The sequence below is a fragment of the Thunnus albacares genome, chromosome 2 (genome assembly GCF_914725855.1).
Source record: "Thunnus albacares chromosome 2, fThuAlb1.1, whole genome shotgun sequence".
In the NCBI taxonomy this organism is placed as follows: Eukaryota; Metazoa; Chordata; class Actinopteri; order Scombriformes; family Scombridae; genus Thunnus; species Thunnus albacares.
In genome coordinates this window covers 1,981,761-2,125,939 of record NC_058107.1, presented here as the reverse complement: position 1 = coordinate 2,125,939, position 144,179 = coordinate 1,981,761, and the positions used below count along the sequence as shown (strand labels likewise).

Below are 144,179 nucleotides of genomic sequence, written 5' to 3'. Positions count from 1 at the left end.
AAAATAACTAACATCAATTGTATAATTTCAGCATATTTTAAAACAACGGCTACATTTTTAAGTGTGACAGTGTTAATAAGGTAATAATGCCTTGTTTGTGACCTTTAAACCAAGAATCATTCCCTAAATATTGAAACATGAGAAGATCAAGGCTTCAAATTTGACTTAACAAAATGTATTTTGCAGCCCTGCAGTTTTGGTTTTATTTGCCTGGATTAGAAACATTTCAAAATTCAACACACTGTCTGAGTTTATTTTTTTTCTGGAAGTTGTTACGATGAAAATTGTTTACAACAATGTTGGAGGTAGAAATCTCTGAGACTAATATCTCAAAACTTGGACACGTTGTTTTCTTTTTAATTTGGTTGAAGCAACCCTTTAAGATCTTTTCCCACAACAGCCATTGAATGAAAGTCTACAATAATCATCTTAAAAATCAAAATTAATGGCTTTAGAGATGAGCACTTTAATTAATGGTCCTCCAAACTTCACCTACTTTGCTGTCATTGTCAAGCCAGTGAGCAATCAAGTTGAGAGTGGCGTACACACTCACACGCAGAGGTTGTTCTGGTCACGGGGACACGCTGGACAAGCGTTACATTAACTGGGCTGCTCTAATCAGTGTTGATGGAGTGTGAGGAGGGATGCTAATCTGGGTCATTGCATATGTAAATGCACAGCTGGGATCTTCGCAGTGCCAAAACACATCAGCCAGGGTGTCTGAGTGTCACCCATCATTAGCTCCAACACGCCGAGTGGACAGGAGCGATAAACACACTCCACAGTGGGCTGTGGGGGGATTAGTGCAATCACCAGCGGTGTCAATATCAAACTTCCCATCAGTCTCAGTGGACTCCAGTCTCAGCGTGCGATGCAGCCACACACATGCCATCAAAATCAACATTTCTCACTTACCTCTAGAGATAATCTACAACTAGCCAGTAGTTTCTGCAAATTATTGTCTTCGCTCAATAATATGATTGACAGTTCTGCTACTTCTGTTGTTCTGCATGTTGTCATCTCATCTCATCACTCAAGATGTCCTGTTAATTTTATATTATAATCAGCACTGACCTGCAGTTACTACAGGCAGATATCATCCAGCTATGACTGGAAACAGAAGATTGTTCATAATCACTTTAATTCTAAATTAATCTGAGAGTAAATCTATGATTTGTTGATTGACTGGAGTTGTTAACTTTGTTCTCCTGCAGTGTAGCTGTGGATGTTACCTAGATGTTGCTATCAATACAGTGTAAGTATAGCTCCAATTTATACCTCTAATGGTATCATCACTTGCATTGATGATACATTGCAATATTAACTCTCTTTTTAGCTCTGTTTTGGTCTCTACCAACTCCTCTAAATGCTCCACCAGTTAGTTGCTAGAGTAACTTAGTGCTGGGTGGATAGTGTACAGTAGGTTTATCTGAGATTTTTCACTAAAAACAGCTGCCTGCTGCTACTGGAAAGAAGGGCTGATGAGAATGGTGAGACTGGACCAAATTGCGAGCCCTAAAATTTAAAAAACACTGAAAGATGCTGAAACTCTCTAGCTCTTTGCTCTAACCGCTTCCACATTAGGCTATAGGGATGTTTTGACACAGCACATACGACTGTTGCAGGGATCAAACCTACGACACGTCAGTTACAGCACCATCTATCTAACCAGTCTGTCATTGTGGTGAATGGTAGAGAGAAAATGCGAGGGCTAGCTGTTCCTCATCAGAGCCTCTTCTTGCAGCTGAAGTGCCGCCATCAGTGGGTACTTGAGCTGCAGAGGGCTGTCTATCTGCTCTCCCCTGCATTGTACAGAGCAGCCCCTTTATACCCAAGCAGCACTAATTACCTCAAGTGTTTTACCCTGCCAGGGCTCTCCCACAGTGTTAGCAGTCTTAGAAGTATCCCATCTTTTTTTTTATTTTCAATCCAACTCCCACTAAAATACTGTAGAGAATTATACTGCGTAGTAGATCCAAAATTAGATGTGCAGAAATGTTTTAGTGGACAGCTGATACCAATATTTTTCTACTGAGGCCATTCATTTCAATTAAATGGTGCTGAAATTAGTTAAATCTACCATATCTCATTTGCACAACACTAACACTCACAACACATGATCCATATTCATTTCATGGCCTGCTAGAGTCCAGGCCTATGGAGATGGTGATACTGGTATGTCCAACTGTCTTTCTGTGGGGCAAATGGGCCAAAACCCAGCCTTCACACACAGCACCACCTTTCAGGTCACATTTTCTACATTTTTTTCAATTTCTACTTGATGTTCTTGGATTGTTTCTTTAGTAAAATTTGTCACTTTTAACTTTTCGATACAGTAATATTCCCACATTTTGCCTGTTGGCAAACATCCTTTAACCTCTGCTGATTAATAACTGTTGAGAGTTATATATAAAGGTAAAAGCCAATTACATATGATTCCTAACAGTGTGCTTATTTATCTGTCGTGGTGATTCAGTGAGTGAATAGAAACAGTGACTGACCAGAAATAGTGACTGCTCAGCCAATTGTGCCATGTCATGTGGAGAAAAAAAACTGAACAAGACATCGATTTCTGTGGCATCATAAGTAAACGCTGGTGTCAGCCTGCCCATCACTCAGGCTCAACCACTGTTGTTGGTTCATAACGATCCTCTAAAACAGCGTCAACGCTCTTTGTCACAGATTCTGCAAGTGGAGGTTTACTGGATGAATGAACCGCATTCTTACAAAGATATTCACTCAGTGTTTTGATGATGATGGTGGAGAGCGCTGTGTGACATGTCACTCCACAATCTCCCATAGGTGGGTCAAGATCTGGTGACTGTGAAGGCCATAGCGTATGATTCACATCATACTCATCAAACCATTCAGTGAGCCTGCCTGACTTGTATGGAAACATCTGCATTTGTTATGTTTCTTCACTCTATTTATTCAGATCCTTCCTTTAATCTTTCATCCGTTTCAGTCATCATACAGCTACTACCAACATTATCTAATCCAATAAAACAACAGAGCTGCAAACTTATATCCAAGAACACTTATATCTATATAAGTACACTGTACACTTACATTGTGGTGCCACTTCTCTATCATTTGTGGTCACTAAGTGAATGTGGTCAAATAAATATGTAAAAATTGTGCAAATATTTAGTGAAATTCTTTAGCCTATGGCATATTTAATGGCACCGTATACCAGTTGGACCCCAAATAGCATATATTGTATCAGAAGAGGTCAGATACTCATTTAGGCTAAAACCGCTGTTTGCTCCATCAGTAGATACTAAATTTGACAGCGAGTTAGCAAGTGAACTGCCTTGTCCTATCTTTAACTCATACCCCTCACAGTCACCTGCAATTTCTTTCTCCTCCACCCTACAGTTTACTCTCATCTCATCCCACGCTCTGCTGACTTAGTGGAGTGTGTGTTTTGGTGTCAAATCTGATTCTGTCCAGTTGATGTTGGCATGAGGGTGGGGAGGCGCTGACGGGGGAGTTGAGCAGAATGATGATCAGAGCCGCTGGTGCCCTTTTCTTCTGATCACACATTACTGTGCAACAGACTTGTGTCAGAACAGCAGCAGCGCTGAGATGTGCACAAAGGGCAGCGTCAATCAAGAGGGCTATTCATCTGTCTGGGGCCGTAACCCCCGCACCTCATCTGTTCCTCCTACCTGTTTGTCTGACAGCTGGATATACAGGCCGGCCAGAGCTGAGGAGCTGCCAACCACACCGCGACGAAGATGAATGAATAGTTTCACACCACAGTGAATTACACATATTTTAAAACACAGACAACTGCTCATAAACAAGTAATAATAAAAGAAAAGCATAACAAAATCATGTCAAGCCATTTCAAGTAGGTCAGCATCTGTAGTTTATGAATGACAAAATCCCACATCACGAATCACATCATCACATCACGTCACCTACCATACATGCACAACAAACTGTAATGACACATTATCACTCTATAAATTTGATATGGTGATTGTGTAAGCAAACAGTTTACACTTCCAGCAGGCATCATCATATATCATATATCAATCAAATATTCACTATACTTTTAGCTCTGTTTTGGACTCCACCAACTCCTGAGTGACATATTTGGATCTTTAGCAACTAAATGCTCCACTATGTTCACCAGCTAGACTCTAACTTTGTTTGTGTACAGTGGGTGTGTCAGATTGTTCATTAATAAACAGCTGCCGCCTGCTGCTGCTGGAAACAATGCTGATACAGAACAGTGAGAGTGAATCAAAATGGTAAAGTTGGGGGCCGTAAAAACCAAAACAATCTGCTGAAAGAAGCTAAAAAGCCTTGTAGAGCCAACTTGAACTATATAACAGACACTCACCATATAATACACCACTATACTACACTGTCAGCTATAGAGTCACACAACAGGGTTTTTGAGATTGTTAGCAGGAAGTACATGCAATGGATAGTTCTTTGTTCCATTGAGGAATTTTTGAGGGCACTACATAGTGAATAAATTTACACGCTCAAATAAAATGGTGGAAAGTAAATATAGTGCACCATGTAATAAACAAGGATTAATTTCAGACATAGTCTTGGTTTAGTAGATTAGGACGTGAAGACAAAGAGATTGGAGGGTCAGCACTGATTGAACTGATCCATTAGCCACTGATGTGACACACCTAGAAGACAGCTAGCTTCTCCAGCTAGCGAGCAAGGTTAGCGATTTGGCTAGACAGCAGGCGACTACTCACTTTAGCTGGAGAAATGTTAGCTAGCTTTTATTTTGGCTTAGGGGAGGGACATACAACTTTAAATGGTTGCATTTTGTATTTATTTTATCTTTCATATCTTCCCTCTAAACGGGCAGGCTTTGTTGTTGCTACTTTATGACAAGTTCAGCCTGTTGTGTGCTGTGAACGGGTCCACACCATTGATGTATTATAAGAGCTGGACACCAGGCTAAAAATGGCACCCTCTTAGTCTTAAAAGAATTGCTCAGCTGGTGCATACGCCAAAAAAAGTTTCTAGCTGCCATGTTGTACGGCCCACTGAATATGCGCAGTAGTGTTTCCCCCGCCCACGAGTTCCCGCTCGGCCCGTAGACTTTACATTGTGATGACATCACAGATTTTTAAATCGCTTTTCACGGCTTGAGGAAAGTTTTACAAACATAAAATCTCCATGGATCAAAATTCATAATAGAAAGACAGATGGCTTACAGATTACACTCCATTTAAACAGTTTACCCGGCCTTCGCCGTTACGTGTTAAGCATTGCACTGGTGCACTGAAATGAAGTGGACCCAATCACAAACTAGCAGGAAAAAACAGATAAACAAGCCGGGAGTAACCATGGCTAGTGAGGATTATCCATGCCTTTATCAAGATTAACTTTTAATGAAAAGTTGGAGTTAATCGGCAAAGGAAGACCTTCACCAGAGCTAATTTGGTGCAGAAAACCAAGGCTTTTTTTCAACTCCAGGATTTCATTTTCCAGTAACTTTTGTTAATGCATCATCAAAGGGCAAGTTTTTAAAATCTAATAATGGCCGCCATGCCAGCTGATGTTATTCTGGCCGCTGCTGCCACTGTTATGTATGTTACAGTTTATTTGGGGAAACGGTCATTAATATTCACATGTTGCTAATGTTGGCTGTGTATATGCTGCGATGTGTGTGTGTGTGTGTGTGTGTGTGTGAGTGTGATATGTAGGCTTATTAAATGTTGTTGGTTTTGTGTGATAGGAGGGCGGTTGTCATGCACCCATATTCTGCTGAAGTGCACACAGATTGTGTGATGTGATTATTTGTAAGGAGGATTTGCATTTTGCTTAAGAAATTAGCTGTTTGTTGTTGGTGATAATTCTCACTTCCCCTCGTGCTGTTTGCTCGTCACATTAGCTGGACTGAGTTAACATCTTATTCTTGTTTCAGAGCTGGAACTGTCATAGGTAAGTTTTGCAGTGTTATAGGAGAGGACACAGTAAGTTGGGCTGGTAGTTTGCTTTTTTTCCTGACGAGGGAAGGGGGGTCAGAGGACTACTTACCTTTAGTATGAATATAATAAAACATGGTTATTTATGGTGGAGGGAGGGTCAGGCGTTTTCCCCAGTCACTCAGGGAGGCTCAAGGAAAGATATTTGTAGCTCCAGGGAGAGTCAAGATAAAAAAGAAAAACAAAGTCACACCCCAGCCACCCCCCTCCCTCTGATAAATAAAACAGTCCCTAAGCTGCTACCAATGCCAGTGTGTGAAAACATATTTTGATCATTTAAAACTGTTCTGATAAGCGATTACTTATCATTTGAGATAAATGTGCTTTTGTAAAAGGAGCCCAAATTGACTAATTTACTAAAAATGACATTACATCCACCTTTGGATCCACAGTATTCTAGAGATACTGGTGAGATTAGATGATGTCTTATTTTCTGTGTTGCACTGGCTTGCATTTCATAGCGCTGTGAGGTCAGTGTATTCTACACTCGTCTTGCCAAGTGAATCTGATTCCAGCAGGTTTGTATGAATGTCTGCACTCAGCATTGGGTTAAGCCTTCCTTTCTTTGCAAGGGAATTAATGCATGGTGCTATTTACCTGCAGGCAAGGTCACTGTCAGAAAATAGAACACCTTTTCTGATAGTGTAGCGCTCTCAATGATAGACTGCATGAATTGTGATGTGAAGGATGTTAGGACTATAGATGCTTTCCCATAGGTGCTGCTCCACTGCTGTCTAACAAAATACATCCATAAACATCCACCTGCACATGCAGTTAGAGGTAAAACAAAGTCATTTTACAAAGTCAAATACTGCTGACATAACGTAATTGATTGGCTCGACCACACGGGTCAAATCAGGTGATGCACATTCTTGGTCACATGGTGAATATTACCTAATGATGTAATGTATAAACCTTGTAATTGTACTTGATTTTTGTAATACTAGGCACTGTTGCATAATCAGTAAAATGCATTTTCTGTTTATTTCTTGTGTTCTTTGACAGGAAACACATTTTCTTAGCTGTGCTGGCTGTAGGAGGTAACTTTGTTTGCTGAAAACGTTCTTCTTATAGTGGAAGACACAACAACTTTTGTAGGCTTAGACCATAAAATCTGGAAAAAAACTGTTAAAACTGAAAGTGATGAGATGTATTAACAGCCAAGGAAAGAGGGGAGAAAATCAAGGCGACTTAAGGGAAGAAGGACTGAGAGGAGTGGAGAGAGAGCAACAGAGTAAACAAAGTAGAGGGAGATGTTACGAGAATTAGATGTAAATAGATGAAGTCAATGAGAGAGAAAGGACGCATAAAACAGAGAGAAAAAAGAGGTCGGAAAAGAGAGGAGAGTAGAGGGATGGAGTTAGTTATAGTTAGAGAGATAGAGGCAGAGAGAGTAAGGAACATTTAGGGAAAGAGAAAAAAGGGGAAATAGCAAGGAAGGGAGATGAAGAGAGAATCGCCGGTGGAGTAGGAAGGCAGAAAGCGAGAGAGAGGTGAAAGGAGAAGAGAGAGAGAGAGAGAGTTTAAGACTGAGAGCTAGAACAAGGCAAAGAGAGCGAGAGAGAGAGACGGAGCAAGGGCGGGTGTCAAAGTTTGGAGGCAGAGAGATGGAAGTAGAAAGTGAGAAGAAAGAGAGAGAGGTGGAAGTAGAAAGAGAACAGAGGAGATCAAGAGAGAGAGAGAGAGAGAGAGGAGCATGAGATAGTGATGGAGTGAGAGGAGAGAGGGAGCCCCAGCTGTTGTCGGTGTCGTGCTCCTGACGGCCTCCTCCTGCCTGCTCCTGCCTCTTCTCCTCCATAATAACTTGTCAGATCGATGGCTCCCCAGACAGCTGGGCTTTTTACTGCCGCACAAATGAAGTGTGTGACATTTCTGCCACTTTCACAGGTTACCACTGCACACTCCTACACCTACACATTTGTAAAGCCAACAACAAGGATGGAGAGAAGTCAGTCCCATCTGCTGGGGTGTACGCCCCCTGTGGGACACACTGGGGAATTACTCTACTGCTAGAAGCTAAATGAACCTAAAGGACCATGGTGATGTTTCTACATATTCTAGCCCAATTACTCATATCACATATACTTTGCAGGATCCTAATATTTGCTTGAGTATATCACAATGAACACAATATTGTATCATGTCAAAATAACATTATTGTGGCATATGGTGCAAATACAGACTGTGATGGATAACTCAAGAACTTCAAGTGTCTGCAAGTTGTTTTTGATATTGCAGTGAAACCCAGTGCCAACACTAATCCTGGGGTGCTGCTGACAACTATGACATGAATCACTTGTGACACTTAAATCATCGTTATCAAATTTGGGGTTAGGGTTAGTGGGGATACTATAGATTAAAAGGTACATGTGTATCTTCAGAAGACTCTCTAAATGATAACACAAGGATTTCTTGGGGGTTTTTTGAAACATACATTGTTGTATCCCAACACATTCTCACTCCCAACTCATCACATATCAAAGCTTGGTCAACGCACAGTATCACAGTAGTCACTGTTAAAAAATAATTATATTTTATGGTGTGACAACGCGGTGGTTAAGGTCTGGTTAGGTTAAACCACTTGGTTAGGGAAAGATCACAGTTTGGGTTGGTCTAGAACCGTGCTCTGTGCTGACTGTGCTGATTTCCAACTTTCTGCCAACAACAAGCCATCCACCGACCCCTCCACCTCCTAATAAGAAAGTCAGCTTATATAGATGTCATGTGAAGTACATCACTTCAGAAATATCGATATGATATGTATTGTTGAAATGTTAATATGCTCCGTATTACAGGTGTTGAAATGTACATATTCAACGTATCTGTGGTTTGCAGAAACATACAATGCCAACGTTTTATTCTGGCGACCAGGCTGAAATTTGTCACCTTATATAGACGTCATCGGTCTCATAGTGTCTATTTCAGACGTTGTGGAAGCTCAACACAAGTCGGTCTACCCTGCATGTTAAAAAATAATAACGATAAAGGGGTGACGCACCAGGGTCCTGACCAAGCTTCAATATGTGATGAGTTGGGAGTGAGAACGGGCTGTGTATCCAAGTATCCCTGCCCTTATGACTCATTACCAATAATGCTTAATGCTTAATGAAATGGTCCATCAATGGTAAAAGCCAGATATTTATGTGATCATGAGCTGCAAAGTGCCATCGATAATAACACATTTTAGAGGGAAGGGGTTTTTGCTGTGGAACCGTGCCGTGGAAAACAAGTTGAAATAGTTTTTTGGGAGGTCTAAATAAAGCCACAATATATTGTTTAGAAAAGGGCTCCGAACGTCCACTTCCTACTTCTGGTGTCAACGCTGTATAAGTCTGACTCGGCAGTAACCCCAGCTTAAACCTACAGCTCTTGTAATGTAGACTTAAAGTTATGGCAGATCTGCTGTTAAGCTACACTTGAATAAAGGCAAGAAATAATAAAAACAAGAGTTTTAAAGAAGAATGGACAGAAAGGGTTGTGTTTATCTTGCAGTGTCTGGCCACAATAGAACTGTTGCAGTTGTAAAATAGTAAAATAAACTTCATAACTTTCACCAGTTATCAGCTGGTACTATATTAGATTTCATTTATATATTTACATCATATATATATATATATATATATATATATATATATATATATATATATATATATATATACACACACACACACACACACACACACACACACACACACACACACACATATATATATATATATATATATACATATAAACACATTAGCCCTTTTAAACTAACTATGGAATGTCTGAAGTGATATGAAAGTGATAATTTATTTTGGTTATTCTGTCGGTACTTAACTGTCATAAATGTAACAGATCTCTGCAATTGTGCTTATCTAATCAAATTGTGCACATTTGCAGTGAAACCATTCCCGCTCTTCTCATCACTCCAGCGCAGTTGATGCCTACCATATGCCGGTGACGTGCTGTGGGCTCTGGAGATGGTGCTGGTGTTGAAGGGCAGATGGGAGCAGGAGAGGAAACAGGTTTTGGCGGAGAGGCAAGCGGTACAGGAGGTACTACAGGAGCAAGCTGGGGTGAAAGCGGGGCTGCGGGGGCCTTTTGCTGCATCTCTGTGCAGCAACTGTCAAAGACGATTTTCCTTGCCTCCCACTGTACTGAGATGGAGGAAGCAGCGGTATGATCCATAAACCTGCATGAAAATCAATGTGGGCAGCCCAAACATGAAATCGATGCGGCCGGCTGGCTAGGCAGAGGTGGGAGCTGGAGAGAGGGAGGGGGAGGGAGGTGTGGAGAACGAAGGAGGTGGGGCAGGGGAGTTCACTAAAGTCTGCTGGAGTGGGACGCTCTCCTCCTGAGCTGGGCCACGCGTGGGAGTTGAGGTCGGGGCAATGTGGGAGGGGAAACAGAGGGGTGAAGGTAGTTGATGTGGTAATGGAGAGGTGGTACAGAGAGTTCCACCAATAGGGGGTTTGAAGACTCGGATAATATCGGATTAAAGCTACTGGTAAGTAATCATTTCTGCTGTTTTTATAGCACGTTTTCAGTGGTTCCCCTAGAAATTAATTCTTTTTAAACCTGTGTTAACTGATTTTTTGGCCACTTGGGCAGTGGAAACAAACAGTGAACACAACATGACACATCATCTTCCCTTTTAAATTGATATGTTGAACGTGTTAGCTATCATATGCTTATTTACACAACCTATTACAGAGCAACATTATTGGGACAAGTACAAACACTCTTTTAGCTCTGTTTTGGTCTCTACCAACTCCTGAGGGAAATATTCGACTCTAACTTCTAAAGCCTCCACTATATTCCCCAGCTAGTCTGCAGCTAACTGTCAGTGGCTACTACAGTGGCTTTTTAGAGATTTTTCTTTGAAAATGATACTATAAGAGCGCTGAGAGTGAACCAAAACATAAAGTTGCAGCCAGACAGTAAATACTGAGCTGAAATTTGCTATTCATTCTTGTTGGTTTATCACTACAAGCTACACCTCTCAGATTACACATTATCATTTGATAGATTCTTATCATTAACAAAATATAGATTACAATCACTTTAAAGTAGAAAACAGCATTGCAGAACATCATGTGAGACTGATGATCCTAGAGTCATATGCAATGACTCTTTCCTCCACCCCTCAATTGAAATCGTAATCAATCAAACTGCATTGAATCCATCATATGTGGATTTTGGACCATATCTGACTGTGATATCAGCTGCACATATCAGAAACAAAAGAGTCAGTATATCTGCCCCCTGCTGAGGAGAGCTGGTCTGGTCCAGCAGAGCAGTGTCCCCTCCATCTTCCAGCTGCACTCAGACACATGCACGTGCTCACGGCAGCATAGGCCAAATGGATAAAAAAAAAATATTTCTCCCAATTTTTGGGAAATGAGCATAATATATCAACAAACAAGTCTTTACCTCGACACATATTTAGAAAAAGAACATGCTAAATACACGTACCTACAATTGTTCATTTGCAAGGAAAAGCGGAAAGTTTCTGTGTGTGTGTATTTGGTTGGAGTTTTTTTTTTAAATGCTGGAAAATGCTGTGCAAAACGGTGATGTTTTCATAGGTCAATTTTATTTGTAAAGCATCACTATTACAGTTTCAAAAGTACTATTTGAGCTAATTTACCACTAAATGTTCATTATGTGTGTGCGGCTGTCAGGGTTAGGGTCGGGGGGGGACGTGTTTTAAGTTACAGTACATTTTAATTTGTATGCATTTGAATTATGGCCATTCCTACTCGCTTGCTCAGGATGGAGAACTGTGTGTTTGTCCATGTGTGTGCTGATCATTACATTGCTGCTGACACTTTAAAGTCTAGTTGACAAAAACTTGTGACCTCTTGGGCGAATTAAACCCATTAAAAGTCAATTAAAGAAGCTCAAAACTGCATCGTCATGAGGCACAAACAAGGCTGTTGTTCTTGGGTTTACATTTGACATTTGTCTGGTCGATCCTGTGTTTAAAGCCAGAGCCCCTCTCTACAGCTGCCTTACTGTAAGTCAGCTTGTCAATAGCTCTGGTGGTAAGTTGACCCAGCGGGCCAGACAGCGAGCGGGTGATTGATTCCTTATACAAGTCAGTGTGGTCGAAAGGTCTCCGGAGCCGTGTGGCATTTCAGCAAGTGCCAAGCCCACAGGTCAGGGGTCTCCTGGCTGCTCCCGGGGGCCCCTGGAGTGGGGGTGGGGGGGGATGGCGGGGGCTGTGTCACAGCAGAGCTGAGCGTTTGTATTCAGGGTCTTGTTAAAAGAGGCCAGGACCATGTTAATAATGGGACTAGTCAGGCTCAGACACCTGGGTACAGGGCTGTCACTGCCATTCCCACTGCCTCAACCTGAATGACTGACATGACATGTTACGAGGAGCTGCTCAGCATGTTGATACAAGGAAGCAGTTTGTATCCTATCATTCACACTGGTAGCAGAGAGGGAAACTGCCACCAGTCACCAGATAATAAATTTAAAGTGTTGTTAGGGATAAGCTTGTCTGTTCTACCAACCAGCTCTGCAGGTATTACAGTGTCTGTCTTGCATTAAAATAATCCCATCCTCAGTTTCTTTGATGATGTTCAAAACCTCACATTTACAACAGTTCAATCCTGTATTGTTTTCCACTGCTGTTGCACATAGATTCCCGAGAAGCTGCAGCAGCTGGTTGGTATTCAGCACGGCTCCTCTGCCCACTGTGTCTGCAGCATGCAGCGGCCGGGGCATCCTCCAGGTCAGAGCAGGGGTAAGGGGGTTTGCCAGAAGCGTTGCCCCCAGCAGACTGAGCCCTCACTGGGCACAGCTCTCTGATCTGCTCCCCCTCCTCCTCCTCATGCCTGAGACAATACCAGACTATTGATATCTCTGAAATATCAGTCTAGCCTGCTTTCCCACTTTCACTTTTATATCAGATTTTTGATGTTGTTTTGGCCTAAATTTCCAGAAACTTCAAGTGTGTTATTCTTCGCCTGTTTTGCTGGTCTGTTTCGAGGCAGACAAAAAAAGTGAGTGCAGGATAAAGGGGGAGAGAGGAGACCAGGCGCCTGCGGTTATGTCCTTCAGGGTGATGGAGGACAGTGTCTGAGCTTTGATCATGGTCAAGCCACGTCCATCTGGGTGCCCTGATGCCAGGGGCACTTTGCCAGCCTACTTAGTACCTCGGATGTCAAATCCTCCACTGGGGACATGTCAGCCAGACTTGAAACATGGACTCAATTGGGGTAGAGTACCCTTCAACTCTTTTGGCTTATGCATATCTGACCCTTCTACCAAGAATTAAATTATCCTGATATATCCATAAAGGACATTCCATAATGATGCCATAACAATTACGGTGAGAATCAGGCCTGGCAGCTCATTTCTCCTCCAGCCCAAATGAAGGCCTTTATTATGAGAGTCAGGGTCCTTTGCATACATCTCCATGGTGCCACTGAGTAAAAGGGCAGTGTGGAGGAGCCATACTGCCCTTTACTACAACAAAATGAGAGGCCTAATGAAGGCCACAAACAGCACAAGTATATATAGCCATAATGACTACAGTCACCACTGTTGGATGTGTATTGGAGAGAAGCAGCATTTGGTCTTATTTGTGTTTTCTCTCCTTGGCTGTAGCCTTTACTGCAAGGATAATTGTTCCTTAAAGAAGGCTCCATTTTTCATCAGATCTATTGGTGGAGGCATAGTATGGCAACATGGTGATCAGGGAGCTGAGGACAGGCTAGCAATACTGTATTCACTGGACTGTGCCAGTGTGAGTAAAGTGGTACTGTATTTTAACAATAGAAAGGCAGTGTGTATATCGGGGCTTTGTATCTATTCAAAATGTATTTGGATATATGGCCCATGATCCAATTCCTCTGTACCTGACAAATTTGAGCTTGAAACATTGTACTTTTCTTAATGAGAAAGAAAAAACACAACAAAAATGACAGTGTTGTAAGTACAGAGATTTATAATGATACAATGCACTGTATTCAAAGCCAATTTGATGTGAATGCACTACAATTTAACTTGATTTAGCTCAGCTTCTGTAGGATTGATATTTTTGGCAACACTATAAGAGCACATGTCCTGTAAAGTAAACAACTCATGGCTTCAGTTGTTGTCTTCAACCAGGAAGTCGCATTAGCTGCTAATGCTAGCATTACTTGCACTGTTTGTGCTGCACGCTTATCACCTTCTTAAAGTAGTAGTGAGGTATATTTTATTCACTGTCTGTCGGGAGTTCTTTCTTTATTGTTTCTTTATTGTTGTTTCATTTTAGCTTTTTTCCAGGAGTGAATTATTTGAACTAGGTATGTTTTGGGGGTAAGTAACTAGCTGGGAGGAGGGCTGGACACACACACACACACACACACACACACACACACACACACACACACACACATACACACACACACTTAATGTCAGATGCACTTGAGCACAGAGAGATCGACTTGTGACAGCCGTATTGATTTTTGACAAATTTCACACTGAGTTTGGTTTGGATCTGTGGCTGTGTACCCGTGTAGCCATATAACTTTTCTTATATGTTTCAGTTAATTATTTCACCCCTAGTGTATGTTGAAAAAACATGTGTTGTAACATTGTGTGAGTGCATGCCTTCGTGGATTACATGCTGACTGTACATATACACACATGCTGTAATGCTGAGCAGCCACGCCAGCTAGCTCTCTCCTGCTGTCGCACCCAACACACACAACACACACACACACACACACACACAACACGCACACACAGCAGGCATGTGCATGCACATTATCATGCGGGGCGGTGTCTCTGGCCTGCTGCATTATGCATGGAACTCAGGGGAGCCAGGCCAGTGGAGTGTGAGAGAGAGGCCCAGGAGCGAGCCACGCTGTCGGACACATGTCAGCGCAGTCACACCACCTCTCCGTGGACCTCAAACATACACACACACACACACAAGCACACAACGCACATACTCACACACATCGCTCAGTAGCCTGACAAATCTGTACACGCATTCACTCACCCGCGGCCTGTCAGACAAAAGTCAATGTGATCCGTTCCGTGTCTCGATTCCACAGTTTGTGAATTGGTTACGCTAATGCAATACAACACAAGCTCGTGTCAACCTGAAGGACTTATGATCAGTTTTTCCACTGAGAAGCTGCACCGCATGCAGCCGGGTGTCATGCGGTTGCTTAATGTCATTTGTGTTAATTATGTGGAACATTCACATGCTTTCGAGCCTCATTACTCTACAGGTACTAATTGGCCTCTAAAGGTGGAAGGGAGCAGGTTAAATTCTCCACAAAAAATGAATAGTTCTTTTGATGTTGAGCAGCATTCTGGCTGTTGTGCAAAAGTCAATAAAAAGGTGCTCGCAAGGATGAGAGTGAGTGTACGTACATATCAACGCGCCCACATGAGGAAAAGCACTATAAATATTTGTGCATCTGTGTCTCACTGTCACATGCTGTTGTTATGCTGCTGGATGCTGTCGAGGTGTTTTAGCAGACAGACAGCATGCTGGCCCTGTGAGAGCCATATGGAAATTTTTTACACTGTTTATTTACACTGCCTTGAAGCACATGCCTGCTCTCCGGCTGGCTAATGCACACAGGTAAAGTCGGCCTTCCCTCAGCCACATCGTCCACCTCCTGCTATGGCTTTGCCCTGCAGGCCTGTTCGCTGTGCCTCCAACCCTGTGGACAATGGATGGTCCAACTGTCAGCAGCCTAAGGTGAGAGAGGGTCAATGAATATGAAACAGAGGAGAGTACTGTACAATCAACAGGCAGCAGCACAAGGACATCAATTACTGCAGTGCTACTGTATGTTTAATGGATAAAGGTTTGTCTGCGCTCACAGGTGAGTGTGTTTTTCTGGCCAGATATGGTGATGCTTTCAAACAACAGTCAGAGACATTTCATTTGAGGATTGGAAATATTCTTGAAATTTTTCATTTGATTTTGATTGATTTGGATCGTTGAAGATTAATATGTTTTTAGGCCTATAATTTGGGACTTTAGTGTTTGATGTTGTGGGTTAAATATGGTCAAACTGAACTTTTTTCATGCCATATTACGACGTATTCAGCGTCTGCATCAGAATTACATTGTTAGACTATTATAGCTTGACTAATTAAAAGTATTTTAGGTGTAAAAGGTCTTCAAGCAGTGATTATTTACCTGGGTGGGGCTACAAGCACTCAGGGCTTAAGGTCTCTGTGTTCCTAACAATTGAGGCCTGAGCCGAGTCAGACCCCAACCAAATTATATTCTGTTTAATCTAGACTGGGGTCCAATTGTGTTGCCACTTTTGTCAGGTCTGTGTGTTAATGTCCAACGCCTGATTATGGACTTTGACGTAGAGGGAAAAGGCTTCTGGTTAGCTGATGGAGCATCATGCTGCTGCCGGTCTGTTCAGGATCGGGTCCTATTATCCTCAGGTCTTTTTAGATTGGATGTGACTGTCCTCTGATCCATTTTGGATTCCTTTTTGGGAAATTCAGTTAGTCTGGTCCTGATTTTAGGTTCTGTGAAGACGGGGATGTGGTTCACTTTAAAGTTCCAGTGAAACAGAAGTTAGAACATCTTTAGTTTCTGTACTGTGACGTATTTCCCAGTGAAACAGAATATTTGAGCAGTGTACAGAAACAAGAGGGATTTAAATCAAATCCTTTGTGTTTGATTGGACTGCTAAAAAAGTGGGCGGGGCTTAGAATAAGGTGATACAGAACTGCAGAGAGGAACGTAGCTACAGAGGACCACACTAACCTATTGTTAGAGCAGGAGGAGGACGAGCGAGAGATGAATGAATTAGACCTCAGCAGCTACACTGTTCTGGAAATGAAACAAAGTTTTTGCTCACTGATCTCCAAACACACATCTCTTCACATCTCTCTCCATATTTCTCTGTCAGCTACTACAACCCACAAACGGTAAAGTACTGGCCCAAAGTCACGTTTGATTGGATGAACTTTTGTAAACATCCCTGGGTTCAGGATGAGTCATCAAACATTTGGAACCATTTTACAGGAAGAGAAAAGATTTTGATAAATGAACAATTAACACAGGATTAAAACTGGGGAAATGTATTTTTCATTCTATGGGACCTTTAAGTTGAATGTGTTTTGGGTGTTATGACCTACATTTATTTAATGTGAAATATACTCAGAAATCACTATAATTTCAATAGTATATGATTATATTATGAAAATAACTAAATAAATAATATGAAAATAGTGAATCATTAATGATGACCTCATGCTGCACAAATAGACATGAACATAAAATCTAATCAATTAAACCATCACAATGTTTAAGAAATCACACTTTTCTGTCCCTGAGTATTCTCCTCAACTGGTGCTAATTAATTATTACTTATTTCTGTATTGGTGCTCATTGTAATCCCCAAACGTTTGATGTATTGGATGTGTATCACCCTCCCAGCATTGGCCTTTCTTATCATGAGAACAAAAAAACATAATGACTAGTCAGTGATGGGGTTTTTTTTTGTCTTTTTACACCATCACTAGTGCTATTTCTCTCAGAGCCAGAGCACATTCTCAAATTGTTCTTATACTCGCCAGCCTTTCCTCACCGTTTGGCCCTGCATCTCTCTCTCTCTCTCTTTTCACCCAGATTTCTTTGCAGAAGGGAAGCATACACTCTTCAAGTAAGCACGCCACCAGTAGTAATTTATTACATCAGCATGTACCATTTGGACACATATTTTTAAAATGATAACTCAAAGTTTGTAGAAATAGTTACTAACTTACTTAAACATGTTATATGAACTACTAAGCTCCACACATACAGTATATCCTAATGTTGTGAACAAGTAGTCCTCTGGTTGACCATGATAAATCAATGTTATTTCATTCCAAATGTATTACCATATTTCAGGCTTAAGGCAGATGTAAACCAAGACACTTCTCCTTCATGAGGTCATTAAAACTTTTTTATTTTACTGAATTTCCATTCAGCTCATTTAAGTCGACACATCATAACTTAAGAAAAAAAGGAGAACTTGCTAATGAAATTTTAGACATTGTTATCTGGATGTGTCACCCAAGTTTTGCATTTTCAGCCAGTGGGTGCTTTGTGTTGTTTTCTATTCTCTCCCTCTCTTTTCGTCTTTCTCTCTCTCTCTCTCATTCTTCTCTTGTGTGTGTGTGTGAGTGAGTGAGTGAGTGAGTGAGCAGGCTGGTGGATGAGGTCTCAGGGGGCTGGATTACCCCTCTGCATGCCCCAGGCCAAGCAGCTCTTGGGGGGATTACTGTGAGACCTGCACCCTGGCTGGATTAGAGCGCTGGACCTCATTTCCATCTCCTTATTTACCTCGGCCCACCAGAGGAAACGCTCAGCTGCACAAAAACATGCTAATTGATGCTGAGAAAGCCACAGAGAGGTGCAACACTCTCTCTGTAAGCTTGTTTTTTGGGAGGGTTAAAGGTTTAAAGATGAGTTGTTGGAAAATACTTTTTCAGTTAGTTGCCAAATACTGTCAGGCTATTAGAGATGTGTGTGTGTGTGTGTGTGTGTGTCGCGAGGCTGCATGTTGTATGTGTGTGTGTGCATACATGCATTTTTGCATGCTTATTGATACTGTTTGGCTTTGTTTTGTTGTGTTTGTGAATATATTTTATGCTGAAATTGGTGCATGTATCTGTGCATTTAGTTGCAATGTTTGTCTTTGATTCGTGCGCGTGTGTGTGTGAATGAGTGCATGTGCACTTGTCTGTATTCTCATTGGTTTGTATGTTGTTGTTCTGTGTAAGCTTTTGTGCATGATGCTGGTTTTCATGCTTCTCTCTGCTATGCCTCTGTAAGTGTGTGTGTGTGTGTCTGTGTGTGTGTGCGCGCGCGCGCGTGTGTGTGTGTGTGCCTGGGCGTCATGGCGGAGGTCCTCATTACTTGGTGGGGTCGCATACAGACATGGCCACAGCACGATGAGGACAGTTGGCGGACCTATTCCTATTCCCGCAGCTCTTTAACGAGCTAGTGATGGGGAGAACAGCCCAGTTGCCCCGGCAACCGGGATGAACTCCGACCTCGGAGGTTGGCAACCTGTATATATTAGGATCACAGGCGTATGCAAATGGCCCGCCGGTCCTTTTCCCCCTTCTTTTCTTCTGCCAGAATGTCCTTCTTGTTCCATCCTGGACTTGACATGTGTGCTAACAGTGCCCTTGCTCTGAAGGGCGGGGGAGGCGGAGGAGGGGGTTGCTGGGACTTCCATTAGTGATTGCTGGGGTGACAGGAGCTCACACTCTGGCTCGGACTCTGCCGACGTATGACCCTCCACCCTGCAGAACAGCCTGAGTATCAGGAAAGCAAATCATTAGGAGAGAAAGTGGTGTGAGCTTCAGTATGCTCTCAGTGATGATAAGAGACCACAGTTTCCTGCTATTTTTGTCTTTATTTTGCCTTTCTGTCCATATGTCTTCTAAATGTTACTGTCTATCTTCTGCTGTTTGGATTAAAGATGTGTTATCTCCTTTGTCATCATGAGAACAATCATTTCAGTCAGTCAGACTGGGACACTTCATTCCACAGTATGTGCACTATCAAGCCACAACACTCCTAATCAGAGTAACACAACCACTGGTGGACATATTGGAGTCCTTCAGCACTATGGGCGGACTTCACTTCTTAATGTATAACTCAAACATATTGACAGAATGGAATAAACAGGGTTCATTTATGTGCTGGTTGTACTAAGAAAATCAGGATTCCGTCACCGATGTGGCACAAGCAGCAGCATCCTAAATGAAACAGCGCAGTCTATCAGCTCTTCACCACTGCAGGAATATAGGAACCTTTAAAGAAAATCAGGAACTTAAAGAGGAACTCTACCGATTTTACACATCAAAGACAGTTTACAGATACCGAGGAGTACTACTGTGCATGTGAAAAAAGTTTTAAGCCCCTTCCAGACATTTAAACCCTTTACCTTCTACACTAACCTGATGGCAATTTAATATGTTGCTCTCATGTCTTAATAAGGGCCTGAGTGATTAATTGAATGCTATCAGATTCATGTAAAGGCTGCACAATATAAAACATGCAGAGAGAGAAAAATGTGTCTTGTTAAACATCACTGTTATTTTTATCTCAGAATGGCGCAAAATTGAATTAATAAACAAGAAAACATGCAAAAAAGCCAACTTTAAGGTGTTACATTAAAGAGATCCATCCTCTCATATTAGATCAGTCCACACCCCCTCTCTATAGTATATATATTATTATTTTACATTTTCATTCAACATCATCTGGTTGCCTGTTTTTTTTTTATCTTAGTAACATTTCACCTGGTAGCTAATGGTGGAATATCGGACTGTTTTGGTCGTACATCGTGCCCTCAGTGCACTTGAGTGCACTTGGAAGCCTACTCTTTCATTCATCAAAGCAGAGCCTTATGTCTTTACCAAGAGTGCACCTAACACCATTTGTACATGTTCTGTTTTTGGACCTTTGCATTGTATTGAACATCTTGTAAGATTTAAGAGCTTTATTGTTATATGTTGATATCAGACGTGATTAGCTAAGTGTGAAAGGATTATTATGCAGCAGAGCTTGGCGTATTGTGCATGAATCCAAGGCCAAAGGAATAGGGATGCTACAATTAGCTACATCTGATCTGCTTTTCCCTTCTTTTATCTCCTTTAAAACAGTATGACCAAAAAAACATAAATCCCTTTTTAATTGGCAGTCAGATACTAATCATATTCAATAATAAAGAGTCCTCTATTTACTGCTATTGTTAAAAAACCTTCAAATATCTCACCATATGTCTGTTTCTTATATGTACAAATGATTAACATTTCATGCATGGTTTTCAGGTTAATGGAACAAATAAACAACCAAGTAAACATCTAAGTAAAATTAAAAATATTAAAAAAAAAAAAAAACAAACATTTTAATTGATGTCATGAGAGCATACAAAGGAAAAAAGGCAGGACAAAATAAAGAATTCCCTAAAAAAACAGTCAATAGTCCAAGGTTACGTTCTTCTTTGCTTTTTTCTTCTTCTCCTGCTGTTTGTGTTCCACTTTAGCTCTTATTTGTTTCTAATAGTTCACTTTCTTCAACCAGAAGGACCAGGCAGCATCCAAAAAGAGATAATACACTCTGTAAGAGTGAACAGAAAGAGGTCATGGTCCTTTCAGCACCAATGATAGATGGAAACATAGGAAACATAACTTAACATATTTATCCACTTTGATAAAGCCCAGGAGGTTGTGAGTATCAGGAGGGCATCAAGCAGCAGGGCTTATGGGAAATTTGGTCTATATTTGGAGAAGTACTAACAATAATAATACAATTGCCATGAAACATTATGGCTACAACAATCTCACAGTAATTATATCAATACACAACATTGAAAATAAGTAATTGACAGTCAACTCATAGTGACAAAGCAAGCGTCATAGAATAAAAAATAATTTTTTTAAAGTTCCACTACAGCTCTCTATTCCTAGTCTCCACCCTACAACACATTCTCGCTTTCTCACCACTAGTTCTGCAGCTAAATTCTGTAATGTTTTTAAATAATCTTCTTTTAATTCCACTTTATTTCATTCCAGATCAGTACTTATCTGTCCTCAACCAAAATGCACCGTTTAAAACTAGGAAACAAAAATCAAATAATCTCCCCTGCTTGAATGATGACGCTCCAGCACTAAAAAGACTCAGTAGAAAACATGAACGTCATTGAAAGGTAAACAGGTCCGAAATAGCACACAACACCCTTAAAAACCATATGTTAACTTATCAGAAAGCAGGATGCAAGATTGGCCTATTTCTCTGCATTAATATCCAGAAATCACCACAGTCCTAAAGGTCTATTCAGGGTAATTGATTAATGGTCCCTCCACTTCTCCTTCTGTACCTGACTGTGAGCTGTCTGAAAACTTTTGCTCATTTTGTTAATAAGGTGGAGAGTATCAGGTCCCAAATCCAACCTGACCCTTGCATTCTTTCTATTTCCCATGTAAATGGTAAATGGTAAATGGACTGTACTTGTATAGCGCCTTTCTAGTCTTCCAACCACTCAAAGCGCTTTTTACACTACGAATCACATTCACAGGTAAAAACACTGAATAAAGCTGTTTCACCTAAAAAATCAGTGTTTCTCCAACGATGTATGGCGACGACCGGACGTCTGGTACAGGCTGTTAGCCGAGCTGCTGCTAACACTTGTTGGGTTTATTTCTCTTATAACTTTAGATCCAGACGATCTGTCGGTTTCTCCCGGGAGCCGAATTATCCGCAGAGGTCTCCTCCTCTCCAAAAACAAACGTACACGCAGATTAAAATCATTGAAAATACTAATTAAAGCTGTTTCACCTAAAAAAAAAGAAATCAATATTTCTCCGACGATGTTTGGTGACCACCTGACTTCCTGGAGGGGCTGTTAGCCGAGCTGCTGCTAACGTTTGTCCAGTTTATTTCTCTGATAACTTAAGATCCAGACGTCCAATGACTAAAATCCTTCTTCTGGCTAAAAGATATAGTTGAAAGTGACATAAATTTATCATGAAAATGTGACTTAAAACTGAATAAAAGTCAATTTATAACAGTTTGTGTGGAACAACCACAACACCGATGTATTATCTTGTATGTGTGTAAGTTACTCTTTGGTAGACGCCATTGTAGCGGACAAACACAGCGCCGCCGTATGCATCTTGTGCATGTTTACTCTTTGGTAGAGGAGGTATGACGCCATTGACAGGCGACCAAATGAAACGGTCCGTTACTTTGATTAAATTACAGATTTCTCTGGGTTTGAACATTGTTGGAAACATTTAGGATAATGTAAGCACACAACTCAACAAAATATATAACATAGGTCTAGTTGTTTTTAGAGATTTTAATGTGGAATAATTACATATTATATTATTATATATATTATTTAAAAAGGTATTTTCCACTCTTTTTGCAAATTTTTAAAATTTCTCTGGCTTCTGACCCCATCCCAAACAGTTTTAAGCATGCTATTATTCACCTGCTACTAAAGAAACCTCAGTTGGACCCCCTGTCTTTAAGTAACTAAAGACCAATCTCCAAATTGTCTTTTTTATCTAAGGTTCTGGAAAAAGTCCTTTTTATCCCAACTGATATCATTTATGAAAAATAGTTGAGCTGTGGTGTACTTCAAGGTTTTGTTCTTGGCCCCCTTCTGTTCTCTATATACATGCTGCCTCTCAGCCATGTTAGTATGATGTGCTTTACCATTTTTATGCTGATGACACTCAGTTTTATCTGCCATTAAAACCCACAGATCCTAGCAGCCTATGGCAAATCTTAGAACTTGCCACTCTGATATTAAATCCTGGACGTCCCAAAACTTCTTTAAATTTAATGAGTCTGATAAGTCTGAAGTCATTCTGTTTGGTCCCCCAAATTTCATCAGCTGCTAGGAATCTAGGGGTAATATTTGATATCAACCTCTGTTTTGACAGTCAAGTCAAAAATGTTGTCAAGTCATGTTTCTTCCAGCTTAATATACTCTCTAAAATTAGATAATTTTCATCAGTTGCTGATTTACAAAAAGTTGTACATGCTTTTATCTATTCTTGCTTGATTATTGTAACACACTTTATTCAAGTATCAGCCAGGGCTCCCTCCGCTGTCTCCAATTGGTACAAAACACTGCTGCGTGACTTATTACTGGAACAAAGAGGCATGATCACAATACTCCCATGCTTGCCTCCTCATATTAGCTCCCTGTTAAATTTCACATTGATTTTAAAATCTTATTGCCCACTTTTAAGGCCTTAAATGGCCTTAGACCTACATATATCTCTGACATATTGAACTAGTATGCAGACCCTGCCCGTGGCGTAGGTGGTATAAGGAAATGCTGTCCATCTGTAGGGGTGCCCAAAATGAGGGAAGAAAAAAAATTCAAAATTTTAAACTTTTACTATTTTTTACCAATATTATTTTAATGTTATTTCAAAATATTACAAAAAAGCCCACAACAACATATAGATAAAGTTTATTATTATTATTATAATTATTATTATCTAACTCAATTGTCATTATTATATAACTCTCAAAAGGAAAGCAAGTAAGCGTGTTTCCCAACTAATTTCCATACTTCCTGTTAACTACTATAATCTCAGATCCCACTTAGTTTAAACTAATGCAGTCTAATATAACAGCCCTGCAATAAATTCTACCTTTATGAGCATCGAGTATTTGTTGAAACTGTTTCAGATGGGTGTTCAGTCATTTTGGAGGTTGTAGTTTGTAGTGCTGTTATAGGAAGAGGTGTTTCTAGTATTTAATGTAACCTCACAGTGATATTAACAACTACTAATGAAATGGAGTCAGAAGGGGGTTGCAACAACCTTGTATCAGAGAGGGAAAGCAGACCTCTGAAGTTTATGAGAAACTAATGGAATGTGCTCTGGAAAATGGTTCATGGTAATGAAATAGGTATTTGTATCTGGATTAAATGCAGTAAAAAATATTTTGCAAAATGTGCTTTACAAGAGTGAAATACTGTCAGCCAGCCAGGTTACCACCCCCCTCTGTACAGGCACCCTGACCAACCTGTAGGAGTCGCTAGTGCAAAAACATGGACATTATCCCTCACTGTCTTCCCAACTACGCACACTGCATTATGATGGAGTGAGGCTTCCGGCTTGCCTCACCAAGCCAGAAGCACTGCTGCAGGGAACTGAACTGTAAATTGGTCTCAGGGGTGGCGGACAAGTGCTTTTAGCCACATTTGGCCAAATTTCACAAATTTTAAATGTGTGGTGTTGATGAGCACTATGTTGTCCCACAATACAATGAGTACCAGAGATGAAGAATCCACTCTGCTGCCCAGAGCACTCATGGTTTCACATAGTGGCTGTTTTTTGTTCACAATTCCTGATAGTTTAGCCATCATGCTTTTGTCCTCCCCCACCTTCTCACCTCCCCTATATAACCTGGTTTAACTTTTGCCACATCACAATGCACTGTCATCATTCAACAGTGAAATAAATGTAAGCACACATTCTGTGTTGACTGAGGATATATTTGTGGCCTTGATAATTGTCCAGGGTGTAAAATCATGCAATCCATAGTATTTCTGTGCACTAGAGCTATAACTAATGGTTATGTTTATAATCAATAAATCTGCTGGTCATTTCTCAATTGATAGATTATTTTTTGATAATTTGGTCTATAAATTGTTAGACAATATAGTTAGTTACACTTTCCTTAAGACTGACATGTTTTGCCTGGCCAACAGTCCAAAACAAAATCACATGCAGCAAACTTTGGTTTGGTATTTTTGCTTGAGAATTTACTAAAACAATTAATCAATTATCAAAATAGTTGCCAATTCATTTTTTGACAATTGACTAATCTATCAACTTATTTTTTCAGTTCAACTGTCCAATTTTTTGATGTTTGATAAACTTTAAAACTCATCATCTCTGCATACACCACCAGAAGTACTTGTCAGATGATTGAACGGATTTGGAAACCCAAAGCTGCTTCTGACATTTTTTTTTTCCACTTTGCAAATCTGACATTCATACCCACTTCATGAAGTGACTGGCCACACCTGTGGAGGTGAGAAAGGAGCCAGATTTTGAACTTGTCTCTGAAACATTCTGGCATTTTTCATGTACAGTTGAGTATTAAACTTTGAATGCCTTCAAGATGAGACTGTCTCACAATGTGAGCCATTATCCCCCTACAGTATAAACACTGTTGCCCTCTGATGTGGTCGGACAACATGCCGTTCGAACTGGTTCTTTTCTAGCATAACCCGGCCTTAAGGCACTGACCATGATTCACAGTGTCACATTTGCTTTATTCCCTTCATTCTCTCCCCTCATTTCCTATCACTCTCTACCAAAGACATAAAATGCCTCAAAAATGATCAACAAAAAGTTATCTTCTCATCAGTACCTGTACAACACACGTACCCAGCCTGTTGCACTAACACTGGGCTATCTCTATGTCCTCTCCCTGCGTGCTCACTAGTTTAGTTTTTCCTTTGCAAATCCACCACCACTCCAACCCTCTCTGGTTTTGCTTGCACTTAGCTGCACATAGTCAGCTGACATCCCTCCACAAAGTTCAATATCAGTCTCCTGTTTTCATCTCCATCTTTTGTGATGGAGCCAGTCATGGCTGAGTCGTCTGACACCAGTTCTCTGAGCTGTAGTTAAAGTCTGACTTGTGAACAGAAGAGATTCACTGATTGATTGACTGTCGGAGTATGTTTTGTGTAATTTCCTAATAGTGCAAAATGGCATTCTTTCTTTTATACTATTAACATTATTACATAGTATATGGACTAGTAGTGTAAGTAGTGTATATGTATAGTATACATATATAATCTGGATCTGGGCACTTTCTAGTTGTTTTGTATTTGTTGTCTGTTCCCCTACAAACAGATAAACAAATGCAAACTCATTTCAAAGCACAGTCCGCACCCTCACAACAGCGTAGTGTTGGATTTGCTGTCAGGGCCTTGTTTCGCGGCTCTGCACTTGCCTCTCTGGAAACTGGACTAAGTAAGAGTTTAATTCTGTTAACAGACTGCTCTCTCCACACCGGGCAAGCCGGGCTCAATGGGGCCTGATTTATGTGCTGACAGGCTGTGGAGGCTCAGTGTGTTCTGTGTGTATTGGAAGACATATCACTGCTGGAAGCTAAATAAAAAATCAATGAGAGTGAGGCTGCTTGGTTAGGGAGAGCGTCCGCTCGGCTGGAGTTTAACAGCGTTTTAACTCTCCGCTGACTGAGGCTGGGGGAATGGCCATCGATTTTACCCCCCCACACCACCCCCATCACCGCCTGCTCTCTTTTAATAAATCAGTCTAGTGTGTGTGCATGTGTGTGTGTGTGTGTGTGTGTGTGGTATACTTCCAATTCCTTCTATGTCAAACACTGGAATGTAATGGAGGATAAACACACCTTAAATGGAGTTTAGCCATCTTTTTATTAATACATTTATAATAGTTAGTGTAGACAGTTACATCAACAGAGGTCAACTGTGGGAGTTCAAACCAAGAATGCTCATTATGATAAAACTGACCAGTAGTTTACATACACATCCCCTACTGAATGGCATGGCTTCTTTACCAGAATATTCCTGCATATTTAATCTTTATTTAGTCAGGCAATCTCATTGAGATTAAGATCTCTTTTCCAGGAGAGACAAGAACATTCATAAGACAAGAACACAATGGGTAGACAGAAACAACACAAAAACAAGAAATTAATAAAAACAATTACAAGAATCATAAGAAAACAAAAGATAATAAAGCTTTAAAATCTCCAAGAATAATGTAAGTAACTCAAGTTTGAGGGCAGTTTGCACTTCATTCTGTTTCAAAGGTGCATCGTACCTGAAACCAGTTCTGCCATCATTAGTGTGTACCTGAGGGATATCTTAGGTTAAATAGTTACTGGATTCTGCACTATAGCTACTAGATTGAGATGAGAGAGGAGATGTGAAGTCGTTTGGAAGCTTCAGCAGTAGCGTATTATAGATGAATAACATTAGATGGTTGTTTCTTCTTGTCTATAAGGAAGTCCAACCAACCTTGTGATACAGAGGACAGTGACGAGTACAAAACGTGTCATTTGTGATAAAAGTGTTGATGCATGACAATACAGAATCTTTCCATAATCAAGGACAGACATGAAGGTTGATTGCACAATAGTTTTACGTTGGGGGAAGACAGACAACCTTTAATTCTATACAACACTAGTTTGATTTTTAACCTCTGAGTCAAATGATGAATATGAATCTTGAATTGTAGTCTGCTGTCCAGCCAAATTCCCAAGTTTCTGTATGACTCTGCAAGAGTAATATAGTTGCCATTTAAAGTTTTGATGGCAGGATTGTCAGAGTCACTGGTGGAGGTGGAGAATACCATGTGCTTGGTCTTTTTGCATGTCTGTGAGTGGAGTGATAATTGGAAAGCATCAAAGGCAGACTGAAGATGAGTCAGAGCCTGGGCTGGGGTGGAGCCTGGGACATATAAAATTGTACTATCCACAAAAAAAATGGACATTGAAGTATTGATTATGTAGAAATGTGTTATTTATGTATAATGTAAACAGCAATGGACCAAGGACAGACCCCTGTGGCACCCCGTTTCCATAAGAGGGCTTGACTGAGCACCATCAGCAACAACAGTCTGAGTTATCTCTGTAAGGTCAGAGTGGAACCAATTACGCGTGGCTTCATCTAAACCTATATACTGTAGTTTATGAAGTAGGATTTTATGATCAACGGTATCAAATACTTTTGAGAGGTCAATGAAGAGAACAGCACAATTTTGGATAAGCCATACACTTTGGACACCTCTCCCTTCCAAGATACTCCCTGAGACAGTAGGACATGAACCTGTATGTGATACTTTACATTGGGGGGTAAGTAATGGCTTGAAGTAATGAGGGACTACCTAGTTACTACTCAGTGTTATCTACTACTTTACTTGAGGGGGCACAAAAAGGGTAAGTAACTGAAGATAATGATGAAGTAATAAGGAACTACTTAGTAACTACCCAGTATTATCTACCACTTTACAGTACGGTACACAAAAACAGTAGCTAATGTTTAAGTAATTAGTAATGTTGTTACTAGTTTTGTGCTGCTCAGCTGCTGGTTCTGGACTCATGAAGAAAGTGGTCAGTATGATCAATTCACAGATATTCATGAACTAATCACTCAATCACCTAATCATTCATTAATATAGCATCTTCCAGTCTGTTCTTTCGTAACTCATCATTATCTACTATATAGTCCTCTATAAAGAATTATTATGGAAGTACTTGTTAATGATGCATCAATTATCAGATTGTTCCTGATTCGTTCTTCAATTGTTTCTCAATTAACCAATCATTATCTGCTCTATGAAATTTGATTAAGAACTACCCATTAACTAATGGTTTACTAGCAGTTAGTTCCTCATCCGTTCCTCATTTGTTCCCTGGTAAATACCTTATATTGTGTACCTTATTGTTAAGTATTATCGCATTGATGTCTTCATTCCCCTCAGGAGTTTATGGTTGGCTGCTTAAATAGACATTGACTGATTGTTGAGACTAAGCAGTGGACCAAGCCTTTACCCTGACATTGGAGGTGTCTCAGTTGCTACCAGAGTGGTGCATTCGTTCAGCCAGGTCTAAAAAAAAGTTCATTTTGAGTGAGGGAAATCTCATTCACTGCGTGGTGACTGTCTCAGATGTTTAGCATAGAGAAGCTTAGTGAAGAAGCTGTGTGCTGCTCTTTGTCGGAGGTGGGCTAGATAACCATGCATTTGCCAAACCAACCAGTTAATCCTTATCCTGAAAGTCTTTAGTAAAACTGAAAAATATCTTTGAAAAACTGCGATAAAGCATTAATCACACTTTTTGTGTCCCCTGTCTAAGTGTGTTTTTTAGTTCACTGTTGGGCTTACTGTCCCCTGTGACCATAGAAAGCTGATGTCATGATGTCACATCTGACAAGCTTCTGTTCAACCAGCTTCTGTAAATCAATGCAATCTCTCATTCAGCATTTCTTTTATCTGTCTTTATGAAAAAAATGGTGTATTCCTTGAGTTACTTTCCATTTTCTTAGAAAAATCTGCACCCTCTGCAGCACTCACTATCACTTATGTCATAACGTAATGAGACTACTTCCATCATCATCACTTGATTTTGTCTATATACTGTACATCAAATAAACCAAACCTCTCTTCTGATGTAATTTATTAACCTTTTAGCTGTAATCTCTGCTGTCTAAAAACATGACTGATTAGTGAAACATGTCAAAGTTAATGTAAGGGGAAATTATCTTATATGGTAACTCACAACTTGCATGTTGCACATTTGGTGAAACATGCCTCTAATCGGCAGAACAGAGTAGTGTCTGCAGTCATGTTGGTGTTGACCAGACTGTCATTGTCAAGAGGAAGATGAAGAGAGAGGACTGGACCGTCACAGAGAACGCCAAGCCAACGCTGTATCCTGTAACCCTGCTGCCACAACAACCCAGATACATTTCAAACATGGTTAAATAGACTATGCATGGATCTTTCAATGATGTCTATGTACAAGTACAGTCCACAGTGTGTGCTTTTGTGTTTCTAGAAAAAGTATTATCTGTAGTAGTAGTATCTGATTGTTAGGAATTAGATCACAGGAAGGGATTATGGGTCTTTATGACTTCCGCCATTCAACTGAAATGTCTTTTCCACAGAAACACTCCTCCACTGTGTTTAACATTCACTGATGTGTTCTGGAGCACACACCGCAAGAACCCTGCTGCTTTGCCTATAATTAGCATTAATAATCATTGTCTTTGTTTCGATTTGTTTGGTCGGGTCTGTTGCTGCTGCGTTGAAGACCGGCAGTACCGCGACTAGTACTCTTTTTAGCTGAGTTGTTTTAATGGTGTGGGTGTGAGTGTGCGTAGTGAGCTGGGTTTTTTCTTTTTTTTTGTTGTCATCATTTGCATATTCTCGGTTTTGCTTAGTTTGGTTCATTCATTTGTCCCAACTTTATGGTTTATGTAATGGTTTCATATTAATAATCTTGTTTTTCTAGTTTATTTTGTTTATTTGTTTATCTTTTTCTAGTTAGTCGTACAAGTCCAGGGCTTTTGTTTTTATGCCCTGTAATGAATATTGTTTGGTATTGTTTATGTGTTTATTTAGTTTAGTTTTGTTCATTAGTTTATTCTTTTCTTTTTTTCTGGTTTTGTTACACCGCCAGCAGGGGGCCCTATCTTATAGCTTTTGATTACCAGTGTTAAGCGTTTCAACATTAGGGCAACTGTATGGTGGTTTTGTTTGTTTGGTTGAAGACTTTATTGATTTTGTATCCCTTTTTATTTTTTTCAGGAGCTGAGTGCCCATGGTGGTGGGGTTGGTGACTGTAGGTGATGGTTCCTCCTTTTTCCTGTGTGCTGTGTTTAACTGAGCGTCCCTGGGTTTAACCCTTCACCAGTGTGTGTGTGTGTGTGTGTGTGGATGTGTGTACACGTGTGATTCAGGGTGACACCTCTCCTACATCCCCTCCACTCTTTTTAATACCTGTGTGGTCGGTACATTTAATAATTGTTTTTTTTTTTACTCAATTTTGATATTGTTAAAATAAAGAATTGTTAGAAGAATAGTTGGAAACACGTCTCTTGCCTCTTGGTGTAACGAACCTGACTGCCTTTTGAGTTAATGGTACTGGTCTGAGGTAACATTCGTCCTTGGGTAAAACCCCCAGGGTGGCGAAGTTGGATTCTTTTGATAACACTGGTTAGTGCCTTTCAATCCCTATTCCTCTTGCCACACTTTAGTACAACAACTTGTGTGTTTAGGGTTGTTGTCTTACTGCATGACCCACTTTCTGTTGAGCTTCAGTTCAATGACTAATTACTGGTACAACTCAGAACTCATAGCTCCTTCAGTAATTTCAAGCAGTCCTGGTTCAGAGGCAGCAAAGCATCCCAAACCATGATAATGCCACCACCATGTTTCACAGATGGGATAAGGTTCTTATGCTGGAATGCAGTGTTTGTGCATCGCCAAACATAATGCTTGTCATTCAAGCCAAAAAGTTTGATTTTGGTCTCATCCATCCACAGAACATTTTTCCAATCACCTTCTGGCTTATCCTCGTGATCTTGAGCAAACTGTAGACGGCAGCAATGTTCTTTTGGAGAGTAGTGGGTTTCTCCTTGCAACTCTGCCATGCACACCATTGATGTTCAATGTTCTCCTGATGGTGGACTCATGAACATTGACTGGACAATGCAAGAGAGGTCTTTAGTTTCCTAGACATTATCCTGAGATCCCTTGTGGCATCCCAGAGTATTACATGCCTGCTCTTGGTGTGATCTTTGTTGTTCGACCACTCTTGGGGAGGGTAACAAGGATGTTGGATGTCTTCAATTTGTACATGATCTGTCTGACCGTTGACTGGTGGAGTCCAAACTCTTCAGAAATGGTTTTGTAACCCTTTCCAGCTTGGTGAGCATCAACAACTCTTCCTCTAAGGTCCTTAGAAATATCCTTTATTTGAGCCATGACACTTTCACAAACCTATGTTGTGAAGCTCAGACTTTGATAGTGAAGACCCAGATTCCTCTTCTTTAAATAAGCCAGGGCCTCCCAGACTCACACTTGATAATCATCCCATTGATTGAAACACCGACTCTAATTTCCCCACCAAATGGATTGATAATCCTAGAGGTTCACATACTTTTGCCACACACAAATATGTAACATGGGATCATTTTCTTCGATAAATAAACAAACAAGTGTAAGGTTTTTGTCTCATTTGTTTAACTGATGTCTCTTTATCTAGTTTTAGAATTCAAATGGAAATCTGATCACGTTTTAGGTCATATTTATGCAGACATAGAACAAATGCTAAAGGGTTCACAAACTTTCAAGCAGCACTGTATAAGTGTTTTCTGATTTTATGTCCCTATCAGCAGGACGACATCATTTGTCTGTGTCGTCAGCCTAAATCTGGCATAGACTAATGATGTTTGTTTGGTCTGGTCTGAATGAATGGATAAGTTTCTAAACTTCTCATGTTTTCCTCTTGGTTAAGTTTCTTTACACACAGAAAAACATTCAAACAAACCAAAATTCAACACTAAAAGCCAGATGAGAACATTCACTCCACACATTGGTTAGATGTATCTGAGGCGGGAGAACATAAACACAGGAATAAGGTCCTGAAGAAGCTCCTCTGGCCAAGTACAGCATTCTTCATTGCACTAATCCAGGTCAGATCTCTCTCAGTTGGCTCTCTCTCTTTGTTCGACTTAGTTCTTAGCAACCATTGAATTCGGTCATCTGCATCCCAATATGCAAAGCTTACCTTTTTCCTCAAATTTGCCGAGTACACCTAGTAGTTGGGTCAGATTGAGGTCGGATCACGTTCCCACCATAAACGAACCATTTGGGACCGAGACCACCTCCTCTAAAGGGTCACACTATGGTTGTTTTGGTCCGGACCCGAGTACACCACAGTATTTTGTTATAGTAGATGATTTTAGTATGAATTCAAAAGCCAGAGAACATCCATGTGAGAATCATAAAAGTGTTGCACAATTTACTGTGTATTGATAAGTTCATGACCTGTTGTCAGTCACTGGAATTTCATTTCTATGTGGGCCAGAATAATGCTGATGATGCCAGAACTGTCCAATCAGTGTCAGTCTGTATAACTTCATGTTTACAGCTCTTGGTCTGTTTGTAAAAAGTCAGAGTGAACATGAACCGGACCAGAACTAAGATGCAACAATGTATCGTTGTCCAAACTAAATGAACCAAACTAGGTGTGAAAGTGTCCTAATTCCTGATCTAAAATAGCTGACAAAACTGACACTAGATCAGCTGGAGCCCATGCTGTCAGTTACTTTCTGTTGACCTTCTTGTTCACTTTTAATTTTAGGTTTTATGAAATAATATTATACTCCATAAGTGAGAGTGAATGAAAGACAATGATGTATATTTAGTACATACATGGAGATAAGCCTTTGTTAATGAGAAGACAAAATCAGAATGTGCACTGAATCCCCCAAGGTCCATTTTCAGTTTGTGCAAATAAAATCCCTGTGCAAATATTTCTTAACATCATTACTGTTTTAGGACAAAAAAAAAAAAGTTAGGAAGCAGATCATAATGAAATATTTCCATGACACTTATCCTCAGATAAATAAGTGTGCTATGTTGTGCCCTCTCACCTCAGCTGCAGCCCTCTCTGACTGGCACTCCCTGATCACCCTAATGAGGCTCGGGCACAAACCGGGGCGAGAGGGCACCGCCATTATCTGGTGTCTCCCCCATTAAAATCACCTTCAACAGCCGTGACCGTCCAACACACAGTCATCCTCCACTACAATTAGCGGGTAAAAATTATGCAAATATAAACTAGTGGAGCTGCTGTGAGGATGCAGAACACAGGGGCTTGTAAATGCGGGGAGGTGATATTAAGGAGAACTGGGGAGGCATGTTGTCCAGAGGGCAGCAAGTGATTAGTGGCATCAACCTATCTATCGTCATGGCGCTGATGTTGTTTGGGTGGGGATGGTGGGGTGACAGAGTGACAGGGGTAATTACTTAGGAGAGGTCACCCTGGGGTGACGGGGGGCGAGACAACATTGCTGGGGACCCGCCAGCCCCCCATGTCTCTGACAGCAACCTACTGAACTCTGCACTGCCCTGCTACAGCGAGGTCGCTGTACATACACTATACTACACAACAGTAAGCAGAGATGCGTACATAGGTGTAGATTACATGTAAATCTGACTTTATACACACACACATTCACACATACACACATGTTTATACATCATTTATTTTATCGGGAAGTCTCCTAAAGAGCCAAACTAATGTGTTTGCAAGTTTTATCGCTACACTTCTTTTATATTTTACAGTTTTGTTCACCATGTTTGAATGTTTGAGTTTTCAATGTGTTTATTCAACCATTCCAGCATCCATGGATTTAAATTAATATGTAATCCTGCCTCCTACACAATACATTTATATACAACTACAGGAACTTGCTCAATGATGCAAGTTTTAAAGGAAACATACAGTAATTGATCCCTGCCTGAAAATCCCATTATTGTGACTTCCTGTACCACATACAGAGAGGTGGATGGTTGGGATTTTGACACCAGAGACAGGGGTTGTGTCCTGTGTTGCACCGTTTTTAGGTTTAGGCTACTAAAACTCTTGGTTAAAGATTCCCTCCAGACATGTTTTATGATATTATTAAACACATTTTTACATTTTATCTACTCCTTCAGCTACTCCTTCTCCCTCATTGGAAAATCCAGAATCTATAAATATGCAAATATTTTTTAGCAGAACTGCAGAACACAAGATGTCTCTAACTTCACTGTAAGGTCCATTCTCAGTGTATGTGCACTGCAGGTTTCAAGTTTACACATCACATGTTGCATCTTGGACCACGATCGGCTTCCAAAACTAGTTGTGATGTCACAAATCATGCTGGTATGTACATGCATGAATGTGAAAACAACCTCCTAGTGCACTCTGCACAAACTGTACATGAATTCTGTACAGTGAGGCTCAAACATCCAAGTCAACCCTAACCCTAACCATTTTTTGAGTGGAGGGGAACTTTAAAGTCTGGAAAAGATGATGGTTTTGATTAAATATTGAAAAAGTCAATAAGTCCCATCTTGTCTCAAGTCAGCATTGTTGACATTTTCAATGTTTGACCAAAGCCACCATCTCACCACCTTAACCACCTTATAAAGACATTCATCAGTGTTTAGTTGCCAGAAGTGGACAAGGAAAACAGTTGAGATAAGTTGACTGTGAACATTTAGGTTCAGAGTGAACATCTTGCATTGGCAGTGATCACGTTGCAGAATTATGTTCAATAATTGTTTACTAGATATATTGATAAGAAAACATCATTCATTGGGCACTTCCCACAAAATGTGTTTTTCATGCAGATTAGATGTGATTTGGCTTTATCTTTTAGGAGACTGGATTGTCATCCGGTAGGAAAATCAAAAAGTTTAACAGTTGGCCCAGTTTTGTCAGACCTTGAAACTTGCTTATTATATTCAAAAACTTTGACCGGATGTGACGCTAGAGCAAAAGTCACCAAAGTGGTTAAGATGTATCCTCTAGAGATCTGTTGTAAATTTCATGGCAAACCAACAGTTGTCGAGATATTTCACTCTGAACCAGAAATATCAAACTCAATGTCAGTAGTATTCATCCTCTGGGGACCAGGAATGTCTGTACAGAATTTCACAGCAATCCATCAAATAATAGTTTAGATATTTCAGTCTGGACCCAACGTTGCGATCCCTGGAGCCATGCCACTAGCATGACTAAAAAAAAACAAAAACAAAATCTCCTTAATGCTGACTAACCTAATATTAACAGTGATGACTTACACAACTCATGCAAGTTTCAACACTGCTTCTTGAGTGGAATACTGTGCAAAGTGAATGGGAACCAGCTGCTGCCTGGAACTGAAGAAAAAATACAAACAAATTCCTCAAACACAACAGAAGATGATGTGATGTGATGTATATGCAGTTCATAGTAAATGGGCTAAAATGTGGTAAAGCACTGGTACAGTATGGTCTTTTAAATGTCCAATGACTTACAGGGCCCTATCTTACGCTCGGCGCAAAGTGGCACCAAGCGTGACACAAGTCTCTTTGTTAGTTTAAGACCAACGCAGTTGTCATTTTCCTGTTCGGCGCCCACGTTGTTTAAATAGCAAAGGCACTTGCACCCATCAGAGCGCCCATGGGCGTGTTGGTCTTAAAATGAGGTGTGGTCAGGTGCATTGTTGGCGCATTGCTATCTTGAGGCAGCAGTGAGCGATTGCGCTATTGACCAAAAAAAACCTGGTTTGAAGTCCATGGCGCAGTGTTTCACTGTTATTTTAAGGGCGCATTATCAAGACAGTAATATGCTGCTACACAGGTGGGTGCACAACACAAACCCTGCATGTTACACACAGCAGCAGCAGCAGGGCACAGACATGCAAAAGACTACAAATAAAAGGATCACAATGTGAAAGAATATTATTGTGTACATCAACATATTTAAAAAAAAATACGTCATAATGCTTAGTCTGAATATTTATCATATTAATCGGAGTAATGACAGATAAAATTGTTTAATTATTTGACCAAATCATGGCAATACACGTAGGTATTTAAACAGACAGACAACAGCTGATTAGACACAGATCAACTTTCCAGCTGCATCAATACATGATGACATGAGGAACATATGAGGAAATAAATGGTGAAAACAATGATTAAACTAAAGAAGGAAATAAATCTGCACAGCTTCTAGCTGCTGCCAGCAGCAGGATCAGAACCTTGGAGAGCTAATCAAGTCCTGATAACTGTGTTGATGATTCTTAACATGATTAAAATTAATGATTTCATTTTTGAACGATATTTAACAAATATTCTTTAACATTTTTGAGAGTACAGTTATCAGGTTTCCATACTTTCAGTAATTAAAACCCTGCTGATTTGACCTGTAACTCCATGACTGAACAAAACGATTTAAAGAAACCAAAGCTGTAATTAAAAAATAAACCTTTTCAAAAATCAAATGAAAATACATTTGCAACAAATTAATGAACAGGACCTTAAACTGGTGATCTCGGGCTGACCACAGGGGCCAGTGTGCTCGTTATGAATCGTACGCTTTCACTTTGCGCACGAGCAGATCCGTTTCCTCTTCAGAGAAGCGCTCCTTCTTGCTACTTGGCAAATGCGCCATCATGATAGCAATGCACCAGGGTGCAAGCGCACCTGGCTTTTAAAGGGAATGGGATATGACACTCTGATTGGTTTATTGCATGTTACGCTGAAAACACCCATGATTATTAGGAGACTATAGAGAAACCCTTTGAACCATGCACCTGGTGCATTGACCATTTTTTCCGCCGTTAAAATAGAAAAAGTGGGTTTGGACACACCCTAAGTGCACTTGCACCATGCGCTTCAGACCGTTCACTTTAGATCATTAAAATAGGGCCCACAAAGTCCAACAAATAAAGTCACTACACTTTTTCTAATACTGTCTCTGCTTGTTCAAGTGCCTTGAGTTTAGTATTATAAATATGAGATTAGTTTAGTGACTCTGAACACTGGATGGAAACGGACAATAACTACTATATTAGGTGACTGCGGATGCATATATTTAATTCAAATCAGTGACAGGTTCACTAAACCAACCCTGCCCTGCCCTTTTATAGTTTATATAAAAATATGTCCAGCTCCAAAACTAACCAGTGAATCCTTGAAAAATTCAGCAGCAGCCAAAATGTCCTCACTCCAAAAGTTTAATGCTGTAGTTCTCACAAGGATAGACGCACAAGAACACACACACACGCAGACAGAGACAAAGCCTGAGGGGAAGTGACAGAGCCACCAGGAAGCGTTGCAGAGCCTGCTGTGAGTTGAGGAGTGGAGCTCTAGCTCTCTCCACAGATCAGCTCCACAAAGGACTCTCTCTGTCAGTGGTTTACCTCTCTTCATACGCCTTGTCACCACGCTCTTCCTCTTTAGCGCTTCTCTCACTTAGATGAAGCCATGTTAGAGTGAGGGTGGAAAGCGAGGCGCTCTAATGCATTCAGAGGAGATTGGTTGTGAAGTCTGGCTCCCCCCTATGCTCTTCCTCCGAGGCTGGCCTATTGATTGTTGTGTGTGCTGCTGCTTCCTGAGATCCCCGTCAAGCCTTGTTATGGCGGCGGCATTCCTCTGCCTGGCTTTGGCAGGTAACTACAGTGGTGCAGTCTGGGATTTTAACAGCTCGCCTCATCAGACACATTTTGGCTTATTTCTCTGTTTTGTTTCTTTTTTCTCTTTGTTTCTAAATGGTCATTGCTTTGGAGTTTCAGCACTACACTTACCAGGGATCACTTGTCAATTAGCTCTTAACTTATTTTTGTTCTGCTTTCTGCCAACAAACTTTGAGTTTCTATATGTGTTGCCCTTTTCTGTGTCAAGCCAATGTAATTATTGAAGCATTTTTTTTTTACTGTTATAATACCAGTGTGATCTCTGTATGCCTCCTCATTACAAGCTCAGGAAAATCAGCACACAATCAATTGTACAGCTATACAGTGATGTACAGGATATCCCACCTGTTATTGGCTGCACTCTAAAAGGTCAGTCCATGGCGAGTTCAGAGTTGAACTAATCTGGATAGTGCTTAAGCTCATGAAAAATGACTGTTCAACACAGAAATGGAGACCTAAAGCACCTACAGTCAATATTTTTATAATAACAATAGATCAAATGACTATGCATAATGTGAAAGGGAGAGCTCATAGTGAATTATCATCCTACTCAGTTCTATGGAACTTTGTGGCCTCTTTCAGCTCATTGTTTTGGTTTCCTTTCCACTTTACTGTTCTGGTTCACCCTCAGAGCTCTTATCAGGCGGCTGCTTTAAGCAAAAAAGCTATAAAACCTGCTCAACTCTGACAAAGTTAGCAACTAGCTGGTACATAGCACGGCATTTCGCAGGTAAAGAGACAGATCATTTTGACCAGACCAGAGTAATAACGACAGTAAACATTGGACTTACATTCAACAGGTGGACACAAATATGATAAATGAATACTGATGTTGGTCTCAATCTATTGGATGTGTAAATGTTTGTTAATAAGTTTCAACCTAAAAAGTGACGCCAGGTATGTAGAACTGCAAAATGCTTTTCTGGACTGGCTGTAGACTGAATTACATCAACTGAGAGAGAGAGTAACTAAACTGATGTATCCAAATTCAGGTTATTGTCTGGTGGATCTTTACAGAGAAGAAATGTACTTATGATTATACTGTAGAAAACAATCTTTTTTCATCATATCATTATCTCATGCTGACGGACTTGGATGTATTGAGCTGTTTTATGCAGTGTATTTGCTGTTCCGTGGTTGTTTTTTAGCTAGTTAGCTAGTTAGCTAGTTTAGTCCAGTGGTTCCCAACCTAGGGGTCGGGCCCCTCCAAAGGGTCAGCAGATAAATCTGAGGGGTCGTGAGATGATTAATGGGAGAGGAAAGAAGAAAAAACAAAGTTCTGATACACAAATCTGTTCTCAGTTTTTGGACTTTTTCTCTAATCTTTGATTTTTGCTGAAATATTGGATCATTTGAACATTTATTGAAATGAAAGCATGTGAGAAGTTTAGAGGGGAAAAATCACTATTTGGTGGAGCTGTTAACAACTCATAGACATGTGAAATGTTACCCCGACTACACACTGCTTTTTGTAAGACGTCAAAAGCCAAAAAGGTTGGAAACCACTGGTTTCATCTTTAACAATGTGTTGTATTTTAAAAGCTTGTTATATTATCCATTGTGTCAAATCTTCATCTGAAAAGTAACTAAAACTGTCAAATAAATGTAGTGGAGTAGAAAGTACAATATTTCCCTCTGAAATGTAGAAAGTAGCATCACATGGAAATACTCAAGTAAAGTACAAGTACCTCAAAACTGTACTCGTACTTGAGTAAATGTGCTTAGTTACTTTCCACCACTGGTGATGGTAAAACCTCACCTTGCTGTACAGTAGAGTTATTGCAAAAAAGTATATTTGTGTGACAAAAATAATCTCAACTCTAGGTCGACTTTCTCACATCTGATGGTCTTCATCAGCAAAGGGAAATGGTTCAGACATATTCAAACCTCTGAGCTAGTTCTGTTCTCTAAAGACCATGAGATGCAGCTGAAAGCTCCAAAAAAGTGAGTGGATGAATCTTGAGTTAAGATTATTTTGTCACAGAAATATCAAAGATCCCAAAGTCAAGAATTTTCATGTTAGTCTCCACAATATTTAAGAGCAAATATTAAGAATTTGAAGTTGATAGCTAGGTGCCCCAAAAACCCATCAAGACATAAGGAGGTCCAGTGATCCCTTTAGCCGAGGTTTCTCAACCTTTCAGACCCATCAGCCTCGCTAACTCCCAAAATTGAGATCTGATGAAAAATATATCAAACATCAGCAGAGCGAGTCAGACTTGTGAATAGCCTACAACCCCTTAAATGTATGTCAAGCAACTCAAAACAGTGTCCAGACGAGCTTAAAAAAGTGAGCAGATTGGTGACCTGTAACCAATCATTTTGTTGAACTTTTTCTCCAGATATTCAGTCTGCATAAGTTGATTTCATAATAACTCAGCCCCTGGATGATGAAGGGACAAAGTTATTGCTGAGTGTTTTGAGCTCATCATTAGAGCTCAGGCTAAATGCTCTATTCCCACAGTGCACTGGAAAACCTTGATACTTTGCAGGGAGCTTGTGAAGAGTTAATCTCAGTAAATATTTTATGCTTGGCGTTTTTGTGTTTGATTACCCCGCTTACTCCGGTGCATACGCAGCCCTCCCATCCTGGCCAGGAAGAACAAGGAGGACCAACTCAGCCCTCCCTTCGCTGCTCAGTCGATGCACTCATCCATGCAGCCTCCCTCCTTCGCTCTCTCTCACCCCGCCGCTCTCCGCTCTGCCCATTAACTTCAATTAATGTGATGGTTCATCAGTGGTGGAGGACTCTGTCACGGGGCCGTACCCCACTACTTATCTGATTACTCTTAATGGGAGAAAATACGATAAACAAATTCAATTATCCCTGACCTATTTCCAATGGTGGGGACACGGGATTATTATTCATGTCATCTCTGAAGTATGAATATGAAGAGATCTAATTACCTTGGTGTCACATTATGGATAGACAGGGTATGTAAATATATTCCATATTCATGGTGATGAACTACTCTGCATTGTAAAGGCCAGAGAGGGAGTGAGTGATACTGAAGATGAACACCCCCTGTTGTGTCCTCAGTGGCCATCAATTCTTCACCGAGAGCGGCCTTCATCCGCCTGTATTGATGACGGGAGCGCTGGCGGTTTCCTCCAGCAACCGCACAAATGATGAAGACAGATGGATATTTAATTAAATCCAGACCTGACTATATGAAGATTGAGGGAGGTAATTGAAGATGAACGCCCACTATGGCTGCTAATTCAACCCTTAGTTTGAATCCGTGTTTCAAGAATTTCACAGAGCTGCATCACAACAAATTAAGGAACTACATGTAATTCAGATTTTCAAATGGTGTGCACTTTGTGAAGGTATTCTTTGCCATCATGTAGAAAAAATAGAACTGAATTCATGTTTTGTTGTTGTTAATTAAAGGTGCATTATTTAATATTTTTCTTACATTAACAATTGATCAAATGACTTAAGTGTAATATGAAAGGAGTCTCTTCCTTCACATCTACACAGTGTTTTAGTGTCTTTTAGTTTCCCTGTGTGGGATCAATTAAGTCGTCTTATCTTAAAATTCCACATTTTAATACTGTTTCCAGTTGCAGAGGGCAGCTCTTCTTTAGCAAAACAGAGCTCTGATGAACTCGCTGTACGTTGCCTGCCTACTACCAAACAGTTATCAGACAGTTAGCGTCTAGCTGCTGAAGACATTTTCATATCGGACTTTGACCACAGTTAGACCACGACAGAGCTAAAAGGAAAGTGAATATTGGATTAATATTCATCAGGTGGACTCAAACATGACTCAACATAAATGTTAATGTTGTGTAAATAGGCAGTTGTTTGCTATTTATTGCTATTGATGCACTAGCAAGATCATATGTGGTTTTTAAGCTTTTTTTTTATTGAAGTAGCTTTAATATTTAAATATTTTTGATAAAAACAATGGATCACATGACTCTGTGAAAGGGGTCGGTCATAGAGACAAACCCTCATTCAACCATGCAGCTCCCAGAGGGGTTTTTTTTTAGCATCATTGTTTTAGTTTTACAGCTGAACCTACTGTTCTATACATACAAAAGCAGCAAATAGTATAGAGACAAAGTTAGTGATTAGCTGGTGAACATAATGGAGCATTGCTGGATGTGTGAATAGGAATCTGCTTGCCAATACATTACCCATAACAACTCCAAAGGGTGATAATATGCCCATAATAATATGTGTGTTTTCAGATTTTTATGCCGCCCCCCCCCCCCTCCAAGTGGCCAAAAAATCAATTAATGCAGCTTTAAGTGGCATTATAAGTCATTATAAGCATTATAATCATAAGTGTTATAATCTACAGTTTATTTCATTATGTTCTCAGTGTAACTTATGTAAACCAAGTGAAACCACAAGCAACAGTACACAAAATGAGTTCACTCCATTAGCAGCTGCTCAATATTAAGAGAATTTGAAGACTCTGCTGTATAGAATGACTCGTTCAGATGGGTGTGTGGCTCTACTCGTCATGGCTTCATGTCTGTGGAATAACATGGGCTCCCTCTGTTGGTCGCTGGCCGGCCCAGGCTTTACCAGTAAAGGAAGAGATGTGGGGCCAGTGTGACTGTCACTGGAGATAAATGGGGGTCCAGGAATGTCAGGGCCACTGTTCCTGCTCCGTTCCAAAAGAAAAAAAAAAAAACATCTACAGAGATGAAGAAATTCACTTGATTTAACCTCCGCTGAGAACCAGTGACTGCTATTCTAAGGCCATGTGCTTCCTTATATTGAGCTGCTGACTGCTGGTGTTTAAACCCTTGTGTGCCTGCCTTTCTTTCTCTTTTCCCTTCCTCTTACACACTCTCCTCTCTCTGGCTTTCTGTTTGTGTGTACATGTGTGTGAGAGTGTGCACATTTCTTTCTCTGTCTCTGAATACGCCGGCACTTGTGTCTCGGAGAGTTCACTGACTCTAAAGGATCGATGAAGGGAGGAGATTCAGAGCCAATTATTTTCAGCTTAATGGTCCCTAGGGTGCAGGGGTGAGCAACAACAAAACGCCTTCAAGAGACATCAATTCTGGACAAGCCAGCTCCTCCATCTCTGTACTGCCACAGTGTGGGCATCAACTCCCAGCTCTCTGGAGGAGAATGAAGTGCACACTGCAACACACACTAGGGCACATATGCAGTAATGGACACACACAGGAGTAACAGCAGCTGGAAAGCGTAGACTTGGAGCGTCACTGCACTACAGTGTCAGAGAATGCTTCACATAACTATCAGCACTGAACCAAGAAAGCTGCATGATGGCAAACAGATGTTGGAAAGCAAACCACTCAGACATACAGGAAAGGAAAAGAAATACAGTGAAAGGACCATTACTGTGTTTTATGTTTGTCATGACTGACAGCAGTTCCTGGCTGGTTTCCAGTCATGTCACAGTGGCGCAGCATGAAATGAACTTGAAACATGCTTGAGACAAGTAATGCATCACATTTAGTTCATTTTATTTATTTATTTTCACAAAATTGCATCATCATTGCATGACATAATGTGCGAGCACTAAGTACTTTTACGTTTCCTCGGTGGTGCGTTCATGTGCCGGTGGGAAGCTCCGACAACTGAGACTTAAGAGTTTACTGCATGACTGAAACCCTTTTAATACAAAAATAACAAAATGAATTTCATCTTTTCCTAAGTGTGCTTGTTTTTTTTGTTTTGTTTTGTTGTTGTTTTTTTCTCCTGGATTGAATTTACAGTTGATCAGCTGACTAATCGATTAGTTGATTGACATAAAATTATTCAGGAACATTGATCAAGCGAAAATGTCAAACATTTGCTGGTTCTCACATGTGAGGAGTTTCTGTTTATCTTTGTCTTATGTGACATTTTTTGGGTTTTGGACAAAACAAGCACTTTGAAGACATTACCTCGGGCTCTGGAAAACTGAGATGAACATTTTTCACTTTTTTCTGACATTTTATAGACCAAACAATTAATCAAGGAGAAAGAACCTGTCAGATGAATAGATAAGGAAAATAATCATTATCAACATCTTTAATTTATTAGAAACATACCTTGTGAATACAATCCTTTATGGCAGCCAATTCCTAAATCTCAGATACAAGAGTTTCCTACAGGGGCCTGAACGCACCAATAATCACTTTTTAAACAGTAAAGTAAGACAAAAAAAAGTGACCTGCTCAAGTTTCACATCTCCACAGGCTGAATTTGACACCTTGCATGTATGAACAGAAGACAAAGACATCCTGAAAAGAAGAAAAAGACAATAACCAAAATAATAAGTAGTACTGTAAAGTATTTAAAATCCACCACATGACACTTATTGTAAATAGCTTTAAACCACTAGCTGTTGGTGCTGTACTTTTGTCTCTGGGTATATATTTTTGTTTGCTGCATGGCTACAGGCCTGTGGCTTGTATTGTGGGCCACACATCAGTCTCCTAAAAGACTCAATTCCATATCTAATTTGAATGTCTGTTATATGACTGAATGTACAGTATGTGGAAGTGCATTTAGACTTGTGCACCAGGCAAATCAATGAATCAATTCAACACTGAGTCTCTTCTGATTGGTTGCTATGTTCAGAACTACAAGTCCACCAAACTATATAAAACAAAACATGAGTGTTTACTCATCTGGAACCTTTATGATTAGGATTTGCTGAAGTTTTGGCAAAAAACGACTTGGTTAAGGGGAAGAAAAGATTGTGGTCATGTTTAAAAGAAACTTACTGGTAGGAGATAGAATGTATTTCTATGCATCATGTCTATTTTTCCTTCACAGAAATAACATAACATCCTTTATTGCTTAGTAATACGAGGTTGCTACTCAATAAACATAAATACAGGTTGTTTGAAGTGTGTGAACCAAGTCTTGTTAACAATATTGAAACTGTTTCCATTCACAGGTCCTGATTTGGCGAAAACAGATCTATTATCACATTATACTGCAACACACTGATGGTATATAGAGAGTGGAAGAGAATCAGAGGTGGATTTTTCCTTCAAACAGCTGAACACGCTCTTCTCAGAATCTCCCCGCATACATCCCATTCATCTGCACTTTACCTTCATCGTTTGAATGGAATAAAACACAGTTGTCTCTTCTGATAATTATCTTAAAAGATTGGGGAGGTGAAGAACCTGCTGGGCTCGGAACCATCTCCTTTCCCTGGTTGACGAGCAGCGGGACGCCAGGTTGTTTAAAGCAGTCCCACTGGGCATCTCAGAGGCGGCGTTCAATCGAGGCGCCGCCGGCGACACTTTCCCCCAACAGCTTAGTGCTCATCAACTATTTAGATATGCACTTAACGCTCCTGGGGAAGCTAACGTCTAGCTGCTGGAGGGCGGAGGGAGAGGGAGCACTCGTCAATATAATGGTGAGGAGGTAAGAAAGGGATAATACTTTGCAGGACTGGCGAGAATCAAGCCTGATTAAAACCTATGTGGTGGTGGCCGGGTTGGTTTCTTCTGCAGGAGTGGAGGGAAGAGGGGGGTCGGTTGTGGTCCCATGGGTGCCACACTACCCCCCCCCATTCTGCCTGTAAGTCAGTCCCCAGGCACAGAGCTATGAGGTTTTCTTCCTCTTCTCTAAGACAGTATCCCTTGCCTGTACAGACACATCCCTCTCTGTCTGCTCTGTCTGTCTCTCAGTACCCCCCCCCCCCCCTTCCTCCCCCCCTCCACACACACATACACACACACACACATCACCACCACCACCACCAACACACCTCCTCTTCCTCCTCTCCTCAGTCCTTCCATCTCCATTGCATCCCCAGACTCCCACAAGCAACTCCATGAGGGGTCGCATGATGAATGAGCAGACAGTCAGCAGGACCTCTGTTTGTGTGTGCGTGTGTGTGTGTGTGTGCGTATATTTGTGTGTGTAGGGGGAGTATGCACGTGCATGCATCTTTGTGTGTGTGTGTGTGCGCGCGTGCGTTGGTCAGAGAGTGATGACCACAACTGCCAGAGTGATCACAGTGGGATTCATTACGGCGACAGACAGGGCCGCCTCTAAAACACTGACCGTGTGTGCGTGTGCTTGTGTGTGTGCGTACTTGTGTGTGTGTGTGTGCATGTCTTGACAGGCCCTCCACTAAAATGGCGTCTGAGGATTACACACTGACTGGGATGGAATAAACAGTGCTGTGTGTGTGTGTGTGTGTGTGTGTGTATGTGTGTGTGTAGGTTTGATAAATTATTTACATCATTGAGAAAGCAGCGTCGACACTGTTTATGCCCGCACCTGCTCTTCTCAGTGCTTAAAAGATGATTTATGTGTTATGGTCACATCGGATTTCAGCAACTATTGGTCCGGCGTCTTTTGGGACATAAAGTGGTGGTTACAAAGTGCTGCAGGCTCGTTTGGGAGGCGGCACAGCGAGAGAAGAGCAGCATCATATAACTGGACCTGGCAAACTCCTGTCCAGAGAGCTGTTACAGCAGTTTGTTTGCTCTTACACTCAAATGAGTTATGGACACACTAAGGGAGGGAAGGCTGGCAGTGCTTGCCATGAATCTTGCAGTGTAAGAAGCTATCATCAGGATAGGTTGACACTACTGGAAGTTAAAGCCCCGGCTAACGCTCAACTCGAAAAAGAGAAAAATCATGCAACTCTGTGCACAGCATCTGAAAACTTGTAAGCATCACACAGGGAGAGGAAAGACACTAAACATGTAAATACAGCTGTGAGGTAACTTATGGAAGCTAACATTAGCTAATATTAGTTAGTATTTAGTGTTGTATAACTGACATTACGTCTCTACCTATGCTACTATATGTTTTAGTGTTCACAGATACATATTTCAACAGTTCTATCACAAAAGTATAACAACTTACCAGGTGACATGTTTGTTGTTTCCTGCTTGCAGTCCTAATCGTGACATCTTTGTCTGACAGACATAGTCTTGCTTTAACACACAACATTTACAAAATCCACATTTCCACCTGTCAACATACAGTATAATTTCATAATTTGTGACACAGAGTGACAATTGTTTAAAACAACACACAGCCAAGCAGCTGTTGTGAATGTTTTTCCCAGTAAGAGGTTCACATTTACATCAAATTCAATATTAAATGTTCACAGTATAATGATATGAACACCTCACTACTGTTTAAAATCAAACTATTTTGACAGAAAAGGCCATTTCTGAATTATAGAATATTTAAGATTCCCTGTTTGTTAGTTATGTAAATCAGATAGAAGATGAAAAATACAAGAAGTCCATTTGCACTTCCTTTTTACGTTTTCAAATTCACATACAAACCACATTTTTTCTTTACATATTCAATTACTTGAACTCTAACCCACACTAATACGTGTCTCCTCACAATGCCTGCATTGACAAGAATTTCCCTCCAAAGTTGCACAAGCATTGCTCTGCTGTAGCGAGCTGAATGTGAGACGCAACTTGGCTAGAGCGTCTTAGCTTCAGATTGCATCATTTTCCCTGTAGTATCCTCCAACATGTCCCAGATATCAGTCTCCTGCTGCAGACAGGGGTGTCACAGCCGGATTTACATACAGCCCCAGCAACACAGACACCCAGCGGTACCACAACGCCACACACCAGCTCAATATTTCATAGCCGTATGAAATATGCCTGAATGTGTGCACGGCATCTGCCATCTTTGGGGCTTTGCAGCCCCCAGGAGGCCCGTTTGATCTGTAATTGGGAAGTGTGCTGAATTAATCAGCAGTTTATCCGCTTTTTAATTGAAATAACATTTTCAAAAAACACCGATAACACAGAGAACAGCACCACTGATCCTTCCCGTATTGTCTTTCGCCTATTGTCAATTTTCGTCTGTGTGTTCACTAATGGCCCGCTGAGATTCAGGGAAAAATTACAGTGGTGACAGAATCAGAAAGAGCTAATAAAGAGAGAAATATCTTTACTGTGTAGTCAAAACATTGTCTGACTGCTCCATGGAGAATTCATGTGATGTTTGATTTGATTTTTTCAATGTTCTGTTTTTTTGTTTTGTTTTGGGCTTTTGTTGATTTCTCATCATATTCCTTCTCAGTTAAAAAGGGTAAATCCTCCATGACTGTGAAATTATATGGATTATATAATCCATAAATTCTATTTTGCATTTCTGCTTAGTGATGCCTGAGGCAGTGAGCTCCTGGCAGCGCTGCCACCCACAGACCTTGGCTTGTAACCTTGCCACCACATCCAAGTCCTGACTCTTCCATACTCTGTAAAAGAGAACTAAAAATCCTTTATTAAAGCGGCAGTGAAATGGATCCTCTTGCTGCTTAATGTCATTTCCATCTTATTTAACTGTCACTTCAGTTTATTCTGGTAAGAGCACAACACTCATTGAGAGAATTTAAAGCTGCACTGCTCAATATTATCAATATTTTTTATATTAAGAATGGATCATATGATTGTGTGTAATGTGAAAGGGGTCACTTATTGTGTCAAACATATAAATACTTTAAATGCATACTATGTATCCTAAAGATCAATGTATAGACTCAAATACAAAATACAAAAATAAACACAGTAGAAGTGCTGTGTTTCCTCTATATTCATCCTGTAGCGATGCACTGCACACACTGCATCACAATGCAGTGTCTAATCATGATTTTCACTTGCACACTGTGCGAGCATAATAGCACCCTACGTTATCATGGAATTGTTTTGAGTCACTGACTAGTGCATCAAATCCCAGAATCCTCCCTCTCCTCATTCTTCAAAGGACGTCTATGTGAGAGGTACTGTTATAAGAGTAGTGTGGCTGCTTTAAGGAACAGGGCAGTGCGTAATGTGTGTGCATGGTTGAGCAAGTAGAGCGAGCAGCAGAAAAGTGACAGTGAATGCGAGCGGAGCAGAGGAAAAGGTTAGCAGTAAGTTGTCAGTGTGTCAGTTAATAGATGCTGCAAATTCTCAAGACCAAGAAAAGTCTTGTCTGTTTCCCCAACAGCTGGGGTGTGCTAGGGGTTAGCCCCAAAGTTAGCAACAATGGGTTAGCCTAGCCTTGACTGACCTTTAAGTCGGACTGGCTATTCTCATTTTAGCGTCAATCTCAGCCACTTCTAAACACAACAATGTTGAGAAACGTCTAGCTGCTGAGTCTCTCCCGGGTTTTGCACAGTTTTCAGTCTTCATTCACTCTCTGGCTTGATCAACCACCACTGATCTATCTCTCTTTCTCCCTCACTCTGGTGTTGTTGAGCTGGGGAGGAGGAGCCAACTTTGAATGTTGTGCTTACAAACTCCAATTGAAAAATCCTGCATCGTATGCCTTTAGGAATGCTATTTAAAGCTGCATGATATTTTTATGTTAACAATGGATAAAAAGAATCTTCAACAACTGTGTATTTTCTTATGGTGTTTAGCTTCTTTTAGCTCACTGTTTTGTTTTGTTTTGTTTTATTTTTTCGACCCGCAAACTCTACTGCCATCAGCCTTGTTTCCAGCAGCAGTGGACAGCTGTTATAAACCCACTATACACTACCTGCCCAGCACCAAACAGCAGACAGAGAAGGTTAGCAACTATAGTAGACAACATTTAGCAGCTAAATAGCCAGATATTCTTCTCAAGTGTTGGTGGAGACCAAATCAGAGCTAAAAAGAAAGTGTTGGATAATACTGACTGACTGTAAATTAAAGACAAATGTCAACTCAGTGTAATAGTTTAGTCTAACGCTACTTGTAACTACTCAAATGCAGAATGGTGCTGAACCAGGCCATGTCATGCCCACTGTTCCCCACACTGAGAAGGTGCTTGGCTTCTGCCCCACCACTTTCCAGCTCCAGCAGCCTGGCAGGTGAGCTTGTAGGCTGCAAAGTCTTGGCTACTGACTGTGGTGCAGATGCCCCACAAGCTGGGCCAGAGCACAGGCCAGTAGCTGTTGGTTCAACAGCTATTAATCTATGAAAAATATATTATTTTGTATTATCTATGTGCCCAATGTAGAGCCTGGTCAGTGTATAAAATGCTATTTTAAATATATATTTTAAATAAATCATTTTAAATCTGCAATACATTTTTTTGACCTCAAACAAGTTATGAAAACAACGTTGACATATCTACACCATTTAAGTTGTTATGGCAAACTTAATAGCAAACAGTTCCTTATGCATTATATTTATCAATCTGGAGTCATCTGACCAATGTTCATTCTTTTAGCTCTATTTTTGGTCTCCACCAGCTCCTGAGGGAAATATCTGGCTCTTTAGCTACTAAATTCTCCACAATGTTCCAGCTCGACCATCTAGTGGCAAACTGTGTCTTTTTACCATTTGGTGCTGGAAGTGTAAAGGAGGTTTTGAGAGTGAACCAAAACAGTAAAGTGGCAGCCAGAGAGCTAAACAATGAGCTGGAACTCGCTACAAAACTCCATAAAGCCAAGAGGAGCTCGAGAGTTGAGTGATAATTCTCTGTAAAAGCTTTAAGATTTCCACTTAGAGCTGCAAGAAAGATGATTACAAATGAATGCTAATGTCACTTTGTCTCTGCTGCATGTGTAACTTGATAATGGTTTGCTAACATGTTAGCCATGACAAGTTTATAAGGTGACAATATGTCAGTGTTGTGTTTCAACTTGACCCGCTGCAAAGTTTGTCCAAAAATTTACTAATGCAGCTTTAAATCAAGTGAAGGGATGTGATGTAAAGGGGGATATTATATCATTCATATAAACTCAAAGCACAAGGCAGCATAAATTAATGCTTTCCTGAAAATATAATGACTTTAGTTCATATTGGTCATTGGCAGGTTTATGATGATTATGGAATGTAAAATATATTTTACTCAAATGTTTTTCACTATTACATAACTGAATATTACTTGTGTACAGTTGTGTACAGCCAGAACAGCACACTGTCACTGCTGCACAGGCTCAGAGGTATGTTTAAATAAAGTACAAATTATCCATATGTTGTCAATACAGAATTGAGAAGGTTGCTCTCTGATGCCTGCAATGTTGCTATATTTATAGTGATTGCACCGACCATTAAACAAAAGCATGGAGGTGTCTCCCACCATCCCCCCTGACAATAGCCATAGCAGAGGTGATATAATAAATTGTTGCAGTGGAGATCAATGTCTATGGGAAGAGGCGAGGGAGGAAGGGAGCGAGTCTCATTGTTCCTGCTCTCTGTGTTTCCACTCTTTAAGGCACATCCCCGGCTGCCCGTATGACGGATGGCGACCATTCTGGAGTGGCCGTTTGGTACTTGGCATCACAGTGGACTGGGAGCCCAGGGCCGTCAGGTCTTAGACGGCGGCTGTCCCCAGCGCTCTCCAGGCGGGGCCCCAAGGGGCCTCCACTCTGCCTAGATGGAAAGGAGGCGCCATAAATCAGCCCGTCTGGGGGGCTATGCTCTGCCTCACCATCCATCTCAGCCCCTGGTCCCTGATGGGGAAGATGGGGCAAGAGAGGTTGGGAGGCAGAGGGTGGAAGGGGTTCTCATACCTGGGGAGAGGCTGTAGGGAGGCAGGGCAGGGCAGGGGTCTCTACCAGCCCAATGATCCAGTAACCCAGGGGCCAGGAGAAGCTGTGAAGAGAGGAACCACCAGAGAGGCCACACCAAGAGTGAGAGCCAGGAGCAGATAGTGTACATTACCAGACTGAAGTGTAGAAGGCACTTTAAAAGATTTGGCTACTTTAAATGCCCCTATTTAGCATTTATAAGCAGTATACACACATTTAGTTAATTGTTTATAACACACCATAATGTAGCTTATTAAGTATATTAATTTATTAGTAATTAGTCTGAATTCTACATGTATTAATGTACAGTATTTGTCAACAATTATAACTTCCTATCCGAAGATTTTCTATATTCATTATCTGTCTATATAACAAATCCACTTATGCTGCCACAGGAAGAGTAATTGTTTTTGACAAATACATTAATAAACACTTATATCTACAAATACATTATAGTGTGTTATAAAGCATTTATTGTCTGTTGCTTATAAATTCTTAATAGAGGGACATTCTCAGTAATATAAAGTGTTACTGATAATTCATCCATAGAACAACTTGGGTCTTATTCCCATAGCTTTGGCCATTATTTCTGGGATTTTATCCTCTTTCATGTGATCCTGTGATCCAGGGAAGGTGAGAACATTGCTGAAAAGTTGTCCAATGAGGCAAGAAACAGCAGCAGTCAGATGATCAGACAGGTTGTAAACAAACCCGCAGGTTAGCCGAATGTATTTTGAAAACTAAGTCAAATGATAAAATTATTTCCCAAACAACTGTTACAATTCACAAATCCACATCCTGCTTCAATGTTGACTAACTGTACTGACTGTAGTAGTAGTAGTAGTAGTTTTCCTAAGCATTGAACATTATTGTCAACTCAGTTTTTTCTTTTACCTTCAAATGAAGTGGTTCAGATAACCTGGATTAAGTGTTAGCTTGACCTCATCTGACTGATTCTTGTTTTTATACATCAGACTTCAGTGTGGTGATGCCACCATGTTCCTAGCCTTAAGCTAATTACTTGGTGAGTACGATGTTATCATAACCAATAGCAGCAATGTAAAGTAGGAATGTCCTGAGCCGATATGCTGGCTCAAGGCATTAGTTAATTGATTGTTGATTGTTGTTAGCTATAAAAAGCCAAATCCCTCTCTAATCTTGTGATTATTGTAACCCAGTGCACTGCAGGTACTCCAGACTTTGTTCATGGTGGGGATGAAGAGTGGCTCTTCAAATTTTGTCCAAACCTTCCTGCCACAACAGTATAGGACACCAGGAAACACTAAAGGAAAGAAAGAGATCCAATGAGTACCACATTTTCATAATGCATAAATCTACATTACTTGTTTTTTGATGACTTGGTTGCAATGAAAACAACTTGTAAATGCAACGTTGACAGATTATCACCTTACAGTTGTTATGGTGAACTTGTTAGTCAACAGTTACAGTATCAACATTTCCAACAAATAAGGAATGACATTATTATTAGGGGTGTGCTCAAATACATACTTTATTCGGCAAAGCACAAATAGTGGGTTTTTCATGAATATTTGTTTCATACAAATATTTTAAAAATTATTTGTTTTTGGGAAGAAAAAAAAAGCAAGTCAGTTATAGTCACTATGTCAGTGTCTCTCCTCTGCTCCGCTGTTATGTCTATCAGCAGGTCTCAACAAGGGGAGTCACATCCACCTGCTACATGACGCATATTTCTTAATTTGGACATCACTTTAATTTTCATCTTTAATTTTCTAAAATTATAAGCGTAATAAAAACAAAAACAGGATTTTTAAGCCTCTTTCCACTTTTATTCAAATACAAATACAAATACAAATAATTTGCTGCCTCAACAAATACAGATACAAATACAAATACTGGGCCCTCTGCACATCCCTAATTATTATACATTCATATGGAGTCATGTTTCTGTCCACCTGATCAATGTAAGAACAATATTGACTCTCCTTTTAGCTCTGTTTTTGGTATCCACCAACTGATGAGAACAATATCTGGCTTTTTAGTGGCTAAATGCTCTACAATACACCAGTACTGTCTTTTGCAAATTTTTATCTGCCCATTTGATGCTGGCCAGATGAAGTACAATAGTTTATTAGAGCTTTTAGAGCTGCTACTGGAAATGACTGTGATGAGCAGTGAGAGTGAATCAAAACAGTGAAGTTGAAGGCTGTAAAACCAAAACAGTTGGCTGAAACACACTAAAACTCTCCAGAGTGCTGGGGGAACTCTAAAGTTGGTGATAATTGTCTATGGGTTTGTCACTATGACCCAGAAAGCAAAATTGCTGTGACCCAGATCCAGCCCACACCCGACACTTTCAGCACTTTCATCCGGCCCACATACCGCATGGAATGATGGCACTTGGGCGGTCCGCCTCTGTTTCCCAGATCTAGGCCACAAGCAAGCCATAGCAATGCTGTATGTCAACCAAGAACAAACCGGATAAACCAGAACTGGCCCACATCCAGCGAGAGCACCACATCTTTACCAAAAAAGGCCCACATTTGATTTGGGATATTTGGGCCATATTTGCTATTTTACATGTGGGCCATTTCAGGCTCACATCCATTTGTGCGAGCCAGAAGAAGGCCAGCCTGAAGTGGGCCACTTCCGTATATCTGGGGAGCGACCCCTTTCACATTGCACAAATTCATTTGATCCATTGTTAATATAAGAATAATGATTACAGCAGCTTTAGAGCAGTCTAACAACAAGTGTTAAGGTGTACTAGTAGCAGCAGTGAGAACAGCATCAAATTTTAGTGTGTCCAGATGTGTTATTCCTTACCTTATTTTATATATATATATATATATATATTTTTTTTTTTTTTTTTTTTTTTTTTTTAACCATTATTTATTCAGGGAAGTTTCACTGAGAGAAAGCCTCTCTTCTGCAGGAATACCCTGATCACATTCACACAGTTCACACCTGGAGGATGCCCACTACAAGCACAGTCTGATCTGCCAGACACTGAGCAGGTCCACTGGAGCAGTTGGAGTTTAGGGCCTTGCTCAAGGGTTCCTCGGTGGTGGTAATGAGGGAGGAGCAAGGGCTGCTTTTTCACTTTTCCCACCCAGGATTATCCTGCCAGTCCGGGGACTGAACCAGCAACCTTCCGGTCACAAGCTCGCTTCTCTAACTTTAGTCCACCGCTGCCCCTTACTATCAGACGACAGAAAAAACATTCTGAAGTGTTATGTTAAGTGTTACTACTTTATAGCTACTCATGCTGCTTGTTACTGAGGTCTGAGAGGGTGGGAGTCAGAGCATGAGCACATATCAAAAGGTAACAAGAAGAAGCTGAGACTGATTTTGATTGTATGAGTGGGAGTTGTATGTGTGTGTGTGTGTGTGTGTGTTCATATGTATGTATCTATGAATGTGTATGTGCCTGTGGCAGTAGCAGGGGTCGAGCAGAGAAGGCTTTCACTCTGTATCTTCAAACAGCAGCATGGTTCTATGCAGCAGGACCCTGCAGACGGTGGCAGTGCCGGGGGCTGCCGGGGTGGCTGAGAGGAGTCACACCGCTTCAAAGAAAGAAGACACAACTGCAGGGCAGAGCATCTGATCCAAGCACGCGCCTCCACCCTCCAACCACAGCAACAAGGAGGAAAGGGAGGAGAGGGTGACTTCTCTATTCACTGCTGCCTAACTCTCTCTCCAGTGCAAACAAGAGAGAAGAAGTGAAGGGGCTACCATTACAGCCTGTCATGCAGCTTAAACACCCTGCTCCATCTCCCTCCATCTAACCTCCTGGGAGTGGAGAACCAGAAAATGTGCCAAAAGCTACAGAATAAACTAGAAAAGATACATTTTCTTTAAAATAAAAAAAGGTCTTCACACAGCATGAATAAGTTCACATGCAGTGCTGTCAAGTTGAAATCTTTGAAGTATAGTTCAACCAGGAGAGACAAGTGAATGAAGCAAAAAGAATTGTTTATTATACAGATGATATTGATGATTAAGTCTAGTCATAAGTCTTTGACGCTTAGACTCTACAGGGAGATTTTGTAATCGAGGGAGATCAGTCCTGAGGAGTCCAAACACTGGTGGTAGTGGTGGCTGATGACTTCTGCTGAGACTGATAAAGCAGATGAGGTTGATGAACTGATGAACTGATGAATCTGTGAAGAGTGGGTGGTGACGGGGAGGTGGTGAGGTGTGCATAACGCAGCATGAAAGCACTAAGGCAGAGAGGGAGAAAACATATTTAAAAAGACAACTGCAACATGATAGGCTGACAATGAAGGTGTGTCACTACGCTACTGGTTAGATCTGACCAGCTTATGTGAACAGTTGACAGCCTGGATAATGACAGCAAGGAAATTATGAGTGAACATGTGTGAGGGATGGAAATGACAGATGGTTTGAGAAATAAAACTACAGACCTGAGCGTGCAAAAGATAGTCCTCCTGACTGAACTTTCGCTAAAGCTCCATTAGCAGTAGTATTTGAAGAAGTAGTAGTGGTAGCAGTACATAATAGTTGGAGTAGTTCTAGCTGAGGTTGTAAAAGTAGCAGATGCAGCAGAGGCTGAAGTGGTTGTACTACAGTAACAGCAAATGAAGCAGTTGTAGTGTCATTACTAGCAGTTAAAGTAATAATCCCACAGGTAGTAGTAGCAGTGGTAGGAGGAGAAGCAGAGGTAGTAGTAAAGGTAATAGTAGCAGAGGTAGTAGATGCAATGCTATTAGTACTAGTGGACTTACAGTAGCAGTATTTGTAGCAGCAGCAGTAGCCTAGTACTAGTAAGTAATCACTGATGGAAAGTAACATATAGTAAGTAAAGTACATTTACTCAAATACCGTATCATGGTACAGTTTTGAGGTACTGGTGCTTTACTTGAGCACTCCAAATTCATCTTGAAAGAAACATAATGTTGCATGAATTACATTTTTTTGGGCAAGTGTTGGGCAAGTTACTTGAAAAATGTAATTGATTACACATTACATAGACCACTACTCATTAAAAAGGCTATCACATGACTAATAACTTAACAGCAAAAGTAATTAGTTACATTAACGTTTATATTACGTGCAGAAAAAGAAAAGGAGACGTGGTTTAACAAGCAGCAGCTGACAGTCAACAGCTAGCTTAACGTTAGCTGCAGTGACTGCATTAAGTCCCGTCCTCTCAGTGAAGCTGCTTTGCTCTGAACTAAACCAAACCAAACTGTCAAAGTAACAGAAGGTTATCGGGGTTAGTAAATGTAATATAATTAATTAATTTCAAACTGTAATACTTTACACTACTCATTACTGAAAAAAGTAATCACATTACACATTACAAAACAATGTGTTACTGTCCAACATTGGTAACAAGGAAACATTCTGCAAAGTTACAAAATGTTTGCATTATGTAACAACCTGAGAACACCACAGGTTGGATTTGGATGGAGTATTTATTTCTGGCCACAAGACAGAGCTTTCTAGACATTTGGGACTCTAAGAGCAAAAGCAATATTGGACCTATGGGAACTACCAGGGACTCATCTAACATATACAGGGAATCAGAAACATAGCTGGTGGCCCAACTCTGCAGAGCCAGGAACGTCAGCAATAAAAGTTTCACATGATGAAGTTTCAAATGAAAGTCAGTAGAGAAACAATGTTTTTGCTCCAAATCACTGTAGCTGCATTTTAGCAAATGGTGGTGATGAGTTTCTACACCATAAGTGAGAGACAGTTTCTGAGGGATATATTTCTATGCAGTAGCCACAGCAGCAGTAGTACTAATAGTCACGGGGAGTTCCACTGGCACTGGGAGGAGTCATGCTGCTTCAAAGAAAGGAGAGAAAACTGCAGGGCAGAGCATCTGATCCAAGCACGCGCCTCCACCCTCCAACCGCCGCAACACGGAGAAGAGGGTGACTTCTCTTTTTTCGCCGCTCACGAACTCTCTCCAGTGCAAACAAGAAAGAAAAAGTGCAAAAGTTACCATTATAGCCCGTTACACATCTTAAACACCCTGCTCCATCTCCCTCCATCTCTCCTCCTGGGAGTGGAGAACCAGAAAATGTGCCAAAAGCTACAGAATAAATAACAGAGCTGGAAAGGACGGGGGGCGCGGGATGGGGTGGGGGGGTACTCTCTTCAAATGAATGCTAATTCTACTAACACCCCACCACCACCACCACTACTGCACCCCACCACCAACAACTTTGTTCACATATTGATGCGTTCTGCAATCAACTTCAATGGCACGAGCCATCTTGTTGGAAGAGAGAGGCCGATCAAGCCAGGGAACAGAAAAGAGAGAGAGAAAGTCAGAAAAAGAGGGGGAAAGTGAAATGGGGGTCCCAGATTATTTCTTCACTCGAGCCCAACCACTGCTTTCATTAGCCCCCCCATTAATTAGCCTCCTTGAGCTCATTTGCAAGTCAATGGCTGTGGCTGTAGGACCGGCGGCTTTGAGCCGCAGCGCCCCTGTGATCTCTGGGTCCTCCAGCCCCTCCACCCCTCACACACTGGATGCAAGCCTTCCTGACAATTAGTACAAAAGAGATTCATGCTCTGTATAGCCGATACATTATTCATATTTTCTCCTCACTTAAATAAATCATAATGTTCTTGAGGGTTTTACTTAAACAACATGCTTTCTCTCTCTCTCTCTCTCTTAGCTAACATCCAAATGAAATTGGTTTGCATTGACCTTGCCCTATATTTGGGTCACTTCCTCAACAGTGCAAGACAAGCAGACCCCTCCTTCCCCCTTCAAGATGATCATCATGGGTCTGAGAAAATAGGACAGTTTGTCCACTAGTCTACGCTCTCTTGTCTAAAAGCACACATCAGACCCAGCGCCTTTAACTTCTAAGAATCCCACAGTTTCAGATTTATCGAAACAGTGGCCTGCTTTTATTATGCAGAATCGGTTTTGATGCTTCCGACTAATCACCCTGTTTTTTCTACAGACGCCTGGGTTGAAAGTCCTCCTGAGTTCTGACTGCTCCCTCAGAAAGCAAACTGCGGCTTCGTCTGGAGGATTGTGGGCCTCGATGCCTCTTATGTCCTCCGCATTGATCTGTTAGCGGTGTTGTGCTGGACTAGCACAGTCTGGACAGAGCAGAGCAGCTGTCTCAATGATTTAGCAGCCCTTTGTACTATTATTCATCTGACTGGAGGGAGTCAGTGTCCAGCTGAGGGCCTGCATCTTTTATGACCACTTGCAGTCCATTCAGACAAAGGTACTTCCATGGAATACTTTGGGGACCCGTAGCACATGTTTATTGATGTATATGGCTGCATATTGATTTTGAACATCTTTATTTCATTGTGAAAAGGGGGAGACTCGCAATGCTAAGATATGAATTTCATGGGTTACCTTTTAAATTGTCTGCCTTCCTTTTTCTGGCTTGTCGATGTTGATTTCATTAGACAGATGCTGTCATATTTCCTGTCACACTTGTCATGTTAGTTAATCCATCAATGCCTGTCCAACAGCTGTCTCTTTTAGCTGAAAATTCCACCGCTCATTTGGAAAGTTGCACAGTGCACTTCAAGGTACATAATCCTCCACTTTCTCCCTCAGAAGTTCCTCAGCCTCACTTTGGCTGTTGTATATTTGAGTGTTTTACTCCAGCATCGTGGGGTCCGGGAGATCTGAGGCTTCACGTAGACACAGCTAGCCTGTCACTTGAGACTGGGTAGAAACAGGTAGTGCAATTAGCCAGCAGTGAACATGTTTATCTGTCAGCCCAAAGACAGGATGGGACGGCTTTGAGGAGAAGGAGGAGAAGGGGGGGGGATCGTACTGCCCCTTTTAACTGTGTACAGGCTATTAGACTATTTCATAGAACTCATTTTCAGATACAAAAAGGGGAATGCCGGTGCTTCCATTTCCCCCCCTCACCCAATTAGGAGAAGAATCCCCCTTCTTCAGCATTTATTACACCTATTCAGTATTCTGGATCCTGCTATCAGTTTTCCATAACTAGGCTGCACAAAGAGCAAACGCTCCATTTGGTGTGATTTGTTGCCCCGCTTGACCACTTCTTTGTCTCGGCCGGGCTGGCTAAGCGCTGTGGAATGGGGCACCCCTGCTGTTTTATCAAGTCTGCTGAATCTGTAATGAAATAAGTGAGGGTGACAGTGACAGTGGAGGGAGGGGAAGCGGAGGCAAGAGCAACAGACCGCCTTATTTGAATCATTTAAGCAAGATGCAATTACGGCTGCGCCCGGCACGGAGGAAACAGCCCATTTTAAAGGCAACACAAATCAATGAGCACAGCGATGGTGATGTGTTTGACAGAAGTGCCTGTTAGTGGTATACGGCTGCTCTCGAGGATCATTACACACCCTGTAGACAATACATTATCACCAAAAGAGAGGAATGAAAACAAAGAGCAGTGGGAGGCGAGGAGGGGCCACTGGGCCATCTGTATTATGGCCTTGGACGGCCATTTGAGAATCGAAAATGACGCTCAGTTTTCACATCTTCAAGGACTCGTATATTCTTTCAACTCTTTTGCACAATTTAAAGAATATCTATAAGTTTTACTTTCTTAAAGCTGCTACGTGTATGGTTTTTAAACTCCATGTCATGATAAAATTAATTGTGACACCTTGGTTTCAGAAAGCAATTGCAACCATATTGAAGTCAAGGCAAGAGATTGAGTTATCTTTAGATACCTTGCACACATATATACATAGTATAGCACTGAATGTTATCCACACTGGGCTCAAATGTGCAACAAGTACAGTCTATATTTTTTAATTAAAAATGTAACATGCACATTAAAGTACTTATTTTAGCCCAGTCTCAGCTTTCATGTCGCCCCAAGTTGGTACCACGTTCGGTTTGCGAGTTGCGGCAGGTGCTTTGACCTGGCATACCTGCTTGCATGTCTAGTTTTATTAATTTATATATACTGTCTTTAAGATAATTGGGTGGTGTAATTGTTGTATAATTGCTCAAATGACAAATGACACCATGGTTGATATGACTGAAAGCCTCTAGGGGGGGATTGGTGTCTTGCCTCCTTTAGTGTCTTTATTGAAAATGATTAGCACTCCTCCAGCCTAGTAGCGTAAAATGCAGTTCAGAGGCTGACAGTCTACAGTCTATTTTTGTTTATTCATGGCAATCATACATATGTTTTAAAGTCAATGTGTTGATGTTAAAGGGGCGCTCCACCAACTCTACATGCAAAAGTCAATTTACTTATAACTGGGAGTACTACATAGCCAGTGAAAACAGTTGCATAATGACCTCAGTGGTTCTGAAGGAGCTCTCTGCAGCCTGATATAAAGTCATAACACTTGATGATGCAATCAGGTTTATTTCAGAAAGTCAGAATTAGAAAGTCTGCATTACAAACAAGGAATGTAGAATTTGACCAATGTGGACCAGTCAGGGACGGTCTAACAAAATATTCTATCAAGTTGCATTATGGGAAATAAAATATATGTGCTTGTGGAGATTGACCCATACTGGGAATAAAAGTCAGAATATCTTGCCTGTGCTGCATTATTTTTGCATTATTCTGTATTCTTTCTTTTTTATTTTTATCTCAGAAGTCCCCGAGTGTCATGGAATGGCAATACTAACTCACTGGAGGATCCCGTTAAATATTTTTTTAAAGGAGCCATTTTATCTGGTGGATTTCAAACAGGAATTCCTCCCATGTAATGAGATAGAAGGTGGGTGGGTGGGTGGGGGGGGGGGGGGGGGGGGGCATTGAATAAGGTTGTCTACTATGTCAGTTTTGTGGGATTTAGACTTTTCTTATTAGTTAGTCTTTACATTAGATGAGCTCCAGTAGCATCCAGGCCCAGTGTTGGATATAACTTTGACTGAACCCGGCACCTCTGGGACACGTCAGGCACCAATGCTTTCTCTCTCCCATTCTCTCTTTGTGTTTCTCTCTCTCTCTCTCGCTCTCTCTCTCTGCCTGAGGATGAGGCCATCTGGTCTATGTTGGTGAAGCCAGGCATACTGACTGGAGTCGGTGCGGGCCAGGCCAGTCTGCGTACTGGAACACAACTCACTTTCTATATTGCCTTGTTTTGGCCACAGAGCCTCGTTGATCCCCCTCAGCAGAACATTTTACATTTGGAACACTCCTCATTTACACTTGTACAGACGAGCAGCACAGCGGCCGAGGAGTGGCATCATGAATAAAATTATCATATCAAAATATCAGCGGTGAAATTATCCGTTTCTGTGTGTGTCGGCCTCCTTCTTTCCAGGAGGGGGAGGAGGAGGAGGAGGTAGACACTAGGGATTGAGAAGCAACTGTGAGAACTTGTCAGAGGAAATTAGAGGGGGTTTCTGGACCATGGACTCACTGGCTGGAAAACAGGAATCAGAGGAGGGACCCCCAGACTTGAGACCAGCCGTGTGTAAAAGGAAAAGAATCTCTCTCTTCCTACATCAGCTTTTTTTGGCATTTGTTTTTTTTTTTTTTTTCCTGCCAGCTTCAGTGATCTCAAGTCCAGCTGTCCAGTCAGTCAAAGCTTGAAACTGTCAAGTCAACATCTGACGTACCTGCCTGTGGCATGGCCTCCTAAAAGTAGAGTTCAGTGCATGCATGAGTGGAAGTTAACCCCTTTATCCTGTCTGTTTCCAGGGCAAGCCTTCTCTGTACCTGATGCCCCCCGCCTCTGTGGCTCTCTGTGGAGGATTGTGGCTGGCCATTGGAGCTCCATACAGGTCCACCCCTCATCTATCAGTGACAGTACTGGCTGACAGAGCACTTATTCACGCTCACTCATGAATATTCAATTTACTCCTACTTCAAGGGTACAAAAGACATATCTATACACAGGAGAGAGGAGCGGCATCTCTCTCTTTCTGTTCACTCTCTTACTGTATCATCCCCCTCTTCTTTCTACCTCTTTATACATGTACAACCTAAACATTGGCAGCAATATGCAGGTCTTAATTTCATGCGCATGTTTCATTAGAGGTGTCGACCAGGAGACATTTTTTCCCTGACACTTTGAGCAAGCCAACACAATCCTGCACCGTTTGCGCGAAGGAAAAATCCCATTTGTCCTTTGTCAGCACAAACACTTTAATTTGAGGCTTTCACTCCTGAGTAAGCAGCAGATCTCCTCAGAAGCCCGGAGAGACACAGGAAACACATGTGGGTCCTTCAATCTCTCCCTCATCAGCAGAGGCACACCTCATTCTGCATGGCCTCCATGTTTTATCAGTCAGCAGGGGCATGCATAAGTCAAAAGAAGAGGGGGAAGAGCAGGTGTGTCAGCTTATAAATAGCCGACGAGACCGGCAGGTCACACTGTTGTTGTGAAGTCTTAAAATGCTGCCTTATGCGGAAGAGTTTACCAGATGTTTTATTACAGTCCAAAACACAGTAACAAACCTGAAAACAACACAGCATTTTAAAAACAAATGTCAGATTTTTGTCATTTTCTGGGCTGGTTAGCCCTTAAAACCCTAAAACACTCAGTGTGCTCAACCATGGTAAAGGCCTCATTATGTTTCAAACAAAGTGCTTGGATTGTCTAATCAATTTTTGTAACTTAGATCATTTGAAGCATATTAACTATTATGTTGCCCTGATAAGGCTGGACTACAATACATGCAATAACTACAGTTCATTCATAGATTGTTTTTACTTAATTCTCAGTTCATGCTTACTTGAGATGGAGTCTGTCCCAGCTAGCAGTGTGTTAAAGAAACCTTGATATATGATGATAAAAATCTAAAATCTGTGGTAACACAGAGGGGCAGGCAAAGCAGCCTAGATGTGGATGTGTACTGTATGCTTTGCTGTCTTCAGTATAGGTTGCACTTGAAACATATCCAGGTAATATTACAGTTCCTGGGAGATAGAACCAGGAGACCTTACTGAAAACTCAAGTCAGTACATACTGTAAAATGTACGTATGGATATTACAGTAGTTGTCCTATTGTCAGTCCATCTTGACCATCAGTATTATGAAATCATTGTTGAAGATTAAGGTTATGTTTATCAAGTTAAATCAGCTTCAAAAGCTGCTGGCTACAGTACAAAGCTGTGGCCTTGGGAGGACTGTAGGCTGAAAATTGCACCTCCCTCCCGAATGAAATCCGACATGTCATCATCACAAGTTATCACCCCCCGAGCCTAACGGATATCGCAGACCATAAAGGATATGCGTATGTGTTCTTCAGCTCCAGGCAACTCTCAGCTGCATTTCTCTGAACCTTTAGAGTAAGACCACCTTGTGATGATGCATTGTGCCTTGAAATGGGACACAGCTACTGTCAAGTCAGTATGTCAGTCTGTCTAAGACTGTGTCCAGACCAACACCGGCAGTGTGTGAATAGACGCAGCCCTCTCCTTCGTTTGAATTGGGGCGATGCGTTTATGCAGTCGGAGGTGGGGAGTGGGGGGCTAAGGGTTAGGGTTGGGGTCCAGAGTTGTGCAGTGTTTTGGCTTCTGATAAATCCTTAAATTCAGTTAATCTATAACTTCAACTTGACTTCCTGGATCGTATTTCATTGTCTCACCGGTACGTCAAACAACGTGCTCCCACCACCGCAGCCCTCGTACCATTTTCATGCATTGCTGTTTTCAGTCTGACCACGACCTAAACCTGCAGTAAAATTAGGAATAAGGTATTATAGTTATGCTGGACAATATTGCAGCACATGACTTATATCCAATGCCAACATTCAGTGCTAATACAGGAAGTAGTTTGCTCTTTATGTAGCAAGGCAGAAGCTAAAGTGTAGAGGAAAGAATTGTAGTGCGTCCGACCTTCAAGCCAGAAACTGGAGTTGGTGTCCAGTCCACCCACAGACTACCGATGTCAGATTTTTTTTCCTCTTACCACAATTTCTTCAACTGAAGTCATACCTTAAACATACTGTAATTGCCAAGGAATGATTTCAAGTTGTCATTGAGTAGGATTTAGGGATTTGTAGACTTGTCTGATATCAAAGCTATGTCTGATGAGGGTTGGTCTGAGGTGTAAGCTGCATCTTGCCCAGTATCTGCTTGGACCCATCCACCCTGTGGCCTTGCACAGCATAAGCTAATGGGATGGCGCAATTGAAAAACATTGAATGTCAGTGAAATATTCGTTTCTGGCAGCTTGGGTCCTAAAGAACCAAACTCATTGCATGCCTTCACCATATTTTGGATTGAGTTTATGCTCAAAATTCATCTGTGTAATGAAATGTGATGTTTGCCCTGCTAAAGCACGTTGTGACGAGCAGAGGATTTGACTCTGACTTGTGTTTGTGATGATCAGTGCTTGTAGCTCTCTAGGTATGATGAGGACTTAATTAGCTGTTTGTGGATTTGGCTGCTGTGGATTGCATTGTGGATCGCAGCAAAGACGCTGGGGCAATGAGCGGGCTAAGTGCAAACCTCTGTTCTCATAATTGCACATCTGTTTCTCATTGCTTGCTCCTGTAATTACCTCCTCCTCAGTCATCTCTACGGAGGCCGGCTGCAGGTGACGGCAGGTAAAACGGGGAACGAGGAAACCCGTCTGCTCTCTGATCAGCAGAGACATGCAGGGACAACTGGGACGGATGTTTTGACAGCTTCTCCTGGGTGCACACACACACACTAACACACACACACATTCTACATGGAGTATGTATGCATATCTAGTACACTGTCAAGTCTTACACCAGAGCACCACCCAGTGGTAGAAGATAGACTTGCAGGTTGGAGTAAAGGTACAAATGAAGTATTATGAAGACTCTGACTGTAACACACACTTTGTATATTTTCAACACTTTCAGGACAACCAAGTAACAGCATAAGTGATTTCTGATTGTCTGATATGGCGACTGTTGAGTTGGTGGTAGACCACATGAAGACAAATCATGTCATGGTTTAAAGTTTTGACAACAGAGCCAATGATCTACATGGATCATTGGCTTTTCCTCATAAGTTTGTTCTTGAAATAGTCATGTCATGGTATCGTACCTGAAGTTGTGTGAAAAGGCCAATTAGTATAGTAGTAAATAGTAGCTATATTTGATTTATAAACACTGAAAACAGACAGAGGAACAAAATACAACAAGGAGCTGAAAGGATGTGGGTTCAGATTTGAATTATTTATCTCATTAGGTGTATTTGCTCCTGAAATAATCAATAAAATAATGTTTATCTATGTAAATTAATTCAAATAACTTAGAACAACTTAAAGAAATTACAAGAAATTGAAGGCAAAAGGGAAGACCAAGTGTAGACAAATGGGAAAAACTATAGTGAATCAAACTAAAAGCATGGAGGGGAAAAAAACCCATAAAACCCTAGCAGTATTGACTGTTATGAAACAAGATCTGCCAAATGGTATGAGGTGAAAATCATGGAGGTAATTGATTAAATGAATGTATACAGGTACATGTGGATGGGTGGATACGTTTTTGAATATTCATGTTCAAGCAGATTCACATGTATGTATAAGTATATAGTGTATATATAGTACACATAAGTACACATATGTCTCACCTTATGTATTCACGTTATTTTTCTACTCTATCACAATTGCAGTCTCTTAATGATTAATTTTAACTGTTGTGGGTACAATGGTGCAAACTCTGTGATATCATCTACAACTGTTAAAACCTGATGGATTGGAGTTTAAGAACCCACTAATGATGCAATTAATGAAAAATATTAATCACAAGAAATAAAACGAAAAAAAAGCCTCATCCCATACAAAGAAATATGCAGTGATGAAACAATCTCACGATGCATTAAGCATGGGAAATAATATGTGTGTTATTACTGTGGGTGAAGTGTGAGGTGTTCTGTTACTTAGTGCACTGAGCGAAATGAAGACGGGTTTAGAAGATACATGGCAGCATGAAGCAGAGCTGTGCAACATTTGGCCACATGGTGTCAGTGTGCTAAAATGAAGGTTTACCACACACACTGTCACCATGCACCTTCACTACCCTACACCTTATTGAAAGAGAAACTCAGTGAATCTACAGTGAAATTTGTATTAGTAAAGTAGAATTTATGACCTTTTAAGGTTTTTATTACAAAAAATTCACAAAAATAAGTAGTAATTTAAGAAAAGGGTCATTTATAAAAAATAGATGATCATAAGTAATGGAAGAAGAATTTAACCTTAGCAAAAGAAATACCACAATGGAAGTGTTGCATTCAATATTTTGCTTAAGTAAGTAAGTTAAGTAAGTACCATAAGTATAAGAATGGCACCTTTATATCATAGCTGATATTATATTATTGTATTATTACTGATGCATGAATCTTCGGAAGCCAAGGACAGCCATGCTTGCAATTATTTTTTAATGCCTTTATCTCGAGATCACGAGTTCATTATTTAATCGTCTTGAGAAAACGAGATAATCAACCCATTATCAGAAAGAAGATAACAAAAGGTCTGACCTCTCTTCTGTTTGGACTACCAGCCTGAGAGGTCATATTTTTGTGGATGTCTAACACTATGTATTCTTTCTTTTCAAGCCACATCCATACATGGATACGCTATGCATACTTGACAGCAGAAGTGAGAATGTCTGAATGATTCATCCATTTCATGTGAACAATTCAAAACCTCAGGATATCAAATGAATAAACATAACCTTAATCATTCACTGCATAGTGTACTCCATTGGCTGTCATGATGGTTCAATTTACACCACTAACAATTTAGATGCCTATAAACCTATACTTTTACTATACTATTATAGATGTAGCATTGATTCAACATAATGGACAACGCATGGAGGAATTAATTTGTGGTCTCGAGATAACAGCATTGAAAAAATAGTCACCATTCTCAGCTTCTGTATGAATCTACACCGATGCATCATATTTTTAAGATTGTTTTATGTTTTTTATGTTATTGTAATTAGAGGTGTCAAATAAAATGGAGTAGGTGGTATAAAGTAGCATAAAATGGAGATATTCAAGTCAAGCACAAGTAATTCAAATTTTACTTATGTACAGTACTTGTGTAAATGCACTAATTAATTTCAACCACATTCTGAAAGCTTTTTTCATTAAAACTGAAAAGTAGACTTTTAAATAAAAGAGAAGTAAAACAATTAAACAAGTGAAACAAACAATCCCAGCAGATTTTATATCTATCCACAAAAGACAAAGGTATTAATCTAGATAAGTAAATGTTGGAAAACGGAAACGTACCTGTCATCATATATAGGTATATACTATAGTCTCACAGGATGGGATAGGTTCATGGTTTACATTCTCCCATATTCCCTTTACATGCTTGCTTTTTTCATTTCTAGGTTTCCAATCTTCATGGGATTGTCTATTGTCAGCCCTTCCCTTTGAGGATTCACTATAAAAGAGACTTATGCTAGTTCATATAATATACACAGACATATAATAGCTCATCCCCTATAAACCAAAAGGTCACAAAAACAGAAGCAGATGAGTGAATCTCAGTCATTTGTATCACAGCAAGATTCTCCTGTTCCTTATTTTACCCAGAAACACTATGAAAATTCTGTGAAGTCTGTTATTTTTACCTCCAGTGTTAATGAAGAAGTGGAAGGATTACCATTTATAGTAGATTAAATATACTATAGTGGGACTCATGAGCTATTACAGATATTTAGAACCATAATGTCTGTGTATGGATTTAGACCCTGCAGACTCATCATAGGATATTTAGCTGTTAAAGCTAAGCTCAACAGGGAGGAATCAAAGACAATAAGCTGAAATGTTTAAGCACCATAGTGCTGCTAGATTGTGTTTATCTATGACAGACCTTTTGACCAGCTAAAACAATTATAGCTGATTAGTTGATCTGTCTATCTGTCCAACAGGTATCTGTCAAGGTTTCATGAAGCCTAAGTGAAGCAAAAGTGCGCCCCGTTTCCCCTCCAACAGCCACAAGACAATATAAGATTCTCTGGCACCACTTCCACTGCTAGACAGTGCGATGGACTTTTCTGCTGACACTGGAACAAGCAAGGAAGACAGCACACTGGAATTTTATCACTGAACTACAGTTGCACTTCTTGGATGATATGAAGGTTGCTCAACAAAAACACTGAAAACCTGTATCAACCTTTGCCAGTTCGTATGTCACCCCAGGGTGCCACGACACCTTGAGCAACTGTACTATACTATAGCATTGTATAGGTCCCAAATTGTGACAAAACTGACTCTTGGAAAACCCGAAGATATTTAGAATCGATCCGAAACACAGTAGCAGCAAGGAATACGTGTTGGAATACATACCAGTTGGCTCCCTGGTTACTTGGAACCAAGTGAAGACCTTTGTCATGTTGTCATCTCGCAGCAGTAGCCGCTACTACACTACTTGAGCTAGCTAGTATAGCTTGTGTAGATGCTATCATCAAGTGTTTCTACACATACAAGTCCATCGCCATACACAGACTTGTTTGTGTAGCTGACAGAAGCACTTCTGTACAACAGTGAACGTTTGAAATATACCAACACATACGACTCTTAACCCACATTAGATGCACACCGATTCAAAGTGATATTCAGAGCTTAGCATGCCCCACAATTCATCACGGTGTTTTGCGCAACACCAGTCCAGTAGTTGGCGGTAGTGTGCTATAGGCTTGTTTTTGGGACTGACAATAATCTACAGACAGGAAGAAGTTAAGATTTATAAATTGGATTTAGCATGAATATTAATATTAATAAACAAATGCTAAATTATGACAGAACTCCCACAGCTGGTTATCACCAAATATTAACAATTAATCTGTTCTTCTTGATGGGTTTGAAAAGACTAATATTGTTAGGCCTATATATCTGACACTATCAAGATAAATATTAAATACCATATCCATTATCAAAGATTCTGAGAAATACAGACAGGTGGCAAATGAAAGGAAAAACCAGTACAGGCCTGAATTTTGAGCCCTACAGTGAGGGGATCTGGTGGCTCTGTTATGCTGTGGGGGGCATTTTGCTGGCATGGTTTTGGTCCACTCGTTCCTTAGAGGGAAGGGTTGAACACAAAGTTGTTCTGAGTCATCACCTTTATCCTATGATGAAACATTTCTATCCTGATGGGATTGGTCTCTTCCAGGATGACAATGCCCTGATTCACAGGGCATGAGGGAACAGGGGAAAAGTTTAGAACTTGAACTCTGAAATATTACTTTTGTAGTTTTTAACATTGAACGGGTGAGGGTACAACAAAAATGCAAGTCTCTACAAAACCAAAATATGGTGTAAAATTTATGTAGATATAGCTACTAGTACAGAGTGGGCCTAATAAAAATATCACTTTTTAAACTGCCAGTAGCCTGATAGCGGCAAGCCTGTGTATCAGTGTTGTACTGGATGAACTCAGAGGGGTTGACTCAGCTATTGTTTCACTCAAGCTGGAGCCCAATCCAGTCCAAAGAGGACACAGCTAACGCTGGACTGGCCCATCCCTCTCTCCCTCTGTCTTTCTCTTTGTTTCATGCCAACACCCTATATCCTTTATATGACTGCTTTTAAAAGTGGTCTCCGTGGCGACAGTGTGACCCCTGCTGCCGTCTACTGGGCTCTCAGTAGCAGACCTGATTGATGGCCGAGGGGTGGCCATAAAGCCTATCTGCTGTTGCCAGATTAGGCCAGACAAACATGGCCCCCCGATTGCTGACCAGCCAGGAATGTTTGTTTACAAGGGAGCATTCCGCCATTTTCTGCCCGCAGATTTACAGACATGTATCCTGTGAGCCTAATATAACATAGCCTAATAATACACATACTTGGGCATGTAATGTAGAAGATTGTCAGCTATTTACTGTACATGATGGTGTAAGTTGGGATGCAAGAGTAAGAGTTCACCAACTATATTAATACAATTCCTACTTTATGAGGCATATGCAGAAGTCAGTCCCCAAAGTATTTAGAAAAATGTGTTTTCCCCACCACAGCTGCTCCATTTTCACATCATGTTACTGCTCTGGGAGATTCCCATGAAACATGCTACAAGACTCAACTTCATATCTGGGCTGTTCTGCAACTGAGCAGTTGGTTGAAACAAAAAAAAAAATGTGTGCGTGTGTGTGTGTGTGTGTGCGTGTGTGTGTGTGTGTGTGTGTGTATGTGGGGGGTGGGTGGGGGGTTGTCACTGTGTTTCTGTCTTCTAATGCTCTGTTGGGCCTGTTCTTCTGGGAAAAGCCTTCATCTTCACTCCTCATGTAGGTCATTGGCCTTTTGTGTGCGACGATGCAAGCCCACCAAGTGTTTGACGTTTCCATACCATCCTTACAATCCCTAGGTTGTCATGGAAATACACTGGGTGGCAGTGGCAGCAGAGTTACAGTGGAGGGAAGAGCGAAGCAAAGGGAGGGGGTCAATTAGCCCAGCCTCTTTTGTGAGCTCTGGCTCACTGTGGCCAAGTCTGTTGATTAAGAGAGCTCTGACCAAAGGTGTTTGTTGACTTCAGGCAGAAAGCAGGACAGATTACTCAAATAACCGGGAAAAGCCAGAACACTATTTATCACGCAGTAGGCTCGTTAAGAACTGCAACTCTTGAATGTGGTCAAAACACGTGGGTTAAAGATGTTAGATTTATGTGGCTTTACTGACTGTGTTGAACAGTCCCCAGAAAACCTGAATGGTCCTCTCCTGGATGCTCAGTCAGTTGCTCATCGACTGAACTGAAGTGTGCAGAGTGTAGTGTTGACTTGGGGCCAGTAAAAGAGCTCAGACCAACTGTTTGCACACTGAGCTCAGGGCTGATAGTGTAAAGAAACACTCTGTATGCGTATGTGCACACACAGAACTACCTTACATCCACTCCAGCTTCCAGATATGTTGCTATTATGTCTGGACATATGATAAGAGAGTAGGCATTTATGCATCTAAGTGTAAATGGGCATGTGAATGTGGGCAGACACATTTGGTAGACTTTCGCCTCATATATTTTCACAACAGAAATCTTCCAAATTTTGAATGTAGTTAAGTAGGTCAGGGTCATGTTGTGGTGAACGTGTTGCTCTGGGATGCAGAGGGAAATGCCTGTCTTGCTCTGCATTTCTGTTGACTGACTGCCACTATTTTTATGACCCAGTTCATTCAATTGTAGTTGACCCATTCCAGCACCTCCCCGTTTTAACCAGCTGTCAGGTTTATAAGGAGTTTGCTACACTACAACTAGTGTTGGGGTTAAACAAAAATTTTAAATAGTTTTCCTTTTCTTTCTTCTTGATTCCTAGGCTCCTTTCAGACATGACACACATTGCTGGCTTTATCTTGCTGTTAGGCTAATGGCTTTTTGTCATTCAGATGTATGTGCCCAGTACGTCAATGTTTCTTATGGCTTCATTCAGCTTTATACATATGGCTTTATACATGACAGGACCTTTACTGAAAGAATGCACCCACAATGCTAAAATTAGACTTGGCACTTTTTGCACAAGAAGAGACTGTGCACAGTGATGGACTTAAAAACTTACTTTGCCCTTCAAGCTTTAGTCAATGACCAATGTCAGTGCAAGAGACACTCACCTCACTTCTCACAGTGGATCCTCTGATCTCTAAGTCTCTCCTTGATTTCATCATTTATCAGTTAAAATTCTGCTAACTGATTGATAACATACTGACACACTAATTTGGGATCTCTTGTAATTGCTTACATGCTGTATGGAAATTTCTTTGCCGGATCTTGCATCCACTAGGACAAAAATGTTAAATTTCACAATTATGCAACAAGGTGCATATCTGAAAGGGCCTAGTTCCAACAAGGAAATGAATACAAGGTTGCATGCAGTTGTTAAAAAATTAATTTTGCTTTACATACCTGAAAGAAGCAGTCACATGCTATTGGAAAGTCGTTTTGTATGTCCTGTCCAAAAACCTTTGTGGCTTCTGGTCTGGGGCTGTTTTGGTCTGGGCCCGTTAGTCCCAATGAAAGAAAACCTTAATGCAACAACATACACTGATATTTTATACAACAGTGTTCTTCCTCTTTCCTGTGTCAACATGGCAAAAACAGCTACATAAAGAAATGATTTCCCTCTTTGATGTGGAAAAATTTGACATCCAACACTTTTGGGATGACCTGGAACACTGACTGCAAGGCAGGCCTTATCAACCAACATCAGTGTTGGACCTCACATGTCTTTGTGGCTGAATGTAGCAGATCCCTGCAGCTGGGTTTCAACATCTGGTGGAAAGCCTGAAACCAGAAGATTAGAGGCTGTTATAGCTGCAGAATGCCATGTTCTTTAATCACACAAGACAACACATTAATGGAGTTTGTGAGTGTTGCTGTCATGGGCCTGACATTTACCACATGCTGAAAACCAGAGGAGCACTCTTTGAGTTTGAAGAAACTCAATAAAAGATGGAGAAGAATTGCCACAGAGTATGAAAACCAAGGCAAAGTCTGACAAAGATAATGATTAAATCATTTTTATCAAAATGACAACAATAGGTAGTTTCAATGCTAGGTTGGGGGATAGGGGATTGGGGGTAGAGGATGGGCAGTAAGGGATAGGGGACTGGGGGTAGAGGATGGGGAGTAAGGGATAGGGAATAGGGGGTAGGGGATGGGGAGTAAGGGATAGGGGATAGGGGTTAGGGGATAGGGAGTAAGGGATAAGGGATGGGGGTTAGGGGATGGGGAGTAAGGGATAGGGGATAGAGAGTAAGGGGTAGAGGATAGAGTGTAGGGGTTGGGGGTGACAGTGAAGGAAAGAGGATATGGGTGGTCTGGCACAAGGTGGGTCCAGGCTTGCTGTCAGGCTGACTCATGCCAACCAGGGGTGAAGCCGGAGCTGCTCCAGAGAGGGACGCTGCTGAGGGTCTTCAGCCAGACACAGGCGCAACACATCCTGGCAATTTTGAGATAAATCGTCACTGATCTTGAGTTCATTGCTCAGGAACCTCATTGTCTCGAAGCATGTGTCCCTGTGCAGCATGTCGAACAGGACCAGTCCCAGTTGCCACACTGTGGCGGGACCAGCCCTGTAGGTCCCGCATCTGTACCATTCTGGTGGGATGTGTGCCGAGGTACCATAGAAGATCCTGTAGGTTGAGGTCTTCTTGGTGAAGCAGCTAAGGCCGAAATCAATCATTCTCAAGCGTGGGACATCAGTGCTGGTCTCAATCAAAATGTTTTCCACCTTGATGTCCCGGTGGAAGATGTTTTTAGACTGAAGCTCCCTGGCTGCTTCGACCAGCTGCTTAAGAAGAAGTCTAGCCTCCTTCTCCTGCAGGGACCCCCCTTTGATCTCAATGTATTTCAGAAGGTCAGTGGAGGGGACTGGACGTTCCAGGACCAGGATGAGCTCCTGGTCTAGATCATAGTAATCCAGTAGGGAAATGGCGGCAGATTTCCCTATTGATCCTGCTGCTCCACTGACCATCTTTCTCATGACAGCCACCTCAAGAGGGAGCGTCCTGCTGTTCTGTATGATGTGTTTGCAGATCACATTGTCCCTGGGAATGTGTTTTATAGCCACAGGGAAATTATCTACTCTCCTGTAACCAGCATAAACAGATCCGTGGCCTCCCTCACCCAGCAGGTTAAGCTGGTGGTATTTCACCTCAAACTGCTGTCTGCTGGTATCTTCAGAAGTGAATGGGGTGTTGTTGTCCCTCTGCTTTACACCAGAGTCTTTCTTCTCCTTTCTGAGTGTTGCAGCCTCCAGTGATGATGAGGTGGCATCCCCTCTTTCCTCTTTGTACTGCTTCAAGTCAGAGACTCTCTGTCTCTTCATCTGTCTCCCTCCATTTTTGGCAGCCTTCCTCTTCCTCTTGCCCACCCTGACAAAGTCTCCAGAGATATTGCAGGGTTTAGTCTGAGAGGTCCTCTGCCTCTTCCTTGTGCCCTCCTGATATCCAGAGGCTGGTCTCTTTCTTGTTTTCATCCTGATATCTATATCAGTGAGGCTTCCAGAGGCAGACTTAGAGCCCTTCTTCCTCTGCTGTGGTGTCTCCTCATCAGGGCTGGTCTTCCTCTTTCCACTCCTGGTCCTGACAGAGATATCACTGGGCTCTTTTATGCTGCTTTTGCTTTCTAGAAAAACATTATGTCCTGCACTACAATTTTAAGGTTCCCTTACTTTATGTGAGTATTTCCATTTGATGGCTCTTTATACTGCTACTCTACTACATTTATAGTTACTAGGTAATGGATAAGGCTGGCAATTTCCTATATTTTTCTTATTGTCAACAAATTTCATGTGCAGAGCCAAACCAACAATGAACTCATCTTACTTTGTAGGAGTACAAGTATTGTGTGTGTTCCCAAAGTCTGATATATCTTATCAGAGCCACACTGCTGCACTGGGTGACATGTTTCTTCATCCCTGAAGACAGTGGTTACTGTAGCTTGTTTAGAAACAGCTTCAAAGAGTAAAAACAGCAATAAGATAGTAACCCTCAGGAGAGAGATTCCTTGTACAGCAGACACCACTGTGCATACGTGGTAACGCAGTTCTGTTTCCAGAGCTTTGCTAGCTTGTTGTGCTACATATCACATTGTAAATTTCTCAAAGAACTTCAGTAACCATTCCCTTCAGGGATGAAGAAACGTGTGGCTCATTGACGTGTTTTTAATAGTTTCTGGACAACAACAGATCTAGGGCACAGAGGAATAAGATATATCAGGTTTTGGATAATAGCACAGTACTTGTAAGTAGGATGAGTTCATTGTTGGTTTGGCTCTGCACATGAGATTTGTTGACTATAAGAAAAATATAGAAAATCACCTGCCTTATCCTTTAATTTCCAGATAAGGACTAAAATGTGATCTACAGTATAATGTATTGTTATAGAGTGGTAGAAGAAGTGTTCAGATCCTTTAATTAAGTAAAAGAAAAATATCACAATGAAAAAATACTCCATTAGAAATGTAAAAAAGTAAAAAACCTGTTAAAGTATCAAAAGTTTTAAAAAATAAAATTAAGGCAGAATGAGTATTCCTACTTTTATATTATTATGTAGGCAATATTGTATTATTGTTTTCTTATTGTTAATGCCTTACCATGTGTTCAGCATCTAAATGTCATACTCATAATCCAATAATATTATGTAACACTATGAAAAGGGTCATACTGTGTAATGATATTTGTCACTATAATATATCAAGTATATTTGTATACAAGTATATATGCTGACGATACTGTGATTTCATATAAAGTAACATTTTGACTGCAGATACATATTTTTTCACTGCATTAATTGTATTTTCACAAAAGTTAAATGTTCTGAGTATGTTGTCTCTCATGAGAGATTACAGGTTTTTACTACTCACCCACTCTCCCCGCAGCCAAAGGAAGCTGAATTTTAAACTGCTGATCTGAATAACAGTCCATGTCGAAGTTGGACAAGGTTTAACATGATTACTTGACAGTAAAGAACTACCAACACTTGTAACTTGTGTATGTCTTGAGTGTTTGAGAATTCTGAAGATGTGGTAAATTTAGCGCGGAATATTACAGTATGATGTGTCCCATTATGAGCTCAAGTGTTTCTAGAATTCTGCTATAGAACTGCATAATCAAATAAACAGATGTGTGTGTGTGTGTGTTTGTGAGAGAGAGAGAGAGAGAGAGAGAGAGAGAGTGGCTATATGAATAAATGGAGTTACAGGCTAAGGCGCTGCACCTTCAGCAATTCCAATTTTGAAATACATATTTCTACATATGTGTCTAATATGTTCGGCTTTTCCTGATGGCCCCTGATCGGTTAACACTTAACACTGAAAGTAACTGGATCTGGGGCGGAAAATTTTACGCCCAAGAAATGTTGCCAGATCGGGTTGTTGTGGTACTGTGGTGATAACTGTAAAGTGAAAGCAGTTGCTAAGTGGCCACCAAAAGATGGCTGGCTCTCTGTATACATTGTACGGCACATGCTCATGACCAAAATACACAGAGCTACCTAGGGCCATATCCCCATGCCATGCCACTGCTTCTGAAAATCAACATTCATTTATTATTGAATGTAAATATATTAAAATTAGATTAAACACATCAACAGTATAGGTATGTAATGGTTTAGCCTAGCTCAAAGACTGGAAGCAGCCTTTAAAGAAAAGAAAAAGTAGGCCTTCTCTCTCAAAAAACTCAAAACTTTTCACATTTAGGCCGTATTCAGACCAAATCAGGTGGTGCGGTCCACCATTGCAGGGTTGAGTGGAGGTGTGCACGTGTTTATTTGAGCTCTAGAACATAACCACTGTGAAACAATCAGAAAAAAGCGTTTTATTGATCTGATTCAACGGCTTTCTCACTACCAGCACTCCCACTCTTCATTCACTCTCTAACTCGTTCAACCACAACTGCTCTCTCTCTCTCTTGCTGGTGCTCATAGCTCTCTCTCTCATCTTTTTTACGAGTCGAGAAGCAGACAGTAAAGTCTAACTTTAATTTTAACGTTATCAAACAAAGAGAACTGTCCTCCCCTCCTCCGAGTAATGTCTTTGTGCTCTGATCAGTCTGATAACCGACTGTGATTGGCCACCGGAGCCTTCAGCCACAATGACGTTGGGTTGCGTTTCTGCAAAAGTTGACTCTGGCTCAACTTTCCAGCCACAGTCCAGTGCGTCACCGCTGCAGCCAAAACGCCTGCAGCAGAAATGTGCTTTCCCCATTCAAATGAACGTGAGGACTGGCATTTTCACTGCACCACCTGATTTGGTCTGAATAAATTTAATTTTATTGATGAAAACATAGAAAGAAAAATATTGTTTAACAATAATATAGTGTTACACTATAGGCTATAGTAAAAGAAAGAATTTGTGCCTGTCATTATTTAGAAAGTCTAACATGGGCCTAAACCTGCATTCATTTTTTGGCAATTGTGCACTGTAGCACCTCATTATCACCTCATAAAGTTGACATCACTAACGTCTTAACAATTATCTATTTACACATCCAGCAGACATGGAGTAACATTAGCATTTATCTGTCATGTTTTTGTCCAACTGCAAACTTCCCTTCTAGCCTTGTATTAGTCTCCACAAACTCATCAAGAAAATATCTAGCTCTTTAGCTCTAAATGCTCCACCTCTCTCTCGTCTGCCATTTAGTGCACAGTAGATTTATCAGTGCTTATTTGCTCAAAACAGCTGTCCCCTGCTGCTGGAAACAAGGTTGATCTGATCACAGAGACCAGGGCCGGCCCTAGCCATTTTGCGAGATTGGGATTTTTTTCCTGTATCTGTTCATTTGTTACCTCCGGAAAAAAATAGGATGGGTTGCCCACAGGCAAATTTTTATTATTTATTTATGTAATTTTTTTTTTCTTTCAGCACCCCCCAGACAATGTGGCGCCCTAGGCGACCGCCTATATCGCCTATGCCTTAAGCCGGCCCTGACAGAGACTGAGTCAAAACGTAAAGTTGCAGCCTGGAAAACCAAAATTAGCTGAAGCTGAAGATGCTAAAATGCACCATTGAGCCAAAACTTTGTCAGTATGAGTGATACTTTTACAAGTGAAAGATAACGTTTTACTGTAAGTGCAACAAAACCTTCACAAGTAGGAGGCCAATAAGTACTTTATCAAACCATCTGTTCAACAAGCATAAACATGTTGAAAAGCGTTATTTTCAACTGTTTTGCCCGCAGTGTCCCATCCACCACTGGTATGTTTTACACAACCACAGTGCATCACAACGAAAGCTGTCTGTATGTAGCCTAACTGTTTATCAGAGTTTGCCACGTATCTTAACATTTGGCAAATTTAGCTACTGGCTGAGACAAACCAACACCTCCTCTCTCTACCAGCGGTACCTGTAGGCAGTCAATCACATCAGCGACAGAGGACAGAGGACAGGATGAAAGACTGCCTGTGCAGAGAGCAGCTGTGCACACATGCTGTGCAGTGCCAGAAACAGGTTGTGATAACGAAAAGGAAAAACTATGAAATCAGGAGATTAACAGGAGAAAGGGTTAAAAACAGGGAGACTCCCGCGAAAATCAGGAGTGTTGGCAGGTATCTGTATGCCAACAGTCTCACAATGAGAATGCTAATTAATTACCACAGTAACCATCTCAGTTTAGCATGTTAACATGCTAACATTTACAAATTTGTACTAAACACAAACACAGCTGAGGCTGATGGAAATAGGCCTACTTGCTGTTCTGCAGGCATGTCATAAACCAGTATTGGTTTATGACAGTATTGAATTTCCAACCATGATTTACGCTAGCTAGCAGTCATTCAGGCATTTTTCAGGCAGAAAATGTCCATGGAAGAACTAAATCAGCAGCAGACCTTTAAAAATAAAACCTATAAAACATCTCAACAAAGGAGGCACTCCACTGCGATGAACAGAGGTTTAATTTATATTTAATATTGGCTTTTGACACCGCTGTCTCATCTCAAAAGAACCTTGTGTAAACCTGAGAAGTGTCAGTTTGATTTTTTTACTTTTGTAAAATTAAGACTCTCACAGCAATTATTGAAAATAACTTTAATGGTCAAGTCATGGCAATAGGAGTTCATCTGCATTAGTGGTGAGGTTTATTTCCAACATGAAGACACACAATAGAACAACATGGACCCATTTTCAGTGCCAAGGAACCACAATGCAGTAGCTACATTGTGCACATCTCTGAACATTGTCCTGTGAGATATATACTGTCATGACATCCTATCGTTGACCTTCTGATACTGTATTTTGTACTCAGTGTGAAAAGACCAGGTGGCAGCTTTTAATGTGGTGGTAAAGTTTTATATATTAGCCTTTAATGGGGTTTTATTGTGGTGACACAGCAGCATGGCATCTGGTTTTGTGCTGTTAAGCTGGATTGGATATTTTTTGATTTATCCTATCCACTAAAATAAATGAGTAGCATTCTCTTACAGTGACACCCTTTATACAAGTAACAGTAATATATAATATATAATATATAATTAATATTATCATTGGTTTTAGTGCAATTTTACTTTTGCATAATGGTTTAAATGCTCTGGCTTTTCAACCAGAAGAGGGTAAAAATCACAAATACTCTGCACAATTAAATTTTCAGAGACTGTCCTCACCGGAAAAAAGTCAGCATCCGTCATTTGTTGAAATGCTTAAAATGATGTATGTTTACATTTTCCTGCCAAACAACCTTGTGGCAGTGCGAAAAATGACTTTTGTTTCTCAGAAGCGAAGGAAGAAGTAGAGTCACATTGTTATAGCACCACAAAACCTCTAACGATGTCGTTGTGGCTCTTTGGACATTCAAACTATCCTCTACCAACAGTTAAGGTTGTTGCTTGACTATGACCATAATCTTTCTAAATTTTAACTTTAACAACAGAGATGAGCAGAAAGCACTCGAAAGCACTAGATATCATCTGTGAAGGCAATAACAAATGACATAATATATTTTCGTTTAGGCTAACATAATAGCATAACAGATTTTAAAATTGGAAAATTGTGACTTGAATGGTGATTTTGTTCCAAAGAGCTCCAGTATGTTCTGTAGATAAGGACACTGTCTTGGAGAGGGGTATCACTGTTGAACTTTTCAAAGCTGAGAACAAATGAAAATCCACTCACCTGCATTGTGTTTTGGGGTGGAGGCACAAATGTCTGAGATTCTTAAAACCTGCAAGTTAAATTAAACAAAAACTACCTGCTCAGCAAGATACTAGTTGAGGACTAAAAATATGTGAAAATATTTGTAATTTTGATTAACAGACCCTTTTTATTCAGGCTACAATTGTATGACTAGATAGAGGGCAATTTGTCTATTATGTGAGTTACATTGAGCTAATAAACCTAAATGTTAAACTTTTATTTTTCATATATAAGTGAAAATCTTTAGATACACAATTCCTGATTGTACTTTTCTGAATCCTTCCAGGATATTAGGCACCCTACCCATTTTCTTGACAAGTAAATGCTGGGGGTTTCACAGCTACGACTAAGCCCTGGTTGAAGGAGAAAGTTGTTGTTCAGTTAGATAAATGGGCGAAAGGAGAGGAGGGCACGAGGGAGAGTGATGTCCAGGAGTCTCAGCCTGAAGGAGGCTTTGTTCCTGTGGGCTCTTGTCCAGTTTTTCACACTTTGAGTGGATACCCAGGTGGAATACTAATGGCTGGCTTTGTCTCAATCAGTCTTTGTCTGGATTACTGGATTCTGGGCATTGAGCATGTCTGGCTTTACTCCAGCTGTCTTAGGGCCTTTTCACACCTGAAAGTCTGAATCAAGGTTCATGTTGTTGTTACATTGTATACATTTGATCCGGTTAGTTTTGGTTTCACATTGCTATTATGTGAGTGCACAAAAGAACTTTACATGACATACCTATATCCTGTCGTCATCACCTACATGGGCTGCATCTCCCTATACTTGACGTTGATGGGTTTGTAGATGAGCATGTGTTTGACATTGGCATGTTGTCAATTCAGCAGGTAGCCTTCTATCACCATTTGACTTAATGGAGAAAAATGAATGAACGGATTCATTTCGTTGCCACTATGTTATATTATACTAAACTAGCACAAAAAGTAAGGAAATTTGTGTTTGATAGATTATTTCTTTGTTGTAACAATGCTTCTTGGCAATAAATCTTATACCATTGGAAAGCCTGTTTATTTCCCTTTTAAATGGTGCCACATTTGTAAGGAACATGCTCTGCTCCGCTGTTATGTCTATCAGCAGGTCTCACTGAGGGGAGTCAAATCCACCTGCTACATGACGCACATTTCCTAATTTAGATATCACTCCCGCAGTTGGGGGTGTTCACCAGACATAAAGCTGAGTTACTGATACAAGTGAAGTGCTCTCAAGGGACTTTCCATAAACTGTTTTTGCAAAGCAAAGCAAGAATTGCCCTTGAAGTTCCTCCCTACACATTACATGCTCTGCTTTCTCTGTGTTACAGGTGTATAAATAGGTAAAGGTCTGCCTGCAATGAGTAAAGTTTTAGCTCAGTAGTCAGCACAGTCATCTATGATCTGGGAGACTCCAGTTCAAGACCCGATGTGGGGACCTCCCTCATAAGGTAATTTATTCATGAACACTTATTGTAACACTTAAATTTCTTTCCACTTTTATTCAAATACAAATACAAATACAAATAATTTTGCTGCCTCAACAAATACAGATACTGGGCTCTCTGCACATCCCTAATTGGTAGGCTACTTTTTAGCAGCCTTGCTAGCTAGCTAGGCTATTTGTACTGTAAGTGGTGTACAGTGGAGAATTTTGAAAACATGAAAAACTTAGAAACATACTGTTCTTTTAACTCTATTTTGTTTTGGCAAAGCAGTAGCCCACCATGTGTCTGTGATTGAAATTGTAAAATGTAAAATGGATCTATGGTTTAGAACGGCTGTCTGGAGAAATATCTGATAGTGAAGAGGGCACAGCTCAATGGTACTGTAAAAAGACAACAAATGTAATTTTCATTATACTAAAATGTGCTCATAAACAACATTGTCAAACCCACAGCTACTGTGTTAGCAGTTTAAAATGCTGCACTAATGCAAGCTTAGTATGACCGTCAGTCTCGAGAGTTGCCTGATGTAACATTCCTCAAAGTTGAGGACCAACTTCATGGTTAATGTCAAAAAGGCTAAATGTTTCCCTCCAAATAATTTTTTTTTAAAAAACAGTCTAGCTAATTTAGCTGTTTGTTTGTTTACAATGTGTACAAAATACAAAAATAAGACCCAAGTTGAAATGAACTGGAGATATAATTTAAAAAATCAAACCATCTCATCAGAACACATCCACAAATTGAGTCGCGCTGTTTCTAAATTGAAGGGTAATGATGTCAGTAAGAGAGATATGCTTCATTGACGTGATGTTAAACCTAATTCAGTAAGCCATGGTGGTATCTGCTTGTCCCACCTCAGCTTCCTTCTCTTTTGCTCAAATTTAAATTTTCAGGTCGACAGTTTAAATGTGTTGCATGCAAGTATTTAGTCATCAATCTGTTAATCCTCAAATGTCCATGAAAACCTGCATGTCTAATGTGGTATTCTATTTTTGAATAGAGGCATTGATGTCAAAAGGCATACAAAAGCTTTTCAAGCATGTTGTGCACAACATCAGATGAAAGCCATCCAAACAGACAACCATGAGGGTTTACCGTGCAATGATTGCATGAGTAGTACTAATCTTTTATTGACTATGAAGTACAGCAATAAAACCCATGTTCCAATTAACTTTAGAGAGTCCTATAGAAGGCATAAATAAGGGCTATGTGGTAAAAATGTCTGCCGCCCCGCTGCTCTTGATGTACTCTCTGTGCCAAAAGCCTGACACTGCTTGCGTAAGAAGGGTTCTTTTAAAAAAAATGACTTCATTTGCATAACAAAGGAAGATGGCTTCAGGGTGCTAAGAAAGGAGGGGTAGAGGGGTCTGAAGGGAAGCAGGAGACAGACTGGGACTCTTGGACAAATCCACTGGGATCACTGGCTCTCTCCCAGTCTGGAGACCTAGAAACTCTACTGGATATGCTGGACATTGAGGTTGGGGCACTGGATGACGAGTCTGGACTGGATTTGGTTTTGATTGTCTCATACATGTGGAGTTTGTTGCCAGACTACTCAAAGGGTGACTTTCTACTGTTGTGGAGAAGAAATCAAGGATTCTGCTACTGGCTATTCAGCAACAAGCAACTTGGGATTTACACTCTCCAGTATTTTGGAAAACTACCTGTTGTAGTGTGACACACTAAAATGCAAACTCTTCAGTTTTGCCATGTTATATTCAAACCTTAATTTGAAATATAGTGTTTATTTTGTTCACTTTGTCATTCGACAGAGATACAAAGCTTTTTTTTTTCCTGAAGTGACGTACATCTGGACCCAGGGGAATCATTTTCCACAAAAGCTGAACAAGTGTTTTATTTCAGCTTGAAACCAGACTGGCTTAGAGATGACTGGTGCCCTGCATGCTGGACTCATACTCTTCTCTATTGTGGTAATAACCTTCTCCTTCTATACTACATCATATAAAAGAGCCTTGCAGAAGGATTTCTCTCTGCTTCTTTTGTAGCTTTTAGTAAGGTACGATGACTATAAATTTTCTTTCAGAGATTTTAAACACTGATGACCATGTTAATACCTGCCTATGGTCAATTGCTGGATAACCTCTCTTATATCAAATATGTAGGAAAATGTTGCATACAAGTTATTGAAATGATAAATTAACTTTATTTTCTCCTGTAGGCGATATGTAAGAGTGAACCAACACATGCTGGGCCAGACAGAGTGGGGGACTCACATGGTGAGACACTTAATCACTTTTTGTGGCCAGCAGTTTCGATTATCTGTACTGACTTTTCCCGTCCACCCATCCATGCGTTCATCCATGTATCCAAGCCCCTGGCCTTCACTATCTAGTCAACCCCCCCCCAAAAAACATTTAATCCACATCTTATTGACACTTCACTCTTTTTGATTCATTATGTACTGCTTTGGTTCCAATTGTTTTCTGTGTCTGACTCCCCAGGACAGTCCAGACTGGTCCACCTAACATCACACTGGGCCTTCCAGCTGATCAATGACTCTCTGGCCTTCTCCAGGGCTGACAGCTTCTGTAGAGGCCAGTTCAGCTCCCTCGCCACCCTGGACCCGTCAGAGGACCGGGAGGGAGCCCTGGAGCTACTGCGTCAAGCTGGACTCCACTCACCTCTCTGGATCAAGAACCCTAGAAAAGCAGCCTCCAAGCCGCTGGCCCTCTCCAAGCAGTGTGAGTGGGATCAGTGGATTTAAAAGTTTAATTTCATCACTGAGTAGAAAGGTAGAAACTACCCTAAAAATATACAAATCACCTAAACAGCTCTTCTTCTCCCGTTTTGTTTAGATTTACAGTTCTCAGCTCTAAACTTCCCAAAGGAATCTAGTGAGGGCTTTGCTCGTGTAAACATGTCCTTCCCCGCCTTATCGTCCATCAGTGTGTGTGTTCGTGTTCAGTGGGACCCAGAGTGGAATGAGGTGTCCACCATCTTCTCCTATGCTGCTCCTGTCTTCATCAATGAATTCCAGCTACGAGGCCAAGTGGACATGCAGGGACGCATCCTCTTGGCGCTCATCATCCACGGGAAGCACCTGCCGTATAAGTCGTCCTTCCCCAACGATGGAGCGTGGCATCACATCTGTGTCACATGGCACCGCAGCAGCGGTCACTGGGCTATCTATGTGGATGGGGACAGGAAGGACAAAGGCTCAGTCACAGACCCTTCCAGGGATATCCACGCCAATGGGATACTCATCCTGGGTCAGGACCAAGACTCCTTTGGAGGGAATTTCACAGAGCCCTTTTTTGGGAATATCACTGACTTGAATGTTTGGAATATGTCCCTGGAAACGAGGCATGTCCGTGCCCTCAATGCATGTTCACCCATGACCCAGGAAGTGCTTTTCAGCTGGAGCCTTGACCACCTGAGCAGCCACCCAGTGGTCAAAGAGGTACAGGCCCTTCTCTTTTGCCCAGGTAAGGCTTCTGTCTGTACATGCTGTGTCTTATTTCAGGGGTTTCCTCTTTTGGAGTCTGCATTTCATGTTGGGTCACCAAGGCCACTAAATGTGACTGATAAATACAATTTTTCTATGCCTGAATTTTGAGGACACAACTAGTGTCTCTGTTAGGTTAGGGGTAGGATGTCTTGATGAGGTGAACCCTCCGGACACTGTCTCAGCTGGGAAGGAAGCACAGGTTCAGCCTACCAGTTTTTAATCATCTAAAGGCTACATTTTTTGGCCATGCACCATTTCTATTTGTTATGATAACATTGCACTCACCATAGTAATTGCTAAGATATGGGAACATGGCAGCATTGCTACAACAAAGTCCAACTGGGAAACACAGGCAATCAGAAGAGACACAAACTGTCTGTTGTAAACATTCATCACCGTTTACCGACCACTTCCTGTTTCAACTTTGACCTACTGCACTTACTGGAGTTGTGTTGAGAGAGTTTTCCTCCTGTGTATCGACTTATTTGGACGGCTGAAGCTTCATCTTAGCTTCAGATAAACTTTTGAATACATTTTTGCACAGAAGGATGCTTGTGGATTTTGTCCCCCATCATTTACATTGTAAGTGCATTATGAAGGGATCTAATGGTCAGTATGAACAGCAGGAATGATTACAGCAAGAAAAATATGGTTTAATGTTCATTTGGACTTAGAAATTGTGATTTTGTCCTTTAATATTAGAATTGATGCATTCTATACATGCTTTCTTCATATTTTATTAAGCTTGTTATAGTACATGTTAATATCATAATACTCTCTGTGGGGCAGCTTCCACTGATTTCTTGTTTTCTTGCTCTCTTTTCTCACTTTTTGTGTTTCAACTCACATCCTCATGTTTGATACTAGATCAGTCATATTACTCTTCATGGGTTGCTCAAAGTTGCCTGTGTCTTAGTGAACAGTCTGAGAGAGAGTCACTTCTAGAAAGACATTTCACTGAATGGAGGGTAGTGAGAGTGAGACACAGAGGCAGGGAGGGAGGGATGGATGGAGGGGATTCCCACAGCTCCAGCAGTGCGGGGGCAGCTTGGGGAAGAACAGAGCTCTATGCAGTGGTGAACAGTAACTCCCCCACTGCCTGAGTTTCATTTCCTTGTGAGACATCTGTGCAGGCTTTTATTTTCACAACAAAGAAATGGAACCTGAAAGGTTTTCAGTTGTTTTATATCATTATTGCAATGGCAACATTGCTTGATGCTTCACAGAATAATTAATTTGTAGTAAATATGTGATTCATCAATTTTGTGACTCTTTGCTGTTTCTGAGCACCAATGTTCTTTTGAATCAAATCTCATATTTATTTCATAATTTTTCATCAGTGAAGATCTTTAGCTATTTTCTCGAGCTGACTCTTGTTTTGTTGTGTCTCGCTGTGTGTGAATATGTGATGACGTGGGCAGCTGTGCACCAGCAGATGGAGCTGCAGGGCTGCAAGATGCTGCAGAGCTGGTCAGATCAGCTCCCATTGTTCAGCCTGACAGATTGCTCAGAACCACTGCCCTTCATCTGCAGGAGCAGCAGAGGTGAGTGTGGCCTTGTCACAACAACTGAGACTGTGACAAACCAAACCACCATTGAAGTCAACCATGCTGTATTGTATTTTGAAAATCACATCAGTACTATTAATAATAAAAGATACATCTTGTGCAATCCTCTGTCTTTACAAAAAAGAAACTGTCCTGTCTGTTTTGAAAATTGTGGCTTGCAGTGAAGAAACGCTGAGACAAACATACATAAAGTGATAAAAACTGTATCGTATACAGAACAATCTCAAGCATTAATACTTTAAACTGACAATCTAACAATACACAGAGATAATGTCCCTTGATACTGAAGTTGATTTGTTTCATAAACAAAGTAATTTTATGATTTTTTTAGCCAGGATTAAATACTAAAGTTATGAATCAGTACCCTAAATAAAGGGATACATTTAAGGTAGTGATTCATAACCACCTTTAAAAATTGTTTACTAGACACCAGTAAGACAGTCTGTGATGTTTTCTAATCGTTTCAATGTTTTATTTTTCATATTTTATGTATTAAATTAACTTTTCAGTATTTTCTGTATTTGTTACCATCATATGAAGGTATAAATTCAGTTTAAAACCTTTTTCTACACTGCAAGGAATACAATTCTGACATTCTTTTGGTCTTTACAATTGTGTTGGCCTAAAGGTATTCTTAATACTTAAGTTATGACTTTACTGTGCTCAGTGTTAGCTTTTAAAAATTCCTTTAAAATGGAATAACATAAACTTAATAGCTTTTATTAGTGAAATGGCTGTTTCTTTATGATCTTGCTGAAACACATAATAGGCTGTGCATACTTCTGCCTGTAGTGACATCTGAAAATGCTGAACAGGGAGTTCATGAGATGTTCAGATACATGATATGAGGCATTGTACATTTCATTTCATTTTCGAGGGAAAAGTATTGACATGTGAGCTCAAGTAGTTACATTCAAAGTAGAAAAGAATTCTTATTCATGTGTACATTCGTCAATTGTTGAGAGATGATTGCAAACATAGTAATGGTATGTTTGAGTCACTGACAAGACATGAATACACATGTGTAAAATATTTACCTGCTGTAATTACATTATAACATTTAAGCTTTAAGTGGGTAAAGTCCGCCTGTTCTGCTGAGAGTTCAGCGTGTTGTACTGGGACGCTTCAGCGGGCTCGGGTCTGAGCCCAACTCCTCCACCTGAAGGATGAGCTCTCTGAGCAGCAGATCATCCTGCCATTACATCACCCACAATGATGTCACGTTGTTTTTGGCACAGAGCGTTATCTGAAGATGAGGCAGATGAATGATGCCCAGACCTCTCAGCCGTCTGCCTTTATGAACCATCTGATGAAGCTCTCCAACAAAAGCCAGGTAGACATCTTTAGTATGATTCTCCCTTCTTTTCCAACTTCTCTACAGTCAAAAATGTGTTTTGCTTTTTGTTACTTCACTGTGATGTTTGAGCTTCACTGTGCAGAATGATGTGTTTTACAAAGTTTGACAAAAGAAAGTTCTTTTCACATTCATTTGCTGAGAATGCAAAGTACTTTCAGTACTCTAAATGTCATTTTAAGGTGTGTACCTACGAACACGATTTATGATAATAATAAACTTTCTTTATAAAGCACCTTTCGAAACAGTGTTACAAATTACAATTACAATTAAATAAAAACCAGCAAATAAAAGTACAGATTAAAATATATAGTTTTTAAAAATCCCAAAATATAATACAATAAGATAAAAACAGTAAAATAAACAGATAAAACATAAAACATAGTGGAACAGGAAACAAAAAACTTTGAGCTAACATTAATGGAAAGGCTTTTTTTAAGGGATACATTTTAATAAGTTATTTAAAAGATGTTACTGATACTCAGATCTTCATGCAGGAACTTCCAAAGCTGAGAGACCCTGACTGCAAAAGCCCTTTAGTCTATAGTCTCCAATCCTTTAGTCTTCAGCCAGGACCCTGTCTGAAGATCTGAGGCTGTGTTCTGGTTCATAGTGAAGCAGTTATTAAGCAATATAACTCCAGGAGCTATCCCCAGAAGTACTTTAAATGTATTCAGCAAAATCTTAATATCAGCCCTAAAACTGTGTATCACAGGGGTGATCTGATCTTGTCTCTTTGAATTCGTTAAAAGCCAAGCAGCTGCTTTTTTTGTTTTTACTAACTGAAGGTGTGAGATTGTTTTTTTGGCTGAATACAGAAAACCACAGCAGTCCAGAGGTTAATATATAGTCATGTGTGATCTGATTTATAACGTCACAACTTGTTTGGAGCCAGTCACAGTCCAATTTCCATCAAATGTCATGTGGAAATTTGAAGCCTTCACTGCACATACACTGATGGACTTTACAGTGAAGTACATCTTGTGTTCAGCAGTTAAACTTCTGAAATGAACAATGTTTGAATATTCATAAATTCTGAATTTTTCAATGAGGGTGGAGGATTTATCATTCATAAGATTTCAATGTGGTAATCGAATAAAAACATATCAGACACAACTTTTTATTAAAAGTAGTGTATTTCTATATATCTTAAACATGTCTGGAGGGGCTCTTTAAAGATTACACTCCTTTAAACTCTTCTTCCCTCTACTGTTGGCACAGAGTTATTTTAAAATGACACTGTAATACTGAATAATTATCCAATGAATATACAACCGTACAAGCTGAATCTTACCCATTATACTGTATATCCCATGTTGTAAACTGAAATATTGACATTGACCTATAGCTCTGTATAATCCAGTGTCTGTCTCCACTCTTAGGCGGTGCTTGGGCAGCAGCCTTCCGGGCTGAGCAGCCTGGCTGAAGCGTCTGCCCTTCTGGACATGTCTGTCCATGCCCTGGAGGACACCCAGCAGGAGGGCCTGCAGCCAGCAGACATGGTGTCCCTCATCCAGCTGTTGTCTCTGGCTGCTGATGTCCCCAAACAGCCACCTTCTGATTCTGCTGACCACAGCCAGGACAGCGTCCAGGAGCTCAGCCAGCACTTCATCAGTGTGGCCGACACCATCATCAGCCAGGACAATGCCTTCAAGTGGCAGGCCATCAAGGAGGTAGCACACGCTGCACTGCACTCTCTCACTTTTTCTCTAGCCCTGCTACACACTTGGCTCCCCTGTGTGGCGCTTTACATACGTAGATGCATGTAGAGATGGAATATCTGTGTAGTTTGTGTTTATTGTATCTACATTAAATCTGATGTAGAAAATAATAGACAGAAAATAAATCTTTTTTTTCAGGAGACCAAGCAGCACGTTGTTTCAATAGGTCACTCTACAGGCATATAACAGAATGTGTTTTAAAGCCTTGACTCAGGTTGCCAGTTTAGTTTACTGTAAAGAAGACTGCACTTTAAACCCAATTTAAAAATCTAAACACTGGTGAATTTTGAGCAACAGTACAATTGAGATACTCCAACTTAGTTATTGTGGCAACTGCTTTTTAATGAGTTGAAAAGCTACATACTCATTCTGTAGACTGACATTTCTTTTAACTGCACACTCTCACAATATCCTTTTACAAATCTCTAAATAATGCTAGTAGGAGTTGTCATCAAGGCAATAGAAGCCTGTTTTAGTTCTTCATATTTCAAGTTCATATTTTGAAGATGTTTTTGTAAGGTACTGAAGAAGTATACACTTTTTTCTAGGCTTTTTATTGTACTGTACATGTGTATTCAGAGATAAAACATTGTTACTTGACAAAAGGATTATGTTAAGTATAGAGAGCCAAAGTCACATCCAGGCTCGTCTCTGTTCCACTAGCTTCTGAAACTCAATGCAATCTCTCATTCAGCATTTCTTTCATTGACCTCTCATGTTCTAAGACAAATTGACACTTGCTTTAAGAAGTTGAAAAACGTTCCTAAAAAAATATGAAAACTACAGCTACCATGAAAATTTACAAGGCCAGGTGCCCACATCATCATAATTTGGTTTTATCCTACATTTCCCACGATGCAACTCAATAGCATCAAAAATGCTATTGAAATAATTTGTCCAGAGTCACAAAACGTTTGTACAACTGAGCACTAGACAAATGGATATATAGACTGCTGTTGTTTCAGCTTTAAACCACTAGAGGGCAGTATACTTCTACAGATGCATTACCATCAGGGCTCATCAGCAGTGGTAGAACAGGACTGACACAGTCTCCATTCGTCTTGATGAAGACGTAGCTTCATCATTCATTGAAACATTTATTTTCAAATTCATAATTTCTAAACTACATGATCATTCAGAGAGGAAATCATGCTCTCACCCACTTCCCACTGGGTACATTGTGTCTTTTTTGTCACTTGTGCCTCTGCACTATTGATGCTGGAGTGTATGGATCTGTATGGAGGCTGCCTCATGACAAGTGTTGTGTTTCTATCAGCGCTTGCCTCCCTTCCCCCAGGCCTCTCAGTGCTCCAAGGCCACCTCAGCCCAGACTCAATGGATGAGCAGCACTCAGAAAAACTGTGGATGTACTCATCCGCAAACCTCCCTCGCTCTGCTGCCAGCTCTGTCTCCAAGGCTCAGCTCTTAGATGGGCATATTGAATTCAGAATGAGGGGTTTCAAAACAGACAATGGCAAAAATCCACGATTGTACCCTGCATTATAGGCCTATCTATTGAACTGTGGGTGACCTCTTCAGTCAAACTGTACGTAGACTCTGGCAAACAGTTTGCGGTGCTGAAAGCGCTTTTTATTGTGTGGTATTTGAATGGTCATTTTGAAATGTACCTCTTTAGCTACCCTGAGCAGGGCAGAATGGTTGAATGTTGCGGCTGAGATGCTGTTGCTCCGTGTGATTTAGGTGGTGAACGGCCCCATGGATGTGGTCAAGAATATTGACCGGATGGTGACCAGCCTGAGCCCTCGCTTGATGGCAGAGACTGATCACCTGACCATTCATAGCCCCAACATAAGTGAGTCACACGTCATACGCACACACACACACACACAAAACATATGACACAAATATAGCAAAGGAATTTTGAGGAATGACACATTTGAGCCAGGTCTAAGTGCATCATGGAGGTGCTTTAGAAAACTGGCTGCGCTGACCTTTAGGAAAATAGCTTCCATTCACCGATAGTGAGGATTATTCACACAGAAATAGAATTGTACAAAAATCATTCTAAGAAAAGAGTTTTTGACTGACAATCAAATATTGCTTTTACAAATGATGCAGTGCAGACAACCCTGGATTTCATCTTAGCTGTCATTTTAAGGGGCTTTTCTGTGATCTTTATTATTTTATTATTACCGGTATTTTATTCAAGAGTGTGGTCTTTTAATTTGAGAGCATGATTTATTGATTTCACATTCAGATTTTGTAATAGGCTACTTTCCTTAAAACCTTGCCCTCACACTCGATTTGCTCAAACTGTATGCTTACACTCATATGTTGGTGGGTGTGTATATATTGTTGCTTGCACAGAATTCTTGCTCCAGCTTCATTCCTTCTCCTCATACCCGGGCTGCTTCTGTGCGCTCATCAGACGTCTGCTCTCAGATTTCTACTCTGCTCTCTGATTTTTTGTGCAACAACCATAGACTGTAAAAAAATATGGAGGTAGTCACACACTGGTTTGTGAACTGCCATTTTGAAACCTCGAGTGTAGCGATCTGACCATCGCCATCTTGGATTTGACTGTTGCCATGTTTGATTTGTGGAGCCAGAAGTGACCATATTTGGACGAGAGGGTGGCACTGACCATAGCGCTAGCGGCTAGCTTGGTTAGCACAGTGCATTTACAGTCTATGGTTAACACACTGATGTATTATAAGAGCTGGATACCAGACAAAAAATGGCGCCCATTCACTCCTATAGGAATTACTCGTCTGGCACATACGCCAAAAAAAGTTTCTAGCTTCCGGGTTTGCTTCCATGTTGTGTGGCCCACTGAACATGTGCACTAGTGTTTCCCCTGCTGGCCCCGCCCGCAAGCTCCCGCTCAGCCCATAGACTTTACATTGTGATGACGTCACTGATTTTTAAATCACTTTTCTTGGCTTGAGGAAAGTTTTACAACTTAATATATATATATATACATATATATATATAAAACCTCCATGAATCAAAAGTTCATAATAGAAAGAGTCATAATTGATGTTGTTTGCAGTGCGAGGTGTCCTGTCAACAGTTTTACAGACGTCTGTTTTACAATGGTGGTCTATGGGGAAAATCCTTTTTGGGCTACAGGGGGATTTTTCACTGCAATACCGCGTTGTGGCCACTGGGAAAAATTGGCCGCAAGGCTGAGCAGCGGCACCCTATCCAGCTTCTATTATACATTCATGGGTTAACAGTGATAATGCTAATGTTAATGCTAATTTTAGCTAGCGAAAAACAGGCCTAGAACCGTTAAAACAAAATGTACTCACTGGAAAAACTGACCATCCAACTCACTGATGTGTCTTTGTTACAGCCAAACACTGAACAATGCTTTAGGCGACCAAAATGTTACAATTAACTTTCATGAACTGAAAACACACTGAAATAGCAGCAGCTACACCTATATGCCATGATTACGTTACATAATCAGCGCCGTCACTGTGGTAGCAACTTGTCAATCTCAACGTAGCGGGGCCCTAAAGCATATGCAGCTTTATCATCTATTTTACTCTAAATGGGACCATCATTTACAAAATGAACGTCATGATGTATTGAGGAAGTCTTGAAATTAGTGATTGACACATAAACTCATTAGGAAAGTGTTTACTGAGGTAATAAATCAAGTGAGAAGTAGCATCATTTTCTCATAGACTTGCATGCAATCAGGCTTCTTTTTGCAGTCAGTGGAGTCGCCCCCTGATGGCCGTTAGAAATAATGCAGGTGTAAGGCACTTCCGCATTGGCTTCACCTCTCAGACCGGGAGCTACCCGCTTGCCAGGTGTAGTGTTGACCAATGAAATGATCCCCGAGTCCTTGTGGGCGCATTCATTTTACTTCTTAGAGCATCCCATACAGGGGTTAAAGAGTAACCGCCCTCTAGAGCTTTAATAAAGCCCTCCAGGGCCCTCCATGGCTTTATTAAATGTACTTCCCTTGCTTTCTTTATGACTTTTGGAATAAAAGGACAGTTAATATATATACCAGCGCCCATATGTGTTTTTTTTTTTTACTATAATAGCTTGGCTACATATAATAGTAGCCCTATAGTACGCCAGCCTCACATTGGTGTGCTGGAGGAGAAAATGATGTCACCGTTATGAATCAGGAGTGAGAGTCTAGCGGTTTGCCAAAGTCAAGGACCTCAATTAAGTCTTTTATTTTAATGGGCTTATTATTTCTTTCAAATTGAATTAATAAAGTCATATTTGTGGCACAAGGATACATCCGTGATACTGTTTGGCTTTCAAGTGTTGTACGTTAAGTGAACACTGTTGCTGGGCAACTAACAACAAAATGGACGCTGCTGTGTCTTTTTTTTCTTTTTTTATTGGAAAAGTACAAACAGCAAAAGTAACTAGCTAACACATTAAGACATTAGAAAACAAAAGCAACTTCAATGAGCTCCTACATTTTAAAAACACATGTCCCCACTCGCAGGTACCGTATGTGCATTATCTACAATTAAATCAGTCACATGTTTTTAGGCACTAAAATTAAAGTGAGAATGCTTACAAAAATATTGCTATAAATTGTTTTAATTTATCAATTAACTCCTTACAAAGTTGAGTAAACAGCAGAAACCTAAATGAAATCAATATTTGCTGTGAGCAGCTTTGCCTTTAAAACAGCAGCAGTTCTCCTCGGTTCACTTTAACACAGTTTTTCATGGTAACTTGCAGGTAGGTTGTTGTTACCATCCTAGAGAAAGAATGTTCTTCTGTGGATTTATTATTTAGGCCATCTCAAGTGCTTCTTCATGTAATCCCAGACTGACTCCATGATGTTGAGATCAGGGCTCTGTGGAGGCCAAACCATCTGTTGCATCATTCTTCTTGTTGCTGAAAATAGTTCTTTATGACTCTGGCTGTATGCTTGGGGTCATTGTCATGTCATGAATAAATTTGGGACCGATCAGACACCTCCCTGATGGTATTGCATAATGGATAAGAATCTAAACATCTAGGGTGCGTAAAACTTTTGCACAGCACTGTACATTCCAGACATTAAATACTAGCTTTCCAGTTGATCAACGAGGGGTCTGTTACTGATAAAGCTAAGGAAATCCTTAAATTGTGTGTCTAGAATTATTAATTACTGACCTGATGACCTAGCAGAGTAGTCAAACCCAGAGAAATGATAAGTAGCTAAATGTGTATCTTCAGCTCCATTGATCACGCTGTAGCACTAAATGGGATTGGAATAAATAAAATAAATTCCTAAGCACTAAAATACAGAAGAAAGAAACACAGTTGCGTCCATTTTTTTGTTAGTTGCCTAGCAACAGTGTTCACATAATGTTCTCATGTCGCAAATATGACTTTAGTAATTCAATATGAAGAAAGTAATAGCACCATTAAAATTTTAAAAAACTCAGTAGAGATCCTTAACTTTGGAGATCCACGAGACTCCTGCTCCTGAGTCAAGAAGGTGACGTCATTTTCTCCTCCAGCACACTGACGGGAGGCCAGTGTGCTATACAGCTACTATTATATGTAGCTATTGGTAAACAGAAACGTATGGGCGCTGGTATATATATTAACTGTCCTCTTATTGTAAAAGTTGTAAAGAAAGCAAGGGAAGCACATTCAATAAAGCCCTGGAGGGCAGGAGTGAATGAACCCGATTAAAGAGTAACTGCCTGTCCGGGACAAACTAAAGCGAACGCACCTGTAAGGAGGCAAGGATCATTTCATTGGTCAACACTACACCTGGCATTCTAATGGTTGGGGGATTTTCACAGGGTTCTTGCACAAAAAATCAGAGAGCAGAGCAGAAATCTGAGAGCAGAATTTTGTGCAAGCAACAATATATCAGAGTACAAGCATACAGTTTGAGCAGAAGCAGAGCAAATCTAAGTGAAAGTAGGGTTTACAAAGCTTTACAAAATCTGTATGTGACATAAATAAAGCATGCTCTCATATTGAAAGACCACTCTCTTGAATAAAGATAGGAAAAAAGCCCCATATCATTTTAACACTATAGAACTGTTGGTTTCAGTATGTTGCATCAGCTTCTATACATCATCATCATGGTTGACCAGATACTATGCTGTAGTCAGACATTATTTTAAAACCAATCTTTTCAGGGATGGTATGATCAGCTACAGCTGTAGACATAAGCTATCCGTGCACCTCCAAAATCTCATGTCCTAAGAACTGTGGACCTGCAATATGACCACCAAAAGACAAATTATTTTATTTGAATGCTCTGTTAGCTATTCAGAGTGAGCTTCAATAGACGAATAGATATAGGTGATATCAAGGTTTAACTTTGGGCTTTTGGCATCAAAGTAAAGCCAAGGGTTATTAGAACTTGAGTTTTATTTTGAAAGCTCTGGCCAGCTCTGATGAACTGATGTAATCATCAGTTCATCAGTAAAGATAAATCTTATTAACTAAAGTAATCGCTGAGATCTCTAAACAAATATATGTCCAATAGGTTATGGCAAAGAGTAAAATTACATCCCAAACTGGCCATTGTAAATATCCATCCTGGTTTACAGCCTGACTGACTACATGGTTCAACTGTTTCCTGTGCAATGAGGGATTGTTAGCAACATTTCATGTGCCCATGCTTTCAGTTTGATCTCCAAATAAAGTCACTGCTAATCTAGCAAAACTCTCAACATGTTTATAACCTTTCTAATCATCTGACTGTTTGTACTTGATGCCCCGTTGGACCTTTTTTTTAGAGATGTTGCCCTCTGAGATCTCAGCAATTATATTGTTAATATTGTTAATACAGAGCCATAAAATACAACCCAAATTGTAGTAAACTGTATTTTCCCCCTCAGTACGATGTTTCATGGATGTTTAGCCTAACTTAGCACAAAGCCTGAAATCAGGGGGAAACTGCTAGCCTAGCTTTGTCAAAAATGGAAAAAAAAATGCAACAAGTGTATTTCCCAAAATGTCAGACTGTTCCTAGTCTAACCATCACGAGGGCTACTGTTGGACTAAATGAAACAGTTACCATGCCACACATTCTTATGTAAGCTTTGCTGGTTTGAGTCTCTACTGTAGACACTGTAGCTACAAGGACAGGTACTTTATATGCCACCAAGGTCATTAAGAGGACTATCAAAACTGAATATCCCTGATATACAAACAGTTACACTTTATTAGGTACACTTGTACAATGTAATGCAGTTTAGCACAATAGCTCTGCAATAAACCCTGTCTTTGTGAAACTACTGATGTTCAGCTTATGTTGATGCTGCAGAACACTCAGAGAGGAGTTGATGAAACTCTGTGTTCTCTTATTTTTTCTCCTATGCCTTTTCCATACTAAGGAGGGGGCAGAATTCAAAAAAATAGGACACATGATTTGTTCATGGAACTTCTAAAACCTCAATTTTCCCCATAGATTTTCTTTTTAGATGTCCAGTGTTTACTCACCTTGGCATTGCACTAAAGAGTGTTGCAAGAAAAAAAAATTCTAGTAGATTCTTGACATAAAATACAGAGCTATTATAGTCTAGCAAAAATATGCTAAAAGTTGCCATGGTAACACTGTTCCTGCTCAGGTTAATTAATCTTGATTACAATCCAAACCATCTCTGTTGTTTTGATACTGTCAGTATTGAAAATGTGCCAATACGATTGAGAACGAAAGAAACTCGATGACTTTACCTTCCAGTGAAGTGATCATTTATTTTCTACAGATTTATATTGCAAAGGATGCCTGTGCAATACAAATTGTCAGCTTTAAGATATTTTTTACTGCCTCAAAATCAATTTGACGATAAAACATATTTTATTAAGAATGCCTCTATCTGTAACTCAATAAATCTTTTCTTTGTTCCCTTGTCATTTGCAGAACTAGAGGTGCAGCAGCAGAGGCTGCAGGAAGGATCCAGGGGATCCAGCTTCTGTGGGCCTGAGACAGAGAAACACACCAACCTAGACTGTATTTCAGTCTCACATCAGAAGATACAGGATCTCCATAACAACGGTAGGAAAAATGCTACAAGAACCAATCATCTTCCTCCACTTGCATGCACAGCAATCAGTTATTCAGACTTATTTATGACAGTGCCGAATGTTTGCAAAGAAAGAAGACAATGAAAGAATGCAGTGGACGATACACTAACGACAGACTTGTGAATGTGTAGCATGCATTCACCTACTTACTCTCCCAAGGTCTAGCAGTGAAGTGCAGATGGAGGCACATTGTTGGGTTTTGCAACAACTATTCATCTTGAACAATAAGTGATCCCAACTGAACTATATTTCTCTTAGTACTGTTTTATTTTGCTGTCTGGTACAAGCTGAAGAAATGTTAATCTTGCTGTTGTGTTGAATGTGCAGGCTTCCATAAACTCACGTTGGTCAACACGTGGTATGGCTCTCTGCGGCCTCTTTTCAATCCTGAGGAGAACATCACCATGGTACCTACCGTCACTGATGGCAGCCAGAGGTAATGTACAAGCATAAGTGGAGCTGGAAATGGACTGTTTTTGTTCCTTTTAAATGTAATTTTTCTACTGAACCACCACCACACTTGTCACAATATGGCATGTTTTTTACATCAGATATTGTGGCGCACTATATTGACTTGTTGTTGCTGTTGTTGTCTAGAATTAACTTTCGAGTGAGCAATTTAGCTAACTTAATGAACACAATCAATAAAACAATTCAGAGGATTAAGAGGAAAAGAGATCCTCTGCCATGTAAAGTGTCTGTTTTTGGGGAATTTTAACTTTGTTCTACCTATTCCCTAAAGTTGTCTGCTATGTCAATATAATAGTGTTAAAAGTTATTTTAGCTTTTAGAAAGGTATCAATCCACATAACACATGCTCACTCTATGCTAAAGCATTAGTATGCACGCTGGATAGAGCTAGAAATTTTGGGAGTTAATTTATATGCCATTTACTAAGGTAAATATAATTTATGTTAATTTTAATTTGTCTAGCTTTATGTATCTGACACATGGTGGGTGGTAAATTCACATCCTCTTTGCCTTTTCCGTCTTGGGAAAGCCTCCAGCTTTTTAGGTTTGAAATTGCCTTTTTGCTAAAATCTTACCAAACATTCACATCGATTAGAGCGAAAACATAAGATGTCTTCATACCTTTTGGCTGAATGAAAATAACACTTCATAACTGTTCTGTATGAAGGTATCAGGGAGCCTAGCTAGTGTGACACATACAGTAATCCTCAAGTCATAAGAAACATGTTTTCAAAGAATTACTTGCTAGCCTTTGAATAAAATTAACATAATATTTTTCTCTGAGGATAGCAATGTCAGTCTATCTGTCAGTCAGTCCAAACTGAAATATTTCAACAACTATTGCATGGATTGCCATTACATTTGGTACACACATTCATGGTCCCCAGAGGATGAAGCCTATTTTGGTAGCTTGACATTTGTGATTCAGTGAAATATTTTGACAACTATTTGATACTTTTCCATGTAATTTACTACAGATATTCAAGTTCCACAGGGGATATATTCTAACAACTTTGGTGGTCCTTTGACTTTTTCTGTTACACCATTAGCAGGTCAAAGTTTTCACTGATGGATTGGCACCAAATTTTGTAAAATATCCTGTGATATTTCTACTGTCACCATGTGGTTGTTATTTTTGTTTTGTTGTTGTCATTATTGCATGGATGCAATAATAATAATAATAATAATACATTTAATTTGTACCATACTTTTTATTCATAGTGAAACTCAAAGTGCTACAGTATTAATAACATAGAACACACAACATAAAGAAAACAGTAATAAGAGTTAAGATGAAAATGCCTTCCCATGTTGCAGAGCTGTCAAATACAGCGCTCAAGTCAAGGAGAATCAGGAGAGAAGGGGACCTTGCATTAGCTGCCATCAGCAGGTCATTCACAACCCTGAGCAAAGCTGTTTCAGTGCTGTGTACTGAATGAAAACCTGGAAATTTCAAATAGGTTGTTGTGTTTAAGGTAGTCCTGAAGCTCAGAAGCAACCACTCTCTCCAACACCTTGGACAGGAAAGGGAAGTTGGAGATAGATCTGTAGCTGGCAAGAACTTCTGGGTCCAGGGTGCGACCTTTAGTGCAGATAGAACACTACCGGTTTGAAGGTAGAGGTTGACAGTTTTGGTGATCAGGGGCTGAGAATAGGGATGTATTAGAGCAGAGCTGTGGGAATGGGGTCCAGGGCACAACCACAGGGTTTCATCTTCCTTAGATCCTTTCCTCAATGTGGCTCTGCCTGATGTAGTAAAATGGAGGTGGATGGAGGAGAGCTGGACATCAGAGAGAGCTGTTGACCCTGGCTATGAAGAAGTAAATTAAGTTGTTACATTGCTCTTCTGTAGCCTCGACTGGGGAAGCCAAATACATTACCTACCATGACATTCCCATCAGCCTCAGCTGTACTTTGTGTTTAGTGCTAATTAGCAAATGTTAACATGCAAGCACACTAAACTAAGATGGTAAAAATTATACCTGCTAAACAACAACATGCAAGCATTACCATCGGGAGCGTGTTATCATGCTGCCAGCATCAATAATGGAAGAGGTGCACGCAAAACCAGTTGCCTCATGATAATGTGAATATGTCTTATTTTTCTGTCTTCCTTGGAGCAAAACCTTCATATGTTCTATATGTGCACACAAAAAGGGTTGAATCCATTTTATTTTCAAATCCAATCCTACCAATTCTGCCCGATCCTTGTGTCCATTGTTATGATGATTTGTATGAATTTATGTACATAACCAGGTATTTGGGCACTGTCCTGGGCTCTTCTGTCATATCCACCACAGTGCTGGGAGACGACCAGCCAGTCAGCACGCCAGTTCACTTCCAGCTCCACCACAGAGCACAGGTTAGCAAAATCTCTCAAAACTGTCCCCTTTTCAAATTACATTAATATCTCCACCACCTCATCTTAATTAAATATCATATTCATCATGTTGGCTGTATATTTCCTACAGAATTCCACTGGTACTGTGTATGATCCAGTGTGTGCCTTCTGGGATTTTAATCTCATGTAAGTTCTAATGAACTTTTTCAAAGAGTGTGGGCAATTTTGAGGTCTCAGTTTCCTCTGTAACCTGTAACCACAGTTATTTTACCTGTTTCATCAAGAAAATGTGACAAATGCTGTTGAACCTTTAGATAGCAGAATATTTTCATTCTTGGCATTCCTGCGAGTATGTAGATATGTAAGTATGTGTTGTTTGTGTCTGACTAGTCCGGAGGATGGTGGGTGGTGGAATACCAAAGGGTGTGAGGTAGTGTCCAAACAATATGGATACACTGTGTGCTACTGCAATCACACCACCAATTTTGCATTGCTGCTGCAGGTCTATGAAGCCCAGGTAACATTCCTCTCTCCAATTATCACTCAGTATTTTGTATAGGCTTTCATCTACAGTATGTGCTGCTATTTACAGCTCACACTGTGTGTGTGTGTGTTTGTCTGTGTGTCTGCGTATGTGTCAGAGGAGCCCAGAGAACGAAAAAGCTCTACAGGTGCTGACGTTCATTGGCTGTGGAGTGTCTCTGTGTGGCCTCCTCTTCACCTTCATCCTCTTCATCGCTGTTGGGTCAGTCACAAACATCACAGAGTGCACTCTGTAAAGCGCCGAGGGTGAAAAACATTTCATAAAAACCTGACAGATTCACATCAATAAATGAGAAAAAAAACAGAACATTGTGCTCTGTAGATTTGTGAACAGCACCGCGGAGAAATATATTTGTGGGATCTTCACACAAATATTTCATGCTATGTGTGTTCACATGTGTGTATGTACTTGTGCAGGGTCCCTAAATCGGACCGTACCACCGTCCATAAGAACCTGATTGTTGCTCTGGGCATCGCTGAGCTGCTCCTGATGTGCAGTAACTGGGCATCTGCTAATGAGGTGAGACTATATGACATATTTGTAAATTTGAAGTGTGTTAGGTGGAACATTCACAAAATAATACAAATTCTTACCACATACTTCACAAAATAAAAATGTGCTTGCACACTATTAAACTTTTCTAGCCACAAAAGCGACAACAGAACACAGTACAGTGCAGTCACATGATTAGAGGGTGAATCACACCTTTGAGAGCAAAAAAAGAGCTAAAAGGAGAGGGAGAATAAGACTTACTTTCATCAGGTGGACAACAGAGACACAACTCCAAATGAATGCTAACGGTGCTCTTGGACTGGTGGACATGTTAAAAGGGAACTGTTAAAAGTTGATAATATGTCGTTTACAGGAAGTTCCCACTGGCCACAAGTGGCCGAAAAACTTGTTAATGCAAGTTTAAGGACACTATTTTCAGCATGTTACATAACACTCTTTCTGTTTTGAACACTGATTTCTCAGGACAATCTTTAATGATAAGACTAAAAGGATAGTAAAATCACTAATGCACTCTGCAGCCTTATCATTACATCTTTGTTTCTATATATTTAAAACCCTGCAGGTGGCGTGCTTTGTGGTGACTGCACTACTCCATCTCTTCTTCATGGCCTCCTTCTCCTGGATGCTGGTGGAGGGCTTGTTGCTGTGGAGCAAAGTCGTGTCTGTCAACATCAGCGAGGACCGCAGAATGAAACTCTACTACATCATTGGCTGGGGTAAACTCTTTAATCCTGTCAACCTTTTTGATTATTGACCTGGTTACACCTCATCCTTAATATGTATCTCTTTGCTATGTTGTTCTATTACTGTTTGTGCATCATCGAGATGAAAACATATAAACCAGTGATGATCTTTTGCAAACTGTGTCTGTCAAATCAGGATTAAGAACAACAATTAGCAGAGGAGAAAACCTTTGAGTAGAGTGCAGAACAAAGGAGAGGAAGAAAAAAAACTGTGATAGATTATTCTGTCTAATCTCATCAAGTGTTCACATTTACAGTTAATGAATCTTAAACCGTCCCTAATGACCTCACTTTTACTGTAAAGTGCACTGACAGCCTGTTTGAGCTGCTGGAGGGCTGGGGTATGTTGCTGCCCTCCTCACAGACATATGAGAGGGCTGAGTTCAAGTGGGGACACATTGGGGGAGGACAACAGAGGCAGGCTGGCTTGACATCGCTGCAGGAACCCTACCTCTCAGTGATTCCTTCTGGATAAAAATTTTAAAAAAGATACAGTCATGGGAAAGGCTGGGATTATTATATTCACATAATATAAACTGAATACTATTTACACTGTCATTGACTCAAAAAATGTAAAATGTGGCCTGTTTTTTTCAGATGTTATATATTGTATATTGTATAAATATTACCAAAGCACAAGTTCCAAAGCAGTACATAATGCCAGCTTTAAGGACTTGCTGTGCTGATTCACATGGAGGTCACAATTAAACCAAATACAAGTAGTAGAATATTAAGTTTGTAAGGATCATATTGGCAGATGTGATATAACATAGCTGGATGTGGATTCTCATATAGGAATTTTTGTATTAGGATTTTTGTGATGGTACAAATTGCACTGAAATGGTAGAATGTGGTAGGATCTATTCAAATCCTGTTTTCAAAAAAAAAAAATTTATGGAGCATTTAGACTAAAAATGTACAAATTTAAAAACATGAATCTCAGTTGAGACGGCTAATTGAAAATGATTTTATCCACAATTAAATGAATACAATCGGTCTCAAGGTTGCTATGTGTATTTTTATCAGTATACAAAATAAATGACGACACGATACAATGTTTAGTTCAATTGCTTCTGTAAAGTAAGACTACATGTCCCATAAACCCCCCATCTTCAGCTTTACTTAAGGTGATTTTTTTCCTTTTTACCTCAGGATGGCAAAATCAACCTGTCATCTGTCTGTGGTTGTGGGCAGAGCATCTTAACTTATAAAAACTTTTTATAAATAACAGAAGGAAACAGCTAGGCTAAACCCATGGCTATTTACTGGCTAAATTACATTTACTAAATTGCATTTGCAAGAAGCTGAATTATGTTTTCTGTTAACATAATGAGGAAAGGTTATAAGTTAATGTACAACACACAATGCAGCGCTTTATTCACTCAAAAAACCCTTGCCTGTGAACATATTCCGGGCAGCGATTCTGTTTGCCAGCATGACGTGATTGGGAAAACAATTTAGTATATAAATGTAATTTCTTGGTTGTTTTATTTACCGTACTTAAAAAAAACACCCTCTGTCAGATACAAAGCCCTTTGAATTCTCCTACTTCCTGTTTAGCAGTGTAGACCTTTAACCTGCACGTAACATGACTTGGGGCATATGGAACAAACATTTGGTAACACAAGTGTAATCATAAATAAATGTATTTGAATACATTAATATTGCATCACTAATTTGTAAATGAACTCAGTATGCCCTCTAAAATGCCCCAAATTATTCTATTAGCAAGCTAGCATGCTAAACTCCACGTGTTCTGTTGCTCAGCTTATGCTGGCATGCTTTGCCTCAGAGACATGGGCCACACAGTACAACGAAAAAGGTATTGATCCATAATTAGTTATTGAATTGTAAAAACTAGTGTGTGTTTCGGCCAATGTGCAACCCTCATCTAACAGGGTACAGGCCCATAGCATGGATCTGATGTAATGATCCTATGACTTTTCTATTTTATCACCATCAAGCCACAATTTGTAATTACACACAATAGTTATTAAAAACTGACTGGCAGATGAAATATACTGAGCTCATTTGTATTCCCCAGAAGATGAACCCTTAGCATTTTGGAGAAAGTTTGTTCCTCTTCCACCACCCTCAGGACAAAATCTCATTTCATTGGGGAGATTGTCATGATATTTGCTGCCCCTGTTCATGCTTCCATGGACATAAACCCTTTTAATGACCCCTGGCATGTCCTCTCATGCCACCCTCAGGCTAAACTGTACATTCTTAGCTTATTTGCTCTTTTATATTGGGGAGTGTAATGAACATTGCAGCCTTTAGGGGCTACTAACGGGGCTTTAGACTTATATGCTTATGTGGCAGTTACTTCCAGTTTATTAGAATTAATCTAATGATGTTTTATTGATGTTAATCTATATCACTGTTATGTGATGTTTTGTTTTACGGCAACCTTAACCCAGTCAATTAAAAAAAAACATCCTGCAGCTGTTGCTGTTCATGTTCCCAAATCCATCTGTGACTGTGTGTTATGTCGCATAGTGAGCTGAGAACAGTGTGTGAATAAGCACCACAATATTCAGGTGTTTCTTTCAGCTCTCCATGTGGATGTGCCAAATGTTCCCCCTCAGACTAAATAGACTGAGAGAAGAGAACAGACTAAATAGTCTGATCAACAGATGCTGCAGCATTCACTGTTCTGTAAATATGTCTTCAAACACACTGCTTGTTTTGTTGTTGCAGCACACCCACACTTAATTTGCTTTTATTGAATTTTTTTCAGGACTACCTGTTCTAATAGTTGGTGTAACACTGGCAGTATCAGTGGACAAGTACAAGGCGGATGATCACTGCTGGCTCAACGTGAAGACCGACACAATCTGGGCTTTTGTGGGACCGGTTATATTTGTCTTGGCGGTATGTAACCTCACTGTGTGTGTGTGTGTGTGTGTGTGTGTGTGTGTGTGTGTGTGTGTGTGTGTGTGTGTGTCTCACATAGTACTGGACCCATCAGCCTTGTATTGTTTGTGCACATTTATGACTGTAAGCTCAAGGACCTCTTGTGCTCTTCTAGACAATTGTTGAAAAACAATTGTTGAAAAACCTATTTTCAACTATTTCTGATAAACAAGTCTGTTGCAGGCCACATTTCGGCCTTTGTTATGGCTCAAAAAAATGACATCCATAGAAAAGTTTGATCTCATCTTGAACCAGAGCATCTGCAGATAAATTCCACATCTGATTTGTTATGATAAACTAAAGTTTGGCACAATACAAGATGAATAAATCCCCATTTTTGTTAGTTTTGTCGCCATCTTGACTGTAAGGGAGCCAGGAGGGTGACAACAAAATGTTCTAATTAAAAAACAATGTTTAAATTGAGAAGTTTGGACTTATTGTCCAGTTTATTGTTACCTTATTAAGTTAGATGAATCCAGGAGGATGCTTGGTTACAATACTGTTACACTATTCTATGCATCTTAAAGAAAACTGAGACTATACATGCCCCCAGACACACCTGGTGGAGATCTGCACCTTACTGAGTGCACTCTTCTAGTTAAAAGATACATTTTCTTTATTTTAAAAAGTTGAAAGAAGGAAGAGGAAAAAAGTTACTAATAGCTTGGTAGCAATCAATATTAAAATTCACTTGAAAGAGAAACATAATATGGGTGACATGATCCCAGAATTTTCCCAAATGTTTCACAAAAATCCCAAATAACACAGAGGGTCATAGGAGCAACCTACCAAATGAAGACTGAGCTTCTGCATTTTCCCCTCTATACTCTGTTTTCCCCATCTCAGAGAGACCAGGAGCAATGGAGAATGAAATAATGTGCATCAGCTGAATGCTGTTTACAGTGATGTGACTTCCAGCAGCCTGAGGAGGAGGCTAAACTTTCCCTCCTCTTCATATGAGCCTGAGGCCAAGTGGATCTGCAGCGGCACATCTTGTGTTCGCTGGAGGCCATGTTGATGCTGTTGTCCTCTGCCTGCAGGTCAATGCAGTTGTACTGTGTCGGGTTGTCATGGTGACCGTTTCCAGCGCTCGTCGCCGTGCTAAGATGCTCAGTCCAAGCTCAGCATCAAAGATGCAAACCTTTGACCTCACCTGGTGAGATACAATGACTTCTCTACCTCTCTCTGTCACTCTCTCTCTCTCCTCCTGCTTTTTGTGCGCTTTCTTTCATGAATCTCTTTCTCTCGTGCGCCCACGCTCTCTCTCACACTCTCTTACTCTCACTCTCTCTCTCTCTCTCTCTCACACACACACACGCAAGCTTGCTGTTTCCTTTTTGGTCGAGCCAGCTATAGTCAATAGAGACAGTGTGAGAGATTGGGAGTAGTGGTTCAGGAGTCTGCTATGGGAGTATGGGCTTATCAGCTTAACACCTGGTCCCACTACAACTGTGTATGTGTGTGTATATGTGTGTGTGCAATACATCTATTTGTCTTAAACTACAATCTGTCATCATTTCTGTTATCTTCAGTTCCTCTAGACACTTCACAACATGATCAGTGTCTAAAATATTTGTGAGACAAACAATGAGGTTAAAATGATCATTTTAATGTTACTGCCATTCACAGAGAAATCGTAATCTAGTCTTAGTTACTGAGGACTGTTTGAAGGTTTTTTATAACACATGTACATCCTTCATCTTTGTTGTAGGGCTTTAAAAACACAATTCTTACTGGCCAAGGAACCCATTCTTAGGTCTGTTATTTTATTGCAGAAATCCTGCTACTTCTATGATTTCTAATAAAGTAAAAGGACAAGACTGGCAATGTTTTTCTTCAGCAAATCCTATGAATAGATCAAATCATTATGTTAGTTTGCCTGGCAATACTGTCCGAATTCTCTACCCTGTGAGCTCCAAGCCTATTGGTACCTACTGAAAATGTAAATCTTTCAAAATTCTCTCACAAATACAGTTACATTAAAGAAAAAGTCTCAGTCATTTCCTAAAAACAAACAGCTGGGCAGTGTTGCTATTTGCAAACATCACTCATGCAGGAGGAAATAGTGCATTTGTTGAGGACTATTTTCAGCGGTGGATGAATCCACATTTTTCGCTCTAGTCAGTATTTGTGGAAGTAGGACAGTGTGTGTGTTCATGGTAATGAAGGAACATGTCACTCAATGCAACAGTGTGGCTTATTGACGTGTTTTTAATAGTTTTTGGACAACAATGGAGTGTGTGTAAGTATGGTTACAGGATGATTCCACAAACATTTCTACTAATTCTACAAGCTTGTGACATTTCTAGCAGCATAGCCACAGATGCTCAGTATGGTGCCACAGGTGATTCATTTCTGGCCAAACATATTAATATGCATTCACAGGGTTGGTTCACCCAAATTACCCTGGACAGTCTACATACCTTCAACCAAATAAATAGTCCCAATGAAAACTGCTCAGAGTGACTCTGTGGAGTATCCAGAATAATGGGGACAATTATTCTGAAAAGAGATGCTGATGTGGAATTTTTTTTAATATCATTTTTCATTTCTGTGAGCGCCACAAATTGAATTCCATTCACCTTCAGTTCAGTGTTGTGGAGGCAGAAATCTCAGAGACAGTTGGACAAAAGTTTGACAAATAAAACCTAAACTACAATATCTGTGGATATCCCACTATGAGACAAACAATGAGGTTAAAATGATTATGTTAATGTCACTGCCCTACAAGGCTCCGCCTCGACAACTGAGAAAAGATCTTTGCACTCACCGCCCAATCAGGAGGTAGCGACTGCACAGAATCCTGCCACTATAAGACCCCAACGTCTATGCTGTCTCCCTTTGAAACTCAACAACAAATGACTTGGGCCAGCTGAGCTTGTAGTTAGAGGGACTCACACATACTCATAGAACTTGGAGTTACATCCAAGTAACTACTATTTCTATTTCGTGCATGCTCTTCCTTCTAACGGGCTTAGCTATTGGTTATCACTGAAGGTGAAGGCCATTAGGAATGAGATGTACTCCCAGCTGGGCCCAAACCGACAGTAGCACAAAAAGCAGCCAACCAAAAAACAGCAGCAGTCCATCGGTTGAGCACTGTCTGCCTGAGGGTCTCGCATCACACCGCAAAAAGCCAGCAAACAAGCTGGGCACTTACCAACACCTCAGTCCGCTCCAGACGAGGTCCCAGACAGGGTTGAAGGGGAAGACCAGGAGGCGGCCAAGTAGATGTCCTCCATTGCCTTTGGCCAGAAGGACAGATTCGGATGCAGTTCCACCAACTGCCTATTGTCACTGATAGACATACAAGAGATGCATGGATGGGGTGCACAGGTCCTCTGCCCTCTTGATCGATGCCAGGGCTCTGCCTGGTGCCACCAGCCAAGGTAGCAGAAGCAATACTCATGGGAGTCCGCCAGTGGCATTGGCAAGGCACAAGAGGTGCAGAATTTGCTAATAGCCATCATCTTCTATCGTGACACCAGAGGGTGAACTTCTACTTGCAGGCGATCTGTTTCTCGAGGTGGCTGAGTGAAAAAGGAGACGAGCAGTCTAGACATTGGGGTTTTATAGTGGGAGGATGCTGCGCAGTTGCTACCTCCTGATTAGGCAGTGAGTGCAAAGATCTGGTCTTGGTGCGGAAAGGTAAACCAATAGTGAAGACCGTTAGGGGGCAGAGGATGTACGAAATAGAATAGAAGGTACAGAGTCTGTGTAAATTATTAAAAGACTTCTATGTGCGGTTAAGGACATTTTTCTCCCAGTTCTTTGAGCACTAATGTGCTTTTTTGGAGGTTAATACACAGGTCAGTACATTATAATTAGAAGGTATTATTATTAATATGCCTTATGGCTGAATAGAAGCTAGGATGTCTTTTCATATTCAGGTAAAAGTCCTTCAACCAAACATGTAGCAACTCTCTTCTATCCAGATTTTCTTTCCATGTGTTTGTCTTAGCCTGATGGCAATGTCATGACGCCATTCCCACGCCATTCTTGCTGTGTCTCTTCATTCCCTTACAAACAGACTGAAAGTAGATGTCTGCGCCAGCTCAAGAGTGTTCAGGGGATTAGAGGGAAAACAACTTTCAAAAATAAAAGGGAAGAGAGGGAACTGAGTGCTGGCTTTGTCCTTGCAGACACAGCGCAGTCTGAAAAGTCAATCTCTTTACCCAGGTGCAGCAGTGTGACAACAATAGTGGTTTGAACAAAGGCAACCTTCTCTGCCTTGCCCCATGAAATAGTTATTGGAGGTATAAGCACCAGGATCATTGAAAGGATGATTGCAAAGGAACAGGAGTGTGACTGTGGTAGGCGGTAAAATCTATAGCTGTGCAGATATGTTTGATGAGGATTCAAGGAGGAAATATTTGAGAAGAAAAATGTCATCAAAATACCTTGAAAACTCCACTTTGCTGGGTCCTTCTGTCTGTCTATACTCATGTTTCTAAAATGGTTCACAAAGAGAAGTTTTGCACAGCACCAAGGAATCAAATAGTGCCACGACACAGTGTGAAGTCTTGTTTCAGCAATCATGTCAGGCTAATTCAAGTCTATTAGAGCTCATTCTCATGCATCTGTCCTTGAGAGTATATGTGTGTGATACATGCACATATTGTACTGTATGAATCATGTATGCACATCTGCATATGTTTGCAGGGCTGTGACAAGGCCGGTTCTCATCCTGCTGCCCGTCCTGGGTCTGACCTGGCTGTGTGGAGTTCTGGTCCATCTGTCCGTAGTAGTCGCCTATGTCTTCATAGCTCTCAATGCCTTCCAGGTAAACAAAGACACTTAATATGTTAAACTTATATCATTTATATATCCATATCTCTTTTTTACAGTCTGGAGAATGGTGTAACTTTAGTGGTCAATTGAATCTGTCATAATAGGCCAAAAACTACAAAATAGTTTTTGACTTAAATCATAGTTATGTGAAGTTTAAGATTATGTACAACTGGCAAGCTTCTATCAAAAAGGTAATGGTGTCATCATTAAAGCAGAACTGTTTGGCTTTTAAATATACAAAAAGTAAGTTATTTTTCAGAAAATAACTAAAGTTAGATTTCTAAGCAGTAAAAATAATGCACCACACCCACCTAAACAACTGTTTTGGCTGCTGAAGACTGTATATTAAGATGGACGTAGCGAGGTGTGACTTCACCTGTTGGTTTCATCTGAGCCAGCTTGAAGCCAAGAGTTGCAACTTATGGTTGGTGCTATCTTTTACATTTGGAGTCAGGACCTTCCAAATGAGGAGTGAGGTGTGTTGGAAACATACCCCGCTACCTCGCACCCAAGCTAACGCTAGCTTACTGGGAACACCGAGCAGTGCACATTTGGGCTGATGTTAGCTATTCTAGCTAAACTGTGTTAAGAGGGCAGGTATCATAATCACGTAACATTAAACTTAGTGAAATATTGCGACCAGTCAGCTGGAGCCAGTATCTAGCGGCCGCCGGTGATATTGCACTTAAAGGTATTTCCACATTGGCTTCAGCCTCAAGCTGTGGTAGTTGCTGCTTGTGCCGAAGCCTATTTTCTTAAGTGGTTAGATACGCATAACTGGGTTTAATTTTGTCATAATTACCACTAATTTCAACTGCATTTATTGCCAGAGGCATCCTAATTGTTTTCATTTCTTTATCAGCCCTTCTGTAAATTACGGTCGCTTGTTAGCTTAGCTGGTTACCTACAGAGCTCGTCATCCTCTGGGGACCATGTACATCACTGAAAAATGGTTTATTTTTCTTATTTGATGCATGGATGAAAGTCTAGTCAAAGTTTTCACCTGATGAGATGCCAGCCAAACGTCTTGAGGTTAGCAAAATCAGCGCTGGCCATGAAAGCTGAATCTTATTTTGAGTGTTGGGTGGATGGACAGCCTGACTTACAGCTCTGTCCAAGGCCCTGCTGTTAGTGTTGTAAAAACCACATGAATCAGAGCTCTGCCTCTCACACTGGATGATGATGCTAGTTGCCTCCCATCACTCAGTTTTACCATAGCATAGAACACTACAGGACACAATGTACTGGGGACACATCACTGGCTAAATGGGCCAACAGGACATTCTCCCAAAAACACACTGTATTCCCTGAAGGGCCTGGTGGTGTTTTATGCTGAAGCAGTTCACTTCAAAATAAAAAAGCCATTTACTCAGCTCTAGGTCAGAGTAAACTCAAATAATATTATCAGGACCAAAGACCAGACAGAATTAGCAGCTTTAACCAAATTAATAAAGCATGCAGTTTACAGTTGGTAGCACATATTACTTATGTGCTCTTCACATAGTCAGCACAATAGAAGTCAATGTGGGCTGTAAAGTGGATCTTTTTTCATTGCTTTGGCACAAAATGCAGTCAATGACCACACCAAACTCAGCCACCACCAAACCTCTGTGTATTTACAGTCTATTCTGTACATGCTTACATACTATTGTCTAATATAACACAAAATGACTGTAAGTTATACAGCAGTTTGCTACATTCTGCTACATCTACATCTAAAAAGAAATAATTGGGATGTACAACACTGAGCGCCTCATTTCATTCCTTGATGACCTCTATGAAAGACTTGTGCCAGATGAGGAAAGAGGACAGGTGAGGCTGAATCCAAAACCTGTTCTGGCATTCCACCTTACTCTCCATTTCTCAACCCCATACAGGGATTGTTTTTTCCTCATTGAGGTGGAAAGTTTATGAATACTTGTGCTGGAATGCAAACTGCTCATAAAGACAAAAAAAAGACAAAATTACAATTTACAATTTTTACCATTTTTTTCATAAAAAGTCTCCTAGAGCATGTAGAGTACCACTCACATGCTAAATTATGCCACTTCTGAATAACTTTTCCTGAAAAAACTCAATATATGGCGACCCTAACCCTAACCCTGAGTGACACATATAATGACTAAGTCATAAGTCTATAATGAGTGAAATTACAGTAAAAAACACCCAAGGATTCAGAGGGTTTAAGAAAATATACAAAGTATTTTGCATTAAAAAAAAATAAAAACAAAGAAACACATTTTTGATCAGCTTCAGCTTAAAACTTTGCCTTTCTTATGTGTTTGTTCATCTAAATTTGATGCTGATATTTCTTCATTTTGACTGATTTCGAGAGCTAATAAATGAAATAAACTGGTGTGTGTGTGTGTGTGTTTGTGTGTGTGTGTGTGCGTGTGTGTGTGTGTGTGTGTGTGTGTGTGTGTGTGTGTGTGTGTGTGTGTGTGTGTGGGAGACCGCAGTCAGGTCATACCACATCTACCTCCAGCTCTCCTCCCCTGATAACACAGCACTCACTTCCTCTCTCTCACACTCTTTTTTCACTTTCCACACAGTGCCCCTGTTTTTCTTATAGCTTCCACACATTCTGTACATCTCCCTGTCTCTCTCTTTGTCTTTTCTTGCCTCGCCCACCCCTCCGTGCTCCTCCCAGGTCTTTAATTAAACAAAATGCTAGCCTCTGGGTGACCCCCAGAGAACTGCTAGTTAATTTAGATTTACTGCAAGTGTCCAGCTGAGGGCAGATAACATGACAGTAGGAGTTCTTCCTCATGTAGGTAGGAGGATGATGCTGGGCCGGCTCGTCTCTTTCATTTTACCCAAAAAAATAAATAGAAGAAGTTTGCTGCTTCGTCAGGCTGTAAGGCTGACAAAAGCAAAGTATGACAGGGAGAGTCTGAGGGCCAAGAAAGCACAGAGTGAGGTTATAATAATAATAATCATATTAATAAGAACATCCAGCACAGCATGGCAGGGTCCCAGCATCTGATATCATTTATAACCCACTTTTTCACCTCTGCTTCTGTCCACTATATTTCTGTAGCAACACTGAATTATTCTGGGCAGTGTGATTTATTAGGCATATTTTTAGATTTTTTTTAAAGAATCATTAGCCATACTGTAGGAGCCGTGGGAACATGTCTTCCACCCCAACAAATTAATAAAAAAGGAACATGTGCTTGATCAAAAACACGCTGTCTGAATTCCATTCAAAGGCTTCCTGCCATAACAGATCAATACACACAAAATACTAAAGGACACTATAAGCAATATTATAGGATACTTCCTGGAAAGCTCACACTAGACCAAGAGCGGGCAACAGGGACGTAACGTGAGTCTGTCAGTCATTGGCTGTTTACCTGCACAGAGATTATAGCCAATAATCACAGCAATGAAAATGTCCATAAGAATGTTGATATATGCAATAAGTAGCAGCTTCAGCAAAGTAAAGATTTTATAAATATAGAATATATATTTTCCCAGTGAGAGACACAGCACTGCGGAGCCACTAAACAGTGAAAGTTGACAGGCTGAAATGTCCTCCAATAATAGTTCCCATATCTTACTCTGATTATGAGCACAATCACATCAATGTAATCGGAACATGGCGTCTGCTTGGGCTCCACCTCACTGACACCACCGCTTTAATCACATTCTGAATGTAAACATAGCTGCTGATGCACAGATCTGTGGCTTTTATTCTCCAAAGTTAGGTTTACAGCTGGAGCATCTGGTAACAGCACAGTCCAGAAAAGAAACTTGAACAGTTAAGGTTTTTTTAGATTATAACCTTTATTTTAATGGTATATAATGACCATATTTTTTTCAAATATGGCTGCAGAATTCTTGGTAAAAGAATTCCAATAAGTGAGATCCTTACAGTGTTATATGCAAGTTTATAAATGATGCACCACCACAGTAACGGTCTACTTACACCTACAAGCCGGATCCGTCCATATACAGCAGCACTGGATCATAAAATGCTCTTAGGGCTTGTTGTGGTGGGAGGCAATGACTAACATGTTTTGTGATTTAGTTGGTCGAGTCTGATACTGTTGACAACATGTATTGAAAAAGTAAACAGAGTTTCTTTTTTTTATTATTCTTTACACAACTATTTCTGTCACTTTTCATGTTTGTATATGAATGCAGCACTGTGAATGTCTTCCAGGAGAGGCTGTCTGAAAGTGTGTGCTCTCCTACCCCATATATAAAAGATGATTGTGTCTCACTCTCTATGACAGATAGCTTTTCAAATCGTATTCCTGGTGCAGATTTTCTCTATAATAAAAATATTAAAACTGAGAAATCCAATTTGGTTTAAGCTGAGCTGAGATTTGAGTGCCGCACCTTTATGAAACCGACTGAAGCTCGAGCCAGAAGGGAGTAAAAAAAACACACAGATGAGGAGCATGAAGAGGTATTTTGCAATGCATTCTTCTCTTTTTGTAGGTAAAGAGAAAAGCATAGTTTGACTTAGATGACAGAGTGGAGCACTAAATGGACTTGATGAAGATCCGTATTGTCAATAAAGGCAGTATGGATGGGGTTTTTTTTTTTTATTCCTCTCCACTTTCCATCTTTCATATGTGCTTCCTAATGTGTGTCTCTGCCTCTCCGCAGGGCTTGTACATTTTCTTGGTTTATGCTGTTTACAACAGTGAGGTAAGAAGGCATTCAGTCTATTGTCTGTGCTGCTGTTGCAACTGAATATCAGAATGTATCTTTGTGAGGTATGCCAGGCAGCCAGCCTTTTGGACAAACCAGTGGGTGTAAATGCTGCTTCTCATTTAGGTGAGGAATGCTATAAAGAGGATCAAAGAAAAGAGAAAGGCCTTATCTTTCACGGTGAGTGAGTAAAAAGCACACAGCAGTGATCATGTCATATCAGAACTGGACATAAAATAATTCCCACTTTTCAAATGTTTATTTTATTGACTTAGCTTATGTTTGTATGACTTGCTATGTAGTATGGTAGTCTACATTAAGTCCTGACTTTGCAGTACTTCTGATTGGGTTGTGGTATAATTGCAGAACTGTTCTCAGCCAACCAGCTTCCTGCCTTCCCAGAGGGCCCCGATTACGTCCTGGGGCCGCAGTCCACCAACCCCCTCCAGCCCTGAGACCAGTGAGACCTCTGGACCCCCCAGCTCCACCTCCGCTTCACTGGTCATCAAGAACGGTAGGCTGCAGCGTTACAAGGAATTCAATGTTGGAGTATTACTGGAAAGGTTCGGTCAGACAGCTGCCTAAATGTCGGACTCACAATAAGTCCCTCTTCTGATTCTCGGTGCTGATGCTGGCCCACATCAACCCCATGTGCACTGAAACCCTACTGAGTCTGGAACATGTCACAAAATGATGATGATTCATGAGTCTGCTCACTGTAGTATAAACTAAGGAGTGTCTATAATACAGAGAGAAGTGAGAGGGTACATGGAAGTGATTGCTGACGCCTTAGCTCCTCCCAGCAGGGATACAAAGACAGAGGATGGAGGAATTTAATTCACCATACATGACATCCTCGCTCACTGCAGCGTCATTTTGAGAAGACAGCAATTACCCATGATGCACAACATGCAGAAATAATTAAGCAACAGCTTAATTATGCTGCTCCAACATTGATTATGAATCTATTGCTGTGACTGGCTGTCACAGAAAGTTAATCATATGTTGTGAAGAAGTGGCCTTTGTCTCTGGTGAAATTATAGTTAACAGGCTTTTTTCACTATTTTCTGACATTTTATACACAAAACAATTAATCAGTAAGGAAAATAGTTGTTCGTTGCAGCCCAGAGCTGTTAGATGAAGAGCTGCAGATCACAGGCTCATACAACGGTTTGTGCAAACCAGCAGGCCTCCAGCACAGTATTGTTTGGTGTGACTGGTGTTAGTTGGTAAAACTGGTCAATACCTGTGTGACCAAAAACAATGTGCTGCATCATGACTTAAAGCCAATTCATGCTTTCTGCGTTCTGCGTTCTGTGCCTGCGGACAGCTGTGGTCACACAGTTCCATTCATACTTTCCAGATGTGCGCACTAGTAAACAGGGTTGCAGCGTGATAACTTTCCAGAGTCTGTGACTATTACAAACTACTGTGCAGTGTTTTTCTGATTAGCCTTTAAAACAAAATAATCTGTTACTCTAAACATCTCACCTGCACTTTAAACAACACGCCCACACCAACACGCTCCCTCGTACTGTTTTACACAGGACTGTTTTCAGTCTGAATGCAGCTGAGGACTTCCTGTATGTTGCTGAGCAACAAGAAAAAGTTGCTCAGCAGGCATTTCTGTTGCTTTTCTAGCACATGTGCAGTTGACACACTTGATATGCGCACAGTCCACGTGGTCATAAATCTTGAGCTGCACGTGGACGGACGTCCGCACAGGGACTGCGTGGACCCCTGCAGACGTGGGCAGATGACGACATTTACGTCACATGGATGCGGAAAGTATTGAATTGGCCTTTATAGTAGTTGTAGTTCTGTTCCCCATGTCGCTGCAACAAACATAATTTCTTATTGTTTTTTTTTCATCCACATTTATACAGTTTTGATGAGTCATATTTATTATTGCATTGGACAAACAGCATAGTAACAGTTTAGCTGTCCTTTTCAGTTATGGGGCTAAGATGTGAAGTTTGTCCTGAGGGGGGCACTGGAGACTGCACAGAATATTTCAAGGCAACCCACCCATTAGATTGACCTATTTCTTGTGGAAAAAGTGGGTGAAATATAATAACAGGTCACTAAGGGGTCAATGATGGTGTTAACTGATGTCCTGTCATCTCGTTATTGACATGTCCACCACTTATGTGAACTGTGACTTACAATAATTAAGCAAATGATCAGTGATGGTCCCAACAGAGGCAAATCTGTCCTGCTGACACAAGGCTAAATGACAAAAAAAAACCCAGCAAACCTGCATAAGGAAGGGTGCACGTTTTATGATGAGAATTCAATATGTTTTTCATTCTCAAAATGTTCTTTTGTCATGCGTTTTGTTAGCATTTTAGTTTCTTTGTGTGTATTTGATAAAGCTTTGTATTGTGCGTTGTGTTGCTTGTATTGTACATCTTTGTCGAAGACTTTTTTGGCCTTGCATAAACAAATGTGTTGATCCTAAAGGGAGGAACTAAAAACAAATAGCTGCATTTGTGTCTTTCAGAGAGTTTCAGAAAGGAAAGCTTTGTCAGTTTCTCTCTGAAACCAGCATCAGGAAACCAAGTAAGTAACATGTATGCATCATCACTGCACCGTGTTATCATACAGCGTATCATACTAACTGAATGTGACTTGTTTATATCTTTTTGATTCTAACAGGTGGTGCAGCTGACTGGGTTCAAGCCATCAGGTACAATGATAATGTCACTGCACACTAGTCTTAACTAATTTATATTCATTGGATTAGAATTCTGGGGAAAAAAGCAAGTCATTTATTCAAAATATAGGCAGATAATCAATGATTGCTGAGAGTTACTGTAGTTACCTATGGCTGGGTTCACATTACATGCTGCAATGGCCCGAATCTGATATTATTGCCTCCAAGTGATTCAGATCTGATATTTTCACATGTGTTTTTTGTTTGTTTTTAATTATGCATGCACATATCGTCTGTCATCATCATTCAGGGACAGCACCTCACAGCCCAGAAATAATCATGGATATATTATAAGAGCTGGATACCGGACTAAAAATGGTGCCCATTCAGTCCAGTAAGAACTGTTCGGCTGGCACATACGCCTAAAAAAGTTCCTAGCTTCCAGGTTTGCTTCCGTGTTGTGCGCTCCACTGAATATGTCCACGGACTTTACATTGTGATGACATCATGGATTTCATTAACGTTTTTCTCAGCTTGAGGAAAGTTTTACAAATATAAAACCTCCATGGATCAAAAATTCATAATAGAAAGAATCATAATTGACCTTGTTGCAGTTCAAGGTGTCTTGTCAACAGTTTTACAGACGTCTCTTTTATAATGATGGTCTATGGGGGAAAATGCTTTTTGGGTTGCAGGGGGATTTTTCGCTGCAATACTGCGAGTGACCACTGGGGAAAATTGGCTGCAAGGCTGAGCAGCGGAGCCTTATCCAGCTCTTATTATACATCCATGGTAATAATAAACATGGAGGAGAGTGACATCATCAACACGGGTCAATGGAGAGACGAGGAAGTTTCACATTTGTTAAACTGGAAGGAATGGACCATGACTAAATGCTAGCACAGCCTTGATATCCATGTTTATGAGTTGACTGTCACAAAAAATGACATTTTACTTGTACGCATGCGGCTCACATTTCAGTTAAATCTGTGCATGCGTGGGAGTTAACATGTATACATATACGTATGCATGGCACTTACTAACATGAATGTGAACCATCAACACAAAAAGATCAGATCTGAATAAAAAATCTGAATTGAGTATTAAGGCCTGTAATGTGAACGTAGCCTAGAATCAGCCCAACTAACCTGGTCCAATTCTGGCAGAAGACACTTGCCCCAATACCAGCCCAAGTTCGGCTTACTGGACCTGAGTATCAGTCCATATCAGCCAAAGTCCAAACCCCCCGAAATCCAGCTGAGTCTGAGATCCTGACCTGATGCTGGTTGACATTGGAAAACTACTAAGCTACTATGTAAGGTGCTGGCTCAACCATCGGTAGAAATTTGGCTTTCAGTATACGAAGGACACCTCGACATGTGGACTGAAGGAGCCAGGGATAGAACCACCGACCTTCTGACTAGTGGACGACCCGCTCTACCTCCTGAGCCACAACTGCCCAGAGCACTTTCACAGCTCACTTGTTTGGTTCACTTTTATTGGGTCGGTTTTAAAACCATCCAAGCAAACTCTTCATTTGTGGTGTGAAAGCAAAACAAACCAACCGCAGGATTTTCTGATTTTAGCTTTAATTCAATGAAGATCCATCCATCAATCAGAAAGTAAAAAGGAGTTAATAGAGTTGTGTAGCACATGTGTCCTGCAACCCTGTCTCCTATAAATTATGTTAATATATGACCAACAGCAAATACATTTTGTAGAAAACGCAGTGCTGGCTGAATTACATTTTCTGTCAACATAATGAGGAAATGATGAACATGATGAGTGAGAGTTCTCAACTCATTAAATGAAGTTTTTAAAGCGTGCTGATCTTGTTCAGTTTGTTCAGTTAGTTTTACATTTTCACAACTCACAAGTCCACTGATTATTCAACTTAAGTTCAGTTAACTTACTTTTTTTAAAGGAGAAGTTCAAAATTTTTCAACTGTGTCTTAAAACAACAGTCATGTGTCCATATGAACAGTGAAAGAGGTTTTCCTCGCTGTAATCATTCTACCTGTTCATACTGGATATTAAAAGATCCTTCAAATGTGTTTTCAATGGAAGTGATGGAGGCCAAAATACACAGTGTGTCCACACAGTCATTTAATAGTTGATGTGAAGCTTCTATGAGGCTTCAGCAGTCTGAGTTAGTCATATCAAGTTGATATCTGACACATTTACAGTCTTTTTAGCATCAAATTCCCTCTTTGTGTTCAGACCGTGTTTCACTGTTGAGCTGCGGTGGAAGTATAGTTACAAAAAGAGGGACTTTGGCACTAAAAAGACTGTAACGTTGAAAGATATCTACTGGATTTGGATGGATGAAGCTTCATATTAGCTCCAGATGAACAGGAGGAATGATTACAGCAAGAATAACATGTTTCAGTGTTCATTTGTCTGTCTGACTGTTGTTTTATCCTTCAAAGAACCAGTGTGTAGGATTTAGTGGCATCCAGCAGTGAGGTTGCATACCCCTCTCCCTCACCCCTCCCTTTCAAGTGTGTAGGAGAATCTGGCCCTCTTTAGGGACGGTGTTTGGTTTGTCCGCTCTGGGCTACTGTAGAAACATGGCGGTGCAACATGGCAGCTCTGTGACTCCCTATGTAGATATAAAGGGCTCATTCTACGGTAATGAAAACACAACAAGTCTTATTTTCAGGTGATTATATACTAATGAAAACATACTTATGAATATTATATTCCATTTCTGCCAATAGAGTCCCCTAAATCTTACACACTGGTCCTTTAAAGCAGCAGGGGTTTAAACTGTATGACAGTACAGGTGTCTGTAATGCTCCAGGAAAAGCAGCATTTTACCAACAAAGGCAGTGAAGAAGAAGATTGTAAACTAGAAAACAATGCAAGATTTGAAATACTTTAAAAAATCAGTTTTGAGAATGTTGTAGGACCTAGACCTCAATCAAACACACGGTGGTGAGTAACACTCGATGTGAACATGTTTAAATCTCCACAGGCTACATTTAAAATAAATCCAATTAACAACAAGTCAGGTGCTACGGACACTGATCCCTGACTGCTGTTTCTGTTTATTTCTGTCACTTTAAGGTATTATTAGAAGTAGTCTTTTAATGTGGAATGCTTCATGTTTATTTTTAATTTTCACTCTGACATTTTTTTTTTTTTTTTTTTTTTGCAGTTTCTGTAAAAAAATCACATTTTAAAGTATTTGTAGAAAAAAATCCTCTATTGAAGACTTGAATATAAACAAATATGAGCTTGTAGAGACTGTACAGAGTTTGTGAGGAGTGCCTGAGTCACAGCACTAACACTGTAGATGTGTGTGTAGTGTTTGAAAAGGGTGTCTCTGTTTACCTGTGCGGTGCTCAGCCTTAGGCCTGTGTGAAAACTGCCCCTGTGTCTTTTGTTGATTTGAATGTGTAGGCAGACACAACAGATGGTCCCCATATTTCCAGAGGGTTAAGTCACTGTCAATGGCTCTAAATTGTCTGGCAGTAGTGGGAAGGAAGTTTGTAATAGATTCATTAAATGTTTTGCCGTCTGCGAGGAAGGCCTGATGGATGGTGTTCGAGTGCTGCTGGGTGTTCATTTTTGACCACCGAGACAAAGGAGAAGTTCATTCCCTTAATCAGGAATTGACATGTCTGGCTATTCACGCCATCAGCCATTAACCACTCCAACACCTGCTCTCTCTCTCACTCCGCCTTTCATTTCCCTCCCTTCTCCCGTCCTCTTTTGTACATAAACACACTCACGCTCTCCTGCAATGCAAAAAAACATGAAACATCAGCTGTAGCCGGGAGTCGTACCTAATGCCTTTCACTTTATTTCACCGCAGGTTGTTGAACTGCAAATGGAGTGGATCCGGATACTCCATCACTATAAACATGCATCACACTGAAAGAAGGTAGACCTGGGCACACACCGGCCACCACATACACACAAACACACACACTCTCTCTCTCTCTCTCTCTCTCTCTCTCTCTCTCTCTCCGCCAGCGTGGAAGAACATGAGCATGAAGGAAGAAAGAAGAAGTGAGCTCCACCTTTCTTTGCACTCTGTCTGTTCTGTCTGTTCTCAGACAGATCAATATGAACACACACACACACACACACACTGATCCCCAAACTACTCACTTTTTTAACACTTTTTTTTTATCAGCAAAAAAAAAGAAAAAAAAAAAAAAAAGAAATGGACAAGATTAAGTTGATGTAACAGAACCTCAAGTGTTCACACACCAAAACCTGTGCAATAAAACAACAATTTTGTTTAAATAAATCCTTACTGTCCCGCCTGATAGAAGCAGATGAGCAGCAGCCTTAAAGGGTGAGCTCACCTAAATCACAAATCTGTTTTATTCTTTTTATTTTCAGTTATTTAGGACAGTGGAGTACAACTTTTACACTCCTAGCGTTGGAAAAGCATCTTTTTTTCAGATTACTCCCCAGACCTCACTGTGAACAGTTTTTTTTATTTGTAAAAATACAATATCCATAAAAACTACTCATGTAGACAGCTGTTACTGTGAATGATAGGGACATTGTATCTGGAAAGACACGACCCCCATTGTACTGGGATGGAGGCAGAAATCTCAGCAACCTTAGTAAATATAACCAGACTGCTGCATCTGCACGGCTAGATCAATAATAATGTTACAATAATAATTTTTTTTTGCTTTTATTTGTAACACTGGCTTCTTTCTATGCTCCTAATATGGCATTATATTGTGGTCCGTGACATAACTGTGTAGTGACTGTACATAATGTACATGTGTGCAGTTCACCGTAGATGGCACCAGGTCATTAATAATGCCATGCTGAAAAAATGTGTTTACAGTGTTGCTGTTATAATGTGATGATTGTATAAAGCACAGACGAAGCCAGAACCCTGACAGCACAACAGGCATCGGACTAAAAAACATGAGCAGACAGCAGGATGATGCTGTGACTGTAACACACGCAGATGTTTGCATGAACATCCCAGAGAGCTTCTTCAAACTTCACATCTCTCCTAGACCAGTCTGCAGGATCTACTCTACTGCTCTTTCTTCTTCTTCTGTATGATGACAAGCAGCAGCTTATCTTTCCTACAGCTGGATGCACTATAAGCTAAGAAAGGCTCAAACTGTTACTACATGTCTCTAGATAGTCGGACCTACCAGGAATCATGTAGTAGTTGCTGATATATATCTCTACAAAAAGAATCCCAGTTCTTGGTGTTAGCTGTTGTGCTCTAAAGTCTGGTTATGGCCTGACGTGTCTTAATTGTGTTGTTTGACATCATCACCGATTGTTAAAGATGATTTTCTTGTTCTACGTTCAGACCTGTTTGAGGAATAAAGAAATCATTTTCCTCTGAAGACCTTTGTTCCAACACTGAGTGTCATCACTCTTTACAAAAATAATTCAAAAAGAGAAATGAAAGTTTTTATACTTCTCTGTTCTGGAGACATTGAATGACTTGTTGTTTCTAAAACAGATGTTTGATGTTTTAGAATAAAACTGGTGTGAATGATGTTTGTAGAGTACTAGAAGTCAGACAAGGCTAACCTACAGCCACACTATGACTGCTGTGTCGAATCCTGTATATACTGTATGTATGAGCTCTGACGAATGTTGTAATGACAGCCGACACACAAGTGGAGCTTTACTTCATTGAATTTTATTGGTTTGATGCTATTACAATAAAATATATTTAAAGAAAACAAAATGCTTTGGTCACTTTCTCTTTTTAAGGAGAAAAGCACTTCAGTTTAAGACGGGACAGACAGTCAACCCACAGGAAAAAAAAAAACAAAAAAAAGTGAACCAAGAGCAAAAACAAAGGCAATATCAAGAGAATCAGTTCCACAACAGTAGCGATTTGACCTCAACATAAAGCGGAGAACTTTTATCGGTGTTGAAATGTATTTTCATCTTGCGGTAGATATTCACTTCACAACATAAATATACTGTACAGAGTGATTACACACAGCTGTCTCAACTGGAAAACCAAGAGCTTGTATGATTATGTGTGTGTGTGTGTATGTGTGTGTGTGTGTGTTTTCAGGCAGACATTAAGTTAAGGCAGGCGGAGTGATTGTCTACGATACTCTGACATGGCTGACTCTTCCACGGCGATGGACGAAGAAGGAATGATTTTTAAAATGAGCACAGTGAGGAAGTTCAGCAGCACAATATTACAAACACTGCTTTAACCGTGTCTTTGTACTTTGCGGTTGGCCCTGGCGACCGTAAATATCGTTCACATTGTCATCATCACTGAGAGTCATGTGCTTTTAAAATGGATGTTGAATACATCTGGGAGTTTCCAGTTTGGGGGCAAAATACATTAGTGCTACTTTTCAACACAGTAAGTGTCACAGATAACACACTGACTGCTACAAACACACAGTACACTGTAGATAGACCCATAGTTCAGCTAGCCAATATTCTATATGAAGCTGATAAGACACTTTTAATTAAAGTGGGTCATGGGTTAGTCAGTCACGTCCACATGTTGCCTATTGAGGCTAGAACTAAATTCTGGATGAGAGGATCAGATTGGTCATCAAATCCTATGAAAAGACCCCAACCAACAATGTATTGATATAAATATATATATATATATGTGTGTGTGTATATATATATATATATATATATATATATATATATATTACTCCTCATATATATATATTACTCCTCATTGTTGTCCAAAAACCATCAACACACACACTCTAGTTTAGTTTGATGCCACATATAACAGCCTGTGTGTACGGATCAATACACATCTGGAAATTGGAAAAGTGAAACAAAATGGTAATTCAGTAAGATTATCAGGATAATATAAAGTGTTCTGCTCCCTTAGATACTCATTAGTGCAACAAATGTGAATTAGATTTGTTAGTCCCTCATAAATGCACCATTATTCTCCTGTTTGAGTAATGCTGGCTAAAAACTACAGTTCCCACAAAAGACATGAGTTTAGTAAGGACCAATGGGCTGAGTAGAGAGGTCAGATGGACTAACATATTGTTGGTTTTGGTCTTTTCCAAATATTCAGCTTAACTTTTTTGAACAGTATTTATATGAGGCATACAACCGTTTTCATTCTGTGAACTAAACTCAACAGCTTCATCACAGACTCAGTCAGTTGAACTCTTGTCCACATACAGTACATTATGTTGAAAAGTGACACAAATGTAGTATCAACCTGACACCTTCATTTTTAAGAGTCCGTTGTTTTATTTAATAAAATAAAAAAAACAACAAAAAAAAACCCAACTAGAAACCAAATGTTGCCTCATGCATCTTTTCTCTCCCTGTGTCTCCTCTGTGTGACAGGAAGGGTGAGCACTCACCACTGCTTCCTTTTGCTTTCACTGAAAAGAAAACCATTTGCACACTGATGTGTCTTTTTCTCCTCTTCTCTGCTCTGGCTTCCTTTTAGTTTTTCATCCACAAATTAGTGTCTGTCTGTTTTTTTTCTCTCCTTCCGTTGTCTTTTAATTTTCTTTTATTGGCAACAGTTTGATGGATAACTGAATGTGTTTTTCTTAACATGCCTGGCTTTTGATATATCAATATATTAACATCTAAATAGATTGAAACAAAACTATAATGAACCCCACAGAACTTCTTATTTCTGTTTTTCGTAAGGTTGGTGACTAAAAGAACAAGTGCAGAGATACGAGCAGTGCTAGTCTAGTCGGACCACTGTACAGCCATGTTATACTGAACTGTCTTCATCAAAATAATAATAATAATAATAATAATAATAACAATAATAATAATAATAATAATAATAATAATAATAATAATCTAGAAACAGTGTTGCTGATCTTGGAATCATAAAGTTGCATCTAATATTTTGATCAAAAACTCTTTTTTTCAACACTAAAATTTCATTTCTGAAAAGAGGCTACAAAATCCATCTGAGAAAAGTGCACATTAGCTCACCCAGCAACCATTCTGTAGATGGTTCCATGTGAATGTTCCCATCTTGTGATGCGACAGTTCAACATCAGCTCACCCAGAACCAGATTTCCTATTGAAAGTGTTTCGCAGTGATATCAGAAAGATATTTAGGTCTCGATGTTACGAAATGATGCAGGTAGCAGCTACAGACAGATATTACAACATTCATCTCGACAGCATGTTTTCATGGCTGATCAGCACTTGCTGCAGGCTGCAGCCTCCTCCTCTGAGTCTGAATGTTTGCTGGGCAGCTCTGTGGGACGTAGAAAATCTTTTCGGCAACGTGGGATTCATGTGATATTTGGTCAAAAAGGATATAATGTAACTCTACAGGTAGACCTAATTTTAGATTTTTGAAAACAGGGTAGAAATCCAGTTTAAAAAGGTCACGTTAATGTAGATCTACAGGATATGAAAACATTAACATTCAAAATCTTAAAACCACCTTGAATACAGATGGAGCTTTATAATTCCAAACTCAAAAGAACATTTTCTCCTCTCCACTAAAACAAAGCCCTCACAAAGATGACCCAGTATGAACCTGTCTATCTTCATTTGATTTTTTTTTTTTTCTCACTCACACTTTCCCTCCCACACACACACAGTCCCACCTGGACAGACATACAACGATGAATCATCATGCATGCGTCCTTCACACGCACGCTCGCTTGGCGTGCAGCATCTCAATCAGCAGGTTGTTGCAGGGCACCTCTCCGCTCAGATGCATGTAGCACAGGTAGTCCTCAGCGTGTGTGCTGAGGGAACGCAGCTCCGGCAGCCGCACCACCAACTGGCTGAACTTCTCCTGGAACTGAGGGTAAGTGGACAGGGTGTACTCCAGCAGAGCCCCGTTCACCTGCTCCTGGACACCCTCAACAAACGCCTGGTTCTCAAGCAGCTTCACATCTGCACATAAACAGGAAGAGGAGCAACACAGATCATCAGAGTCAGTGAGGAAAGAAGGAGGAAAACTGGATTTTAAGGTGTTAAAGATCCAGATGGTAGTAGAGATAAAGGACCAGGACAAGATGATGTGTGATTTTCTCACAGATACGTCTAGTTTCAAAGTGTTGTATTGTGCTTAGAAGCATGGTTCAGTGTCTTTTACTGCATATTTTGAGTTTGTACAAAAATGAATGGTGTATTTGACAATTCCCCTAAATATCACCAAAAAGTCAAGTATAACAAGAAAAGGGAATATGTTTTGAAGGATGACAGAAAAGACATTATATTATGTGTGATATATGTCCTTTTCTTTTAATATATCATAGATGCAGCTTTCACTTACATGAAAGCCCCCAAAACACTAAATAGTAACATTAACATGGGTCGTCTGATGAAATGGTCGGATTCACCAGGAAACACAGAGAAGTTAAGCCTGTTAATAGTGTAATCCTGTCAAAACATTTGCGTATGCATGACATTAAACAGCATGAATGTTCATTTGCAGCTTTGAAAACAGACAAATTAATCATTACTCAAAGTCCACTTACTCGCATCTCACAATCTTCATCAATGGACCATCAGTGGAACTTAAAACTCCATCTGCTGATGAAGACTGTGGGATGCATTTGAAAGTCCTGGATAAAGGCTAGTAAGTGGCCCTTGAGTTAGAATTAATATGTCAAAGATTTCTTTTTTCTTAAATTTGTTTAAAATGTGCACAACATTTGAATGGAAACTTGTTTTTCAAGGTTCATATAGATAATATGTTGAGACTGAGGATGCTCAAAGTTGTTATTCAGTAGAAAATCTGGTTGTTTTCATCCAGAGAAATTCCTTCAATATGTTGTAGTAAGTTGGTATTTGAGTGTTATAAAAGTAAGGATTAAAGTTCTACTTCAGAATAAAAGAAAAGGAGACATAAATCTGTTTGAATTTTTCATGTAATTCATTCATTAAGGGTAAAAAATGCAGCTACTGTGATTCATACTGATTCTATACTTTATAAAATAAGATAAATGTGTGGCGTGTGGGTGGCTGTATGAGTGTGTTTGTGTTTGTGTGTGAGACAATAGCCAAGCCCTCCGGTGGACCAGCATTCAGCATCAGCTGAGCCCATCTTGGAGAATCCATTCACACAATAATTAAATGTTTTGAATCAATGTTCTGAATCATCTTTTCAAACTGCTTAAGGGCAATTAAATTACCCCTGACAAACCTGACTCTGGAGATGAGGGAGAGCGAGAGCGCAAGCAAAGAAGCCGCCGGCAAAGACAGCAAATATTTTCTGCCTTTGACAAGTGCTCTCCCCATTCAAAAGCTCTTTGTTCCCTGCTTTGCCAGCGCTAAACAGCAAACACTTCTGGGAATCTGGGCAAGCCACATCTATGCTCTCTCCATCTGCACAAGCTGTTACATGAATGTCGGTCCTGCCATCCAATGATAGACCCATCCATTACGTTTCTTTTGAATGCCATTAGTGGACAATGGAGGAGGATGTCTTTGTTAATATTGGCTTTTGTCAACCCTAGAAATTTAATTAAGTGAATTTATTGGAGCGAAAAAAGGCCAGTTTAGAAAACACTTGTAACCTTATAGATAAATAGGTACTGCACATAATCTGCAATTGTGACATTTTTTCATTAAAATGTCACTGTTGCTATTCAAATTCTGCCAAAAGACAGCATCAGTATGGCCCTGGAGTCCCAGGAAGTTGATTAATTTCTGCATTAAAAACCCACTATTCTTCTGAATACACAATACAGACTATACAGGAAAGCTCAGGCCTTCACAAACACATTTTGTTTTGCAGATAGGTTAATCAAGGATCAATCCTTCTTAATACAGATGTTTAAAAGAAGAGACTCTATGTACCAAATATTAACACTGTTTTCTCCTTTGAGAAGTTTTAGCAGGACAAAGCTGATATTAACTTATAGCAGATATACTCTATGATTAAAATATAACCTTTGCCTGATGATGATCACTAACTGTAAGTCATTATTTGCTTTTTTCATTCAACACATCATGAAGCCAAGACATGAGGTTGACTCACTGGGGTTGAACAGGAGGAGGAATTTCAGACAGGCGATCTCTCTGCGGTCGACCTGCAGCGCCCGAAGCCTCGCTGCCAGCTCCTGACCTCTCTGGACCAGATTGGACAGAGTCCCCTCGGCTTGGGACAGGATGGACGAAAGCTCCACCTGGAAAACAAAGGTGCCTAGTTATTTTCTAAGTCTCTTATATTCATGAAACTTAAATGCAAGCCCTCTAAAGTGAATCTCTTTAAAATTAAGACCTCTAACTTGGCTTTTGTGGAGGACAAGAAAATGTTTGCTGGGCTTCTGCATTTCCAGTTTTATAGGAGGAAAAATGAATGACTCAATATTAGTTTAAATGTTGAATGTCATCAGTTTTAATGTGGCAGTATATGATAACTTAAGTCACCTATACATTGTGCTAGCAATCATTTTAAATGAATATATATCAGTTTTTCAAAATAAAGGCTATTTAATTTTGCAAATAAACTCCTAATATTCATATGTTGTTTAATGGTTGTAGAGAAAAATACAGTAATTTAACAGGGAGTACTGTAATCCTCCTGACATATACATATATAGATATACTACATGGAAAAACAACAGAAAACCACAGAGTGTGTGCCATTTTATTACCAAATATACATATGTGGTAATTAGTTAATATTAAGGAATAATACATTTTTATTAAACTTTGTCATTTCCATGATGTTCATTGGTCAACATGTCAAGCCTGAAACACATCATCGTTTATCATTATTTTACATTACATTTCATTTTTAAAACATTGTCTTCAGGAACTCCCATGACCCCTCAAGTGTCACAGCCAGGATGGAATCCACATTGTTCCTCCTGAATCCGAGGTTTGACAATTAGCCGGAGCCTCCTTTCCATGAGAACCACCACCCCAGTCTCCAGTCCACAAGCACTGTCCCCGATCTCTATGCAACACTGATGAGGCGTGCCAGCCATGACAGCCCAACAACGTCCAGAGCCTTAAGCATCTCAGGGTGAATCTCATCCTCACTTAGCGCCTTGCCACTGAGGAGCTTTTTGACCACCTCGGAGACCTCTGCCAGGGATATGAGTGAGGCTTCCACCGAGTCGTCCAGCTCTGCCTCCTCCATAGAGGGCATGTCGGTCGGGTTTAGGAGATCCTCAAAGTGTTCCTTCCACCGCTCGACAAAGTCCACAGTCAAGGTCAGAAGTTCTCCACCGCAGCTTCTCCTTCCTAAGTCGCCTGACGGTTTGCCAAAACTTATTTGAGGCCGACCAAAAGTCCTTCTCCATGGCCTCCCCAAACCCATCCCACACCTGGGATTTTGCTTCAGCAAAGCCAGCAGCCAGTCTAAAACCCTTACCTATGGTCACAAGCTTCAGGTAGTGACTGAAAGAATGAGATCACAGATACAAGCGGACGAAATGTCTGGGTTCAATCTTAGAGATTGAGGGTGAGGAGCTCTGACATCCGGGGGGAGCTGGGAGTAGAGTTGCTGCTCCTTCGCTTCAAAAGGAGCCAGCTAAGGTGGTTTGAATGCCTCCTAGACACCTCTGGAGGTGTTCCAGGCATGTCCAACTGGCAGGAGACCCCAGGCAGACCCACAACCAGCTGGAGGGACTGTATATCTCTTCTGGCCTGGGAACGCCAGAGGATCCCCCAGTAGGAGCTGGAGGGCATTGCCGGGGTAAATGATGTCTGGGCTTCCTTACTCAGTCTGATGCCACCACGACCTAGTCCCGGATAAGCGGCAGAAAATGGATGGATGGATGTCTTCAGAAATAAATTCACCCCATTCAAAGCATTTAACCAGCTCTAAAATCACATCTCTTTTCACTCTCTCATTTTTCCACAATAGCCACCTACCTTAAGACTAGTATGCTGATATGGTGTTTTATCTCTCCTCATCAGCCACAATAGTTTGGAAAACAGTGTGGAAAACCTGACATAACATGTGATTTTAGGCACACATTAATGATTATTAAATTTGTGCTGCATTCATTTGTTATTGAAGGCCTTTTACTGTATTCATTCCAGCATTTTCCTACCACTGAATAGGTGTGGTGGGTCACCCTGCCTTACAGAGCTGCTAACCCTCAAAGAATTTCATTTCTTTCATCTGTTTCAGAGGCTGTTCTGTCTTGATAAAACACACAGTTCTACTGGCATGAAAATAAGCACATTTAAACATATTTTGAGTTTTATCAGAATTGATTCTAGAGAGGCAAAAAAAAAATCCAAAATCATTCATTCAGTTGGTCTAAACACTAGATCCTCACTGATTTCCATACTGTAAATGAAATCCAGGATCCTTTCAGATCCTTTCTTGAACCACATTTTGAATGGAGTGCGGTGTAAGTGAATGAACCGGGGTGATATTGTGCGGATAGGAAGTTTTGCGAGGGAGTTGTTACCTCCTGGCCGGTCACCAGCAGGATGCTGTCTTCCTTTCCATGTTGCACTTGTCTGAAAATGTGATCCAGGACCAGAAGTTCAGACCAGCAGTTGTGGAGCAGCTTCATTTGATCTCCCACCTCCAGGAAGCACGCAGACAAACACAGACAGAGAGGGAGAGAGAGGGAGATAAAGATGGACAGAGTCAGAGGGACACACACAAAAAAGACATTATCTTAAAGTAAGTCTACAGTTTGAGGTTCTCTCTGTTCATTCATTCATAGTTTTTTTTCTGTCTAAAATCCTGATTGATATTCTTTCAACCCTAAAATGTTCCTGATTATTCTTCTGTTACTGTCTTCCACAGCGTCCATGTAGGAAGGAAATCAATATCTTCTTTTTCAAAGTATTTTTCAATTGTATTTTCTATCATTTTTGTTGTTCTGTTATATTTAATATGGTCTACGTGGCATAATTCCTTCTATGTGTAAACACACTCGATTTAAAAAGAAAAGAAACATCGACCCTCCTGTCACGCTGTCAGTCCAGAGCCAAATCTCACTGAAATATGTGACAAAACCAGATAAAGTAAAAAATGAGGTGACCATAAAAACAAGCAGGGAAGAGAAATGAGCTGATGGTCGGTGGTGTTTGTGTTTGTGAGTGTGTGTGACGATGTGCTGCCGCGTTCACCGTTGTGTATTTACGAGCATCGTCTGAGACCTCTTCAACCTGCTCACCTCTCCCTAACCCCCCCACCCCCCACCCCCACCCCTCCCAGTCACATCTGCTCTGTTCTGGGGGGATGGGTGTGTGTCTGTGTGTGTGTGTTTTCAGATTGACACCCCCCCCCCCCCTGCCCCCCGCCCCCCCGCCCCACCTCACTGCAATATTGTCTGTAAAGTGAAGGACACGGCAGTCAGTGATTCTGCAGCCGCAGCTGCTAATAGGCCCAGATGCACATTCGTCTGACACGTAGCTGACAGAATTACTGTCCATCTGAATGAAACTATATATCAGTCGCAGAGGAGAGGGTCCAATCTTGTTGGCCTCACACTCATCTGGATTGGTGCAGTTGTGGGGGTTTGGGCGTACAGTGATAAAGGAAGGGGTTAAGGAAGCAAGAGGTCTCTGCGACCTCCTGCGCTTCCTCTCCAAGAGGAGTTAGACACTGAGCTGCAGCCAAAAAAATCACTCTGAAAAATCCCACAAACATGCTGAACATGTAGAGGGGCTTTATTTTTCCTTCTCAGTGTTTCTCTCTGTATGTTGGAGTGTGGAACACAGATTGTAATCCTGGTTCAGTAATAAATGACTCTAAATGGCTGACAGGACCTTCAGTGCTACCAGAGTAATGTTCATTGTCAGGTGTGGTTCGACCTCTCAAACACTGTGAGAGTGTGTGGCAGAGCGGAGGGTAAAGAAGTGGAGGAAAGCTTCGGTTCTGCATACTTTTACCAAATGTTTACAGCTTTACAGATTTTGCATCACCCTTTATTCCATATGCTTGTTATGTTAACAAGTCTGAGTTTAAGTCACAGTTGACCTTGTAGAAAGCAGTGAAGCCTATTATTCTTTGAATTCTTATTTACATTATTCCCTTCAGAATGTCCTTGTATTTTCCTGTTTTACCACATAAACATGTCAGACCCTCAGGGCTTATGGTGCACCATCATTTTGGAACATTCAGAACGCATTTGTTTTTATCCTTTTACAGTAGTAATAACTGTGTCAGTGGGACCCATTAGCTCCTATAATGTTTTAATGACATTATGGAATTTTCAGAAACCTTGAAAACCTCTTCTTATGATTAAACTGACTATTAAGTCAAGAAAACGTAATTTCAAACCATTTAAAACTGGAAATCGGGAAAATCTCACTAAATGTTGATATGTAAAGAAAATATAGCTGGTTGAAGAATTCTGATAAAGTAGTAATTACCAAAAATCCACTGTCTTCCATAAGGCTGATGAAGATGAGTGTCATATCTAGAGCAGCAGAAGCTGATGTTGTTATGGCCATTTCACATCAACAGCAAAGTTTGGAATTTGGCAACTTTAGCACAAACATATTAATAGTATCAACCTTTGAGGCTCAGTTCTGGTAACCAACGAAACCATGCCAAGACTAGGAACAAGGATTCAAATGGAAAAAGGGCTGAATTTAGTCAGCTTTGACTGGTAATACAGCGCTACTATCAGAGATGGCCTCTTTTTACAGATAACATGCTCACACATCAAATGAATTCTACACAGATTGAGATTTTGTGTGAAGTAATGTGACAGCACACAGCATTAAAGTAGTGCAATGTAGTGAGGCTCTGAGTGCAGAGAAGTCTCCAGCAGTGTTCATTATTTGATAAGTAGTAACATTAGAAGCAATGCGCATAACCAGTATATAACCTAATGAAATATAGTCAATTACTGCAATGTTAGAATGACAACTGGGGAAGAGGACATGTATGGAACATGCTGGGGACGCCAGAAAACTGTCTAAAAAGAGGGAAAACATCACTCCTTGAAGTTCATCATTTAATATGTAGATACAGAGAAAATATTAACTATCCAGTTAGGTAACCTTTGAATAGTGTATCTCTATTTTGTAGCTCAGAGTGGATATCTATTTCATCTCATTTTTGAGCGAAACTCTTGAAAATCTTCTTGGACATGTTATTTTTAAATTGCTTGTCTCCAGTTCATTGCCTGTAGTAGCTGAGCATTTGTGTGTTGTTCATTGTGTGCACTTCCTCAGCAACATCTTCCATGTTCAACAGGTGAATGGAAGGTCAAACACAAGACAGACAAAGGCCACCTCTGGGGAACTGCAGCAATCAATAGCTTCCATTCTGCTCACAATTTAATAACAATGTAGACGAGCCGGAGCGCGGAGCTGCAGTGGAGAGCTGACATTCCCCCGTTATCGTCTGCATGGAATGTAATTATCCAGCCCAGGGAAACAGCTCTTTCTGCGGGAGGCTTTCTTGGCAAAATATGCACAGCTTTGTTCTCACTGTCCATGTTGGCTGTTGGCTTTAAAAATTGCCTGAATATCACCAGAAATACATCAGTTGTGTTTAATGTGGTCCAACATAAGGCTCTGGGGAGGACACCGAAAATAAGGCCGCATAGGTCTAACGGTCAGAAAAACACGTTACAAAAGAAAAGCTGCAGATATGACATTTTTTTTCACATTTTGGTATGCTGCCACAGCCACAACTTTATTTTGGAAAAAGAGAAGTCAAATAAAGTGAACATGTGCACATATAACATCCTGTTAGTGGTTTACATTTCCATCACACACACACACACGCACACTGTCTCCGTTTGTGCTATCAAGAGTGTCAAATAACTCACAAATGTATCAGTGCAAACTGAAATCATGCAGTAAGTGTATCTATCAGAGCCGAAAATTCATTCAGTCATGAAGAGGAGCGTTGTGAAACTAACTACAGCACACAGAACGCTCAAGAAGCCTGGAATTAAATGGTCGTTTTTTTTTTTTTACATTACTGGAGTCATAACTAAATTATATTGGATGAATAAATAGTTTGACGGATAATAATTTTGGTCTCCTAGAAACTAAAACACGATTGAACTTTTGTGTGTTCAGGTGAACTTACAGCACTTGGTTAAGGTGAAGACAGATAGTGGTCTTGGTTTACAGTGACTTGAAGCACAAGACAAAACGTGTTATTAACACTTGACTGAAACAACAATCTTTCTCTAATAACCGCTGGACTCAAACCTGTCCTGTGCATATTATTGACAGCAGTTATAACTGGTGATTAGTAGTAAATGTCATTTCAAGAGACTGAAAATGGAAAAGAAAGGTTGGCCATGACAGGACTTCAAAAACCATGAAGGTAATATCATTCGATAATATTCCTTCTCCAAGCAAACTTCATAGTAAAACTAGTCCAGAACACAGACGTGCAATCCAAACTGTTCATTACTGATCAGGCTAATTACTGCTACAGATGTATGATTCAATCAATCAGCAACTAAATACATGCACTTATTACTTTACTTCACTATTACATTGGAGGATTTCTGCAAGGAAACAAGGACCTGCTCTCAGAAAATGTGAAAATAACTACTGTAAATATAATTTGGTAACAGAGACAAGCAAAATATATATTAATATATATTTTGATATGAGCTGAGCAGCCTCTGTGCATCTTTCCTGTATGATATCAGGATACTAACGCAGAGGAGTCTTTCAGACATGTATCTGTCTAAGTGGAAGTAGGATACCTTGTTGTTGTTAGTTTAAGAAGGTGCTACAAATCCCATCATCACCACAATGTGGTCTTTGTTTCTGAGACAGGAAAGGTACAAAAGTAACAATAAAGAAGACTAATCCTTTTGGATGTTCTCACAAACCATGAATTCAGTCATTATTTGTAGTTTTTTTTTTCATAGCTGACATATTGTGAAATCAATTGTAAACACATTATGGGAACTGGTCTGCTCAGGACACAGCAACATCACTGCATCGGTTCCATTTTACCAACAAAAACCTGTATTAAACTTTGTTTCTATTCCTGTGAGATACTGCGGTGCACATGAGCTGTTAGCACACACAGAGGCCTTTATGATCAACACCTTGTTCGTTGCAGTATTCTCTGAAACACCAGGGGTCGTACAAACAAAATATCCTGTGAGTCAACGAGTGTTCTTCGTAACAGTTTCCAGTCTTTGTTTACTTTGTTCTGTGCGTTGTTAAAGTTATTTTCCTGTTTTTTTTTTTGGGTGGTCACGTTCTGACGTACTATAAAGACACACGAAATGAACTACGATAGAGAGAGCGAAGGTAAAGGAAAGTAGTCTGCCTGGGAACAGTAGTAAACACCGACGTACCACCAAACAACCAAACATTAATGTCCTATAATTACTGTCACTTGTCCGTCTCTACCATCCCACCTCCACCAGAATCAGCAGGACCACTTGCATAGTGCAAAACTCAGAGGTGCAAACCAAGCACTGCAGCAACTTGTGGAGCCTTCACGCTCAACGTGAAAGACACAATGACGTCATTTTTGACACCAGGGACACTGCGTCAAGCATCAACCTAGCTTTAGTGGAACAGGAGCAGCCCCCGCTCCGCCTCCTGAAAGAAACAAATAAAAACAAATAACACTTCTACTAGCAGGATAGCGGGAGTGTGACAGGCTCACACCAAAACCTGACATTAATATTATATAATAATTCCTCATTTATGTGCACTTATCTGTGACGTGCCCACCTGGCGACTAGGGATGGTCCTCAAAACCTGGTTCTAAAATTTAAGGAAACCAAGAAGGTCGGTTCTTTTACTGTATTTTTTTTACATTTTGGTGTAACTCATGGTCGTGCTGCTCTCTGCGTCTGTGTTTGACCGAGGCAGTGCACACACACACACACACACACACACACACACACACACACACACAGAGCAGACAGCAGAGCAGAGATGGAGACAGTGAACCAGGTGAAGCGCGCTGGTTCGTCTACCCTAACACTAATGAAAAAGAACCAACCAAGAGTATCGTTAACAAACCGATTTGCTAAGACGTATCGATAAGAGTAGAAGTATTGATAAAATCCTAACAATGTCTTACACCCCCCCCTCCCACCTCCCCCCCCCCCACCCTCCAAAAAAATCCTAGGGGAAAAACAGACAAAGGCTGCTGGCTACTGGAACAGTGTAGCTTTTCTATCCAATGAAAAAATATTCTCTCGCACCCCTCAAGTGGTACTGAGCCACGCACAGAGGCTTGGATATCTTGGATAGGGGGGGGGGGGACTGGGGGCCACCAAAAGTCTAATGTTACCAGCCAAACTCCAGGCAACGATGCACATTAATTAATATTGACATTTTAATATTATTAGCTCAACAGCAAAGTGGCGCCTGTAATCCTGAACTGACTTTAAATTGACAAATGGACACAACACTTCACATATAGTAGAGTTACAATTAAAATAATGAGAAAATGTATCACAACTCTATGTCCGAACCATTTTTAACAATAACCTGACAGATTTAAAACGTACTCCTTAAAAACACATCATTCATAGTACATATCTGACTAGATTTAACCACGACTAAAAACACTCAATAAATGAAACCAGTTTGGGTGAACCAGCCTGTAATATTACTGTCGACACAATACTATCCCAGCAACTGTAAGGCCTAGTGCTAGCACTAATAATAATAATAATAATAATAATAATAATAATAATAATAAAAGTATACATGAATTCTTGCTGCTGTTTGTGTGAAGACACATCTGCTTCACTCTGCAGCCTTCATGGTGCGAGCAGAGAATCCAAACAGAAAGAAACCAGACAAAGCTTCACACATTGCCAAAGTAATGATTCTCTGCTGATCAGGCTCTGCTCGGGTCTGGTGTTAAGGTGCTAAGAGTCGAGACTAAAAGTAGTTACAAATGATTTATTAGCATGCGAATGAACTGAGTGACCAGCACAGAAGACCTCATGTCCCAGCGTGCGGCAGTCCCAGCAATGAATGTCAACGAGTGAATAAGTGTGAGGCAGTAAAGGAGCAGACCTGCTCCGACTGCGCCCGGCTAAATAAGCTGTGTTTGATCAAAATACTGAAAGGAATCTCACTAAATCTCACCAAGGCCAAAATCAACCTTTTGTTGACAGTTAAAACTGTTTAATTGGTTGAATCAGTTTGACCATGGCTTGTCGACAGATGTTTGTTTGTCAGCACAGACATTATATTATGACACACTGAAGAAGGTAATAGTTTCTTCTTTGTTGTGTAACTGACCTGATTTATCAGAAAAGAATTATAATCCTCCATTTTTGCTGTGAGCAGTAGGTGTATTCGGCCATATTGGCAGCAGCAGCAGCAGCAGCAGCAGCACATTTAAAGCACAACAACAGTATCGATTCGTCCAGCAGGGGACTTCAATCTGACTGAGCTACTAAATCATCTACACTGTCCGATACTACAGTGAGTCTGTGACACAGCCCACAAAGACAATCACAGCGCTGGAGATGATGGATGGAGACACTGATGTATGTCCAATCATTATCCTCAGAAGAAGTGTGTGTGTTTGTGTGTGTGGTCTGATCAGCCACTGTTCAGCACAGAGACAACAGCAGCCAGTAATAATAATGACTCTGACACAACTAAAAGACTTTAGACTTGTTCCTCTTTACTGTAACTCTGCAACATCATGACCTTACAAATTATACTCATTAAGCAACTACAAGCATTTCTTTCATCTCAAACATTACTATTAAAAAATACTGATACAAGATGCCATAATGTCATTATATCATAATTTAATGATATGCAGTACATTCATTTATCTGATGCTTCCCTTCCTGTAAATGTAACTCTTAAAGGATTATTATGATGCTTTTCTATGTTTTATGTTTGTATGTTTATGTGGTGTTGTCTCCAGTCAACACCACAATGTATGAAAATTCACTTGCAAAGATTTTTCTTGAGTTACAGTATGATGTCATCCATCAGCACTAAAAAATACATTTTGATAAATGAAGTCAGATATAATATTTACGTCATTTACTGTCGTTACCTCAAGCAGCTCTCTGCTCTCTGCGAGCTGATTTTCATATAAATAAACTGTTGCCAGCTGTGGTTTTCACTCTTAAAGTGGGCTGCGGGTCCATTCTGAGTGAGTTAATTGTGAGTGAATCGTGGGTGTACGAGTGAACTTTGAAAGCATTCATTTATTTGTGTCATGCTGAAATGGCATGTGGGCCTGTAAACTGTATGAATACATTTCACACAAACACATTTCTTCTCCTTATTATTTTTCTCACAAAGCAAATGTTATGTAACAAGGTTCTTGTTATTTTTAGTGCTATTCTTATTATATTAAAAATATATATATATTAACATTAAAAAGCTGTATTCTGGTCAGTATGAATAAGGCTGAATTATTTCTTTTTTTTTTTGTTGCAGTGCTTTTACAGCATTGGTGAAGCTTTAACTTTTTTGTTGCAATACTTTTTATTTTGTTAAGATTTAAGCCCCAAGCAAAATTTTTATTTCTATTTGGCAGATAAGAAAACTCTCATATGGATCAGATATCAAGTCAGTATTAAGTCTGTTACTAAGTCTAGTTTTCTCTGCATATTTAGAATAAAACACTTTATTTTAGCCTTTTTAAATTTCACAGTTTTAGTGAATTAATTCATGAATTCGTGAAGGAGAGGGCACACACTATGAGTCTGTTCTAGTCTGAACCAGATGAGTCCAGAGAGTTTAAAGATACTAATCTGTTGCCTCCTGATCCAGTTGATTTTTAAGACTGAAAGCAGGACTATTGATGTCATAGTTGGGAGAAATTGTGATAAAAAAAAAAAAAAGAGAGTTCATCCAAATGTAACTTTTGTCCTCAACTTTCCTCGTCTTTTGTCTGCAGCATGTATTTGTCTTTTGATACACATGAGAAGTCTGATTTGAGGGTTTGGCTGTTATTTAATTTTTATTTGACAAATATAGAATGTTGTTTTAATGGCTCAAAGAGTGTAGCAAAAATACTATTTTTACAGGACATTATATAAAACTGTTTGGATTGTGTATGTAAAGCAGAGTTATGGAAGAGAGAATAACCGTAGCTGCAGCTGTAAAATGTTCTGCACTATTTAGAGTGTGTGCACGCGCGCCTGCGTGAGCGTGAGGACGGGGTAACGTGCTCGGTACTCACCCTGAGCTCCTTGAAGAAGATGCAGCTCCGAGCCCACTCCACGATGGAGAAGAGAGTCTGGTCCGCCATGCGACACATGAGGCTGAAGGTGCTGGGCTTGTCCAGTCGGCCTCGGCTGCTCTGCTCCTGCTGCAGATGAGCCACGATCTTATTTTGCACCACCAGCTCATCTGGATCACAGCGCAGCAGCTCCAGAACCAGCGGTGGCAGGCTGGGAGGCTGCGGTGAGGCTGAGGGGTACATTTCTGGGTAGGGGTATCCTGTCAGAGACTCGGGGGAGCTGGTGTAGTCGGGGCACTCGGCTTTAATCGCCCTGCCAGGGAGGGCTGTGTACTGGTACTGAGTGGTAAGGGGCACGTGTGACTGCATGGCCATGCCCAGGGATGGGGGTCCATAGAGGTTGGCCTCGTAGTCTGTGGGGGTGATGGAGCTCGGGGTGGAGGGGAGGAGACTTTTCGAGATGGTAGGCAGGCTGTGCAGGGTGCCGGTGAAGCCGTAGTCAGTCTGCAGAGGAGAGGCTGGCGGAGGAGCTGCACTCTCCAGCTTGAAGCCGTTGGATCGTATCAAAGCCTTCTTCTGCTGCTTCAAGGCCCTGTCTCTCTTGTACATGGGGCCAAATTTATTCCTCCCCCCACGCATGCGGTCTGCACGCACCGCTGTCACACAAGAGACGAGAGGTGAAAAACAGATTTACAGATGAAACAGCGACTCTACTGAATTCTCCTGCAACGCCGAGCTCTCTTTTCCAAAACTGATTACAATCATAACTTGCATTTCACCAGAATTCCCAAATCTTCCTCCAGACAGAGTAAATAGCAGACATGTTGGTCATTTTTTGCTTCCCTTTTTAGGGCTGAGATGAATCCCCAGAGTCTGTGCAGCTCCACTCCTTCTTGTAGCCTAAATAGAGCTTTTGATTTAAAACAGGGGAGTCTCCGGGATTTTATCAGTAAGTCAAGAATGTGTCCTTTTTCTGCTACGGAAGCAGGTGCTTTCCTGCATTGCTGTCTGGGAATTAATCTCATCCCATGTGTATAGGAAGCAACTATGAGAGCTACAAGCCCACAAATCTATAGTCATCAAAATAATAACAAAACAAAAAATAATAATAGGCCTACGCACAAGAAGTCTTTACACTTACATTATTGGCATTATTGTTGAAATTATGATGAAATAAACAAAGCAAATCATGAAAAAATTGAAGAAAAAAAAGTATAAATATACAATTTTTCTTCTTTTTTTAATTTGTCGCAAATAATAACACAATTATATATGAATATTATTATTGTTGTTGATTTGAAAACAACAGGCTGTGTGCAGTCAACTGTACCTTCAAGGCGCATCCCGACGTTGAGGCATTTCTGGAAGCGACAGAAAGGACATCTCTTCCTCTGGGTCTTGTCTATTTTACACTCCTGGTTTTCCGCACATGTGTATCTCTTGTTGTTCTGCACTGTCCTCTTGAAGAAGCCCTGAACACACATCATATGTTAGAAACAGCAAATAATTCTTACACAATATGTCACTTTTAAAGAAATAAAATTGTTTCCAAATCTTTGCGTCATTTCGGTCAATAATATTCGATGAATAAAAAGTGAGTCTATTTTATTTTTATAGCTAAATAGAAGAGGAAATTCAATGAAAATGTCTGGAAATATATTTCAATGCACAAGTTAAACGTGTGCTCGTAAATCATATCAGGTTATTATAAGGAGCGTGATGACAACATCCGTTAAAACACGCTGTGAAAGCGGTTTTTGGATCATCAGTAATAATGAGTCGGTTGAAGGAATGAGTGGAAATGCGGCGCAGTTTGAACAGTTACCTTGCAGCTCTCGCAGGTGAGGAGACCGTAGTGATATCCAGACACTTTGTCTCCACACACAGGACACAGCTCTTCCAGGTCATCATCATATGTGTATTCCATAACCTTCAGAGTCACACCTGGTACACACACACACATTCACCCGCACAAGGACAACGCGGCACGTTTAAGTGTACAATGCAAATATTTATACATACATATACACTCACCTGGAGGAAAAAAAATCAATAAAAACTGCGTTTATATCCTGTAAGTTAGAACTGGATGGTATTTAATATAATGGAGTTTCACATGTCGCAGATTTATTAAATGTGTCGTCACTTTTTATTTATTTATTTTTTTCCTAAATCAATCGCATCATAAATAATAAATAAAAAGCTTTTCAAATACAAGTGTATTAATTTAACAATGTCAGAGACTCTTCGTTGTTTGAGTTCAATATGATAATTAGGCTATTATATTCATTAAATGCATACATTCAATATATATTCACTTCTGAATGAAATCATATTTCTGTGCATACTTCATAAGGCCTAATAATAAAAAAATCATATTTATACAATTTAAAAAATAATAAAAATCTTATATGTTGGACGTATTTTTTTTTAAATATATCGATGTAAATATAACTCTTAGAGAAACTTATTTTTATATGTAATTTCTACGTAGAATGTTTAGGTGTTTCCGTGTTGACTACATTATGACCGTGAGTTGCGCTTTATGAACAGACATCACTAAGAGATACTTTTTAATATATGTTTTGTTTTTAGATGGCCTTATGACCATATAAAATATGACATATAAAGGCAGGCAACTATAAAAATATAAAGGGGCTATATATAGTCTATAGTCTCCACCCGTTTTTCACCAATATCTACATTGATTGATTATTTTTTTCTGATTTTTTTATTGATTCCTTTTGATCGTATTTATCACTTTCATCCGTTTGAAAGCACTCCGCATATACATTTCACTATGATTGATTTATGGCATTATAATAAGAGGGATAAACTAATATATTCTTCAAAGTAAAGTATGGAAAAAGCGAATTTAGACACTGAATCCCGCGCGTTCACACACACACACACACACACACACACGATCTCGTCCAAACACGGCTGTACTTTGTGGAAGTGGATGTCGGTTGTTAGCTAACCCTACCTGACAGATGAAGCCTCCATCAGTGAGTGTGAAAAAGGAATGAATCACTCAACCAGCACGTTTAAATAGTGATATGCTGGAAATTAAAATAAAGTAATTAGCAGATCCTTGTTTCGGGAACTTCCGCTCGGTTTGTTTCGGTGTCCCGCCGGTGAGAGAAAGAAGAAATTATCCTGCTGTCGATAACAAGGAAGAAGTGAAATGAGCCGAAGTGAGTTGAGCTGAGAAGCGGGAAGAACTGACGGCTGAAGTTCGGGCCTGCACGGGCGTCGCGTGAAGCAGCTCGTGGGTCACGCACGCATCAAGGGGTCTCGCGGGTTGTTGGAGGATGAAACAGCGGTGCAGGTGTAGGTTATAGGACTATATAGGACTATACAGTATGTAGTAAAGATTATTATTATCACTATTATTCATTCATATTTATGATGATAATAATAGAACCTGTGTTTTTTAGGCATTCTTATTTTGTTGTTGTTGTTATTGTTGTTGTTGCATTATTAGGCTTTATATATATATTATTTATATGATAGTAGCATAGTCACAACGTTTACTGATTAGTATTATATAGCCTGCTTTTATTCCATTATATTGTTTTCTATTTCATTTTTGTAAAGGTGTAGCTACATTGCTAAGCTAATAAGCTACAATTTCTTGTACAACTGAAAACTATCAATTAAAAATTATACTGCTATTTTTAGAGGCCTACTTTAATAATAATAATAATAATAATAATAATAAAAAGATTTTCTTTTGCATGAGTTCAGGTGCTCGTTTCAGTTGATCGCTGTTCAGTTGCATCGTGGACTAAAACTGTTTTTCTACAAGGATTTCTGCAGTTTCCTTATCAGACAGTTATTGTGACACTGCACAACAGGTGAGAGATCTCTGGATTTATTATATCAGCTTCAGGCCAAGAAGCCTTTCTTCATTTATTGGGCTTAAATTTGGTTTCTTGACTCGAGCAAATATTAATCATTAGGATATGTAAGTTTGAAGTGAAGAGACTTACCGTGAGCCTTGTCTCCCAGCATTTGAACAGCAGCCAGTCAGTGATGATTGTCTGATAATTAAAAGCTGAGTGTAGGTGTTGCTGCAGCCTTGCATGAGCTGCCGAGGACAACAAAATAAAAAAAAAGACCAATAAAAATCCGGATGGACTCTGTGTATAACAGGGCCAGTAGAAGGTGTGTGTGAATATGACCATTGAAGAGCTCAGAGTGAAACTCCTTCAGTCCGCTCGCCCTTTACTGCGCTTCCCTTATCACAAAAGTTAGACTGCTTCGCTGCTATTGGTGGACGGCGAGTCACGTGACGGATGCTCGCTGCCTGTTCCGTAAAATGCCTGGAGAGGAGAGGAGAGGAGAGGAGAGGAGAGCGGAGTGGTGCTGATGGAGGAGTCGCACTCATGTTAACACGCGCACACACGTAGGACCTTTTCTTCCTCCAATGGTTCAAAAAAATCAACCTAAAAGTACACAGCGGTAGTTTTACAGGATATTTTTATAGATGAGCTGCCGTTTGTTGTTTACTTTGAATGGAATTTATTTTTAATTTGACTGGAGAGAAGAACTGTACCTGCGGACACATGAAATTATACTCTATCATTAGACAGTTGGGCCACATTTCTAAGCTCATAGCTTAGAGATAGAGCAGTATAATAATGATAATATAATATAATATAATATATATTATATATTATATAATATATAACTATAAATAATAATAATAATAATAAGAAGAAGAAGAAGAAGAAGAAGAAGAAGAAGAAGAAGAATACGTTTTCTATTATTATCATCATTATTATTATTATTGCTGTTGTTGTTGTTGTTGTTAATGAATATGAATTGATATATATGTTACATATCAGACTTAAGTGTCGGACATCTGTTTCTGTTGAATTTAAATCAAATGGCCCCAACA

The 144,179-nt window shown here is 40.3% G+C and overlaps 3 protein-coding genes across 3 annotated transcripts; 1 reads left to right on the top strand and 2 right to left on the bottom strand.

Moving 5' to 3' along the window:
- Nucleotides 1-73,178: 73,178 nt before the first annotated feature.
- LOC122970634 (serine/threonine-protein kinase pim-1-like) lies at nt 73,179-75,971 on the bottom strand. Its single transcript, XM_044336769.1, has 2 exons — nt 75,835-75,971; nt 73,179-74,552 (listed from the first exon to the last, which is right to left on the bottom strand). Exon 2 carries the CDS (start codon nt 74,444-74,446, stop codon nt 73,325-73,327), a length of 1,122 nt encoding a protein of 373 aa, XP_044192704.1. The 5' UTR covers nt 74,447-74,552; nt 75,835-75,971; the 3' UTR covers nt 73,179-73,324.
- Nucleotides 75,972-83,278: 7,307 nt separating this feature from the next.
- Nucleotides 83,279-121,384, top strand: adgrd2 (adhesion G protein-coupled receptor D2). Its single transcript, XM_044362756.1, has 25 exons — nt 83,279-83,457; nt 83,706-83,763; nt 83,989-84,228; nt 84,343-84,972; nt 86,417-86,539; nt 87,802-87,896; nt 89,300-89,590; nt 91,340-91,451; nt 97,464-97,598; nt 97,955-98,063; nt 100,355-100,460; nt 100,570-100,625; nt 100,830-100,956; nt 101,081-101,184; nt 101,400-101,502; nt 102,059-102,212; nt 104,983-105,116; nt 106,199-106,314; nt 109,821-109,941; nt 114,570-114,611; nt 114,741-114,794; nt 114,981-115,128; nt 117,118-117,176; nt 117,273-117,303; nt 121,091-121,384. Exons 1-25 carry the CDS (start codon nt 83,413-83,415, stop codon nt 121,096-121,098), a joined length of 3,201 nt encoding a protein of 1,066 aa, XP_044218691.1. The 5' UTR covers nt 83,279-83,412; the 3' UTR covers nt 121,099-121,384.
- A 2,894-nt stretch (nt 121,385-124,278) lies between these two features.
- LOC122989697 (steroidogenic factor 1-like) lies at nt 124,279-143,530 on the bottom strand. The gene is made up of 7 exons (XM_044362741.1): nt 143,269-143,530; nt 141,099-141,217; nt 140,604-140,745; nt 139,274-139,929; nt 130,602-130,721; nt 128,207-128,354; nt 124,279-126,114 (listed from the first exon to the last, which is right to left on the bottom strand). The coding sequence occupies exons 1-7, from the start codon at nt 143,288-143,290 to the stop codon at nt 125,861-125,863; spliced, it is 1,461 nt and encodes a 486-aa protein (XP_044218676.1). The 5' UTR covers nt 143,291-143,530; the 3' UTR covers nt 124,279-125,860.
- Nucleotides 143,531-144,179: the final 649 nt, after the last annotated feature.

What these genes read in the sequence shown, in the direction of transcription:
- adgrd2 (XM_044362756.1), top strand. Translation starts at nt 83,413, where the DNA reads ATGACTGGTGCCCTGCATGCTGGACTCATACTCTTCTCTATTGTG. An exon ending in ACAGGATCTCCATAACAACG is followed by an intron (nt 97,599 to 97,954) that starts GTAGGAAAAATG and finishes TTGAATGTGCAG; the next exon opens with GCTTCCATAAACTCACGTTG. An exon ending in TTCACTGGTCATCAAGAACG is followed by an intron (nt 115,129 to 117,117) that starts GTAGGCTGCAGC and finishes TGTGTCTTTCAG; the next exon opens with AGAGTTTCAGAAAGGAAAGC.
- LOC122970634 (XM_044336769.1), bottom strand. Translation starts at nt 74,446, where the DNA reads ATGAAAACAAGAAAGAGACCAGCCTCTGGATATCAGGAGGGCACAAGG.
- LOC122989697 (XM_044362741.1), bottom strand. Translation starts at nt 143,290, where the DNA reads ATGCTGGGAGACAAGGCTCACG. An exon ending in GCTGGGAGACAAGGCTCACG is followed by an intron (nt 141,218 to 143,268) that starts GTAAGTCTCTTC and finishes TGTGTGTACCAG; the next exon opens with GTGTGACTCTGAAGGTTATG. An exon ending in TGCTGGTGACCGGCCAGGAG is followed by an intron (nt 128,355 to 130,601) that starts GTAACAACTCCC and finishes TTTGTTTTCCAG; the next exon opens with GTGGAGCTTTCGTCCATCCT.